Source organism: Pieris rapae, chromosome 2 (assembly GCF_905147795.1).
Source record: "Pieris rapae chromosome 2, ilPieRapa1.1, whole genome shotgun sequence".
NCBI classification, from domain to species: domain Eukaryota; kingdom Metazoa; phylum Arthropoda; class Insecta; order Lepidoptera; family Pieridae; genus Pieris; species Pieris rapae.
Genome location: NC_059510.1, coordinates 3,946,469 through 4,090,647, shown reverse-complemented (window position 1 = coordinate 4,090,647; position 144,179 = coordinate 3,946,469). Strand labels below are relative to the sequence as shown.

The 144,179-nt window shown below is 32.3% G+C and overlaps 5 protein-coding genes and 1 long non-coding RNA gene across 14 annotated transcripts; 4 read left to right on the top strand and 2 right to left on the bottom strand.

Moving 5' to 3' along the window:
• The first annotated feature begins 4,174 nt into the window (after positions 1 to 4,174).
• LOC110996475 (protein bric-a-brac 1) lies at positions 4,175 to 32,384 on the top strand. Of its 6 annotated transcripts, XM_045632319.1 has the most exons (8): positions 4,293 to 4,533; positions 16,434 to 16,594; positions 17,262 to 17,453; positions 17,590 to 18,166; positions 19,055 to 19,245; positions 19,773 to 19,865; positions 20,920 to 21,349; positions 21,419 to 26,374. In XM_045632319.1, the coding sequence occupies exons 2-8, from the start codon at positions 16,454 to 16,456 to the stop codon at positions 21,568 to 21,570; spliced, it is 1,776 nt and encodes a 591-aa protein (XP_045488275.1). In that variant the 5' UTR covers positions 4,293 to 4,533; positions 16,434 to 16,453; the 3' UTR covers positions 21,571 to 26,374. The 6 variants fall into 6 exon arrangements, with proteins under 6 accessions (XP_022119841.2, XP_045488275.1, XP_022119839.2 ...); XM_022264149.2 differs by lacking the exons at positions 20,920 to 21,349; positions 21,419 to 26,374 and adding an exon at positions 26,500 to 32,384 and having other exon boundaries at positions 4,175 to 4,432; XM_022264147.2 differs by lacking the exons at positions 20,920 to 21,349; positions 21,419 to 26,374 and adding an exon at positions 26,500 to 32,384.
• Positions 32,385 to 36,414: 4,030 nt separating this feature from the next.
• On the top strand, positions 36,415 to 71,809 carry LOC110996479 (acetylcholinesterase). The gene is made up of 7 exons (XM_022264155.2): positions 36,415 to 36,554; positions 54,079 to 55,391; positions 58,642 to 58,784; positions 60,631 to 60,783; positions 67,042 to 67,205; positions 67,631 to 67,788; positions 69,167 to 71,809. Exons 2-7 carry the CDS (start codon positions 54,206 to 54,208, stop codon positions 69,277 to 69,279), a joined length of 1,917 nt encoding a protein of 638 aa, XP_022119847.1. The 5' UTR covers positions 36,415 to 36,554; positions 54,079 to 54,205; the 3' UTR covers positions 69,280 to 71,809.
• Positions 71,810 to 74,120: 2,311 nt separating this feature from the next.
• On the bottom strand, positions 74,121 to 88,112 carry LOC110996480 (corticotropin-releasing factor-binding protein). Its single transcript, XM_022264156.2, has 7 exons — positions 87,797 to 88,112; positions 83,028 to 83,124; positions 82,411 to 82,571; positions 80,864 to 81,059; positions 79,416 to 79,594; positions 77,565 to 77,673; positions 74,121 to 74,829 (listed from the first exon to the last, which is right to left on the bottom strand). The coding sequence occupies exons 1-7, from the start codon at positions 87,863 to 87,865 to the stop codon at positions 74,678 to 74,680; spliced, it is 963 nt and encodes a 320-aa protein (XP_022119848.1). The 5' UTR covers positions 87,866 to 88,112; the 3' UTR covers positions 74,121 to 74,677.
• A 2,264-nt stretch (positions 88,113 to 90,376) lies between these two features.
• Positions 90,377 to 97,208, bottom strand: LOC110996496. Its single transcript, XM_022264198.2, has 6 exons — positions 97,074 to 97,208; positions 95,844 to 96,080; positions 93,816 to 94,009; positions 93,022 to 93,146; positions 92,618 to 92,793; positions 90,377 to 90,807 (listed from the first exon to the last, which is right to left on the bottom strand). The coding sequence occupies exons 2-6, from the start codon at positions 96,003 to 96,005 to the stop codon at positions 90,475 to 90,477; spliced, it is 990 nt and encodes a 329-aa protein (XP_022119890.2). The 5' UTR covers positions 96,006 to 96,080; positions 97,074 to 97,208; the 3' UTR covers positions 90,377 to 90,474.
• On the top strand, positions 91,873 to 92,763 carry LOC123690346. Its single transcript, XR_006751027.1, has 3 exons — positions 91,873 to 92,231; positions 92,350 to 92,539; positions 92,627 to 92,763. It is a non-coding gene; the product is annotated as an uncharacterized LOC123690346 (long non-coding RNA).
• Positions 97,209 to 97,954: 746 nt separating the features above from the next.
• Positions 97,955 to 117,302, top strand: LOC110996513 (serine protease nudel). Of its 4 annotated transcripts, XM_045634364.1 has the most exons (28): positions 97,987 to 98,074; positions 98,944 to 98,973; positions 99,201 to 99,298; positions 100,211 to 100,318; positions 100,394 to 100,849; positions 100,932 to 100,983; positions 101,200 to 101,301; positions 102,028 to 102,138; positions 102,660 to 102,892; positions 104,989 to 105,143; positions 105,400 to 105,527; positions 106,063 to 106,243; positions 107,209 to 107,495; positions 107,721 to 108,019; positions 108,189 to 108,304; positions 108,383 to 108,542; positions 108,644 to 109,658; positions 109,731 to 109,900; positions 109,972 to 110,085; positions 110,164 to 110,341; positions 110,461 to 110,886; positions 111,593 to 111,781; positions 112,141 to 112,291; positions 113,261 to 113,429; positions 113,737 to 113,931; positions 114,689 to 114,920; positions 116,238 to 116,366; positions 116,945 to 117,302. In XM_045634364.1, exons 3-28 carry the CDS (start codon positions 99,211 to 99,213, stop codon positions 117,252 to 117,254), a joined length of 5,754 nt encoding a protein of 1,917 aa, XP_045490320.1. In that variant the 5' UTR covers positions 97,987 to 98,074; positions 98,944 to 98,973; positions 99,201 to 99,210; the 3' UTR covers positions 117,255 to 117,302. The 4 variants fall into 4 exon arrangements, with proteins under 4 accessions (XP_022119925.2, XP_045490319.1, XP_022119924.2 ...); XM_022264233.2 differs by lacking the exon at positions 98,944 to 98,973 and having other exon boundaries at positions 97,955 to 98,074; positions 100,397 to 100,849; XM_045634363.1 differs by lacking the exon at positions 98,944 to 98,973 and having other exon boundaries at positions 97,955 to 98,074; positions 113,261 to 113,418; positions 113,735 to 113,931.
• The last annotated feature ends 26,877 nt before the right edge of the window (positions 117,303 to 144,179 follow it).

Here is a 144,179-nt window from a genome sequence, read left to right as displayed (position 1 = left end):
TTTGCTTATCTTGCCGAAGCCGCGTACAAAATATTTGAAGAAATCTATTAGGTATGAGGGTGTGCAATTATTTAATCAATTACCATCTCAAATTCGCAATATTGGAGTGTTTGACAAATTCAAAAAGGCAGTAAAGATGCATGTTAGAATGAACATAGGTGACTAAAATTGTGACGGCTAATGGCGACGTGTATCTCGCTCGTATATATATATACATATTAATATTAAGTTTCTCATGTAAATAAAATATTTCTAATATTTATTTATTTACATTATTTATTAATTTATTATTATTATGTATTAATAGATACAACCAGTGATGCACAGCCAGGTTTCAAACGCACTAGTCAGTAGGCTAGCTCTGCTATTATTTATATTTTCGATGCCTAAAAAACAATGCTATAACTGAAAGTCAGATTGATTTGTAAGTGTTTAAATTATCTACATTGACATATTTAATTTCAAAGTATTCAAGTAAATGAGGCTCTTCTAATTCTAACAAATATTATTAGAAAACATTACGAGAATAGATTGCACAAGTTATAAACATTACAAAGGTTTATAAACTAAATTCTCTTCTCGGAAGCGAGGTGCTGAGTTAGCGAACGAAATGCCACCCACTGCCTTCGCGGGGCATGTAAAAACGACGCCTGTTTAGTTTCGTTTGATACAAAATTAAGAGCTAATAATAAGGTTGTTGATGCACTTTGAAATTGCGTATATGGGCATCGATTGCGTAAACACGTACTCAAACTCTACTGTTCCAAATACCATGAGGGACGCCTAAAATGGGGCATGGGGCATACACAATTAAGCGTCATTTTATTTTCTTTATTGACTTTGCCTTCTGTGCCCGATATATCGATTTTCTGTCTAACATTTGTAATATTTCTCACGTTTTTCTTCAGTATAATAACGCACATGAAAAAAAGGGGTTCAAATAGAAGGACCTTACTTAACCCTCTTACTCACATTTTGTTCCAAAAATGAAATGAAGTCAACAAACTTTTACTAAAATACTTGAACTACACCAGAAATGATTTCTTAAATACGCTTAATAACGAAATAAGGAATCCAGAATGTTCCCGTTGTGCCTTACTTATTTCTAACCACTCTAAAATGATCTCACGTCACACTAGAAAAAAAATCGATCAACTCTTTAACTGTGGCGGTACGAAATGTCAGTTTCGATTAAAACGTTTTGCGAATACAAAGAAGTCTGTAATTTGTCATTGGAATTTTAAAACAAAAAATACATTTTTAAACGGGTTTTTAATTATGTCATTATTTTCGTTTCACATTTGAATAAACAAACGGGTGCAAGTTGATACGTGTTATAGAGTTTGTATTGTTTAATACCTATATTAATGAATTCAGTTTTCAATTCAGACATTGCGTTTAAAACTGAATAAGGAACATATATCTTTGAAGATTTCAAATTCTCCAGCCGTGGCATGATGAGCTTTCCTCAAAAAAAACTTTCTTAGGCAAAAATAGTGTTTCAAAGCCATTACTTTCTAGTTCGTTCGGTTGTTTATATCTATTCTAGATAGAAAGAGCCGTTCCATTTACTTTTTAGAATATTATAAACAAAAGACTCAAAAACAAAGAACGTTGTAATTCGATGACAGTAATATACATAGCATTAGACATAGATCGCACCCCTTCGAAGTTCGGAATACCCCTTGCTCCACTTTCCGCTTTTCTATTTATTGAACACATTCAGAGGAATATGACATCAATTATAAATAACAAAGAGTTGTTAATTGTATAGATATGAAAATATATGGTTTATTTAATTAAAAAAATAACATTGTTAAATAATGTATTAGGAGTACACTGTACACTTTAATTCTCTTTGATACCAACAGAATCTTTTCGCAGATTTTCCAAAAAATCTAGTATGTAATAGCAACAGAGTATGTATTTAAAATGTCAATGAAATAAATTTGTCGAGTGAATTTTGCAAACAAAGATCGTCTTACTAAATTTCATGCAAAGTCACACGCGCGTATCAAGAGAAATATCGTAGAGTTATAACAGTATGTAGTATGAATTACGAAGTTACTTGTTGACTTTTGCCAATGCAAATAAATGCAGATGGTAAGTAAAAACTGCGATTAAAATTGCCTTGAAAATGTTATGATGAAAATTAAACTTGTGAAAATAATATGTCGTTTCTCGCCCTTTAGACTTTAGCTAAACACTATTCAAAATGTTATGACTAATTGTGAACTTCTTATGTTTATTCAAATACAATTTTGTATTACACTATAGGATAGCCGGTGACAGATGTTTTTACTTTCCAGAGAGAGGAGTGACTTCACTTGTCTTCCGAAGCACACAGTACTAACTTCTAACCCATCGGAGTTCTCACGTTTTCCAGAAACGCTGACTATCTCCTTGATGCTAGATATAGTACAAATCTTCAGGGAAATAATCGTACAATACTAAATAAAATAAATTAGAAATAAGGCTTTTGGTATACAAATATTACTTAAAACTTTGTAGGCTGTAGCGAAGTACTAGAAAGGATAAAGATGTATTTGAACTTACGTATTAGTATTTTGAACCCTGGAGGACAAAGCCCTAAAAGGTATATGACCGCGTTCGTCTATCACTCGCATTGCAATGTCTGGGAGTATTTTATTGAATTTGAGACTGATAGTTTTTACTCTGTGTTAAAACTTATTTGTCTTTAAACGGTATTAAAGGTAATATTCTACGTGTAGCATTGTATGTGCTGCTTGATGAAATCATACCCTCTGATGACTTACTGGAATGATGCCCTCACAAATATTAATTATAGACTTTGAGATGAATTTGTCACCTGCCTCTCTGATCAACGAAGAGCCTGCCAGTGACATCTTGAATAAACCAATAACATAAAAGAAATCGGAATGTCTTAGAGTGATATTCAAAATAGACAGTGGTTAGTGTGAATCCTATCAAACATCACTATAAATAATCAATATCAAACAATATCAAACATGTATTAGATTTGGTCCCTCAGACGTAGAAAATGAAGATGTCTGTCAGGCTTATTACTTTACTTAAAAGAAAATGACGAATAAAACAAATGCTGAAATTTGCGAACCATAGACTTCAAGAATATATAGTAATATTATTTAGCGTACAAGTGCGTACATACTTGTCCATATCAACGCTAATGATAAAATACCAAAATATCTATGAAAAGCCAAAGCCTTTTTGCAGTACAAAGACGAGACAGACCGATATTATTATCTTAAAACATGGAGTTGTGAACACCTGTAATTCAAATAATTTGAAATAAATGTATGTTTTTAAAAGTATCAAAAATTTTTGTTACCTATAAATGGGAAACTCAACACCACGGCCAACTGTCAGATATTATACATTTCTCAGAATCACGATTTGCTGTTATTAGTTGTAGGAATCAATGTTTGCACATTGTTTGCACGTACTATGTTTTTCGATACTTAATTTTTAGGTTACATGAAAATTATGTTTGAAAATATTCTTAAACATATTTTAAACTCATTAGTTTTAATTTTAAGATGTCTGAAAACAAAATGTCTCAAAGCAAAATAACCGTTTTCAATTTAAAAAAGTATTTGCCAACTGTTATTTAAACTTTTAACTTGAAATAATTTAGTTAACTGTGTAAATAATTTGTCATCATTCCTATTATTTTAATTAGCTTGCTGATTAAGACTAAATGGAATCCCTAGTGCCTACGTGATTAGTAAAACTAGGTATTAGCAGTTTAGATAATATTTAGTACAAGTTTGAATTTAACATTTTTAAATTAATATGTTTCATATAAATGATTTGAGTCCAGTGTCAAATTTAAGATCGGTACGCATTTAATCCTTCTATAGTTAATGATTATTATAAAGAACTTTTGTATAGTAAACGCATGGTTGCTTATTGAAAATGTCAAAGAGTATAGATAGCGATGGCGCTATCAAGTTGCGCCTGACCGCCTCACCGGCCGCGCTGCAAGGCGCTCCGGCTGCGACGGTGAGGATGCAAGGGCGCCGTGCGTCTTGCCGAAATTATTCGGGGCTCGCTGCACAATCGATTTTTCCCGCCCGATGCGGAAAATTGTTCGGGGCGGGGCGGGTGTGGGACGGGGGGGCAACGGCAGGGGGGGCAGGCGGAGTGCAGCGGGGCGGTGCAACGCGCGCCGCCGCCGTCCGCGGCCAGACAGTAGGACGGCGACGCCACTGCGAGTCGGTGACCACGGCGCGAAGAGCGCGCTCGCTCCCCGTGACATGTAGCGCGGCCGAGCGCCGCAGCCTCGCGACCACACGCCGGTGGCGGCGCCCATGCGCTCGCCGTCGGCCCGAGACCCTCGAACCCATAAGTGTTATCGGTGCATCTGAAGCGAGCTCGTCCCGTCATATCGACACCGTCGGATGGAACCCGGAGTGCAGCGATTCGCAAGGTTAGACTAATATTTGAATGTGAGTGTTGTGCGCCGCCCAAGCCCCAAGCCGCCCGCCGCAACCCTTCAGCCGTACGCGCAGTCCGCACGCTTAATTCTAGGTACGTCCGAAAAACGAGGGAAATCACCGATGACTCATACGGAAAACCGTAGCGTGCGTTGAATTTTGTTTTATTGATACACCATAGTTCACGATATAAGGTATGTGGTAGTAGACGTAATCTGTATTAATATTGATAATAACTCAGTAATATAGGACCGATAGTTCTCAAGTTGATTTTAATTTTGATACATATTGGTTACGTTTATTTTCTAATGTTCCCATCTCAAGAGTTATATCTGTACGATTAGAATGCATAAGTTTGATGCTATGCTATACACAGTTTGCCTAAATTTGAAAAAATAAAACTATAATTTACTCTTACAACGTAATCAAAGTTATTTAATGCCATTAATTAATATTGTGGCATAAGTAAAATTTAGAAAAATCATACTGCCACATATCCTAACTAAAATATTAAAGTTTGAAATTTTGTTATAAACACGCTTAACTGCTTTTGAAGGATTTTGGTACAGAACTAACATTAGATATAGAAATATATATACTGAATATAGCACGTGCAGACTCTTGTTTTTGTTTACATTCTAGAATACGATTTAGGCATCGTTGTAATATTTTTAGATAATATATTATGTGTGTTATTAAGCAAAACTGGATTTTATATTACGGCCTTCTTTTAGCAGATAAAAGAAAGAATTCATAATTTAATAGAAATTTGGACGTAGTTGTACAATCCACTGTACAAAGTGATTTAAAACAAATTTTTACTAAGATTAGATATATTTAGTTTTGATTTTAAAACGAATTTGAGTAAAACTATGGGATTTATATATTAATATTATTATTTGTGTAAATCCATTAGATGTCTATCATTTTATCGAAACACAATGCTATCTTTTGGTGTACGATAAGAATTATTTTGTTTAGTAACTGACCTACCTCAGTTAGACTGATTCAAATGTCTTTGAGACATGCATTTTAATAGCTACTGCGCATGTTTTATCTGTAATCAACAAGGAAATAAAATTCTGTGTGTCATATATATCTCAAACTTACTTGACACAAATCAACAGTTTATTCGTAAAATGCCACATGTATTAGGAATGATATTTTTCACTTGAAGAATAAAAGGCTTTTGGTTATTTTTCCTTATTAAGAAGAAGAGATTCCAGTGTTGTTGCCCGTTAGTTTCTTTTTTTTTATATATAGGCATCGTGTTGTTTTATTATACGTATATATAAAAGAATAATGTGTATGTACGTTTTTTGCTTTAGTATATACATACATAAAATAATATTGATATCCTACTTATAAAACTTAATTAATTATTTAAAGTTAGTACTAGATAAATTTGGGTTTAGTTTAATTGCATTGTCCATAAGGTTTTTTTTAAACGGTATCTTTAAAAGTAACCTCTATAATATATAGACTAGCATAATACGTATGTTGTATTCTTCAATTTCTGTACACCCATATATTATTTGCATTAAAGTGATAAAAAATTCGTAGATTGCATATGAATATCCTTAAAATAACCTTGTATTCAAGGTTATCTAGTTAAACCTATCTGTTATCACTAAAAGATATAATGCAACACGATTTATTAAGTACATCATATATTTTTGAATAGGCCTTATAGGCAGTTATGTAATATATTATGGACAGACGACAATGGATCATACCAATATTCAAGTTATCGGACGTTATTGCTACGAGTCGTTATATTGATTGGTTTGCAAGTTTTACAGATCTATAGAAATACATAGTATATTGGTTTCGCTAAGATAGCTTAACTTATGATGGAGTTTTTACCTTATCTATTTTATATTTTGTCTACCTTTTTTCATAAACTATCTGAAACAAAGCATCACTGTATGTCTAGGAACTGAACTTAAACTTTTGATTGAGTGAATTATACTAAAATTTGGTGGATTTGTTTAATAATAAGCGGTTAGTACTCCGTCAACAATATTATATAATGTACATATTTGTTTTGATTCACCCATATCCTGTCCCACGACATGGAACTTGACTTTTCATTGGACTTATTCGCATTTATAAACTAGTTTTAAAACTTGTGGATAGTTTTGAATATTTTAAAATTTACACCATTTCGTCGGATTCAGGTTTCAAGTCACTGAAATCTATAAAATATGTCACGTAAATGTTAATAAACATAGATACAAAATTAAAAGAAATATTTTAAATTTGTTTATTAATTATCTTAGTTCTTCATATTTATTTTAATACAAAATTAACTTAAATCGTAAAATTAAAATATGAAAACAGATATACATACAAATTAATATCTCCTCGTAATATATTAAATGTGAATTTAACATTGATCGCGTGCAAGTAACATTTTAGCGGCGAAGTGCAGAGTGCGTAGCATTGACGCGAAATTCGCGTTAATAATATTTCGGGCATGGCAACTATCTGCAATCGAAAAAGTCGACGGCGGCCGTGGCGCCTACGCACACAAAGGTAACATATCAACACACGTGCACTTAGCTCACAATAGGCACCTAGGTCATATATCGCAGTCTATTCACGCACACAGACGCCGAAAAGTCGCCAGAGCATAATATGCCCGGACGCAGACTTTACCCTTGAGCATGTGCATAATAGTTGAGACTTAATTAGCGCATTGATAAAATTTGATAAACCAATATATTATCTTTTTCGGTGATAAAATGCATGCTCGAATCATGAATTATCGTTGGAATGCTCCCTGTCGTCGATCGCTTTAAACTATTTATATATTTAACAGACGATTTCTTAATAAATATACACTTATGCCAAAATTAATTTGTTTGTTACGCCTGCACGCCTAAGCCGCTAACTTAACGTCGGCATAGAAACATTTATGTCTAGAGAACATCCGTTTAGCTGGTCATGAACAGTTTTTTGATAATTATAATTAATTAATACAATAATCATAAGCTGTTCACAAACTATAACAATTTAAGTATAACAAGTTTAAGTATTAAATCCTTACCCGGAATTTAAAATCTTATATTTTTCGAATATTTTTGCGAATTCAGGAACTGGAAATTATACGTGCTATGTGATCCAATTAAAAATGTGTGCGTGAATGAACGTTGTTCATATTTTCACTACAGCAAATCCACTTGGTAAATATTTGTATGAGAAATTAAAATATTATAGGTATCGATTTAGTTTTACCGATATTCTTGTGTCAACAACTTTGCTTGTCTAATAAAAAACAAATTCTAGAATATAATTATAGCAAATAGAACACAAAAACACATTGTCTTCCTCTTAATAGTGGCTGAGAAGTAGATATTATAAATGTAAATGTAAAAAAAATATGTGTGTGTGTATTAGAAGTGTGTACACATTTTTGTTTAATATTCGTTTTAATAAATTAAATATTACGTTTTGAAATGATTATTAGTGTAGCACTTGATTTTGAGACGTTAGTTTGTAAACCAAAAACAGATTCTTTTCGCCTTTTTAGAGACTGAGAAGTATATATATACATTATATATGTGTGTGTATCAGAAGTGTAGACTCGTTTAATATTCGTTTTAATAAATTGAATGTAGTATTGAATATTTCCGTAGCACCTTTTTTATACGTTGGCTTGGAAACTAAGGGTTTGATTCTAGGTGAAAGATCTTTTGAAATGACCCCTTGAAATATAATCAAACCAGAGAGAAATTAACATTTAGAAAATTACACAGTTTAGTTTATAGATTAGTTAGATTTACTTATTATTTTATATAACCTTAATAAACAATTTATTTATTAATTTCTAAATCATGGCTTAACATAAGATACTCGTTGATGTCTTATCAAGGTTTGTCCTGGCCTACGCAGATGAAGTTAACAAGTTCCAATATCCTTACTAGAAAATATCCTTGAATAATACTTTTAAAATTTCTTATAGTTATTTTTGTACAGGTTGTATATATAATAAAGGTGGTATTTTAAACAGTTTAAATGTGAAAGGGCAGGGAAGGCTTATAAAAGGTGTCCCGAACATATTAAATAATGATCCAGTGGCACTACAACCCTTTATGTGCTGACATTTGTAACTTTTGACTGTTTTTCTTTTGAAGGCATAGCAAGCTGTGCCCGGCACATATTTACCTTCTAAAATACTCCAGTTTCCTTCATGATGACGAACGCAATATTTTAAACGACCGAAATAGAGATAATCAAATAGTGCACCGGGGTTAAATCGTGACACATGTTAAAGGTACGCTTAATCATTTAAAATTCAAGGTTGTCATGTATTGAATTTTGAAATACGGTAGCTATAGCTTGCATTCTCGAACCGTATCATACCTTAGTGCTGCTCGGGTAGGCAGGCGGACTATAAATTCTGGAATAATAGTCATTATAAACGTAAAAGAAACCGTAAAAACACAGTATTGCTATCTCACAACCTTTGCCGTTAAAAGCAATCAAGCAGCAATCTCGCATAATATAATAATTGATAATTAAAATATTTACAAAGTTGTTAAAAAACACGTGTATAACACTTATTTCTTAGAAGACTGTTATAAATAATTGCTAGGGATACAATTAAGAACAATAGTTTACGACTAAAATTTTTAAATTGTCTTTGGTAAAGCGAGTACTACATAATAAACTTAACGGATAAAAACGAGAATTTATTACATAATTTACATAGCACGACCCTTCGTTCGACCATTGATTGTACTACAGTCGCGCTTTGTACTAATGATTTCACTCAGGCTATAAGGATATATGCAATATGGCTGAGCCATTTAAAAACTATTAAAATACGCGTCTGGTTTCCACGACGACGTTTAGCTATCTGTGTAAAAACATCTTTTGTGTGTCACGAGTCACGACTATACCAACATATTATGCATCGACTCAAAGATTTGAGATAAATTAAACCCAAAAATTACTTGGTAAACAAGAAGTTTTTTTTGTGTCTGACTTTGTCTGACCTTGCGAATTTTTTCGTCTACAAAAACTGGCCTAGGGGACTTTAGAAATACTTATGACTTTATTTTATAGTCATAATATTTCTTTAATTCACAACTTTATGCGTAACATATATATTCACACTTATTTACAAATGTATATTAAATAAAACAGATTACACATGGTTATATTTAATATAGGCCTTACACTGTCATGTTTTAAAAAAATATCAGTATTGAAGCCAATTTTTCTCGCATATCACTTTATATTAGGTAAACCTAATGTGCCCATTCTTAATGCCGGCCCGTTAAATATCGGTACGATTTGTTCTAGAAGGCCCCTTAGTCATATTGGATCGGAAATACCTCGACATGCTACTAATACCATACAACATAACGTCTCTGTTGAAAAAAAATACATATAATATTTCTCGTAGTCTATTTGATTGCACTCATAGCTTTGAATCCCGACTACTTGTATTTGAATTTGCACCAATGGACTATGGATGTGCGCATTTAACACTCGCTCGTACGGTAAGAAAAACATTGTGAGGAAACCGGCATGATTTATGTCGGATCATCGACTCGCCTAAGAAAAAACAAATGATTATGCAACAGATATACCAATCTGAGGTATATATTATAGAAGGTTGTAGCACCACTGTTTATTTATTATTTTCCATAAGTGTTTTATAAGAGACTAAATTTATCGTGTGTTAGTATTATGATTTTTGAAATGGAAAATAAATGTCATCTCTGTGACGTCAAATATAACAGAGATTTGGTAGATAATATCATATGACGTACGTACACTACTAGTTTGTAAGAGAACAAACGGGACGACGACCTCATCTGAGCAATTGAACTTTTTGTTAATAGTTTTTGGAAATACCCATGAACCTCTTGTTATTTTTGGTGAACTTGATTTTTATATTCGTATTAGTAGTAACATGACTCTTGCAGTTTTACAGAGTAGACCTCTTGATTCTAGTTTAAGTCGTCGGCGATATTGATATATTAAAAATACGTAGTCTGCAAGATTTATAACCTTATAAATTTTATGTTAAATTGATAAAAATGTGTGATGTAAATATTGTATAAAATTTTAATTAGCAACTCTCATGACTCAATTCTTAAGTAATTTGTTATTTTGATACAATAGTACAATAAATATTTATTAAATAGTGTAAAAGTACAATAGTAGTGACGTCAATTTATTGACGTGATCCGCATAATGTAAGATAATCAATTTTACAGGCCCATTTATTAAAGTAACGTGCATAAATCGAGCATTGCAAGTTGTCACGCCCAGATTTCATATGGTTTTCCAAACAATAATAGTGAATTTATTGCTGCTATCCCGATGTCGGCGATAGCTTTCGTGCAAAAATTCAGCGTAGGCGCAACTCTCCACCCGCGCTCATTCACTTAGAACCACAAATGCATTAACTCAAAAATTATCATTTTTTTATTTTAAAAAAATGTATCAAAAAATAACATAATTAATACTAATCTGATCTATGGGGCTCGTATTTGGTAAAGGGACCTAACCGGGTATAATTATATAATATATTAAAGTACAAACTGATTAGAATTTAATATAACGATAATTTATTAATCTATTTAAAACTTTTTTATAATTATTACATTTAAATAATGTATTATTAAAAATAACAAATCAGTCATCAAAATATATCAGTCATAATGTGCTCTGCTTCTGGTATTGTATTGTAACTGGTCTGGTAATATTTAAGTACTACTGAAGATTTAATCAATTTTCTTTGTTGTAATAATATCTATATATAAAAATCTCATACCACGTACCGTTTATAAATACTAGTTTCTAGACTTATTAAGCTTATCAATTGAAAATCTGTTAATAATAATAAGACGTGATGCGTATTTGTATGATTAGTTGTTAATACGACGCACCGCATAATTTTAGATTGATGAGTTTTGAGTTTTTTAAGTTAAAAATTACAAAAATAAATAATAAAAAATAAAATGAGTATAAAAAACCGGCTAAAATTTCATTCTCAGACACTTATTTAGTAGACATTTGTAAATGTATTAATTATTTAACGTTTCGCAGACTGATAAAATTACACAGTATTTTTAATTAGTTTCACAAGTCTACAAATTTTCTATTGGCTTGTATGACATTGTAACTAGCAACGTTTATTTATATACAAATTTATGTCCAACATAAATTACTGGCATTTACAAAAGAGATACTCGACATGTTTATTTATTTATTATATACTTTATTGCTCACAGTAAAGTACATATTGTAAAAAGCACATTCGGATGGGCTTTGAGATCAAGTAATCTTTTATAAGCAAACTTGGTAAAATAAAAAAAAATATTCGTAGGGTGAATAAAACAAAGACTGTTGTCGTACATACAGTTTAAGCGCAGAATATAGCTTGTGGAGTGTAAAACGAAGATACTGTTTTTTTAATGTTTTAAAACAAACGAGGGTGCAAATAAAAAATGTATTAAAAACCATTTCATACAAAATCATATAAAATGAAGCGTTTAGGCGCAGCCGGAAGTCCATCTAACGAGTTACGTAGATAACCAATCGGTAGGCAACTATTCAAAGATATACATTGCGAATATGTGGTGTGTGTTATTTCGCACGACCTTGATCCCCACGCAGTGTACACGGTATTACGCGTGTAACGTTAGGCGATGTTCATACTTTTGCATTTGTGCACTGAAATTGCAATTTTCAAAGGGTGCTACGGCCTACGGCTTTTGTAGCACATTTATTTCGGTGTGTTATTCCGCAATAATTAATTATGCTCGAGTGAAAATGCGTTTCCAAGAAGCCAATCAATGTAGCATTTCTATAAGTATTTAACCACAGATTACACAAATGGAATAGGCATTGGTGAAGAGTGAGGGTTGAAGGACACTTTTTGAGGTAGAATTATATATTATTAATACATATTTTTACTTGTAAAATATTTATCAATTCTTCTGTGCATTTGTTTAGAAACACATAGAACTGTAAGAAGCTTCAAGGAAGTTATAACTTTAATTATAAATTCTATCGCTATTGACTTTTAATAAAAACCATGAATCTCATGTGTGGAAAGTCCCTAAAAAGATTAGATCAAAGCGATGTGCAAACTGCAATCACCGAAGACTGAAGCAATGCTACAATGACCTTGCGGAAGTGGAATTTGCGTTAGCTCTTCGTAATAGTTATTTTAATACATAAATTATTAAAGTGTTTATAACCGGTATATTTGAATTTAGAATTTCGGATTGCGGATTTAACACTCGTAAGACTAATGAGATTTCTAATTTTCTGTGGAATATCATCATGATAATTATATAGTACAATATTAATTATGACAGATAATATAGGTAATTAGCTTGTAGATTCATTTGTTTTAATGTGTTTTGACAGTATGAGCTGGTCAATTGTTTAGGGACTATCAGCTGTATGATAATTGACACCTGAATGAATAATTTATAAAAGAAAGGTAAAATAACCTTTAGGATTGTATGAAAAATTATTTCTCAAATTTTAAAAAATAACTAATTGTCTAGTAGAAGCGACAGGACGCCTCTTCTAACATAACCATGATGAGAACCAAACTATGATGTGGCGTTTTATTTAAATATCCTGTTAGGATTATTATGTCTACACCCTTACACATATAATGCACGTTAGCGTCACTATTGTGTGACGAAGGTCATACAGACATCTAGTTTAGTAACCATGTTCTTTAGTAATCACCATCGCACTCTGCCTAGGCTATTTTCCTCTTTCCGGTAAATATGAGATCTTAGTTTGTAATTTTCAATACAGTACTTACACCTGTATGTTGTGTATTCCAACGAAAAACTGGTTAGTTGAATTAAAAGAGTTTTTGCGTATAAACTAATCTTCGCAAATCTTAGTTATGGCAATATTTTGTGAGTTCACCAATTATTTAGTCTGCTATTAAAATCCAATTTATTTATTTTATATATTCGATTTACATAAATTTCAATATTTAAACATACCGGGAATACCGAAAATATTTACGCAGAAGTACCGTAAAAAAAAGTAATAATCGTTGCTTTTAAAAGAAACTTAAAAGTGCAAAATCTTATCTCGAATCCGGTTCATGCTGATAATACATTACGACTTTAATCACAATATTATTTCCCGTTACTATTTTTATTATATGCAGCTTCATAAATATTAATAGATATATAAGAAGGTACATAAAGACATCATGTATAAATCAATCTACGTACGTAAATAACTAACTTCAGACATCCTTGATAGGAAGGTCTTATTTTTTGCACAACTTGATAAAACTACAAAATTTACATTTTGCACTGAAAAATAAAATGTTATTATCACATTTAAAAACTATTACTTCGATAGCAACTCTATAGTAACGTCTTAACATACATATTATGATATGTATATTTTAAATAACATATAGTGAAAAAAATACTTCAACGTAATTAGGCGATTATAAATTATGTATGATCTAATAGACACGATCAATTCTTAGTGTAGTAATAAAATGATTTAATTTTTTTTGATCCACAATTTAAAAAAAAATTCGTTCGTTTCTTACTGTGCTCAATTAGTTAGAGTATATTCAAAATAACGGTCGAACATCTAGCTAAATATGAGACAAAAGACATAGCCATACAAAATAGGCATATGCTTATATGTTCAAAAAATAAAAATAGAATGTTCCGCGTTCGCGGCCTTTCAGAAACGAGCATAATAGATGAGGAGCGGGGGGAAGCAGACGCCCGATGACATCACATTGGGTTGCAGTGCGGTGCGACAGCCAACTCTTGCGCAATCGCGTGCCCTTGATCTTGACTGCGTCGCGGCCGCACGCGTTTTCGCACACATTTAAATAGTACTCGTCGCGACTATATTTATATCGTTTGCGAAAATGGCATATTATTTTCAAAGTGCCTCAATCAATATATAAGAAAAGGTAGTTAAACTTAATAGTTTATTTCAAAAATAGATTGTAGTCTGGCCATGGATAGATAATCATTTTCTGAATATCAATGAGACTGCTTAATATAAAATAAATATTCATTTGAATTTCAAAGAAAATGTAGACTTGTATGGTTTATGCGTGAACGCTATTTGATATTGGTTATGAATTTTAATCAATTTTTTTTATAAACTGAAACAGCAGAAAACATTGTAGATTTTCATTTTCTTTGGTTCACATTACCCGTTTTTTTATATTAATTAAGAATTACTCAGGATTGTTCACGTACAAGTGGAGTGTAATATTTTTTAAATATATAATGTTTTAAATATATTTTTTAAATAACTCTTTAAAGACGAACCTTGCCCGTCTAGATTTAAATTTAAACTAAGAGGCGTAAGTGTGGAAGCGGTTTATTTACCTGACTAATGGCAACGTATGATTATTATCAATCCAAGTCGTTACTCAGGCAGGAAATAGGCCCGAGCTGATAACAATTGAATTCAGTGTACGGTGCAATGTATGGCAAAACTATTTAAAAATTTAACTTACGTATAAATATTTGCCTATAATTGAATATATAATTAAATTTTGCTATATGATAATAATTATATTTTAAATAAATATATAACCTTGACAAATATTGTGACCTCGGAATTTATAGAAAAAGTTAAATTATTGCAAGTGTATTGTATTCGGCCCCAAGCACAATAATCTCTTTGGTTTACGTGAGTACAAATCAATAAAATATCTTTAACGATATAGACGCGAGTTCATAACATTATTTATATACGATATTTCAAGTTATTTTCATCAAACGATAGAGAAGCTATTATGAAAATTATTAACACCATTCGACCTACAATATTAGGTTTGAAAAGGCTCAATCAGTTTAATAAAATTTCAGTATCTTTGCTATGTTTAAATTAACATATTTTTTTAAATATACATAAGTAATAACTTATTTGATTATACTATAATTTGTTGTATTATGTTACAAAGTAATAAAAAATGTTATCAACCGAGAGATTATTTAGTCACGATGCCCTTTTTGATTACTAAGTTTTACCTGCAGTTACGCGTGTATCTTAAGAAATGTCTTGGTTACAAAATAAATGTTTTTTTTAATTACCTTTACTTATGCTACAAAGAACCTTGTAATAGATGTAACAGATGTGAAAGTGTTCATGAAAAACCAAGCAGTAATACTGTGGGTAAAACTGTATACGATTTCTGTATGAATCTTTTTATTTCGAGATTTCTGGATGGTCAGCCTTCTGTACCTGACATAATCGATTTGTCTACTAAGACATGTTTTTGTACCTTTACCATAAGAGGAAATCTTAATTGTACAATTAGGAAGAGGTATCCATTTGTGAAAATCCCCGATTTAAACACGACCTTAGTGTTGTTAGTCGGTTGCACAAGTATCTTTAAGTTTTAATAATTTTTTGAAGATTTCGGCCAATGTACTTGTATCCAAGTTATGTAAATATATTTGAAAAAGATTATAATAATAATAAAAAGTCTTTATTCATTTTAAGTACATTTTCTTTTCAAAGTGTAAGATTTGGAAACCCTGTAAAGTAAAAATACCTGTGTTAGGGTTCCCAGCTCTTCCACAAACTTAATTACTTAAAATAATGACATTATTTAACCTATATTTTTTGAACGGTTTCCTTTTTATTTTTCCTTCTTTTTGCTTTTAATTTTTTGTTTTTTTGTGAGGGAATTTAAAATAAACTAAAAGAGATATTCGGATAAATATCAAACCGTTTCAGTTAATTTTGCCTTACTTTTACTTGTAAGGGAAGATGACGTTAAAACAATTAAAATGTATGTACATTAATTACTAAGAGCCGTGACTGATAGGTAATACCGATAGGATAACTAACGAAGTTTCTAGTTTTATTTTAACGAAGTATGTAGCATGATCAGACACACGAAGAATTACTATTTCGTTTAGAAAGCTGCTTTTGTAAATTCATAACAATATTTGGCAAAAGTCATGAAAGTTAAGAAAAAAATCTCACTTTCAGCGGTGGGAGCTAGCTCAGACATGGGAAGTGAGCACTATTGCCTGAGGTGGAACAATCATCAGAGCAACCTGCTGGGAGTATTCAGCCAGTTGTTGCAAGACGAAAGCTTAGTGGACGTCACACTCGCGTGCTCAGAGGGTGCCTCCATACGGGCTCATAAGGTTAGTACCATGGTTTGTAGCCTACTCTAATATGGGTCAGTATGCTGGTCCTGGCAGGATGAAGAAACTTTTATGAGGAAGTGATCAAGGTATTTTATAATAAGTTTCTTAGAGATTTATCTAAAAGAGACTCGATGGTCGTGGCCGATGGTCGGATAAACATTTGGTTTCTTGATACACGAACGATTAAATAAATAAATAACTTTGCCAGATAGATTGAAACCAGAAATTAAAGAACCAATTTCATTGTGTGCTTGATAAAACTTGTCGTGGTTTAGGTAGATAGCATTTGCATCGGTGAATTATTAAATCCTAAAATATCACACAATTGGCAGTTACTATGACATGAAGATACACGTAATGCACTGTGTGTCCTTCATGCTGCGTTGCAGAATGCTGACGTAATAAAGAGATCTTTAAAGAGGTATAATAGATACATGTTTATATTAGGAATATACTAAATCCAGTTTCATATGTGAAAAAAATCATGTAATGTTAACAATTTTAAAAACTCTGTTTTAGATTATTTTGATGGAATTAGGTATTTTGTGGATCGTAAATGAAAACATTAAGGATCTTATAAAACTATACAAAAATATATCTCAAGAATAGGACAGGTTTGGAAAAGTTGTAATAGAATAAAGAAAAACATTTTTGACTGTTCCAGGTGGTACTGTCTGCTTGTTCATCGTATTTCCGTTCGCTATTCGTGGACCATCCATCGCGCCATCCTATAGTGATTCTTAAGGACGTGGGTTTGGAGGAACTCCGAACACTCGTCGACTTCATGTATAAGGGCGAGGTCAACGTCCAGTATTGCCAACTCCCTGCTCTCCTCAAAACTGCTGAGAGCCTTCAGGTATTCTTCTACTTTTCTGCTCGTTTATTATTTACACAGGATAATTTTGTTATTTATGATACTGTTACTTGTCTATAGTAAATGCAGTAGAATGTAGATGTTAATGAGTTTGAAGCAAACTATTGTATGATTTCAGGTAAAAGGATTAGCTGAGATGACTACATTAAGTGCCGCAGGTGTGGACGCTAGGAATGTATCGGAACCGATGGAGGAAACTACAGCGCAAAACACTAGCGAATGTACCGAGTCGCAGGACAGATTGCATGAAAGAGAATCTCGCGATAAAGATGAGAGACACGATATAAAAGAACCCCGAGAAAGAGAAAAAGACATACGAGAAAGCAGAGACATACGTGAACCCAGAGATTTGCGGGAATCAAGGGGGGAAAAGGAACGAGAGTCCCGCGAGTTAATGAGAGATAGAGAACCCCGGGAATCAAGAGAGACCCGGGACCATAGAGATATACGAGACGGAAGGGAGTCTCGGGAGTTGCGAGAGTTACGCGATGCCAGAGAGGGACCTGAGACTTCACCTCCTAGAATATCTCCTCTGCTATCTGTGCGTAGATTTAGAACGGAATCATCCGTTGAAACATTGACGCCTACGCATCCCCCGATACTTAAAGATGAACCCCCTGACGAACCTATGAGATCGTTGTCACCAGAAGACGACTCGGTTTCAATACGATCAAACGGAGCAAGTGAAAGTATTGGTAAGACAATTGATCTCTTATCCTGAAGATACTACTACTTCGAAATAGTTAAAAACCTCGGAATATTTAAAATTGCCTACATAGTAGTTTCCATTCACAAAATATGCTATGTGTTGTCTATCCAATCATCATGAATTGACGAGTGTTTGGATGATGGCAAATTTTTTATCTTTATTATTTAATTATGCAGGGAGATAAACACATTTTAGCACAAGACTAAAAAAACAGTAATACGTCAGAATACCATTGAAAAGTGTCAGTGTCAGTTTCACTATCAATGTCGAGCTGTCAACCAAATTCGTAATAATTGAAATTTGAGTCATATCAGTGTTGTATCTTTTTAATAAATAGTAAAAATTTGTATTAATAATAACATAATGGGAAATATAAATATGTTAAATATCATGATAATGGAATTCTTATTCTGGTTAGATTTTGGAAATTCTTTAAAGCCTGATACAGAAAGGCCAAAAAACAATTTTCTTTATAATCTTAGTGTTTTTAAATTAATTAAAGTGAAAAAGAAACGTTAATCTAAACAGTATTACACCTACATGTAAGTATTTAAATTGTCCCATGATACGTAGACGCAGGACCACAAGCATCTAAGTACTAACTTAATATCCAATTTATTTAACATTGTAGTGAGAAATGATACTATATAAGGTAATTAAATTGCTATCTAACATATAATGTATGTTTATACAGTCTTAATATTAAAAAAAACTAAGCTATCCCTGTACCATAAAAATCTATAAAAATATATTGTGTAATTTCTATATTACAAACCTATAAAGTGGCAAAACAATAAAGTGTTCTTATCATATGTACCTGATTTATTTACATTTATTATTTAGTCATTAATTGTAAATTTACTTTACTTTTCAGGTATTAACATGACGATAAACAGTCACAGCAGCCTGGCTTCAAGATATTCACCTGTTGAACAGAGATTGAGTGTCCTTAATACATTGCCACATCCAGGGTTGCCACTCCATTCTCACACATCCTTGCCAAGCCCAAGAAATGAGCCCATTGCTGGACCATCAGGACTGCCACCTGTTCAACAAGTACCATTAGTAAGTAGTTAAATCTTAATTTTGTGAATGTATCAACTTCAAAGCCCTTACCACTCTTCTTAAGACTCAGTTAATGAAAAAATTGGATTATGGTATTTATCTATTTCATAAGTAATTAATTAATAATCAAAGTACTTACTTTTCCCTCCCTCCCTTTGATAGATTTCAATTTTAATGTGTAAAAAATATTTAAATATATTGAGAATTATATTTGTATTGTGTGTGTATTTTTTATTATTCTATTATAATGGCATATGTCAAAACTAAAGGTAAATTTAAATTCATAATTTTTTACTATTATGAACATTATTCTTAAATGTTTTACTATATTAGGTCAAGTTATACATTTTATAAATTAAACAATAGCAAAATATAGTTTTCAATTATATTCTGAAAAACATGAAAAATGAAAACTTTGAGTTATTCATCAAAGATATGTCAGCAGTCCTTTTAATACTTTTGGTTTGGAATCTTTAAGTATTTGTGCCTTGTAGAAATAATATTAATTACATTTAAATAACTTCCAGTCATTGAAAAAAGAAATAGATTGGGACCGAAGTAATGAAGACAAGGGTGGTGGAGAACCTTCAGCTTCAGATTATCGACTGCAGCATGAATCGGTAGGAATTTTGCTATACTTTTCTAATCTTAAACATCATAATGAAAACATATGTCAAACCTTCAAATGTTTCTTGGTTGTTATATTATGATGATTAAGATTAGAGTTTTTATGGTTGTGGTAGTAATTTGTATATACATAGTTGTGTAAAAATATAGGCTATTGGCTTTTTTCTCTCCTATTTATTTTCATATTACTTTATAATTCCATAAAAGCTGCAGCAAATTTTTCTTAAATCTAATTTTAGTTAATGTTGTAGCATCACTGCATGATAGCTGAGCGAAGGTCAAATTCTAAATCTCATGCTTTATTAGTTTTTGACCATATCTAAAGTCTCAAATATAATTTTATTTAATATTAACAAATACTTTATCCTAAGATTTGTTAAATTCCCATTTATGAGGCAAACTAAAATTAAGTTTGTTTATGTCTAAAAAGGTTTTAAACTCTTGGGTAGACAAAGTTTGTGGTGGCCTTATAATTTACACACATATTTGAGTCAGGCTAACAGGAATTTGTTTGTCGAATAATCAGATTTTACTTCAAGCAATTTTGCGCAATATTTAAATTTACGAAAATCATTAAACATATCATTTCTTTGGCTCATTACCGTGAATAAGTAGATATGTGTTAATTATTTTTGTAATAATTGCATGCTTACTGTGCTGCTATTTAAACATGAAATACTATGCCTTGCTGTCAAGAAGTTGACCTTCATTTTGTTGGCCATCATTTTTATATTCATTCGTTTTGTTTTGGATTTATATATTTTGGGCAACTTTTTTATTTAAATTTGGCCATTTATTGCATACCGTTATTGCGAATCCGAGCGTTGTGCGCGCGGGCGTTGCTTACAACAAGGCATTACGCGTCCGGCTACCGGGTTCACTCCTGCACATTTTTGGGCAAAAATGAGCGTCAACTTCTTATTTAGATAGTGAAATAATAAAGAGACTGCATCTCAAATTAGAATGTAGTGTTAGAGATATTGCACATGTTTGGTCCATACAACGAAACAAGAGACAAAGAAGTTGATGTTCTTTTTGTCGTTGCAGGAGTATGAGGGGCCCGGTAGGGGGAGAATTGAGGAGGGAGAGAGGGCTTATCCGTGCATTCATTGCGGCGCGGCCTTCCCACACCAGAGCAAATTGACCCGCCACATACTGACCACGCACACGTTAGACACGTTAAAATATCGTGACGCCATTTTGGGCCGGCCGCTGGGGCTGCCCATGATAGGACAGTTCAGTGAACCGACGTATTTGAGCATGCCAACTGAAGAAACACCCATCGATCTGGATATAGGGCCGGTGGAACCTGGAAACGTGGTCCTGTGCAAGTTTTGTGGCAAAAGTTTTCCCGACGTGTCGTCACTCATAGCACATCTACCCGTACATACAGGAGATCGGCCATTTAAATGTGAATTTTGCGGCAAGGCGTTTAAATTAAGGCATCATATGAAGGACCATTGTCGAGTGCACACAGGTAAGTTTGTTACCTACATTAGTATGTTTACGTAGTTCATTCAGTTTTATAGCCAAGTTCGATTTTCAGGAGAGCGTCCGTTTCGATGCGTTCTGTGCGGCAAAACATTCTCGCGGTCCACAATATTGAAGGCGCATGAAAAGACTCATTATCCAAAGTACGCTAGGAAGTTTCTGTCGCCGAGTCCCGTCGACACGGAAGAGGAGAGTCCACATCAATGAGTATGACACCGTCGAGTGTGCAAATTTAGTTAATATTCGAGGTATAGTGAAAGTTGGATATATCGAGGACAATATATTGTAAGTAAATAAGAATGTGATTTAAACGCCGCAACTGTGATCTGAATGATATAAATAATATTTGATATTACACTTATAGATAAAATTAACACAAATTTTCCGTTCTTCTCGTAAAATATTAAACGATTTCCGTTCGCTTTATAGATATTTTGACTATTAGGTGCTTTCTTTACGCCTTATATAGAAACTGGTAACTGATTTACAGTCCCTTAGATGGCATAGCCAAAGTTAGGTAGTAAAGTAATAATTTAAAGTGAAACTATATCATATTCGCCAATTTCTTTGCTTGTTTTTCATAAAAATTAAGATTATATTTTGAAATTGTTTTGTTATGATAAATTATAAAAAAATAATGCGAAATTGTAAATTATTGTTTGTAAATCATAGGGACTTGCGTTGATACAGTCACTAGTACTAACCTGATTAATTTTTAAACCAAATTAAAGATTGATTGCGAGTGCTTTAATAATCTTAGAGATATGAAAATGCACTCACTATAGTATAGATTAAATAGGGATTTGAAGTTTATAAATTTCTATGTCTTGACGCACGCTCCCCAGAGGTAATTCAAAAGCAATACTAAGACATATAAAATGTAAATATATATAGTTTGATACATATAATCGGATTTTTAGGAAATTTATTACTATTGATAGGTTATGAGAATATGCTTCAGTAGTTTAAATTGGGGAGATTTTTGGATGTGTGATCATGGGAATCAAAGCTTTAAGCACCATTTCAGTTCAACCCGAATGCTACGCCTTTTGCTCCATGACATCTATTTAGACAACATAAATGTCAAGCACATAGTTGATAGCTAATGAAGGAAATAGCGAATATAGAAGTACATTGCAAACTTTTTGATTAGTCTCACTACTTAAAACCACAAATACGCTAATAAGTTAATCCTGTCAAGCCTTTTTTCTTTTCCCCTATATATAAATATCTACATTTATGGGATGGCAACACAAACATATTGGCGTTTTCAGAAAGCGTTTTAAATAGTTACATGGAGGTCAAAAGGCGTAGCTTCCATCAATAAACTTAATTCTATTTTCATACAGGATAAACGTCTTATAATTATTTTTGTAGAATGTTTCAAATGCCGTAGTTAGTAAATGGTTTGTGGTATATAGGATATAATGCAAACTCACTCATACATCTAATCGTACGCATTTGAAACTCTTCACAATAGCTGTGTTCAAGGAAATAAACAGAGTCTAATACAGGGATATTTTACGGATTATATTCGTTTCATAATATATAAATACCAGAATTATTTTTTTGCACAAACCATAGCTGTAAATGTTGTTGATTACTCCTGTAAAATAGTCCTCATTTGATTCGATCAATTCACTTTAATACTCATAAAGCTTTGATTTTATATGTTTAATCTGCTTCATCACGACGAAATCTTGAAGAAATTTTGGATTCAACTGTTTTATGATTGGTTTTCATGCCCTAGAAAATCTTATTTGACGTCTCTTACGTCAGAGTAACATTGGCTGTCACGTGACAAGCGTGTGCCTGTCATCTACATAAACTTGTCATATCAGATCACGTCTATGGTTTGAAATCTGTGTCGATGTTTTTCTCTTTTATTCATCATTTATATATGGACAAATTTAAGACGTTGTCGTGATACAGCACACAATTTGCGAGTGTTTTTTTAGACAACCAAATTATTTTCACGGTACTCTAGTTAATGGACGCATCTGATAAGGAATGTCTATGTATGATCTACAATTTTAGATAAACATATCATTTACATCTGATTATAAAGTAGTGATAAAAAATTATTAGGATACTGAATTTTTAAATTATATCGTTATTTCCTTTCGGATATAAGCATTTAAATCTTTTAGGGTAGATTAGGACATTGAAAGTATTATGATTATTTAAGTGAAGGTCTGTGATATATATTAAAGTAGGAAACATAATATCTGGGAGTTTCATTGTGATCTCAGGAAGTAGTTATTTTCGATATCAGCAAGCTAACACATACAAAGAGCGAGGCATAAACCTAAGAAACTTAGCACAAGATATACGTGAAATAGAACAATTCTTCATTATAAAAAAGTTATGCCTTTATGAACCTCCCATTTAACTTATCGTCGGAACTACTTTGATTCTGTGACTCGGATCTCATATAACAATTAACTGAGAGAAATTATTTAGACAGTAAGTAAAAGAACGTACCTACAGAAACAGTTATACTTTTCGTAAAAATGTACTTAAACCGAAATTTGTAGCGTCTCTTAAGCTTTTAGAAATGCATTTTTTATTAGGTGTGTTATTAACTAGAGTACCGTGCCTATGCCAGACTTTATGGCTATTGTGTAATATCGAAAGTATTCGCGATGATATTTTATTATAATCTGTGCAACGCACTTTTTTGAATTACGAACAAACTATTTTACAGTGGCCATGATGTTTTGGTATATAATCTTTTACGTTCATGGGAAAGATTTGAAAGTTTGGAAGATTGCTAATAGTAGTGTAGGAAATACTTCCAGCACGTGGTAAGGATAATTAAGTATAGTTATATCTGCGCAGTGGTTAAATTGTTTCAGAAATTTTGTTTATGTAGTTGACTAGGGCGTTAGTTGACATTATACATGTTGACCACATAAACATTCCATACATAAGTACTAATACGTGTTAAAATTTACTTTGCATATACTGTGCACGGAAACCTGAAAGATTGTTACATTTTTTTGCGTTCGATTTTCAAAAGTTAAAGTAAATTTTAACACTTCCACCTTTCGTTACGTAGCAATGGATAGGTATCGATAATTTCATGTAATATTTTAGAGTCTAAAATTGTATGAAATAGTGTTTTGTTTTTGGATTGCTATTCAAACTCACAGTTGAATGCTTATTTATTTATAGATATAGAGATTGGTAGATGCGCTAATATCCGGAGTTTTTTCCCTTTCACGAGTTAACTTGGGTTTATTACTGAACTTTGTTAGTTGCTTTATAGTAATTTGCCGTCTAGATTTATTCTACTTATTATCGATATATCTTTATATTCACTATCTGCGTTTTCGTTAGTTAAATCTATGATGTTGTTTTATTAGTATATCCATATATGTTGACTCGTGTAAAGACGGTAAAAGACGATGTCGTAAATAACCATAATTATATATTTATTAATTAAGACACACATAATGTTGCGATTTGAAAAGCTGCACTGTAATTTTTTTTCAGAGTCGAATGTTACCATGCAAAATAATAATATAAACCTTTATTAATGTTCCTCTTCTTATTTTAAGAAAGATTGAATATTTACAATTTACAAATATTAGCGTTATGAGAAATACACTTGCCGTGTTAATATCGAGGTAGATTATAATAGAATGCAGTTTAAAGTACTATTTTGTTTCCTGCCAGAGGCACTATTTATTGAATAATATATTGTTATATAATTCTATGTATTTATTGTGTAAATAGGTTACGCAGTTTGTTGTATGTGAGAAATAGACACATCTAAGTGCAGTTATTCAAATTTTAACATTTATCAAAAGCTACATAAGAAAATTCACACGCAGTTAGCACAAATATTATTATATATTTATTATGATGGAGTTACACAAGTAATAACTTATGCACGGAATAACGTGTTGTTAAATCGAACATCAGATTCGTTTAAGTATATGAATTGTGACCACGGTTTTATATTTAGAGTGCCTCTTGCCTATTTAAGACTTCGATATAAAGGCTGCGAACCACGGAATAGAGTAGGTATAAATCTTAGAAGAAATGTACAAATTTTATGGTGAAAATTGTAAGTTGCGTTATGATATGCAACTTGCATATGTGTCAATTGTCAAAATTATGAAATGGCGTTTGTGTTTGAATTAAACCTCCGTAGATAGCGCATTCCAATCATACAGATTGCTTAACTTGATTATCGATTTATTTTGATGACCAATTAGAGAAATAGATGTTTAATATATTTTTCTAAACTATTGTGGTGAAATATCGTTTAACAAATACTTTAAGTGGCATACCTAAATATAGAACTTATTGCAATTTTTTTCTAAGTTCCTGTAGTTGTATTAATTATTGTATATTGGTACAATTTGTTTATTGATAATTTGTTTATGCTAATTTATTTAGATTTAGTGACTATTAATTATAATTTAGTTTTCGCCATAAATTCTACAGCTATTGTAACAGATTTTGACTTTAGGAACAGTTTTTTCTATACACGCACCAGTTTTGTACCATTTGTCTTATATAGTCGCAGTTTATGTACAGAATGAGTGCTTATCTAAAATGAAGTTGCACGCAACTTATTAAATATTGTTCTTTTTTTAAATCGAATGATCAAAGAGTCATATTCTTTTTATATTTCGGCACAAGAGCAAATAACTGTAAGTCATTTTGATTATTATAACGTACAATAATTATTGTTGTCAGATAGAAAAATCTAAGACATTTTCCCTTTAAACTGTTTCATTTTACGATCATGTTGATGTTTTAGATTAGATAAATCTGTTTTGCCTTAACATTTTTAATTAATAGTTCATATGTTGTGAGAAATATGGTTTTGTTGAAAGTTAACAGTATATCGGAACCGTCAAGGATTGTAACGTTTTGTCAATTCTATAACAGTACATAGACCCGTCACTGTTGATCATTGTAACTTTGAAACAAATATAAGCATATCATAGCTGTAATAATACAATTTTGACAAATAAAAGCTCTACAATCATTATGTGATATTTTTATTTTGATTATCCGCTTCCTTCCTATAATCCTTAAATCGGGTACGTAAGTATTTTTATTTCACCTGAACGCTTTTCAAGTACCCTCAGTTATTGTTCAATTGTCGAATTTCAGATGTGTTTGGACATGTCATGCGGCGCGCCTGGCATCCCTAGTCCGATCCCACCGCGAAGCCCTACCGCCATTCCGCTGTGGTCGCCACTGCTCGCGTTACAGGCTTGCCGAATCAGAAGGTATCTTAGCGATGATTGTATGACTTATCAAAATCGTCATCTCCTACACTCTGAACGCCGGAGGTGCGGCGTTTGCCTCGCATCCTTTCCTTCGACTTGGTTACTTGAAAGACACGCTGCACTACAACATGCTTCGCAAACAGCCTGTGAAGATAAGCCATTCGTTTGTGAACAGTGCGGACAAAGTTACAGGTATAGATCCGCTTATGTCAAGCATCGTGAACAAAATCACCGAGCGAGGCTACCGGCGGATAAGTTATTTACGTGTGATGTCTGCGGCATGCAATTTAGATACCTAAAATCTTTCAAGAAACATCGTCTCAATCACACATTGGAAAGGCTTCACACTAAGAACACTGACCCTCCAGAAGAACCAGTGTCTAGCACCAATGAAGTCTTAATAGGACAATGTGGGGAAATGGATTTATCCCTCAAGAAGAGAAACAGAAATGAATCCACAAAGAGCCCGCCAATTGAAGTTATAGGTGATGCGGAACAAGACAGCACCGTCGATTCCAATGGCGCCACTGATTCAATTGTTACCGTCGATGACTCCACTGACTGTCGAAATTCCAGTGCTGAAAGTGAAATTAGGAGAGATGAGGATGCTGCACCTGAAGAAAGAAAACGGGTTCCCGTCTCATTCGCCAGCATCAGCTCAATGGCAGACAGCTCTGAAAGCGAATCGAGAGGCGACGGTAGCAAAATTGAGACATCCAGTGCACATTCGGGTATTCTTGGATTTCTGCAAAACGATGACAGACAAAGAGATAGGGAGAGAAGATTCGCGTGCCCCTTTTGTGGCAAATGCGTTAGGTCGAAAGAGAATTTGAAATTGCACGTTCGAAAGCACACTGGGGAGCGTCCGTTTGTGTGTCTATTTTGTGGAAGGGCTTTTGGTGGGAAGAGCGATTTGACCCGTCACCTGCGCATACACACGGGTGAGCGGCCCTATCATTGCGAAGCGTGCGGGAAGTGTTTTGCGCGAGCCGACTATCTCTCGAAGCACCTCACCACACACGTCCACAACGCACGTTGATCGATCGCGCCGTCCTTATTCAATCTTTTCATACCTCTATAGTTATCGACCGAGTCAAACAGCAAATAGGAATATTTTTTAAAAAGTTTTTAACCTTCATAAAAATATATCTAAACAGGTCTAATTAGATTTTTACATGACTGTTTTCGTTTCGGACTTCTATTTATAGTTTAATAGATAATTTTCGATATTTATTCTATACATAATAAATGGGATAATATTTATAATTATTGCTAAGGCAAATGAATGATATTTTATATGTTTTGTTAACGTCACACTACATAATTGGAACGCAATAATATGGCTTTTAGTTCGTGTCCGAATTCAATTCATGATTTAAATGTTTCGCAAACCGCTTAGAAGCAATATTAAGGTTCTTGATATAATCGAAAATTCCAGGGATTCATTACAATTTTGTGTAACGTGTGAGATACGTTTATGCCATATAATATTAAATCAAAAATATTGATAGAAAACAAATCTATGGGAATTAGCAAAATGTAGTCGTGACGAATAGGTAAGTAGGAGAATGCAAAAGCTGTGATTTCATATGATTAAGACCAGTCAACAAGTTTTAGAACATCGAAATGTTTTATGTAAGTAAATTAATATTAACGTTTTCATATTAAATATAGATTTAAGAAATCTCTCTGTGCCAAAATATGTACCTCATATAAGTAACAATGAAGTAGGTAAAATAATTATTTATTGCTTAAATACGTTTTTCAACTTGACTGTCCAGTGCAGTTTAGACAATCTGACTATCATTTTTATAATCTTATTTAACTGTGTAGTTACAATTATAACAGAAATGCCTACGTTTAAATAATTATTTTCTTCGTTTGGTAACTAAAAATACTCGCCCGCAAATAAATTATATTTTAAGATTACACTAACTGCCAATATTGTGATATTATTTATACAAATAAATCTTTTGTATGAATCATGCTTTTATCAAAACTGTTATCCGTGAATGTTTCTTTAAAAACAAATGGTATGTCAATTTTAACCAACAGACAGGATTATTGTTTTTCATGTTATATTGTGCCTAATAGCGTAAGAATTTTAATTACTTTTCTACCAGAAATGTTTTAATACAAATCGGAAAAAATGTCGCATTGCTTTGGAATTGTACTAATTTGTTCGATATCTCTGTGTGAGACTCGTTTTCTAAATTCAAAACATTGTTTCCAAATTTGAAAAGTTAGGCCAGGCTTACAGTCCGAAAGTCTAAACCTCATAAATGCTAAACGATTTTTTTTAATACTTGTCTATTTCTTATATTTTTGTTTTCGTATGTCGATCGTTTGTTTTCGTATGTCGTTTGGGTGGGAGACAGACAGTCAATTACTAGACTCATGGCGGTAAATATTTCTGGTTCACTCCGCAATAAAGCATGTGAAAGTTTTTACGTCGATTTTACAAACCAAGCCAACTTAGTATAAAAACTGTCAATTACATTAATAAGAGAAATATTATAGACCTATAGAATGCGGGCTAGTATTTTTTAAATATAATTATCAGTAATAGTTTATAAGAGGCGTTTTGACGTAATCCTCAACAATGGCCTTCATTATATTGTTTAGTAAAATACAAATATAATAATATAACATTTAATGTCAGTAAAATAGTTTAGTTAATCTAGTTCATTTGGATGGTTTGTTTTAATATATGCAATTTCCGAACACAATATTTTTACGAAGTAGAAAACGCCAGAGGGATGTAATGTTAAGTAATTAAGTATCGAATCTATAGCGTAAACGAAAAGCAATACTCTGATTTTATTTTTACTATGGAAATACTCGAAAGTAATATTTGTGGAAACTATGAGAAACAATATATTTCGGGTTAGGATCGATGAAGCTTGATTAAGTCGCAGGAATACCCCTTGAAACGTGTCATCGAAAACATAAAATTGTGTATATGTAGATATTTACCCATTTATAAATGATTAAGTATTCAAAATTGATGTTGACTGTTTTTATAATTATATCAGTGGTAGTTACTTGATGTTGTGGTGTAAATTAGTGTCTTATCTTAGTGGGCAAAGGCGTCTCGTAGGTATGCTATCGGTTGGTACTGTAATAACATCAATGGCATTCCACATAACCGGCTCATCCAATATGAGATTGACAAATTTTAAATGGGAACGCAAAACGCGTCAAATGTATGAAAAATCTTACGCGCGAAGACTTTTAAACAGATAATTTGCGCTATACTAAAATGTCGAAGTGATTTAGAAACGACTGTTCAGCAGAAATTTCTAGCTACCTTCGAGTTGTTTTTGCTCTTTTAGTATTTAATCGGTGTGGTCTCTTCTTTACATAAATTTATTCGTGTATAACAATTATGAACTATCGTGTATTATTTTTATTCGAATTCTAAAGAATATTTGAGCACAGCAAATGTAAATATGTGCTACCAGGTCAAATGTGATAAACTAGATTTTAAGAGATGTGCGGACTATAGGTCTAGGTTTTCACTCAATTGTAACGAAATATTTTATGTCTAAATATTTTGTTACCTGACGAAATGCAAGATTTATATTCCTTTTAATATATTACGTAGACCGCATTGTCTATAGACTCTTATTTTTAGCGATTTGGTGAAGAATATTCATCTGTTTTGCTGCAGTGACTGTGAGGGGCATTACTTATTGAGTGCATATTAAATCAACAATGTAAACGTTATGGCAAAAGTCCTCATCGGATTCTTATGTTATATAAATAATTTAAAATTCAATAATCACGAAATGACAAATGTCAGTTTCTAGATAACCTTAAAAATTTATTAAAACTCCGTAAAACCTTTTGCGCCACCTTTAAAACATTCAAAGGATAACATATGAAAGCTGTTTTCTTTGCGATCCAAAATTAACTAACGATAAAAAAACTTCAATGGGAAAATGAGCTCCGTCCGTTCCAAAATATTGGGCCGCAATTCTTATTTGACGGGAAGGATTTTTGACACATGACACTACCTACTAAAAAGAAACCTTTTGTCTTATGCTTTTGTTATTTTATATCATAACGTGGTCCTACAATGCTCTCTTTAATTGACCCGATAACATCCATTATTTACAATAATCCTAACCCAATGACGGGAAGATTGACATAATATTGGCAGAGAATATTGAGATTTGGAACCGCAAGATAAGAAGAAGGAGTTGCTAACATTCGCGATTCAAATTTCTCCGTCATGACGGATGTTAGTCGATTTGAGAAACATACAAGTACATAAAATCATCAAAGGTGATTTGGTATTTTGTAATATTGTTGTTATAATTGTGATATTACTATAAGTTGAGACCGTGTAGCGAAATAATGTCAAGTTTGTATTCATACGTCTTGTTCGTGGCGCTTTAGTGCGAAAGTAACATCAATTTGCTGACGTATAGAACTCATTCTTGTCATATAGAATCTCTACCATGTTTGACAAATTATCAAGCATAGAGTTCCGAGATGCAAGCTTAAATTTTGCAAAGATTTTGCACTGATATTACGATGACATCCTACAATTTGTCCAACTGGTAGAGATGCCGAATTCTCTGCACATAGACAACAACGATTGATTCTAGACTGATTTTCGGGTAGAGGTAACGTAGGCCAGAACGTTCACAGGCAGTAAATATTGTTAATTTAAAGCCAAACGCAACTTCAATAGTGTAACATTAAGAGAGTTTATTTAATTTTAAACTTATATCTACAGAACGTTTTATATACCAATCTTAAATTATTTTTCAGATGTATTGATTTTTATACATGTCCATATTTTACAAGGTGAATAGTGGTAAGTGTAGTTACATAGATGGGTCTATTAACCGCGTGGTGCTACATGTGTAATGATATGTGATAGATATTGTTCAGAGACATTTTATTTATCAAGCTTCCATAGATAATGTAACACAATGTATGACAGCAATAATTTTGTTTAGATAAGATCAGTTATTTTACAATCAACTTCGTTATGTTTAATTTTGTAATGACCAAACAAATTCATCGGTTGCATAGTCTGGCATTGATTGAACTGATTTTGTAATTATTGATGTCGGTATAAATATTTTGGATTTATCGATCATTAGATATTTGTTTACCTACGAATAAGTTGAACTTTATAATTGTAGAAAAGCAGGCATTATTGGTAATGTGAATCTAATGATTGATAAAAGCCGTGTATATAATAATAATTGAGACATCGCTAGTTAGATAATATTTATTTGGGTTCGGATAGGAAGGCTCACTGTAATTTATTATTTGTTGACTTGTTTTATGGCCTTATAAAAATGTAAGTTAGCCGCGTTAACCAAGATCAATCAATATTGTACAATTTCTTAAATAAATCATATTTTTCATGTAAAGATAGTGATAATGACCTCTTTAGTCCTCCAAGGAACAGAAAGAGTTTGTTGACAAGGTTCGTTTTAAACACACTTTTCTATGCGAAAGTTCACCCATCGTATTCCATTAGCTATTAGTTATTATGGTGTTCTGTGTATTAAGTGGATAAGTATTGCCCGATCCCATTAATTGATTTTTCAAGTGACTGGTAGTTGACATGCTTTAGAATTGTTTATGCCAGTATATAGTATAAGTATAAGTCCCACTACATGGCACTGGAAAGGTGTAAGTCTGACACCGAGATGTGTTTTACCTTTGTTCGTATAGACCTATATACCTTTAGGGGGAACCTCTTCCTAGTTCCATGTGATTTATTTTCCACTATAGTGTTCTGGTGACGTAATTAGTTTTCATAATCTTTGTCAAATTGAGTGTTTGCGCTTAACGAATACATAATGGATGAACTTTCACTATTTTAACCAACTGGTATAATAGTACATTGTTATATTATATGATATATTTTTTTTACTGGTGTATTTCAGATAATTATTACTGTTAACCAAATAAGCCCGTTTTATAGTTTTAACATGAAGTTATTAACTTTTTATATAGGTATTTAAAGATTTTTATGTTAGTGATACCATCTTTACAATGAAACAGTCCATTAATCTCTTGTCCATTGTCCAAACTTAGAATAGTTTCAATTTTTGTATGTGTATGGAAAACCCTCTAAATTAATATTGCTATTGTGTATACTTAATTTAAATATTGATGTGCAAAATTATAGTAAATGTCTTGGATCTCTAAAATTAAAAAAAGACAAAAACACTTTACAAAATTTCTAAATGTGAAATAAATGTGTGTGTTGTAGTGTTACCATTAGGCATAAAAATTTTACTAAAAAATATGGCTACTGAAGTGGGCGGGAATGCTCATTTTGAATTTTGTGTATAACTATGATCTCAGTAGAAGCAGCCATATTTTTTAGTCTGTTATATAAATATTTGGCACTTTAAAAAAAGGCACATTTTTCTTATTATTATAATTGAAAAATGGTTTGAAACGTGTTGAAATGGATTTGTTGAGTACATTAATTTCATAATGAAATATATTTGTTTCATTAATAGAAGATCTTTTATTTCATCCACTACCCTTCTCCTTTAAAGTTATCCTTGATGTTTTCCTTAAAATCTATCAAAAATCACAGCTTAAACGATGACTTTTTTGAAACCCACTAAAACAAAAAAAAAACAAAAATTACTTAGTAATGCACAACACAAAACAGTACGACATTCAAAACCAACTCTAACATTGGTTTAACTTATTTTAAGCGACTATGCCTCCAAAATAATAGTAATACGTTGTAGTCGTACCTTTTCTATATAATAAAGAGTAAAATTTCTACTTTCACCATTACAATGCTCCTTTAGGAATATGCTCCTAATATGCTATAATAAAGTTAAATTCAAAGTCAAAATTCATTTATTCATATAGGTAACACAATGTACACCTATGAACGTCAAAAAAATTTATATACATTAGGTAAATGCGTCTAATTTTACATTTAGTGCAACAGTGTTACAGTCAAATCAAGGGCGCAAGACGGAAGAGGAGAATTGGCAATAAACTCTCCGCTACTCTTTTTAATTGCCAAGTTTTTTTGTTTTACACAAAGTTTGTAAGGAGCTGCAACCATTACACAATGTTCCACATGACAATAAGTAGTAAATAATACTAAAATAAATTAAAAACAAAGATTTGTCTGACATTGTCAAAGATCCTCTATTAGGAGGGTTGGTGAAATAGGAGCACGCACTTACATTCTCGTGGGAACAACATGAAAATACAGAAATAACTCACATCACACATCACCGCTTATACGAATTCAAATACGACCAGCCACACAAGTAGCACCCGTTCACGAGTATGAGGCATACTCGCCAGCCATCGCGTCGGCCCAATAACCAAAATATATAACAGAGTTGCAACCGTGCGTAGCCAGTACACGTCGCTAGTAAATATACGTAAAATATAACAGATATAATAGATATGCAATTAAAGTAAAAAAACCATAAAAATCTATATGCTCTGACTTTGCCTTAACATACTCTCATTTAATCTGCCTGGAGGCTGAGGCTTTTTAAGTTGGCCGGTATTTTCATCGCAAGATGACCGCGCTTCTGACTAGGCTTAAAGCCTAGCGGAAGCGGCATAGAATGGTGGATAATCACCTCAGTCTATTAGCAGCCTGATAAAAGAAAGGTATGTTTCATAAAGTGACCCGAGGCGACAAGAACAGACATCTTCTCTGACGTACACGCAAATTCCCGCCCGCAGCACATAATATGGATCTTCCGATTTGTACTCTACGAAAGAGAGGTTGGAAGCATCAAACAGGGAGGATATCTGAATCTCAGTGAGAAAGGCAGGCTTTGCAGTCTCTTATTGGTAGATCATATCATTGTTGTTATACTTTACTTTTAAAATTGTTGTTGATGTGAAACCGATGATGGTACTTACATACTTTATTTGCTAACTTTCTTATATTCATCCAGTAATATTATTCCTTCTTACTTGAAAACCTTTTGAGCATAATAACGACAGTTTTGTAAAAAAGTTACATTCTATAAACACGATATAGTAAAACTAAACTAAATATCATCAAAGACTCGAATCGAAAGGAAAAAGTTTGTTAATTGGCAAAGAAATCGGAATCAACAGTCAGAACAGTTATAAATAGTTAATAAACTATTACACTGTGAAAGGTTCTTAATGTTTGATATCAAGAATTGTTATAAACGTCACAATATTATCGCTCTAGTAGCCGCAATGTTACAATTATGTCGTGGTATTAAACAACCGGACAGCTTTCAAGCTAAGCAGAATTTTGAAAGAAAAAAGAAGATAACAAAGAGTTATAAGTTAAGTTATTGGGTAGGTACGGGGCTTTATTTATTTATTGAACACAAACACAAACACAAGCCTAGTGCTACCCCAATTATAGGCGCACACAACATTCTGATTTAATGAAGCTTATACACCCAAAAAATAATCAAAATAAGATAAAACAAAGCAAAAATTAAAAACATTACAAAATTAGTTGAATAAAATTTATTGAATATCCCCGATAAAATCCTAATTACTATTTAGATGAGCTGCTAACTTTTTTGAGGAGTGACTAAAATTGATGAGGAGTCTGAAAAGATATCTATTTGGGTAAATCACACAAGGCGTAAAGTACTTGGAAGGAAAGGGTCACCCCTTTCATGAAGTACCTACTTCTTCTTTTAGTCGCGTTCTTCATTACTAAAAGTCGTGTTTGTGTTGCATATCTTCCTCCATTTCCCCTGTCTTCAGCAAGCATCAGAGCTTACGTAATACTAACCGTCTGTAAGGGCCTTAACTTGTTCATTCCAGCGAGAAGGGGTCTCGTGCCTTTTACCAAAATTTTCTCTCTGTTATCGGGACCTCTGCATATCTGTCCCAGAAAGCGCATGATCCTATGGTAACTCTCAGGAAATGTTAAGAATATTTACGGAATACATGTAATGCTTTATGGCTCTTACATAACAATGATTCTAAAGTTATTTATAGTGTGATGATACACTACAAAGAAATACTCCTATGAAGTCTAGTGAAACAATGTTTCTACCAATTTAGGTGTGCGCGGTGTACTGACGAAAACCTATAAACAGACCTATATGCAGTTAATCTTACGGTATAAGGGAATAATTGACTTCCGTAAGACAATTTCTATAGCACTAAATCTAATTTATCTAATGGATTCGTGGCGCCTTACATTAAAGACAAATTCTGTTTCCACATCACTTACCAATATATTCGTGAATAAGAACCGAATCTGATAAGTTAAAGTAAAATATATTATACATTGCGCTTTTTATTATACACTTTTTAATTCTACTGTATTACAAGCAGCAATGGATGCTATACAAAAGAAAGATTCCCAGCTAATAAAGGGACCATGTGAGTTAGGTCATCGCAGTAGGCCCGGGCGCGATACCTGTGGGAGGAGTAATCATCTACGTTTAGAGATGCCATCGTTGAAAATTGCCCAATAGTAAGGGTATTAAGGAATTATCACATTTTTAAAAATGTATGCTTTTTTTGTTAATGAATTGAATATTAAAGTTAAAAGACTGTATTCCAATCCTTAAATGGTAATTCAAATTAATCAAAATAAAGGGAACGTTTTCACAGACACTCATTAAAATGAATACTACAGTTACAATCTATTTAATATCGAAGGCTATATATTTAATGTATAGTATATATTTCTTCAAAAATTGCCAATAACTAAAACAAACGTATCGTGACCTATTAACATTGCTGCGTGGGGAAATTCTAGATGACGAGTGGCAACACCAGATTTGAGCCGGCTGTGGAGTTCCACCAGTCTGCCCAGACACTTGCTGTAGTCACATCGTGTTTGTCGCTGATTTCCTGATACTCATAAAACATTACAAACGCGAGTGACTGTGAAAAACGACTCAAGTTTTGCTTCAAGGTCACCCGCTGAAGTTCTTATCCAACCCTCCGTAGGTATGTATTTTGTAATATGAAGTACTTTATAAATATTTCATTTCTTTACAATTTTCTTTATTTCAAGAAATTATTTGTTGAAGTATATTTATTATTAGTCATAAGTATATATAAGTATAAGCTTTGAAATATATTTGTTTATTGGTTATATAGAAATTAATAGTTTATAAAAACATAAACCTTAGTATAATAAAAAGGATAGTTTGTTTTCAAACGGCAATTGATATATCCTGCAATCGTGTTGGCTATGGGGCGGCGGAAACGCCGGGTTCATTCAAATAATTCAATTAAATCTCGCGCTGAGCAGAGGGCAACCAGTTTCACAGCTGCAAATCAGAGTAGGGACGGGATAATTATTGCAACGAATATTTTGTATTATACTTGCTGCATCTTATAATATTCGCGAAAAAATCCATGGTACGAACAAAACTTTTCGTTACATTATTTTTTAGAGTAATAGACTAAATTATTTTAATGACACAGACCAGTAAAATATGTTTCCTTAAAATTTAAATACACGTTAAATTACAATTAATTTTAATTCATTTTACAGTATAGAAACGTCATAGTTTTTTTACTGTAACGTCCCTGCAAACTGGTCAAATGACTGAATGCAATGGCGTATAGATTGTACTTTAGTCCATATATTTAGTATTGACCATACCTATTTTCGGACTATAAGCAACTTAGTAGCAGCGGAACCGGCTTTGACTCAATTTAACGTGTCTAATAATAGTTGGACAAAAAAGGTCAGGAAAGATCGCTCAATAGATGGATTTGAACGTGACCCGTCGCTGATATATGTGGTAGGGTTACCATAGTAAGTATACCTCAAAAATCAATATTAAATTAACTCAATAAGGTAACAAAATGTGATTAACCCACATGACGTAATAGAAAAGATCCTGGATTGGACTTCCGGCGAAACAAAAATTTGTCCGGTTGGTAAAGAACTAACCTAATAAACTAATTTTATACATAACAGGCGCAAATGACTTATATAGTAATAATAATCTTACATATAATACGCGTACATTTTCTTGCCACTTTAGTACGGCGATTATGTGGTAAAAAATACAATTATTTTAATTATTTACTTAGGATTAAATGGAGTTGTTTAGTACATGTTTCTGTGTCAAAAACTTAAAAAATTCAACTACTTAGTAGTAGAGCCAGACCAACTCTAATCACAGTGCATCAGAGCGTTATTTTTTCTATTCATATGCATCATCTAACTCTCGAGCGGAAAAAATTAATATTGCTATTGTAAAAGTTTCAACAAACGATTTAGACTTCATTATTGTAAAAGTGAAGTTAGCAATAATTTAAGTTTTTAATTGCCTCCACCTTTTCGTGGCCTACATGTTTTTAAATTTCCATCTAAATGGGATCGATGATTAAGGGATTTTAAATCAAAATTAACGACGTAAAGTCGAACGTGGCTTTATGGTTAAACGTGTGATTCTTAACTCTGAAGTCATGAGTTCAGACTCCGGTAATAGGCCATTGAACAAAATTAAAACAAAAATTCGATTTTCTTCGAGTGCCGCGAAGTTTGAGTCTTCTTACAGTATCTATAAAAGCTTTAGGAATTAGTATATCTTGTACCAATCTGTATGACATAGCATACCTGTAAACAGACGTCATTTTTTAAAGAATAATTATCCAAATACACATATATATTGTGTATTCTATATTTTGAATAACTATATTTTGAAGTAGACTTAAACAGGCAAAATTTTTAAAACCATGTATATAGATTATTTTCAATAACAATTTATTACAACTGCCAAATAGTATATTGCGATGGAAAATATAATAAGGCAGTAGCGAAGCTGCCGAAGCATTCGTGGGTATTTTTGTACATGAAATTAATAAAAATATCTACTACTATAAAAATATCTATTAAAAATTACTACTACTAAGTTATTTTCTGAACCAATAAATTGCAAATTAACATAAAACTCTGATCAGATCCTACATTGACAATAAGGCCAAATGTGCAAGATTTTAAATCATTTAATACATTTCCTAAGGTGTTAATTCTAAGAGATACAACATATATGTTGCCGGCCTTTTAAGAATTACATTATTACTATTACGTGGTATAACAATCTCTTCAATTATTGTAAACGCTATAGTCTTATTTAATCGCGTTTCAAAATTACCTCTATAAAGCACTATTCAAATACTCGCTATTCAGTATTTTGTGCTGACAACGTAATTAATACTACAGTAGACTCATTAACATGAATCGTTTTTATGAATAATACGCTTGTAATTGATAGTGTATTATCACGACATTATCAAATGCTGTAATGTAAACGGAATAGACATTTTGTGTCTTTATTTTTTTCTATGATTTCTTCTCTAGTAATAACATTTTTGAAGCAGTCAAAAAAATTATAATATGTATTTTATGTTTAAAGAACTTTATTTAATTAAAAAAAAAATTACATGAGAAACTTAATATTTATATGTATATAATGTATACAAGCGAGATACACGTCGCCATAAGCCGTCTTAATTTTAGTCCACTGTGTTCATTCTAACATGCATCTTTACCGCCTTTTTGAATTTGTCAAACACTCCAATATTGCGAATTTGAGATGGATTTTACAAAATAATAATCAATTATGGTATACTTAATTTGAAAACCACTATATTTTCTATTAATCTAATAATATGGTTACAAAATAATATGGACACAAAGTGTCTAGAGCGCGACAAATGTATCTAAAAAATATTCTTCAATTTTCAGTTCAGTTATTTCTATTGGTTAACTTCAATCTATCTAATAACTGACCAGATAGTCGTCGTTTGCTTTCGAAGTACAGATCCAAGCCCACGTTACAGCTCGGGTCTTTACTTTTCTTTCGTTGTTCATAGAATTTATATTAAGTTTTCTAAACCTGTCTACCCATAAAAGGCATGGCGCACTAAACAAATCAAATTGCATATACGTAACGTTCGGATACAAGATATGTTCGAGATCAAAGCCTACTAAGAGTCCTCGTTGCACCCGTTTGTCCTGACTTCTGCGTAACCGGTTCCGAACAAAATTTCCTGTTTGACCGGAATGCACGCGCCAAAAATACAGGATATAAACGATGCACAGAAAATCTTGACTTACCGCATCAACAAAACTGGGAAGGCGTCTCTAAATTGATTGATTAATATATTTAATATACATTTATAATATCGGCCATTTTATTATATTATTGTAATGTTGAGATTATAATTATAGATTATAAGCAACATATTTAAATTTTTCTCTTCACAAATCTTAAATATCTGTAATAGTAAAGTACAGAGCTATTACTCTACTTTTTAAGAAGGTAGTGAGTTAAGTACCAGCCGTCCTTTGAGGGCAAACCAATTGCAGAAAGAGAAACTACACCATTAACAATAAATTTATGGACTTAACATTAAAATACACAAATTTAAACTTTGGCTTGAAAATTATATTAAAGAAAGTTTAAAAAAATACAAAAAATGTTTCACTCTACAGTTCAAGTTTGTTCTACGACTAATTAGATGAGACAACGCTCGTTATGTAGTCGACTTTTTAAAACAATACAGTACCTCGTGTGAAACTCATTTGGGAAATAAAATTGTTATGCAAATTCTTCATTTTCCTGTTGTTGAAAAAAATTCGCGGGATAATTCGTGTCAATGGTTTGTTTTACTCTGAGTTGAGCTTTTAGCGTATATAATATTTGCAACTCTTTTTTAATAAAATATCGTGGAGCTTGGAATGATGTTATTTTATTTTACTAACACTCCGTTCCCAAGTATACAGAAATAAAGTTCAATTAATATAATTAAATAAATAAGATAGCAACTGATGGCATTATCTCTTTCGAGGCAGAGAGAGAGAGAGAGTTTTTGTTTCTTTCAGACAGGAGGAGGTCGCTCGAAAGCTAACACTATAACAAAAATTAAATTAGGTAAGATGAGAAGTGCAAAACTGTATAACACATAATTATTTAGACAATTCTAATGAAACAAAGAAACGCAATTAAAATATATGTAAAATTGAAAGGGATAAAAAAAATTGATATATGAAAAATAAATAATGTGGTTTATATTTTGTAGTTTGTGACTGATACAATGCTTTTATACGAAGTTTCTGAACAAAACCAATCATTGTCAGGCATATCAGTGAAGCCTGAAGTGAAGAACCTGACGCTTTAGTATTTTATGTACCATACAAAAACTATCTTCTATGAGTGTATACAAAACCGAACTGATATAGCAAAAAGATACTATTTCTCAATATTTTGGAATTGGTATAGCAGTATTACCAAACCAGAGATGCTTTCGCGTATTTATTTCCGTCAAAATTACCAAATACGTTTTCAAAATGAAGCAATACACTTATCGCATTTCTCTAATGAAATTGAAGTAGGCAGTATATATGGCAAGAGGTCACATGAAGATAAAAATACCCGATCTATTTCAGTTTTCAATGAATTGATTTCGTACTTTGAATCAAATTCAGTGATACATATTGATTAAATTTCATAAAATGTATATTGAAAATGCTAGAAATTTTACTAATTTTTCTGAAAAGCTTTACGTCGTCGGATTAATGAAAATGAAATCAGTTTAATATTATTTTAACTGATGAATCTGTCTCTTTTTATCACAGAGAACAGAAGCAGAACAGATACAGGATACAGAAGAAGCATCTTTAATACCCAATGCATCATCATACATATAATAAGGTTCTGTTTATATTTTGTATTTATTAATTTGTGATTTCAAGAAAAATGTTTGCTTAATTTTGCTGCTTATTTATTAATACAGCAATCCTGATGATTCAAGTCTAAATATATCGTGTCTATTTAACCAACCTTTTTTTTATCTATATAATATAAATTAATATAATTGTATTATAAAAAACCTCAGAATACATAAAAAAACGATATTATCACTGTTGTATAACACACTGACACGAAAGGTCACAGCGCGTAAGATCTCATCTTAAGATGAGACATCTTTTTCGCATCGTGTTGACACACTTATGAGATTTTTTCATATTCAAAGCAAAAGTTGGCATTGCTTAACCATACAAACCCCTGGGGTGTAGCGTTAAACATCGTAAATCATACTTAATTCCCCGTTAGAGACAGCAACTCGCTACCCTTCAAATGTGTACTGAATATTTATTTCCAACATTAAAAGTCAAATATGTAGTAAAATCAAACGTGGATCCCCTATTTCTTGTAATTAAATTCTACTAATTAGGGTATAATAATAAGGAGGCAATAACCATAATATATACTTATTTCTAGTTATTTAGGCATATTACGTAGCGGCCTGAAACTTATTAATGATCTATCTAAGTAGTGCCTACAACCACCACCACAAATGGTAAATAGTCTGATAATAAATGATTTTACCATGATTAAATAGAAACTCTAGATAAAAAAGTGTAGAAATATAATTTAAGGCTTATATTTTATGAATGATACCGTTCTATAGAACCGGACATAAATAATTCACGCTGTAATCTAGTCAGAATTAGTTAAAAAGACAAGGCTCTTATCGGAAGCGTCACAATTTGTGAAATAAAAGGACTCTTGAAATAAATTATAGCCTCCGCGATAGCAGTTTGATCATTTCCATAATAAAGTGCTTTCACGTAATTCTAAGGATGTTTTAATAGTTCTTGACTAATGAAATCTGTCGAATTTGAGAATAGAATTTGGGCTATTTTAACAATACAAACATTTAAAATCAAACAATGTGAACTAGCAAGTTTATTATAACAGAATAGAAATTTCATCTGCTTCCGGTTTTGTCAATAAAGAAATATCAAGAGAAAAACATTTAAATTGTGAACTCCATATTATATAATACCTATTTAAAAGAAACATTGTGTGAAGTACATAGTTTATTTTTACAGAATAGAAATTTCATATGCTTCCAATTTCGTCGATAAAGAAATATCAAGAGAAAAACATTTAAATTGTGAACGATGTTCTAGGTAATTATAAATGCACCTGTTAACGTAAACGTTCTCAAATGCTTGTATCGAATCGGTAGACCCTTTCACGCAATACGGAAATTAATCTACAAACTTTCATAGCTTAATCCGGAAGTCTTGCGGCAAGCTTTAGGCGAAGCAATGACTTAACGTTTTTCGAAGGTTGGGGCCACATAGCCCTTTACATCAGAAAAGCATGTAGAGGACCATCTTGCGCATGTTTTAATTGTGGGCTTTAAAGTTCTTCTCTGCCATCTGTCCCATGTATTTTTGTTTTGTGAAAAAAATAGTCAAAAGCATGACACTCTTATACTTAATTGTATGTATTTAATATAAATCGTTTATATATGCTTTCAAAATACACTTAAAGTGAAATCTCAAACCTAGATTGAAACGTTCCCCTATATTCATGACAATATCTGATTACGTTGATACAATCTAAACCTGTATCGGAATTAGGACATACTCAACTATAATATTACAATATAGCGTGACTGAGCTTTCGTAGCACTGTTTCCATTTACATAACTCAAATAAACCTTCAAGGTAAGAGCGGCAAAAAAAATTCGAGGTCAACAACAGGCGTTATTAAAAACTCATAATTTCTGTTTATTATTTAACGAGCTGTAAGAAATATTTTTCGTGTAAAACTAAATACTAAGCTTTGAAGTTTTATCGCAAATTCATACCGTTTTACAATTCAGTAGGGAATTATACATTACGCTTATCCTCGGAAGGAAAACAGATATGATTTCTCAGAATTATAATTTATTCAATAATCAATAGGATCCAACTACTTGGAAATTGCATTAATTAATTTATGTTTTTAGTTTTACGGAAAATAAAATATCAATCAAACTAGACATGTAACGCATAGTATATTTCTTCCACACAGGACATTTCCCATCCCTTATAAATTCATTATTTTATCTGATTTGATTATAAAACATAACATCTAGAAATTATTATATATAAACTTAGCCGTTGAAGCTTCTACAAATTATTCTATTGGTCTAACGGTGAGTTGCAGAGGTCTACCGCTAAGTCTGACTCCTGTTCGTCAAATGGTACGCCAATTGTTAAATGCGCACATATTATGAACTATTTATTCATTTATATATTATATTTTAACACATTGAATGCTTACACTATGGATACAAAGTAATAGCCGGAAACCAAAATTTTTAATGGCGAAGTTTGTTAAGTAAATATGTAATAAATCTATATTATGCAGGATTCTCAGATCCGAGAGAATGGGAGAGCTAGGGATGGCAATGGTTTAAAAAATAAACGGGACGTTTGCACGGATCCGCGTAGGCAGCACAGCTACTATGGCCCCGCTCCACTCGGAGCCGAGAAAGGAGCACTTAAGCTTACTATTAAAAATAAGATTCAGAGTTGATAGTAGGTATTTACGATACATAGAATATAGCCGAAGCCAGCCAGAAGCTGGGGTTGACATGAATTTGTAACGATATATTTCTGTCGATATTCTAACGAGCAACGTATTGTACCGGTACTTAGAAAATATATTGTATAAAATATATTTTCTAAGTACCGCTATTACATCTGGTTTTAAAGCCTCATCTTATAGGTTAAGCATTTGTTTATATGTTATTTTTGCATGTTTAAGGTAATAATTTAGTTTTGTGGTCTTAATTTATTTTAAATGGTCTTAAGAAGTAATGATAATTAATTGATCAGTAAGTTTATAAAGGTGTTATAATAAATTAGAATTATTATAGTTACTTTAATTAATTACTATATAAACATGGTCCCTCAGGCAGAAAACTGCTGCTGACTGAAATTAATAATAAATTAAATAGCATTACACGTTATTGCATATATAACTTTTTACATTATGAAATTAATGGAAGAACATTGGATGGTGTAACGTAGCTTACGCACAAAATAAAAAATTGCTACGAATAACAGCATTAACTTATTGGAGTGAGAGAAATAGAACGATGATTATTTTTTATTGTAACTAATACTTAATTTTTCTTTGTTATTTGAAGATATTTGGTTGGCCATGGTTTCCGATGTACATATTCTATATATTTATCTAAATTAATGACATTTGATAGTCTTTTAGTATTTTATCGCATCTATTAAAGGCCTGAAGCTTTTCGCTTTTTTATTGAATCTATTATTTATTAAGTCGCTGAGTATAGTCACTCAATTCTCAGTTAAGTCCAAGAAATTACTTATTGATATTGCGAATAGTTGTTTTATATAAGTGAAGTATCGATATCATAAAGAGGTACCGTCAGCAAAATGATTTGAGCAAAGAAAAGTATTATTTGCGCATACGTACATTCTACAACTTTTGTTTATAAGAATCATTTTCTTGAGCTGTTTTTATGAGATATATAATAATATGTATATAGTCACACTAATGGAGTAAAAGTCGGCTTCACTAATTTAGGGATGATTGAGGGAGGGGAGATATACAATCACTCAAATTGTATATAGTGTTTGCTGACTGTACTTCGTTTTGATTTCAATGCCTTCGAGGACTAGTCTATATAAGTGTCTATTCCATTCTATTATATTGCCGTCCTGCGAAATCGAATACATTTATTGGCCTCCCAGGTACAATACGCTGTCATGCGTAATCTTCACTGATTTGATCTTTCAACTTGACATTTTATTTAATGTCGCAATGTCTTAAACTTTCCGAGGGCGGTAAAAACATTTGAGTGTCTGTTTTCGCGGCTTCCTATGCTAATTCTATTGAATTTATTCTTCGTTCCACTTATAATTTCTCTGTTTATATTTGTATGTAGATTGCAGGAAAATGAAATTCGTATTTCAATTCCACAATTATAATACAGGCAGAAAAACCTCCGCCGATTCTAACGATTGAATCTTTAACTTAAATATGTTATTGTTAAGTATAATCATTCACCCTTAATTATTACATAACGTTCGATTCCGCTAGTATTAACTTGATTCTATACACAATCAACGCCACTGCTGCAATAGTGTAAAGTTTATTTGATTAACAATTAAGTAATAATACATATATAGGCAACACTCACATACACACACACATGAGGTATGTGTATGAACACATACCTCATGTGGTTTCCTTAAATATAATTACGTCGCAACATATTGTAATAATAATTGTTTATTCTCTTTTAATTTTCCCTAGTTTTTAAGACTTTCTGTCTGAATTGGTGGAGGCCTAATCTGTAACATCTACAGCAGTCTAACACAAACAAGCATATCCCTCAATAGAAGAAAGGCAATACAAATAAATAACTGTGACTTGTTTCTGTATGAAGTGTTTGTAAATAAAAAAGATTATCATCATTATTATACCAAAAAAAAACTACTAAATATCCTAAACCTTGTGATGACAAGAAACCACTGACTATATTTTAAATAGGCGTTGAGAAATCGATTCACAAACAACAACAAAAAAAACTGTTATTATAAAACTCTATTTTAAAAGTCAGTTAAAAGATAATGAATACCAGCATATGCACAGGATTGTTAATCTCCGGCAACGGGAAAAGGAACTGATATTAAAAACAATATAGTTCTGAATAGCTATAGATTGCATCGTGACCTCACCCTTTAGGTATCGGCCTTGTTTCTATTTCCATCAGTACAAGAATAAATAAGGACGTTTTCAGCTCAAAATAGGCTGATCTAAATGCAAATAGGTTATTTCAACAAGCATACATGCCTTTGTACCCGAGCGGTTGAGCTGAAAATTTAATTTTTGCCCTCAAACTGGGAGCGTTCATTAAATATGTGGTGACATTCAATCTTGCGGCATGATTAGCTTGACATGCTGCTGACATATTCTAACTTGTACCGAACTTACTAAATGCTTTAGTATGCGGTGGAAATTTGCGAGAACATTGTAAAGGTACGATTTGTATAGCACAAAGGTAACTTATCAGAAAAGAAAATATTTTGTTAAGCGCCTGCCTTTTCAGACATTTTGATACCTACATAATTTATTGTGATCCTTCAAATAAGCGTCAGTGTTTACATCGAAATACAGGAGTTCTAGAGTTCCGAGTTTTACAAACATTTAAAGATCTTCATAGATTTTAATATAATGAAATTAGAAAATGAATATATCGAATTATACGACTAAATAGTAATAACTTAAAAATAAATAATAATAGAACTTTGTACTATTTTGATTTGCGTTTACTAATAATTACGTTAATTGAATGAATTCATTGTGTTAATTATAAAAATCCATTCATTACTGTTGTATACAAGTTTAATATTATCAATTATAAATATACAAAAGAATGTATTATTTTAAAGCAGTGGTCTTGTGATTTCAACGTGCTACTCTCATTCCTGAGGTCGTACGTTGAAAACTTAGGTACTTACGTAACTTACGTAGGTGAAAACCAGCATGCCTTAGACCCACATATTCCAAGGCCCAGAAGGTTGATATTAGAAATAATCACGGAATATATAGAGAAATTTCAGGCCCAGACCGAAAACGTTGTAGTAAGTGTAATATATTGCGATTGAGATATGTTTATACTAGCTGCCCCCGCGAACATCGATTATTCTTAATGCCTGGAACATTTTGCTACGCTACTCTAGTGACAAACTTCGAAGTCCTTAAGAATCAAATAAAAAATAGTCTATAATTGTAGAGGGTGGAAATTAAGGGTTGTATGTATTTTAAACCAAAAATTTCGTCAAAAATATAAAAAAAAATTATATATATAACGCCCCAATAGTAGTCGATTCTCAGACCTACTGAATATGCATATACAATTTGATAAATACCGGTCAAGCCGTTTCGGAGGAGTATGGTAAGTACGTACTACGTAAGAACGTATATTAACTTTATTTTGATAATTTTGTTTAATAAGGACGAAATTGGTTAGCTAGGGTGTATGAATACCTGCCTTTATGCAAAAAAGGCCTAGAGGACGACGACGTCATTTCGCACGTACTCCTTTGTGACCTTCGCACCGAATTGGGCATCTGAGAAGTCGCTCATGACAGAGACACCAATTAATGGAAACTGATACCGCACCTCCCGTCCTGCCAGTAAATTGATTTCCTAACAATAAATAAAAATAAATAATGTGTGGAGAAGAACGCCGCACGTGTAATGCGCAATGAATATTTGACAGAGTGATTATAGTATATAAGGTACATAGAATCACTGAAAGATTGATGATTTATATGTAATAAAAAAAATAACTTATAATTTTAATGCTATGTTATGTTTTTCCTTACAAGCAACTTTTATTGTTTTACAAATGTAATTAAGAGTGGCGTAGATTCTAGCCAGTTCTTTTTGTCCACCTCTGATTTGAGAACGAAATAAGAAATTTCATTTTAAATAACATAATAAATATAAATTGAATTATATTACATATTGTATGATGTTGAGACTGGTTTTATAGTAGTTTTCACGCTTTGTGTTTTAAAACCCTAGTGATACGAACAAGAAAATGTTTATTCATTTGTAGCAGCGGTACAGAGCCATGTTAAATCGATACACTCCAGACTCGACACTCACTTGTAGGTATAAATTGTTTAGGATACGAGAGAATTGTTATATACCAGACATAAAACTTTATTTTATGTACAATTTTTAAGCATAAGAGTTTAATATATATAATCATAGATGAAAAAAATTGGAAAACCTAGAGTTTGTGTCACTGTGTAATGAACATTTCTTCTTTCTAATAAACAAATAGGTGCATCCTTTTTCTTTGCTTTCTGTTTCCTCGCGATGTTTTCCTTCACCACACAGCTATTAAATACTAACACAAAAAACTACAGTAGTGATTAGTGTACGAGTACAGTACTACAGTAGTGTGCAAGCACAAGCTACAAGATACAGTTGGTAACATAATATTCACAATGACAATAATGTGCCAACCACTTTAAGGCAAGACCATATAATACGAGACATATATACAATTTAAAAATAGAATCTTATATTTACTTTACAGTGTTTCTTATTATCAACGGTGTTGAAATTCTATTGTTATTCTTCTGTTTTTTTAAATGTATCTTTGTCTATTAATGCGCTTGTTTGTTTTCTGTTTTTTATACATAAATTGCTTATCTATGTAATCTGTTTTGGCTTTCTGTATTGTCTTAGTATTTTGTATTATAATATGTATAAGTATAAGCTGTTAGATTACTTATAATTAAATTAATAAATACATAAATGTGAATGATTTACGAAACTAAAATATTTATATCGAACTGAAATAGTTTTATCGAATTTCCTCTTCTTGAGTTTATGGTTAACTCTGTGTTGTTGAGGTTGTTTGTATAGTGTGATGATGAAAGATCAATAAATAAAAATCACTATTATAAAAAGGCTGTATTTCTATTATCCTATGCATATTCGTATTGTTCGGGTCTAAATATTACTTCAACGGCATACCTTATTTGTTTAAAAAAATATAGCCGGCATATAAACTTCGTACCGTGGTAACCGTATGAAAAGCGTTTTAACTACATAGAATCACTTTCGAGACAGATTTGTAAAAACCCTTTACAAAACATATCTTATATGAGTTTAACATAAACAGTTTTACTTCAAATACATTGAGCATATTTTATTATTATAATGAATAAAATTAGATGTTTCGTGCTAAAACATAATAGTGATTTTTTTGGAAATTATCGTCGCGTGTACCAATAAATGCCTAGACAAATGTTGTATTAGTAATTAACTTAGCTAACCAATTAAAACAGCGAGGCCCAGTAATTATATCATCTTTCGAATATATGATACGAAATATATACTACTGCCTAGCTTAGAATAAGTAACAAGATACTGAAATCCAAGATGGTAGCCATCTCAGTCATCTCATAACGAAATATTCTTTTTCAAGAAAACGGCGCAATGAAAAACGGCACGTGTCGAAAGTAGTAAATCACGCATAAGTGAGCTGAAAGCCAGCTTTATAATTTATGTGTCAGGATAGGCGAGTTGGCAATGAACTTGGAACGGGAGGTGTGTCTTGCAGGCTGCAGAGCCCAAGGCCGTCGCGTCGCACATTGTATTGCCAGAATCGATTTATCGAGCGGCGCGCGCCGACCAGGCCTTCTTACCCCACCCCGCGGCCTCTTCTAGTAGACTTAGCGGCTTTTATCACTTCTGTGACGTCACTAATCTATTAGCTTCTTTATAAAAACGACATAAATGCATGGCGTGCCATAACGATTCTCTTTTATACTTAAAAAGTTTATGATTTGAAATTAAATTTTTATTTTACACGACATAGATAAATAATATTCTGGTGATATGAATTACAATCGTTACTCAGAGAAAAACAAAGCTTAAAGTTTACTTCTAATATTATTTCCAAACTCCTTAGCGTTTAAAATAATGGTATCACTAGTTCAGTATACCTACTTCAGTGTTTGCAAATACAAAATGAGTTTCCTTTTCGCAATGTAAGCAATTTTCCCACACGTCAACGTGATATTAATGGTTAGTACCTAATTACCTAACGCAGATAAATTGTCATCTTCTACTAAAGTTGTACGAAAGGGTACCGTAGGGTTGTTAGCTCGCTATTCGACGCAACATTCTGCATACAGAGTAACCATAAGTTAATTTACACCATTCCCAAAGGGCCCGGCCTGATCTCAAGTAGGTATTGTAGAAGTTTCGAGAATACATGAACTGAATTCATTTATTACTTTGAGAACGGGCCAAGACTTAATTATATTGGCGCAGAATAATGTCATACATTAATTGGGTTTTTGATGTTACTAAACTTTTATGCGATTAGTGTTTTAGTTTAGTGTTTTTTTTCTCTTAAGATGCTTGTACGCCTTTACGATTAGGGTCCACCGTGAACTTAATAACTAACAGACCTCATATTGACAACCGTTTATTCAATTACCTACCTATTGATGTTATGGTTAGTTACGGCTGAGACACGTGATCCTCAACTGTCCTTTTATTAATTGGTACATAATAGGAAACAGGACAGTTTAAATATATACTCATCCCCTAGATCATAGGTTCGATCCCCGGCTGTGCATACACACTTCCCATGTGCGCATTTAACATTCGCTCGAACGGTGAAGGAAAACACGTGAAAAAACCGGCATGTCACAGTAGGCTAATCACCTACTTGCCTATTAGATTGAAAAATGATCATGAAACACATCTGAGGCCCCTAAAGAGGTTTTAGCCCTACTGATTTATTTATTTTAACACAAGGCCAGTCATGAAATAAAAGAACAAAAAAGCAAATAAACAAGTCTTGGCCAACTTATGCTAAAACGAGAACTTTAATACAATTGCCTGTAATTATTAATCGAAATGTAGGTCACAAAGAGGTAACTCGGTTAATAAACAAATGATTTATGTATACTAGTGCCTGTGCCATCCCTACGGCTAACAAGGCCTTAATAAATTCATTTAACAACCATGTAATAAAGTGCTCATTATTTTTGTCACAAAGCTCTTCGCACGTTTCCACATATCGCACACAATGATTCTGTCGTTAGGGTTGCCAATAAAAATGAATTAAGCCATCAAGTGATAACCCTAAAATACGTTCCACGAATTTTCTTTATAGGCTGGTTCAAATGTAATAGTTTTCTCGTTTCTTCATATAAATAATCGAGATCACGTCGCTGAACATTATTTAATTTTTCCTTTTCATGCTACCTACAGTCATGTTAATGAAATTAGTTTTGTAATGTATAATTTTTCTTTGTGAATTAGAATTAGTTTCTACATAATAAATTGACTCCCGCCACTAGTGATCGTCTCTTGTTTAAAATTGCCTTAAAGTATATTCTGTACATACTCTAAATACAATGTCATAGTAGTAAAATACAGAAACATATATTCATTTATTAGTGTTTTCGGTAAAAATAATGAATCTATATGTAACTACGTAACAAGAAGAAGGGGAAAAAGTCGGCATTAAGGCTTTTAATATAATTAAATAAGATGACTGTCAGAAATGCAAATACTATTCAAAACCTTTATTCATTATCTTGTTCCTTGCAATCAGTACAAATACTAGAAGGGAAAACAGCGAGCTTCCAGCAAACTTTAAAGGAATAATTAAATGAGGCAAGCGTTAAACATAAATAAAATAACAAAATAAATAATAAAAATCATAAAAATCACGAGAATAATGTATAATGGGCTAATTTCATAATGATGTTAGTAACACAAATGCTTGTACAGTAGAGATTTAAAGGAAGATAGAGGGGCTAATCAGATAGAGACAGATAACTTCGGGATAGCCCATCACACAAAACAAATATATATAATATATGCATTTAAATTCCATTTTTATGTGCTGCTATAAAACCTTTTTACTGTTTATAATCAAATCCCATACAAAAACCACAGATTTTCATTATCTACGACGTACTTACGGCTTCTATGTAATCAGTTTCATGTGTTGCCAGACTTGATTGCTAGCTACGTAGCGGATGCTAATGAACACTAAGTTCAAAGTGAGCCTAGGTATAGCCTACGTACAGTTGGTAGGTTCGCCTTAATTAACTTCGATTCCAGCTTTACAATACGAATTTATTAGCAAAATTCCTGCTTTTAACCTTGTACATGACGAGTTAATACTGAGCATATAGCGGGATAAAATTTTATAAAATAGTAAAAAAAAACTTACGTCATTACTAAAACTCTAATTCCCGTTACATAAATTGTAAAACGAAATTCGCAAAACAAGTAGCGGTGGACTGGCTGGTGCGGTAGAGATCTCACTCGTAGACCCTATTATAATGAAGATATCTCTCTGGGTCTGTAACTCGTGTGTGAGTATCGTAGCAGCTGTATAGTAGATGTGGCGCGAATAATATTTTTCCACCAATTTATGTCCTATGGTTAATTTAAAATCGGGTATAATTTTGAGAACGACCAGTTTATGGCTTGATACATCTCGTTGGCGAGCGTTAATGTATCCTAGTTCGATATCGCCATTTGGCTCCCTATTCAGTGTACCTTTGGATTCGCTGTTAGGCTCTGAGTTTATTGAGTCAGTCAATACATTTAGATGTGCAGTAGGTAGGTGGCGCTGCTATATATATCAATAGCACCGGAAATCCTATTAGGCAGACTAAAGTTCATATTCAATTCATAGCAACGGGTTTTTTATATCTATTGCAAGATGGTATTATCCAAATAATTAATTAATTATTTGTTTATTTTTATTTATTTATAAAAACACTCCTGCCTGAACAGGTGACCCTAAATTGACACGAGTAAACAATAAGTAATATACTTTACAGACGAAACACAAAAACCAACATATGAAATTACATACTAAAAAAATACACAAAATAATACCTGCATGAAATTTTATTGTAATGATATATGCTTGCCCTTTTTTTGTGGAAGTGATGAATGAAAATTAGATGTTTCGACTGTGAGTCTTACGTGTAAAGTAATAATAATTGTTCATTTCTCGGACACAAAGTTGACCTTTTCAAGTTTGATGATGATACTGTTTTATTCATTGAAGTACTTCGACGGACATTTATTATGTACATCAAAGTACTTTCAATCGTGAAATACCCACAATCCTTTGAAGCGAGCAAAGGTTACATTTCTTATCAAAAAAAGGTAACAAATAGATTCGCGCTTTTTAATCAAAAAAAAACAGTATATCCTACTGTTTAGTCACGCGGAGATATTGTTACATGTGACTTTACCCTTCTATATTATATTTGATGGTATAGCATATATTTCACATACCATTGTTATATCTAAAACATCGTCTTTCTTTTTCGGTAACCGAATGCAGCACTGAATTAAATTGTATTGTCAGTTACTAAGGATACTAAGGTGTAGTCATACATTGTCTAACATTAACAAAAAATCCTTATTCCATTTACAGAGCATTGATTTCCCATTTGAAGTCATAAACCACGTCTGATACCGTATCAACTAATGCCCTTGCTATCGAAAAGTATAGAGTAATTTATTATCTAGAGTGAGTAGGTTTCGAATGAGTTACATACCTAGATGCTAGGTAAAATGTAGCACTGGTGAAAAATAGTATGGATATATTTGATATCTATATGTCGGTCGTACAAAATCGGCGAATCGTCTGCTATTGGTACTGTGAATAAAGAAATTTCGTAAGGTTTTGGAGTTCCGGTGAACTTTGTTTAATCACTTAAAAGCATGTCATGTCAATTGGGCATGGTGCATATTTCTGTGTTTGAACGTAACCTTCAGTTTTGTTAATTTGTTCAAACCGTCTTTATAATATCTAAAGAACATTCCCGACTTTCAAAACTATGCTTCTACTTACGTAGATAATAATAAATAAACGATATAAATAATCTTTGATTACAAAGCGGTTGTATTGGAGTGCAGTTAGAAATGGAGTGGCCTAGATTATTATCGTAACCTAAAATCTACTTTGTTTTTAATAATCCAAAGCCGTAATCCGTTAATTTTATAAGATTTATTTAGGTGCAACATTTTCACTATTTTTTTTATTAACCATTCTTTATTATCCTACATTAGTATCTGCTAATACATTTTTTCTTTTTCAGGTAAATCTTTATTGGCGAGTTGCGTGAAGAAATGAGTTTTAACAAATACTCCATAATCAGGCTCGCAGACTACTTCAGATTACGACGTGAAACTTCTCGTTAAAGTGAAGAGGACTCAAAAGTCACTATGACTTCTCAGAATAGGATTGTATTTACTAAATTACTGTTGTGTTGTTTTGTGGCCGCGGCGTGGGCAAGATCATGGGCGAACCACCATGACACAACAACGTCAACAACCCATACTACTCCAACTACTAGTCAATTACCTAAAAACTTCCACAATGATCCGCTCATTGTTGAAACGAAAAGCGGTCTTGTCAAGGGCTACGCCAAAACTGTGATGGGTAGTGAAGTACATATATTCACAGGTATTCCCTTCGCTAAACCTCCACTAGGACCCCTGAGGTTTCGGAAACCTGTCCCCATAGAACCATGGCATGGCATCCTCGAAGCCACGTCCATGCCAAACAGTTGCTACCAAGAAAGATATGAATATTTCCCTGGTTTTGAAGGAGAAGAAATGTGGAATCCAAATACTAATATCTCGGAAGATTGTCTGTATTTAAACATCTGGGTACCACAGCATTTGCGAGTACGACATCATCAAGACAAGCCTTTGGCTGAAAGGCCCAATGTACCAATTCTTGTTTGGATATACGGTGGAGGGTACATGAGTGGTACAGCTACACTTGACCTCTATAAGGCAGACATAATGGCTGCATCTAGTGATGTAATAGTGGCGTCCATGCAATATAGGGTTGGCGCTTTTGGATTTTTATATTTGAACAAATTCTTTTCCCCCGGTAGCGAAGAAGCCCCAGGGAACATGGGCTTATGGGATCAACAACTGGCTATTCGTTGGATCAAAGATAACGCACAAGCCTTCGGCGGCGATCCTGAGTTGATAACGTTGTTCGGGGAATCCGCTGGCGGCGGAAGCGTAAGTTTACACATGCTCTCTCCTGAAATGAAAGGATTGTTTAAAAGAGGAATATTGCAATCAGGGACCCTGAATGCACCGTGGAGTTGGATGACCGGTCAGCGTGCTCAGGAAATTGGAAAAGTTTTGATCGACGATTGCAACTGTAATAGCAGCCTTTTGGCGGCGGATCCGAGTCTAGTGATGGATTGCATGCGTGGAGTGGATGCTAAAACTATATCTGTTCAACAATGGAATTCATACACTGGCATATTAGGCTTTCCGTCTGCACCTACTGTTGATGGTATATTCCTTCCGAAAGATCCCGAAACAATGATGAAAGAGGGCTATTTTCATAATACCGAAGTGCTGCTGGGAAGCAATCAAGACGAAGGTAATTTTATTACTAATTAATGCTAAAGTAATAGTTGCTACTAATTTTATACGAATATTATAATGGTAAAATAATACCTATTACCTGCAAAGCGTTCAACTACGGCAGCCTAAAATTTATGTTCATTTTTCTATAGATACAATAGTTTATAATCAGATACTGTACTTACCATCTTTTCTCTTAATACACTCATACAAAACCTATAATCGTTACTTTAAAATTAATAAAACATTGTTACGAACACGTTAAGAATTGCAAAATTTTAATAATGTGGTTAGCTGTGGTTTATCGTCATTGGTAATAAATTATTTACCATTATTATTCATTATTTAAAAAATTTGAAGCATTTCTAACCAACAAATATATTTTTATTATAGCAGGCTTAAACACAGTACTCCCTATGTATAAAGAAAACTGTTAGAATTGTATACTTCTCACTTACAACGGAAATAATAAACGAGACGTTATAAGTACTTGGGGTCAAAGTATACGAAGACTATTAAAATTAATTACTTATTTCTTTTACGGTCCATCAAATTAAATCACAAAAGGAAATAAAAAGTTCTGTGAATGCGATAAACATCGTCTGTAATTGTCTTTCAAATATAAGGTTTCATAGGGAAGCATCTGAGAGTGCCTACGATCTATCAATATCGGCTAAGAGTTGGAGGTCGTTTGTCCTGAACACCTGGCAAGGGGGGTAGTAAGAGGGGCAAAGAGGGGGCAAACCACGAAGGGGGCACGCCTGCGCACTCGGTGTAAACACAACAATACAACTGCGTAGATTTCTCGTACTACCAAGTACTACAGACGCGCCCACGTACTTCGAGCTAAATGGCCCCTACCCCACCCCCTTGTTTTGGTTGTCAGGCACCCCTCTACAGTTTCTAGAATATTAAGATTTCACTTAAGATGTAATGAATTCTTAGGAGTTGCCGAGAAATGCTATAATAATTTACATGTTTTGTGAATTTAGTTTATGCTCCAAATTCCTCTTATCTTTATAAAATCTTAAATATTCGAAAATCCTTGTTTAAATTTAATGAGTATTGACATCCTTATTGCTACTTTACTGTCTTAGACCCGAACGAAATACTGGAGTTTATGACGAAATATCGTATTAATGGGACGTTAAAAAACCATCAAGCTATAAAATATCACTTCGTATATATATTACGATAAATATATTATTAATAGGGTAAAGTTGACTGGAAAAAATTATGTTTGGATTTTGGCATAATAAATAAAAACATGATAAGTACTTGAAATATAGGTTGGAAAATGGGAGTTTTCCGAATGGGAAAAGTAAAAAAAGATTATATATCTCTCATTATATCTTTTATTTAATTCTTTCTCTTTGATTATTGTTATTTTGTGTGTTTTTGTTTGTAATAAATGATATGTCTATGTCTAGAAAGAGAATCTCATTATTCCCAAAATTTATACAAAAAAGTACTAAAATTTATACAATTGCTAAAAAAAACTCTCATATCTAATTGTGTTTGTGGGTTGAATACCTTAATACGAAAATTCTGACAGTTATAAAAAAAGGAACTAAAATGTGCGGTCCATTTTACGAGTATCAATGACGGACAGTTAATACTGGTAACCTATACTGGATACTTATAGTATAGTCTATATACTTTAAACACTTCGTTGGATTAAATGACTAATAGCTTACAATTATAGTCGAGTTATGAATACCTAACATTAATCTTATATCGGCATCGCATTAGCTGTCTTTGTAAGTCGCGCATTGTTTTATTCAGTAGAACCTGAATTCACAGCTGTTTAGCAAGCGGTTATCACAGAATCTTGATATATGAAGCACTAAAATGTTACGTTCCTCTTCTCTGATACAAAATGTATATTTATGCAAAATTAAATTTGAATTGCCACAAATACAGCGATTAAGCCGCAAGCTACAATTTTACATAACCTTATTAACTTTAATCCACGCTTGGGTCTTTTGTATGCTGTTGAGTGTTGAATAAATTATTCCGTCATTGAATTTTTGAAGAATGAATAAGTAATGCAAGTCGCGATGCAACATAGAAATGTAAAGTGTAACTCAGCCTCGACTGCATCCCAAAGGAGCTCTTCTTGGTACATTTTAATGACCTATGCTAACCTTGTTTTACATAAGAGGAGCATTTTACCTTTGGCACAAATCATTACGATATTTTATTATGTATACTACTATTAAAAGCAATGGAGCGGAGTATTGCAAATTATTTAAAGAACCTACAGGAGAGTACAACTTTTTAACAGATTCCTTTAAATGTATGACGCTGTATTCACAGAATACCTACAAAAACCACTATTTAAAATTACATATTTATTTTTCAAAATATTTGTTATTTGATAAATTCCGTATTGCATACCAAATTTTAATAATCCAAATATTACACGGTTGTGTACAAGTCTTTAAAATGATATGTAGACTTTTTAAAATATTTTTATAAGAGGTAAAATTGGGCAGGAGACTGTTTCTTCGGTCGCACTCTTCATTTCTGAAGATCGTGTTAGTGGCGCCGCACTGTTGTTCAAATTTACAACATATTCTCCACTGTCTTCAGCAAGCCTATGCGCCTCGATTATGAAAAGACCTGTAAGGGTCTTAACTTAATCGGTCCAAGGAGTTGAGGATCGGCTAAAGGACTAGTACTTTGTGGTCTAATATATAATATAGTTAATAGAAAATTTATGGATTTTTAGTGTTTTTACGAATAAGGGGCTTTGCACGTCAAATGATGTTCACTATACCTGTAACTATGTTTACTTTCGGATATTAACATGACAATTTCATATCTTACAACTAAGTCTAAAAAGACCAAGATACCATTTAAATTCTAAATACAATTTACTCCATTTGAACAGAATTTTTAACAAAACATTTTTCTTTACATATATAATAGTTTTAAAAATATTTTCGTTGTGGAATGTAAAAAAGTTTACTTAAGATATTTAACATGCTTTTATGAATTTGAAATGGAGTTTGACATGCGATATTTGAACGTTTGTTTGACGAAGTCATTTTAATATAATGCTGAATGAATAATTAGCATATAAACTATAAATTTACATTGTTTTAATATACCTTTTGTATGAAGATTCATACATTTTAATAGATTAAGAAAACTGAGATATATAATATCTAAAGTGAGATAATTATAGGGATATGTTAGCCGACAATTGACTATTTTTATTTTACAACCTTACAATCATAAATTTTTTTAATCTGTTTCAGGAACGTACTTTTTGCTGTACGATTTTCTTGATTACTTCGAGAAAGATGGACCCAGTTTTCTTCAACGCGAAAAGTTCTTAGAAATCATAGACACAATTTTCAAAGAGTTCTCAAAGATAAAACGAGAAGCCATCGTGTTTCAAGTAAGTGTGTTTGTTAAATCTTTCAAATGACGATTGTTTTTGACATAGTTTAATTAACTATGTATAACGTCGAATAAATTACTGATTATTATAACTAATCGGAATTATATAACTAAATTGAAAACAATGCTATATTTACTTACGAAAGTGTTGCAATACATAAATAGATTTCAAATATTAAAAGAAAATTAGAAGTCGGGACTTCAATATTTAAAAGTTTTTGTCTATAATGCTGTCTTCTTTACTTTTCCATGCTTTAATATGTTGTAATATTAGTAAAAAGTGGTTCAAAGTTAAGGATATTCCTTATGTCACATAGTATATTGTAAGTTAAATGTTGTTTGAACTACACGTAACATTCACATAGTTCATCGCTACTGTGCTGTTTATTTAATTATTTAGTATTTAATTTTTTTACGAGTAATATAATTTGGTTCGGTTTTAAACTTTGTAACTTGTAACTAGGGCTAAGTATTAGCATAGGTCTGATGGTGACACAGATTGTATGAAAATGTGGGTAACATTTTCATACAAATGCCTTCCGTCCATAATGAGCAGATGGGGCAGTTGGGTTTACAGTCGAAAAGATCTCACTAAAGATCGATGCAGTAGTTGCTTCTACCACAGACGAGTAATATTCATTCATTTATTGTTTTCACTTTGCACCTTCTATTTTTGTGAAAGCGTGTATCAAAGTTTTTAAATTTACAAGACGTATAGCGTTTATTCACGGTATATAGAAGTACATATTGCATTATAAGGTATACAAAGAATTAATGAGGACATCCTATTTGAAATTACCGCCAATAATGGTTTATCTTTCGTCAACTTCTCAGTAATTTCACTCTAAATTGTACTGTATATCTCAGACAGATGAAAACATTTTATTCCTTTGACCTTTTAAGGTTTTATATCGAAATCGTTATTTTATTATTAAGGCGGGACTGTCCTGGCTTCGCACGGCTGGACATTTGTTTTATAATATATATTCTATACGTTGTTAACGGATAATGTAGGATAGGTACAAAAAAAACTAAACTAAAAGTTTTTTTGTACTATTAGTTTAGATTTATATATAACCTCCTGGTGTTCATAATAGTTTCAAGGGGAATTAATTATTAAAATCAGATTTTAATAAATATTAAAATTTCCCCGCTACTATCACTTGTTCCAAAGGGTTTTGTTTTGTGTATTATTTACCAGTATATCTATCAGTATTATTCTTTTATTTAAATAATTCAGAAATATTTAAAAATATTTTTAGTTAGTTTATTTTTGTTTAGGTAGAATTATTATTAAATCTTATAAAGACTACGTTTGACAGGTTTGCTTTCGGAATATAGTTTATAAAAATGTATGTTGCACATATAATGTATGTTTTAGACAATACATAATGTATGTTTATTAGGCGTTTTAAACAAATCCATACAAAAACAAAGCGCTCGCTATATTGCGATACTTATTCGCTAGGATATGCCGCCAGCGCTAAAGGTGCCTCAGGGACGAAACTTTTCTAATTTCTTTAAAGTTTCTTTTTATTAATTTTTAATTATTTTTATCATTGTGTATGTTAAGAATTATAAATACTGTATATATTAAAGATTGTAAGGTTAAGTTGAATTAATAAAATATTATTATGTGACATAATTATTACTTATGTGTCAACTACAATACTGCAGAGTAAAAATAAACATAAGATTTGACGTCGTATGCCATGTACGTTTTTGATTTACTTAAGGCTAGGTTTCAACTCCAATGAAAAATATTTAAATTTAAGCAAAAACACCACTCTAAAATACTACGAGAAATGCATTGTAGTAATTTTCAATTTTCTTATTTTCTACAGTACACCGACTGGGAGGAGATAACAGATGGTTATTTGAACCAAAAGATGATTGCAGATGTTGTTGGCGATTACTTTTTCGTCTGCCCGACGAATTATTTCGCTGAAGTTCTTGCTGATGCCGAAGTTGATGTCTACTATTATTACTTTACACATGTAAGTATTTACTTGTTTTATGTTTTCGTTTGCGCAATACTTAATTGCTTTAACATGTTCTCTATTAAGCTTAGAGATAAGGAAGGTAATATCTCTTAAACTACTTTGTATACTGGCTACACAGTCCGTGTTGCCAGTATACAAAGTGGATCTTTTGTTTCGTTTAGTTCGGCAATATATCTAAGAATTTAATATTAAGCGACTATAGGTTCAATAGATATGGGAAAAAAATACAATGTTCAGTTCCTTAATGAATAAATATACTTTGACGAAGGCATTAACACAGACAGTAATGAATAATGAGTATCAGTTTAGTTACAGTGTTTTATTATGTATTTGTGAAATTGGTCGACAATTTACTTTTATATATAAATAAGTATCGTAACGTTGAAACCCAGTACACTAATGGACATTTTTTCTCTGTGCGCATTTAACATTCGCTTGTACGGTGAAGTAAAACATTGAGCAAACGGACTTAGACCCAAAAATCTACAAGTTTGTCAGATGGCTGATCTCATGACCTATTTCCTACCTCGTTAGTTGTAGCGCTACTGGTTATTACTAAACTTATGATTGTTTTTATTTCTAAACGTAGGTTTTACTATTAACAGATAATTACTAAAATTTGTAATTTTCAAATAAATAAACAAAATAAATAATATTATATAATGATAAAACGTTTTTTTTTAATAAAAAAAAAGTTAAATTCCTCTTTTTTTCAATAAAAAAAAAGATAACATGCTTTTTGAAATTAGTCAATTTGATTGTTTCTGAGACAAGAACAGGCAAGGTGTCTGACCTCAAAGTTAAATAGGATATGTATGCTTACGTAATAATATAAACAAACATGCAATATACGAGTAGGTAGTTGATATCCCGAATTTATCTTAAATCTATTTAAAAGCAATCCAGCAAATTTGAGTATTTGTTTTTCATAATGATTATATCAACTCGAGAGAAGGTAACAATATTCAATCTTTTTCCTATAGCCTCGTCTATAAATATCTCAAAGGTTTTTCTACGAAGACGGTCTTGAAACGACAAACCGGTACTAACACGTTAATTTGGGTAACGAACCAAATGGGAGGGCGCTTATAAGCACCCGCCGTTTGCTCTTTACTGGAATCGCCGGCTGCTCAAAGAATTCCTTTGATGGCTTTTTTTTAATATATTTTGGTCTCATTTCGATTTACAACCATAAAACGTTAGTGTCGAAAATATTATTATTGCAAAGAGGACATATAGACGTTTTTATTCGGTAGTTAGGAATGGAAAATTGATACCATCCCATGTGTATTTTTAGCTTCGTTTCTGGCGTTAAGATGTATATTTATATTTAGGTTTCGAATCAAATAAGAGATAGTATAATCATATAATAATAATAAGTATTGTAACAAAAAGCCATAGGTTTATAGGCGTTAGTTAAATTTTACTTAATACCCTCATATAAAAAAAAAGATCGTACAGTAACGAGTAAGGAGGATTAAGTCTTGCCTCACACAACGTAAAACTTGACAGCAATGAAGTTAAGCGACGATTGTCGATTCTTTTATTAATTTACTTTCATACCAACCGTTACTAACGTCAGATCAATATAACTTCAAATTAAGAACTGGGATCAGATCTATATTTTCTACCTATTAGTCGGACAGAGACTTCTTTAAGAGAGTTCGTTTGACTTGACTTCATTGTTATTCAATTCAATGCTATTCTTCGAGATTAGAATACACTTTGTTCGCTTCTCTTCAGAAAATCTCGTTCTGAAATTTAAACAATGCTATGGTCAGGATCTGGATACTTCCGAACTCATTTTACATTCATGAAGCGGTATCGCTGAGTACAAAATCAATTTTGTTGTGTATTGCCCTAATATTCATATAGCACGTTGGGTCACCGCCAAGAGGTTATTAAATATTTAAGAGCCACTTCGTCGGCTTTAGTATATTAAGTGGAATGTGTTTTCGATTGCAAAGTGCTTCTTTATCGACTTAATCATATAAAGCAAAAAATCTGTACGTGAAATTTGATGTTAATCTTTATATATTAAATCTCTCTTTAAAGGTTTTTTTTTGCATGGCTTTTATAATAACAACAGTGCCCGTACTCTTTAACTCTCAATAGGGATATCAACGATCAGTCAATAATACGCAGAACGCAGAAATCGAATCGAAATGAACTTTGATATGTGTCAAGCATTCATTTTGATGCTATTTGCATAATAAATTAATAATTTACGTTTTAATTTAAATTTACTTAAACATCTTAACGCTAGTCTAATTTCGGTAAAAGCCCACAAACAGTAAACGTATTTATCGATACGAATCACTAAAAATAATGACATTAAGAACATATTTTGGCATTTTTGGCAGGTCTGAAACATTATGCGAACGAAAAAGCGCAGCCATTACGAGTAATAGGAACAAAATAAGATAAATGTGGAGCGATAAATCTAAAAGCTAGTAGGGCTTGTTCTGTTAGTGATTTATTATGGTCTTTAATCGATAAAAATCCTCGCTAGAATTTGAAAACGAACTTCGAACCACCTTGCAGTCTAATAATATTGAGTTAACTTAAATTAAACTTAATTTAGGACTTCATTAGGGTCACATACAAACTTTTTGCACATACAGAAATGTTCTATTGCTTGCAATTGCGAAAGAAGAATTGCAGTTTTACACAGTTCTTTAGCCCCAATATTGCGATACTACATATTTAGTGCTTGCTACATCTCCGAACGCAGTTTTGCTTGGTCCAAACAAATGAAAGTTAGGCGCTCAGTTTTGATTCTGATTTACATGTCGACTGAGTATTGCTGACAATCCACGGGAAACTAAGGTAAGACAGAGAAAGTGGACGGGAAAGGAGAACTTGGCAAGGAATACTGCTGTTGGCCTTAAGGAGCTTTAAAGCTCAGCTCGGGCTATTTTGGCGAACGTAGATCGCAACACCCAGTACCTGTATTTAAAGCAACCCGAATTTGTGATAAAAAGTGTCGTGACATTTCGTAAAATCGTTACGCGGTGGAACCCAAATCGACTACAGAGTCAAACGGCAGTTAAAGGAACGACTATCAAGATTACTTTGATATTTATTGATTTTAAATTTGAAAGGTTTTAAAGTATCATAAATCACTTTTAATAACAATAATGAGTATGGAATCGCTATTATTATCAACCATTGAATAGGTGTTAATTTATAGATCTTAAAACATTGACAAATCAAATACTACCACTAGTATTAACGGCGTTAAACTAATGTGGCTATGTTGTTAAATTCGGCTGACACTAACGACATCCGACATTAATAATAATAATGGCTATAAAATTACTATTACTATGAATAGTCATTAATTCGTTTATCTAGAAAAGATCCCACATTGAATACATCACAAGTATTAACAGTTATAAACTGATAGACTTCGACATTGTTAATTTATGAGCTCTGTGACACAATGACATTGAAGCTGACACAAGCGCATTGCTCTGACATTTATATACAGTAACGTCGACGTAAGTTCTTAATTTGTAGTATCCCGGCTAGTTAGCGTTAGCATCAACGCGAAATAGTCCAAAACATACCGGAGCTACGCCACGTACTTTTACAATCAGACCTTAGAACGAATCTCGAAAATATGATATCTAGTACAGTAAATGATGAAAATCGTAACCACAGGATCGAGATCTGTTGTAGAATTAAAGAAGCATGGCACGCCTTTTCTTACTAAATAAATACTTGTGACAGGCGGCTAAATTTACAACTTGGAGCTCGTATTGTGCGCTGTTACGCCTTCTCTGAGTTGCTTTACACACGTGCTGAAGAATCTTAGGCAATGGTCTGGTCAAAATCAAAGCAAGTCAGTACAGAAGCGCGGCATCCAAAATTAAAATAACCATTATGAACCGTTTTGTTACATACTGTAGGGTAAAATACAATTTAATATCGAAGAAAGCAATGGTTTATTTTACAACAATTTGAAACTTATTACGTCTATATATCTAATGAAAAATAACTTAAGAACAGACAACTTTAAGTATTTTCCGATAATCCAAGCTACTATTGTGGAAAACAATTTTACCGATAGAAGTATACAATAAATAGTATTAACATTTATGAAAATAATGACTCGCGTTAATGTTGACGTGTTGTTTATTTTGATTTCATTTGAACTCCATAAGTCGAAACCTCTACAATTCAAATTTTTGACGTCCCCCTTGATTTGTTAGTTATAGAGGTTCCACGGTTATCATGCTATTGGAAGCTATACTAAGCATCGTATTTAATCTTGTTGCTTTATATATTTACCTTATACTTTTCAATGTGCATTACAAGTTTTTCACCGGAAAATCTTACAACCGTCATTAGGTTTATCAAAATAAATCATAATGGATTCAACGGTTCATAAAACCGAATATACAAACTCAATTTCGCATTAGTGATTTTCCTTTATCTCAAAGAATGGAGAATTCATATCGAGAAAGATGAAATATTATCGAATTAGCCCGAAAGATCCAGTGGGGCAAAGGTCACCAGATTAACAAAGCTATTTCGAGACATGACCAAAAGCCATTCTACTTCCATTTCGCTAATTTTGTTGTAGTTAAGTGAGACAAAATATCATTTGGGTCATGGAACGCTCTTTAACAAACTGATTTTTTAATAGTCGTTGGTGGAGAATATTTGTTTGTGTTCACTTTAACACAGTTACATTAAACCCAAAAAGTCTTACACTAACAACTATATTCAAAACACGATAAAAAATTTAATTTCATAAATTATTTCTAAATTATGTTTATGTATTTCCGTTCGTTCTTTTTAGTAAAAAAAATCGACGGACAAACGTTTAAATTATCAAAAATTAAAATTTTAATTAAAAAGAACTGCAGAATGTGGAAAATACTATCATCATACGTTCTATGTACTATAACTTAAATTATATTATTAATATATAAGACTGTAACCGTAAATGAAGTAAAAATAACGGATAAAGCTGAAGGTTAAAAAGCCTTTTACTTTTATACGGCTATATCTCTAGGGAACTGCTCCATATTCCGTCTCCGTTTTGATAAGATCTCAAAGATTGAATACATAACGATGTTGCTTGTAAAAATAACTACAGTAGACAAAAATTTCATATTGAAAATTCCTTTTGATGCGTCGTCTTTGCCGATAAGTGATTATGTAACATCTCTACGGATCCATGTCTGTTAAAGCTTGCAATATTATTTACTCGATACATACGCTATAATATTATAATAAATTATGTTTTGTAAAGAAACGGTACTATTAAGAAAGATTATTACTAGTAACAAGCTACTCTAAGAAATTCAACTACCTGTAGAAGCCTTGGTGAAGGTAGTTCAAACCCTATATGCACTAATTGATTTTTCAAATGTGTCTATTTAAACTACATACATACATCATAACTTCCTAACCATTTGCCTCGCTACAGTAACAATAGGAGAAATTGAATTGAGAAGAAGTTTCAATTCAATTCAATTAAATGTCTTATTCATAAATTTTATAATATAACGATTACATCGGTTGTTATCACTTCGTGTCATTGTCAACATTCAATCATATTCAATAATTTCAAAACGTATTTACAATATGCATAATATTGTAAATACATAATATACGATCAGTGATTTCATACAATTTCTTATGTATGTGAAATATATGGCGAGATTATGTAGGCGTCTGTCTCTGACAGATACGTATTATGCTCTGACCTTTCCGTTATTATATCAAATGTACTTACACCCGTGTATCACATGCATATTTAAACACAATCCGCTAACCAAAGCTTTTAATTTCAACTCCAACAGTTTGGGCAAACCATAAACTGTTTCGCATTTAATTTCCGACAACACCATTAAAAACAATTTAGGGTAACAATTTTCTTTGGTTCAAGATTGCTTTGTTACGACTGATTTTCAGTAGATTTTCTGGGAAATCTGATAAATATTTGTGCTATAAAAGTTGTGTTTTTATTATTTCACTTCGGGTCCTTACTTTTTAAAAGAGAAAAGGATGATTTCTAGTGAAAATCCATTTATAAACCTTTTTTACGTTTTTTGATGTTCATAAGTATACATTATATTACCTACATGAATAAATTATTTTTGATTTGATTTGATTAACAAAATTCCTAAAATAAGCTAACTTTACAAAAATCACTGTATATTTTAAAACTAATATCTTAGGAAACTGGTGTTTTCACTATACATTTGTCCTCTTTACCTTTTATAAAATTTCCAGCGTACCAGCACCAGCCTTTGGGGTGAATGGATGGGAGTGATGCATGGAGATGAAATGGAGTATGTGTTTGGCCATCCCCTGAACATGTCCTTGCAGTACCATACTAGGGAACGAGACCTCGCTGCTCACATAATGCAGTCCTTTACAAGATTTGCGCTTACTGGGTAAGCTGTTATAAGAATTTTCTATATTCGTAAACAGTGTGTATGAAGTAACCTTCATCCTCACAATATTTACAAATTATTAATATTTTTAATCATTAATTTGAAATTTTAAATACTTTTTAGAAAATATCTTTTATACATTACAACAGGATTGTAACAAAATAAATGCAACAAAATAACCCCATTTTCATTTTATATGCATCCGTGAGAATATTGGTTATTTATACTAACTTTACTTACTTAGTTATTATTATTAAACGTCACACAACAGTATTTACGTAGGTATAACTTTTAATTAAAAAATAATGGATAGAAACGGGACTTTGCATCTATTGAAAGAGTTATATTTAAAAGCCATTATTCCATATTTTGCACGTGCATTCCACAAATAATATTCTTACTATACTATGCAAAACGTGTTACAGCAAGCCTCACAAACCGGATGAGAAGTGGCCACTATACTCCCGGTCATCGCCTCATTACTACACATATACGGCTGACGGCCCCAGCGGACCTGCCGCCCCGCGGGGACCACGCGCGTCGGCTTGTGCATTCTGGAATGACTTCCTGCTAAAACTTGATGGTAAATACTTTTTTATACGAAAATGGCGTTGCCTATTAAGGACTAGTACGCTCAATGTGTACGTAACGTCGTCATTGTAATCAGCATTACAATAAAATGTGGTCGTACTAGGACTGCACCAAACATTTAAGAACTTCTTGTAAAACGTCAAACTATTATCTAATATGTAAAATTCTCGTGTCACGGAGTTTGTAGTTAAACTCCTCCGCAGTGGCTTGACCGATTTTCGTGAAATTTCCTGAAATATTCGTTTGGTCGGTGGATCGGAGAACATCTATTTTTCAAATGTTAAGGGTCCACCGCTAAAAATTTTTATTTCATTTTGTAGACTTTTTTTTTTTCATACATCATACAAAAATACAAGCCTTAATTTTCACTACTCTACGATCAACCGTCATTTTTTTAATTGATAATTAAAAACATATGACTCGAAGAGAGACTATAGAGAAAAATTCACAGAAAAACCTAAAAGTTTTCTTTTCGGAAAACCGAACAGTCTCTGGGGTAGCAAAGCAAAATTTTCCATGTACTAAGGTAGGCTAGGTATATTATATTCACATGAAGGAGAAACAAAATTCACCGAGGCAGCTAGTTTTGTATAAATTTTATATACTATATGTATATATGATATTTACGACACTGTAATGCGTGCCAGGCGCCTATTTGTAACGTAAATAATGCTTTTTATTTACGAAATTTGATATTTTGACAAGATGGCATGAGACGTGTCTTTGAATACGAGTTTAGGTTATTTCCCTATAATGCCAATTGCTCAAGGCTCATTTCAGTCTAACGGTTTGTAATTGGGTGTCTTTAAAACATGGTTATTTCGGTAAAATTAAAAATAGAACCTTAGAGCTTGCGACTACTTCGATATACATTTTATTTCCCACGGTCATGGTATTACTTAAAACTTAATTTTTTTAAGAGACTGCACTAATTAAGCATAATTCCATGTCACGTTTCAGCGATGCACTCTTGCCTTTGTAAAATTTTGAATACAATCTCGTCACATCGTTAGCGGTGACCTTTGGAATTATATATTTACATATATAAATCATAAGATTTACCGGTGGCTACCTAACTTAAACTTATTATTAATGTAACTATTGTAACATAAGTAGTAAGAATATTTTAATTCGGTTCCGTTTTCCAGAATTTTCTTTTAAGACCCTTCAGGCTGAATCTCAGACTCAGACCTCAACCTTGTAACCTAACCTGGCCTGCTTTTTTCTATTTTTTAATTTGTATTTTATTATATACATATGGTACTACCAAGCATAGCGTATTTTCTATGAACTAATAAATTGGTTGTAAACATTGACAATACCTATTTTAATTTATTCAATATTGACGAGATGTTTTTGTATAATTTCAGAGTTGGAGCACGTACCATGTGATGGAGCTGTAACAGGGCCGTACAGTAGCGTCGCCGGCACTACTTTACCAATAGTGCTACTCACAACCCTTGCTACTACCGCGGCCCTCTAAATTTCCTTAGTCACCAGTAGAAAATTACACGTAGCGAGGGAGCTTGCTTGAATAGATCCAACTAACTAGATAAGATATATGACACATTAAACAAATGACTGTTTTGAATTAACGTCATGACACTATGATAGCAAAAAAATCATTCCTGTACCGGTTTTAAATCATTGTATTAAAATAACAGTAAATAGGAATACTCATTATTGAGCGCTGCGTGGATTTGATACCAATCGATTTGTATCGTTCCGCAGAGTGAAATAAAAAAATCTGTATCACATTAATTTAATAAATCGCGTTACTATGGTAACCGATGTTAAATAGTTGGCTGTTTATTGGTGGATGGTTGTTTTCTAATTAGTATTGTAGTATAAATTAAAAGTATACTATAAGGGCGATGTTAATAACTTAAAACTCACATTCAATAAACTTAAGTTGAAAGAAACCATCGTCCATAGAACACGTAAAAAATATTTTTTAAATATATTTCATAATACATTCCGCTGACATGTATATAGATTTAAGTATGAATTATTAAATTCGATTCGACGAAATAATGTGGAGAAGTTTTAGAAAATGTGTGGGCTTTTGTTAAAGCATTGCTGTGCTTACACTTCAACTATCACTATACATATCAATGTGTGCCTCGGCTTTAATAGCAATTGATACATATCGTAATTGTAGAGGAATTTTAGAAATTTGTATTAAAAAACTATTAATATAGAATTTAAAAAGTGAGTAAAATTTTTACTAATATACATCTATTTAGGATGCTACAATTTAAAAGTCTTATGAATCCCAAAATCTTATGACTTGACAAATTAATAGTATTTTGTAAATATATCTTCTAATTAGATCGCTTTCGATCATACACTGTCTATACATATCAACACAAAGTGCTAAGAGCTATGCTAAGTAGACTCATAATGAACTTTTTATAGAATATTGCACTTTCTTGCAAGAATGCTGAAATATAATGTAGTTCTATCTCTATTATGAAAAGCTGATTTATGGTATACAATATTATCAACATACACACAATCGTTAATCGTTATCTTAAGGTTAAAAAATATGTTAAATATCATATGAAGATCACATCACTTAATTTAGTTAAGATAATCAGAACAACTTTTTAACAGCATGTTTTAACCTTTAGTATTTTACGATTTGGTACCAATTTTATCTTTTAACTATATTTTCAGAAGATTTCATTAAAGATATATACTTTTTCTATCGTTTAGTAAAGTATATTGAGAAACCAAATTAATTTGGCATTTGTGTATTTAGAAATTCTTATTTTTTTGTAGGATACAAACTTATCGTGTAAAAATAATGCTTTAAGTGGGAAATCATCTTATGAATGTAGTAAAATTGAACAAAATATTTATATCTTTAGCGATAGATATATGTATACCTATATGTACGTCAATTACTATCCTTGAAAAAGCTGGGAATAATGTAATATTTACCGATTTTGTTATCCTGTGACATAAAAAGTTACTTACACCTTCCAGATTAGGAGTTATAAAAGTACATAGTATTAAACCCATTCTAAATATATTTACGATGAATTTAAGCTGAAAACAGATTGAAAATGAAAAAAAAAAATTCTTGACAAGTATTATCTATTTCATGTCGTATGCTGAAAAACTACTTTCAAACCTTGTACGATAAATATACTATTAGAAATATATCCTCTTCAGAATTATATAATCACGAACCACTATATAAGTAAATTTTATTGTTTGAACAATAAATAGTAATTAGAGGACCATATTCAACTTATTTAATACACTCTTAATTAGTTAACTTTCATAACAATCCCACAGTCAGATTCACAAGGCATTTTCTTTTGCGAACTAGCGAACTGTGGCATCGACCGACGGAAGTCTTCCCTGAGAGATACGACCTCCGACAATTCAAAATTCGAGCGTAATCCTCCCTTAAAGGCCGGCATCGCACCCATTAAAAATGGGCTATGGGCTGCGATGACTTTTTGAGCGTAATGGCTTGTTTGCCCCCTATTATATAAAAAACACATTATCAGATTTTTTCTGATTATGTGTTTTTTTATATATTAAGTATATTTAATTAAGTATATTTTAGTTTTACTTCTAAAAGATCAAACAATATAAACGTAGTAATGTTTTACTTTGCATACTGACTTTCAGAGTTTCACGATAATGATAAAACATCTGCTAGCTATTAGATGTTTAATTGAAATATAGATTACATAACGATTTAACATTATTTATACTTTCGCAATAAATTTTAATAATGACGTAATAGATTACCAAATAACTCACAAGCACCAAACGGTTTCTATAAACGTAGATATTTGGAATATTATAATCTATATAAAAATTCTTTGAAATGCAACAGTTCGGCACAAATGCTTTGTTGGGCACACAAAAATGAATTGTCTGGGATAGCTTTAATTAGTTTAATATAATGATCTTGTAAATCATAGCTATATTTTAACTTCTAACGTTTGTAAGTAATAGGTGGTAGCCGTATTAAAATAGGTATCCTATTATTTTTGTTTTATTTTCCTTTATTTTATTCGTTTTTAGACAATTAATGTAACTTCATGTTATCTAAAGCTTTAGTTGTACAACTATGAATAAAGGTAATGCTTAAGCATTATCATGATTAATCATGTATAATTAGTATCAATGTGTTTTGCTGTTAGTACAATGGATAAGACCTATTTAAAGCATTTTATATGTTGACGTGTAAGTAGAATTAAAATTACGCGTTATAGTCATTTTTTACGTACATGATATATAATTATATTAAACAAGCTATAGTGCAAGATTATTTTAAATTATTTAAAAGTGTATATTTTTATACGTCACCATTTCTATTGTTTTATAAAAGAAATTAATTTAGAGATTTTAGTAAACGTTATCGATAGTTTATTCGAAATTCAAATTTGTTGTCTACGGCAAAATTAGTATTAAATGGCTTATAATTTATATAGTCGTATTATGTGTTTCAAATTAACGTAATCGTCTATTTTGCTTCGATATTTAAAAATTTATAGGTGATAAGTTACTTATTCCTTCCTGTGTTTTATCGTTTTTCCATTTAATTCATCTGGTAAGCCATAGACAAATAAAACAGAGAAATACTTAAAATTGCTTTCCTGTATGATATTTATTTATTTATTTATTTATTGACTTTTTATTAATATTGACTAATTGAACCTTTAACTATATAGCAAAATCAGTAGAAATCTGTTTCTAGGTCGCTTTACTGTGTAATTAGGTGCTAAATAATGTATACATAGTAGATGGGCACTGATAATTTAAATTATATATTTTAAAACCGAAATGCAAATGACATTGACAATATCAGTTTCATAAACTCATGTAAATCTCTTTGTATGTTAAAAGCATAGACATAGAGAATAATCAAAAGCTAGACAAGAGCAGTGTGCTACTTTATTGTCAGTAAGCTCAAGCCGCTTTCCAATCAAAACCTGGATTCTGTATGCAATTGACAGCTGTCAGTCCCGGTGACGTTTAGAATGTTTTTAGGAACGCATTTATCTGACTGCTATTGGCTTCTATGTCTATGATACAAGCTTTCTAGAATTAGTTATTGTTTATATTATAAATAAATGTGTTTATTGTGACAATACTTTAATGTCGGAACAGTTGCTCTTCGAGAGTATAATAAAACAAGTTTGCGCGTAACCAGTGGGGGCGGTGTCTAATTGTGCATACATTGACCTAACTATGTTTTGTTGGTGCTTAATACTTTCTCAAACTCACTGTAGATGTTTATATAAATTTAAATAGTGGCTCAAAATATTGCTGCATAATACATATATTAATTTCTACTTAAGAAACTATTCATTAAATAGATACAACATAAACTTTAGTTTTACTTGCTTTATTTGCAAAATTCTTCAGGGCCAAATATAGATTTTTTTAAATAGCAACTGTTACCTATTCTTAGGTTAGTTTTATTTGATTGTTTGACTGTATTACATAATCAAAAATAAATTACTATAATTTAATCAACCATGAGTTTTATTTATTCTGCTTCACTTAGGACCCCGTTTTCGATCTCGCCTAAAACATTGAATGAGGTTTCTCTAGCTGTAATTTAAAGTATAAAAGCCTTATGTTTTGTGTTTAATAACATTTATATTTTTATTTTAATGAAATTTTGTTTTATAATTTTTAATTTCAGTTTTTGATAGTCTCACCAAATACAGGTGTAGATAAAATTATAAATAAAAATTGATGTCCATATTTTTGTATTGCTATCTGTACATTTGTTTAATAAAATTGTACATCGTTTAACATTGTTTGTCTGACACGGCATGCTAAATAACTATTACTAACTAAAACTATAAATAATTAAAAACTAAACTCTTTTGCTAATAAAAGAAATTTCAAAATTCAAGAAATTTACGTCCTTTGGTCGATTTCAGTTAATTAAATGAAATTTAATCGTTGATGTAGTGCACTTGTAATCGTGAAATGAAAATGTGTGACGAAGTGAATTCTAGCATTTTTTGGAATGATTTGAAAACGATCTAAATCGCCAAATAATAATAAGCGTGCGTCAATAAGAAAGATTCTATTAATTAAATAAAATCACAACTTCTGGGCAGGCTGTTTTTAATGACGTTTCGACCCCAACATCTTGCATGTACATTTCCACATCGCCAGAACTGTGCGGGTATTATCCTCCATAAAAATCGAATATGGTATCTGATAAATTGAGGTTTATATTGCAGCTTTACTCAGGAATTAAAATGTATTTTTAAAAGATAATGTGGCCCGTCGTAACGATAAGTTTCTAGAGTGGGTTTTAATGATACAATACAATTCAATAACTTCTTTATTAAGATCTACTCATATATAGGTAAAGTACACTGTAATAATTATGACTAGAATATTGTATAGGGCTATTATATGACACGTACAAGATTTACTCCAAGCATATTAAAACCAAATTCCACTGCCTTTTAATCTTTATTTATTCAACTATTGTATCATATTAATCAGTATTTAATCTAAGGAGACATATTATTACACAAGTTAGTGTGTGTATGGAAAAACTAAAACGTTATTGCATCATTTTATATACAACTCTCGAAATATAAGCTTCAACATCATAAACGTTACTTTCAAATTTATATTTCACTATGCAACCATGTCTTCCAAGATTCATTGTTAATTACGTGAAAATTTCATACGATGAAATATACATAGATTCGTTATATTATTTAAATTAAATCTCTGTACTTATTTTAATATTTAGATGACGTTTCTCGTAAGACAAATCTTTTAAACATGTAACATGTACTAAACTAACCGGACGAGGATGAAGAATATATTCATATAGGAAATCGCACATTACATTGTAAGTTGACGTACGTTTTTTAAATATCATTTAATCCACATATTAAGTCAGCATGTTCTATGTGTTCCATTGGCAATGGAGAAAAGGCTAGGGTTATAGAGTTTTGATAGCGTCCAGCAGAGACCAGTCGAACCACAGTGTCCTCACACGCAATAGAGATTGGACGATGCCCTGAAATAATAATTAAAAAATGTTGATAAGAGAATAATGTCTTGGGGCAATTAAATCGAAATTATCAATGGATTGTACTTTTGTAATCAATTCAAATTGTATTAGACATTAATTTAAATTAAATTATCTAAAGTTAATAAGTTTATGAACGCAACTAAACGTATATATTTTTAATTTTTACTTTCATAGAAAAAATATCAAAGACGCATTTATTTTATTTTAGAACACTCTATCTAATATATCATATTGTATTTGGACTTCTTGGATTTTTAATTATTGAAGATCGGTCATATATTTTTAGTCGTCGCTCCAGTGTCGTTAAGCCAAAAAGCTCCGCGGCAAAATATAAAGGACATGACTCTCAATATTTATAAAATAGTCGTAAAGCTCTATTCATAGACCAACAGAGCGCGTCCAACAATGGAACTATTCAATTCCTTACAAGCACGAAGCCCTTACCATGTATAAGTATTAAAGGAAATAGATGGAAAGTGCATTTCAATGTTGAATGGCCCAGGGACGTTTTTGTTTGAAAAACTTATAATATGTATATGTAGTATGCTTGCTATGATCTACTCACTACTAAAAGTAAGCCGGTAGCAAGTAATCTTATGCCTCAATTTGAACATTTTAGATTGAAAACGGTTTTCTTTCGTTCAGTTTGGATTTTTTATAGGACAGGCAACATACGTTAAAATGTTAAAATAGCTATTTCGTATAAGTATGGTAAGGATTTTTTTTAATATATATAAAGCAGTTAAAACGTTTTTCAGATCGATCCGATAATAACGCTCCCAGACGAGCACTTAAAGATTTTAAAAATGGAAAATTCATTTTAAGATACATTTCCCCGAGAGAACTCTTAATCTTAAAAGCAGATTTCGTGTTAAGTGATTGATGTGCAATAAACGGAGGTTTTTATCTAAAATGTATCGTTAATGTAACGCCATACAGCAGGAAATTGGTGACGTCATAGCTCGTTTATTTACATTAACACACTGCTGTGTAACCATTAAGGATATTTATTGGTAAAGCGGTTTCAAGCAATGACACAAGACATATGTAGCCATTGTTAATTATACGTACAATATTGAACAGCCGTATTGTTACTATATTATAATTTAGTGAAAATATTTATATTATCGTAAAGCATATTTCATCTATTTGTACAATGCAATACATATTCTAATAACGAATTTACAAAATGTATTTGTCATGGTAGTCACGCGCTGAAATTTACAAGATATTTAAAAATGAAAGTTTTTATAAATTAGATTTGTTTTACCCCAAAGTAATTTATAATTTATACCAAAATTTATCAATACAATATTAAAATATCCTGAAAAAGTTTGTGTTGGCAGAGGTATTTTATTTTGCAATTTGTCGAAAGAAAAGTTTTAAAAGAACAACATTTTACTTTCGTTTAACTTTTGGAAAACAATTGATGTAAAAAAGTTATCTTCAAAACATTTGTTTCATGCAAAACAACGTGATTTTATTTACTTGAGCTCATTCCCAGAGGTAAATTGAAACAAAGCGACTCTGTTTTGTAAATATGTAATGGTAATTGAACATAAAACCAATCACTACATGAGTAATTCAATAAATAATTTTTTTTCCACATTGACAAGTAGGTGAACGAACTCCTGGGTCTGACACATGCCATCGATTTTTAGGTCTTAGGCATGCCGGTGTTACGAAGCAGCGGCAAACGTCTGATGTTAAAATTAGTAGTATAAGTGCAAGTTTTAGCACTTCCGAATTATATATCTATAGATAATCTTTTCTATTTGAGAACGAGACTGACAATTACAAGAAGCCACATCGAATAACATTCTTTGATTTTTAACGAACGTTTAAGTCATTAAGTAACCCTTAATGAACGGAACAACACAGAACGGGAATTAATATTTTCGTATTGTATTTTGGCACTCAAAATCCAGTTGTGACTCACAGATAATTGGGCCTCAGATGTTTTTGTATCCGTTTCATGATCATTTGTTTTATTTTTAATAGGCACTTGCCTACCAAAGTGATCAGCTTTCGCTTCCTGTCACACGTTATCGACTTTTTAGGCCTTCGGCATGCTGCTTTCCTAACGATGTTTTCCTTCACAGCCATGGATCAAACCTACGAACTCATCAGTGTCTCAAGCTGATGCCACTAGGCCATTGATAACCATAACATGGATAGAAATATTACATATTTTATAACTCAATAATTGGATCAGAAATTCGTACTGAAAAACAAATTAATGCTGTCAAAATCGAAACCGGATTGATGTCTCTAAATCGAATTTCTTTCTTAATAATATAGTCACTGATGTTATTAGAGTTTAGAAATCCCCAATATCTGCCAATTTTTTTTAAATAATGCGAATAATAAAATCGCATTATTAACGTAATAACACGTATATAGTACTACTAATCGTATATTATAGGAATTAAGTTCGTAATGCATTTTAAGTTATGAAATGACTTTGACAATATTTTAACACCATATTTCAAAAAAACAAATACATATATTACAAAAACGTACATAGGTACAATCGTTCGTTTTACCGTCGTGAAACTTAGAGTCGACACAAGTTGATCCTTTTTGGTACAATTCAGTTATATTTTTTCTCAGTAGTATTACCTATATTGTATCAACTCATTTTGGAGAGGAGGAGGTACTATGTAGAGGTACACAGCAACAACAGTACACCAAAAGCATCGAATATAGTGTAATCTTACCTTCAATAGAATCTAAACCGCACAAGCTGTCGAAAACTTCCATTCGAGTGTGGTCAAGGCCGCTGGCACCACCAATGTCCACGTAGTCAGGTAGGCCACGCTTTGTGCACTGACAAACACATTGTTTGAATAACAGCTAATTAAGTACGCACGAGTGTGCTGGAAATTCATCTCAAAGACTACGTGTTTATATAGCTCCGATCGGCAACTACGTGTTGCAATATTACGAATATAATAATAATAATAATCCAGTAGCGCTACAACCCTAGATAGGTAGCCTTAGATACCATCGGTTTTTTTTAATTTTTTTTTTCATTAACTTTAGTAGGTAGGTAGCCAGAATCTGACACATGTTATTGATTTTTGGATTTGAGGCATATCGGTTTCCTCGCGAGTTTATCCTTCACTGTACTAGCTTATGTTAGAAACGAACATAGACAGAAAGGCCATTGGTGCACATCTTGTTATCTCAGCCGACAAAATTTTGACAACTAAAAGTAATTACAATAACTCCTAATATAAAAAAGTGCGTGGGTACAAAGTACACGTCATGTCAGAAGTGAAGCTTCTTCGTAAATTATTTATTACTAAGGTAAAAGCCTCAATAGATTATCATGCCTATATGATCACTCCATGTATTTGTATATCTATATTCACACTGTTTACACACTGCTAATAAATAAATCTGTACACTTTATAAGACGTTAAGCGACAAAATTGACTTATACACTAAGCGAATACATCAACTAATAGTGTTTACTTTTTCTCGATCTCTCATTCTCACTCTCAACGGTCTCTCACTTTACTTTCAAAAAAAACGCTGCACATCTTTGTGACGTTTCATCCGTAAAAAAATTTTTTTACGGATGAAACGGTGGTATTGTATTTACCCTGATGCACCTTTAGAGGTTTACTTACAGAATACTTATGTAACGTTTCATAGATAGTTCTTAAGAAAACTGGGTGAAATACTTTTACACCAACTGAAGCTACAATATTCCATAATATTGACAAGTATTAGTAAAACTATTAAAACAATTATTTTTTAAATTTTAATTCAGGACCTCTGGGTTACGTACGTTTCGCATACATAAAGAGCTAGTACTGATATGACTTCTTATTCTAATCTAACTCTTAATTAGAATATTGGTATATAGGAAAACAACTAAAATACCGGATCAAACAACTACCCTAAAATGTAATATAAATTTTAATTATTGGCGTTTAAACTGCCTTCATTTTGTTTGAGGAAACCGTTTCAAAACTGAAAGCACTCCTTTATGATTGTTACAAAACACTTTCAAATTTAATTTTACAGCGAAAATGTTTTAGGATTTTTCCTCTTTGCATGTGTCAAACTCACTTAACTGAACTAAAATTAAAGTTCATGTTTCATAGAACGTGTACACTTGATAATACAATAAATATAAATATAATTTATACATCTGTAAATTAATTAAATATGTTTTGACTTTACTTTGACGTTATTAATTTAGTTTTGCGATATATCATGACAATGATAGCTAACAGAAAAACTATTCGACAAATATATTATGCATAATCAATGTTCACATGCATAAAATGATAGCAAAGTCAAGTTTTAATAGAGAAATAATCTCTTTAAAAAATACAATATATTTCATTCTATAACAAGGTTAAAAAATTTTCATCCGTGGATAAAATACTAGCAAGTAATGTCAAGTTGTCTATAGTCCTATAGATCACTTAAATATTGAGTATAGATTTACGGAACTCCGAAATAAGTACTAAGTACTCATTACACAAATGATCAGGTAATGTATTCATAAACTACACAGTTATTATTATAAGCTTAGATAAATTGGTACGTACTCGGTGAATAGTCCCGGTCTCCATTTCTAGTAGCGTGTCCCTTTTTACCGTCTGACCAACATTCAAGTCCAGTACACGAACTGTTGTGGGTGATATTGCTATGATAGAACAGTTTCCGGCCTCGCCGTGGTTGCGTAGTGTGTACACTCCTTCAGCGCCGAACAACATTAGATTGCAGGCTGCAAAAACAGTTTGAATACTAATATTATAGCACTGTCTATGTTACTACTGTTTACCGTTTTTCACATAGAAAAACATACTTAAGAAATATGTTATATGAGTATGTGTATACACATATAATAACGGCCAAAATTTTTTTAACATAATATCTCTGTTTAAGATTTTTTTATCTGCTTCAACGGATATATTTACAACTTATGAAAGAAATATTGCAATCAATTTAGAAGTTATGATTTAATTAAATGTGTCGTTATTCAGTCGTTCGTACTAGTAGTATAGTTTCATATTCATGAAAGTTATTAACAAAAACCATCTCATGTTTATCAAAGTTCGAAACTAATAAGTGAAAAAGAGAACAATAATTTTACCTAGATAATATTGAAATACTTTATTAGATAATTTAAGAAACAAAGAAAACATAATTATACGTCGATTGTTATACTAGTTTGAGGATTCGAGTCAAATTACGCGACAAGATTCTGGCTCTATTACAAAACAATAATAGCTTTCTGTAACTTAATATATTGGGCAGAATGTAATTACACCGAAATCATTTTGTCGCTAAAAGCAATCCGAGATACAAAGAAAGTTATTACTTATAACGCGATACACAGGACAAACCGAATGGACTTGATCATGGTTCAGGTATAAATATTTTTTTGGTTTCTAAGACTGTTATTATATATTTCGTTATGTTATGTAAAATAATACAAAAATGTTCTATCTCTAATATTTTTGTCGTTGATTTACGAGGGTTAAAACATAATAACATTTAATAATTTCCAGCTGTAATGGTCAGCGAAAGGCTGCTATGAAAATTTAAAGTCAACCCGTATTAAAAGTTAGTAAATATTAACAAGATGAAAATAAAAAAGAATTCTTGCTCTGTAAACAAAGTAATGGGAGTAGTAATTTATTCAAAATTTTCAAAACCTACTTAACTACAGAAACACTTTTTTGGTCACCGTGACCACGCACGCTGTATAGCATGCGAAACGTCGGATAAATTTAAAATTATGTTTAAATAATTATAAGTTAACAATAATACATAACTTCAATCCGTTAAAAAAGTGTTTTCTTTTAATGTGTAAAAGTTATGTTTATAAAAGACAATACCAAATTTAGCTAACCAAATTTCTGTAATTTGAAAAACAATATTACTAAATAAATCTATGAAGAAGCCTTATGTGTGGTACGTATCTTCACATCAACCGCTTTAGAGGTACATAATATTATGTTATGTTAATTGAATGGTCGTTATAACTTACGTCGTGTGTTCTTCAGATGTCGTATTGTGACAGCGAAGCCCTTTCCTCGTGCTGGAACTCGGTATTGAATGAGAGCCGCATTCTGACGCGAAACAAGCTTACGTTGTGGTCTTCGGTCACAAGACTCTATCATTCTATCATCATCCCAGGAATCCGCCGGCCACACTTGGCCGTTTAACTCCCATCCATCAATCCACTAAAAATATTTTTTACCAAAACATATAATTTATCTTTCATTTTCTAATTCCGTGATTATTATCGGCGTATTAAAGACATAACATAATCAAACAAACGGATACAGTAATCTGACCGAGAAAGGCCTATTTATTGTTGCCACTATGAAATTAAATCCGAGTTGCACTGTTGCAATATTGAAGCGTCTTCTAATAAGAAAATTACGTCTGGTACTCAATCTTTAAAGACTCTTGGGCCGTGGGGTTCAAATTAAAGGTTTAAGTTGGCGCCTGGTAGATAGTATCGGTGATAGAACTGGTGCTTTCCTCGCTCCAAAAAGTATCATAATATATTGAGGAAAAGCTGCCAGCGTAAAACCTACACAGGGACAAAGCTCTGTAAATTTTCTTTAATTTTATTTTTAATTATTATTATTATTAAAGAGGCTAAGAAAATTATAAATACATACTGTATATTTATAAGAGTAATGAAAAGATGCGTAGGATAATAATATCTTTAGATACAGTGTCGATTTTCTAACGTGGATATGGGTTCATTTTTGACATCTTATTGACGTGTTTCAATACTGTGAACATCGAATACAAACTAAATATTAGGAGTTTGTCAATGTACAAAGGCAACGCAAAAAGAATCTAGAAGCTGCATTCTGTATACAAGCTTGCCTCTCAAGTAGCTCAAAGATCTATTAGAAGATTAAACTACAATTTGAAAACTTTAAGTCTCCTGTCCAAACTTCTTGAACAACGTAACGAAGATTGTATTAAAACTCTGAATAGAACGAGCTGTGGACGACGAGATTACATTATCTACCCAGCATTAGAACATGGCTCATATCATTTGCTTTATTATGTATAACGTTAAATAAAGATAAATATTGATATTATACATTTTGTACAACGTTAAGTATTTTATCTCCCATTTAGGTACATTAAAGTAACAAATTCAAATTCAAAATTTATTTATTCATGTAGGTAACAATGTACACTTATGAACGTCAAAAAAAGAAATATTAAATGAATTTAATTTTACATTTACTGCCAGTTCTCAAATCAAGGGCGTAGAACGGAAGAGAAGAACTGGCAATAAACTCTCCGCCACTCTTTTTAATCGCCAAGTTTTTTTTACACAATGCTTGTAAGGAGCTGCAACCACTACACCATGTTCCATATGACATATTGAGTAATAAAGAATAAAAAAATAAAAAAAGATTAAAAACAAAGATTTGTCCTCTATCAGCAGGAGGCATGGTGAAATAGGAGCACGCACTTACGTACTCGTGAGAACAACACGCAAAGACGCAAAGACTGTGTACTAACCTGTGCTTTTAAAAATTAAATCAATTAAAACCTCACCGCTACAAGTCCCCCATTATCGCAGGGCACGTCGAGGTAGTTGAAGGTGACCTGAATTCGTTTATCGGGCTCAGCTATCATGTAGATACCGCACACCACTGGGTCATCGGTCGGTGACTTGAAGAATAACTCCCCCTCTTCAGACGTAACCATGAAACAATCTATGAACCACATTTCAGTAGAGAAATATACTATGTACACCTTTTAATAATACTTTTTAGTTATTGTTTCTTGATATATTTGTCAATGTTTTGTTTTTTTATATTGTCTAAGTGGTTTGTTTTATACTATATAGGTTAGCTGTAATATTACTAATAAATAAATAAACTTAAATAATAAATAAAAAATTACTATACACTATACAAATATTATTTCTTTTTATTCTGTGTGAACAGTAACTTAGTACTTATTTAATAAAATACATAAAATTAGTTCATAGTTAATCAATATTTCTCATGCAATAAAACTTTCTTATGTTGGAAAGTACAAAATAGACTGTAACATAACATACATTTATCAAATAAATAATAAAAATCACAATCAGACACGGAACTCGATATGAAATTCATACCATATATCTATTCTATTATATTCAGTTTACCATTATTAGTACTAACCCTGATTTATATCTATGACACGATGTGTGAGAAGTGGCTGCCGTCGAACTCTCGAGAACCATGACAACGGCGCATCTCTTGAGGCGTACCGTAATCCCTGCGAACTTATGTCATCTCAGATATATGTTAATCACGCTCTAACGCCTGTGACATTATAAGGAAACTCAGTGAGAGGGTAATATATCAATTTGAAGGCAAACAAATGTTTTATTTGGGAAACCGAAAAGACGAACATTATTTTTGTTATTAAAGATGTTAGTGTGTATGCGGTAATAATTGGCTTTTCTATTCATAGAAAAATGTTTAAAGTTATAATTTAATATTAAAAATGTTTTTTACAGATTATATTAAATCTTTATATATGTTATTTTTAAACATCACATAAAGTACAAAGTCTTACAGTTTTGGTCATTGTTACTAATTTATTTGAATGCCAAATAATTTTTAGCGGGCTTTACATACTCTTATGATTTCTCGAATGGGTTTCAAGAAAAAAATAAACTAAAAAACGTCGTTCAATGCAAAGTCCTACAATTTCAGTAATACATGACGAATTTTTCTATGTTTAACAGGAAAGTCGTAGTTTCAGACGATCTTTTTGTGTTTTCCCGGCATCGAGTCGTGACGACTCCATCCCCCACTGGTGAACTAATCTGTGACAGAGATTATTTCACTAGCGATTTAATCTAGTCCAATTTGATTCTAAGAAGAAAAGCTTTAAGTGTTTCCGCTAAAAATGGTTTGTCTCTTCAAAGACATTCTCCATAAAGCATCGGAATACAGGACGTTGACATATTATCCTACGATGTTCAGTTTCGCGGTCATTTGAAAAAGAAGACTAAATTAGCGTCTATGAAACTTGGTGTGCTGAGAAAGGCGAGACAGTACTTCATTTCGAATCGCCGCTTATAATTCTATAAAGCACAAATTTGGCCCTACATGGGGCAAACAAAGATCGATTTGTATCGTCGGAGACCAATTACTTTTCGATTTTTATTTTACCTTGGCATTGCGTAGAGATGTGGGGTCTTCTGAATCTTCTACCGTACCGTGTAGAGTATTAATCGGAGTTGTTTGGATTAATACCTGCAGCTGTGTTTCATCATCGGACGTCTAGGAAGAATACGCAATCACACCCATATCACCTCAACTTCTGTAGTTTTTCAACTGAGCGTTGCTGAGGCTGTATTTGCCACGGACCACCATTATGTGGAACCAACTGCCCATTGAAGTATTTCGGAAGCAATTCGACTTAGGGTACTTCAAGCGTAAGCTTTCTTAAAAGGCCGGACAAGCGTTGCCTTCTGTAGCAATGTGAATGTCCAATGTCCATTACTTCACGGACCTGAGTGAGCCCGCTAATATATAAAAAAATATGTTTACAAATTTTTGATTTTAGTATTGGGAAAACGTCTCTTTTCACACTTGAAATTTACTAATCTTTTAAACCAATAGCGACGACGCAATTAAACTCGGTTGTTTAGTTCTACGAGAGTAGTTTCAATTCTCAATTGATGTAACATTCAGTTTGTTTACAGCAATTACTGGTTTGTTAATTGTTGTTACATCAAAGTGTTATCTGGTCTATTTAAATCGGGTTATTTTTTTATGAAATGATCATATTTAAGATACGTAATCAAATACTGACTGAATTTTAAAAGAAACAGTGGTACAACCTTTGTCAAGCTGGGCCTGACATCCTTGTATCTGTTTCCTGATCATTTATTTTTTGTTAAAATAATTTATTACAGTACTTGCCTCGTGGCTTAACTTTGCGATTCATAAAGCTGAGGTAGTAGGTCCGAATCTCGGTTGTGCCCCAATGGACTTTCTAACCATGAGCGCATTTTACTCGCTCGTACGGTGAAGGAAAAGTAGTGGGGGGCATAAAAGGCTCACAATCTCCTTGACTATTACGAATAATAAAAGATCCCGAAACAGATAGATAAATATGAGGTCAAGACCTAGAGGCTGTAGCTCCACTCTTTTTCTTTAAGTGGCAGTATAATGCCAATCGTTATCTTTTGAGGACTTATTGCGTGTGCTTTATCTCCTTTAGGATATCTTTAAGTAGTTGTCAAGTTTAATTAAAAAAAGTAACAAAATCCACAATCTCAAAGTTTACTCAGAAAAATATAATATTGATTTTTATATTTTTCTAAATATTTTAGCCAACCACAGTTTGCTGAAATCTACATAAGTGTAGATATATACAAGGCTAAATACAATTTTGTAAAAGCTTTAAATGCTTAAGAAAACTTACTTTGATTTGAATGTATGTGACCTCTTTATTCGAATTGAATTAAAAATCCGTATATTTATGGCGCAATTTTAACATAATCAAAGTATTTTAGAAAATTTAATATTTTTTATAAATAATAATATTGAAACAATATAGCTTTTTACTTGAAATGCTAAGTGTATACTATAATAATAATAATAAAGCTGTTATTGCTTTATTTACATACATATTAGGTGCATAAAAGTGTGAAATACTAAAAAAGTTATCACTAAAAAAAATAAAAATACTAATAATACATTGGAAGTAGACATAGGTAAATGCATCTGATGTGTATACTCTTTAAACTTTAATTTGAAGTCCCTAAATTAGTTCTGAACTACACTTGATCAAACTTAAATAATAATAAGAATATTTTTTTACAGCTCAATAATCGCCCCGGGAACCGGATATATTTAATAAATAAAAACGTTTCAATTCAAAATAAAATGTATTATTAAAGTATCAAATAGCAATTTAAAAAAAATAAAAAATAATAGTCTCTTCGTCGTAGAATTAATTTTTAAATGCATTTCAAAACAAGCTCTTAAAATTCATAGCATATCACTATGTTCCGAGTAGAAATATTGAAACTCTTTTAATTAAACTTTTCAACTTAAACTTAGTGCAGAGGATAGCTTCAATTAAATTAACTTTTTAAGTTACCGATACATGCATCTAAGCACTTTGTAGATTGTGCGAGATTTAGGGTATAATCCAAATCTCCTAGGGTAGATTTTCGGTAAACATTGGTTTATTATGATTATTCAATCATATTAATATTTAAGCAATTTTTCAGCTTGACCAATACAGTAGGCCGATTCTAGTGATCAATAAAACAAACGCTGAAATGTATTTAGCGTAAACAAACCTGATTATGGAGGTGTGTGACTAACTAGATAAAAACTTAGATCATACTCATAATCCCCTCGTTTAAATTGAAATTTCGGTTTTAAAACAAGATTCTATTTACATCAGCCCAAGCATTAATTTCGTCTACAAAAATGGTTTGACTTTATTTGAAACATAGAATCAAACAGGTTGGTATTTAATCAAAGAGATTCTTACCAATTCATATCAACACAATACATCTAATTTGATTAAGGCATTAACTTTAAAACCTTTAATATTAACTTAGCTGCTACAAGATATTTAGTTTTCACTCAAACATTTTTATATATTTTTGAAGAGTGATTGATTGCTTTTTTTTCTAATATTGTATTAAATATTTTGTATTATAATGTTGGGTTTAAACTCTATACCTTCGTTACCTACTCATATAAGATGTTATACAATTAAAAGTTTTTACTTCGTACTCGTATTAATTAGCTTCTAGCTTTCCAAGTTTGAACATCTAACAAGCCTTATGAAGTATGTTTTATATATTATTGAAGTATGAAGTATGTTTTAAATACTATACTATATAGAATATTTATCAGACCCACCCTTTTTGAGTTAGAAATAGGCGCCTCCCGTACGATCTTCAGACAAAGAACGGAAATATAGAAAAACTGTTTAGAACCAATGACTGATAACTGAACTGAAGACTGGTATTCTAAATACAGAAATTGGGCGTAAGTCGTACATGAGATGTGAATTTCTAACTAAGAAAAAACACACATACATATATCCTAAATATTTGAGAAAAGAAACATACAATTATAAAATATAAATCAAAACAATTAACACAAAACAACTCCAGTTACCTCTAGTGCTTCCAACTCTTTAGCAATCAAAAGCTCTCATCTAAACAGGATTAGCGGGACCAATATAACATGTGGGTACATTATACTATACAAAAATTATATTTGTTTCGATGTCAAACAATAGAACTGATAAGTAGGAGTATAACAATTTTATCTATATTTCAATAGTTTCATCTGATGCCAAAGGATGATGTCAAAGGTTAAGCTTACCACTACTTAATATTAACGATCAAGTACCTTTGCTCTTTTAAGCACGCTATAAGCTGCTATAAAATTCCCTTTGTATACACAACAGCATATTTCATTAAATTCATTTCAGCGTTAGGTTTGTTTCGGTTGCCTAGATTACAATTTCTAGCTTTGTTTGTTGTGGATTTTAAACTTTATTATCGCAATATTTGCCTTAGTTTATAATTTTGTTGATGTTTTGGAGAGATGTCTTGTGCTATAAGCGTGCTAAAGATAACATAAATATGATTTCGCGGAACTATTTTTACTTTTAATTTAAAGAATGACATCAGTAACTTATTATTTTATAACCTGATGTTTTAATTATTTTGCAAATTATTTTAGATTTTTTTTTTATTGAAATTTTTGTGAATATGTTTAATTACTTTTTTTTAACAAGCTACAAAAATTAATTAATAAAAACTATGCTGTTTTCTTAATTTCATAAAAAATAATTAAATATTCTTAATTAAAACACTTTATTATTATTTATTGCTTAACGGAAAAAAAATATCGTGACTACGGATTATGAAAATATGTTAAAATATTGGACTTACCGGCAGCAGCAAGCCGCTAATACCATTACACATAAACACTAGAGCAACAAGGCAAAATACCGTCCTCATGATAACAGTTGTCACTTCAGTAAAAGTTGCGAAAGTTCGAGCAAGTGACGTCGGCGTCGAACAAGTTGTGAATGGGGCAGCTTTTGCCGGCTCCCTTTATAGGAACACAAATTCACTGCGCACCCTTGTATGCGCTTCACGTTAACTGATACTTGTCTATAACCAATCATAAAAAAATATTTGAAATTAGAACACACAACTGTTTTACAGATTTGTTGTGTCCTTTTTAATATTTTAAAAGTGGAATGATAACACAGATTGAAAATTTTAAACAACTGTGTTTAGGTCAGGTGTTAAATAATGTGTAAAACGTTATCAATGTTTGTCATAGATTAAAACGTAGCACATTGTTTATAGATCATTCCTTCGTGGAATTTAGATGATTATTTTATTTGTTAAGAGAGACACTCACAATACCATGAGGCTCGTGAATGCATTACCGAAGGCTGATCACCTACTTTCTTATTAAGATTAATATCACTGATTCACATTATACAGTATGTATTTTCTATGAACAATATATAAGTTAAGATTAGAATATTACGAAGATCGCAGTGGTGGCATTTCCTTGGTATTATTTTCAATAGCAATAGATAATAGAGATCCTAGTTTATTGATATGGCATGTGATATTTGTTGAGGCGAAATGGATAATGGACGTACGTGGGTGTCACTCACAACACGCTATTATAATGTAACAATTAATGACTAAGACTATTTATGGTATTTATAGATCTTTCCTAGAAGGGCGACTGACATACTTGATACATTTCACTACCAAGAAAAATCTTCAGTGTCGGCTTTTCGGGCGAATAATGACTTAAAAAACGAAAAAGCCTCTTGAAAATTGTAATTAAGATGCACCGAATTATTTAATACACTAATCGATTTGTATTAAATATTTTATCAACAATGTTATAAAACTATTCGAAATTTAAAAATATTTAGAAAAATACTTAATGAAGCCTCAGATACTTTGTATAAGGTTACATAAACCTTTTTTCGATTAAGTAAATAATAATCATAGCCCAATTGTAATCTTTGTCTTTAATAAATTTAACATCTCAAAGATAACATGGAGTCGCATCCTATTTCGCCCCAATTTTAATGATTAGCGCCCGTAATAAGATCTAACAAGGTAACGGGACCGCGGACCGACAAATTTCATAATCTTCATTATTTTTCATTTATTATATTTAAATTTCTAAATAAACCTAAAAATTACGTAATGAGTGTCTTTTTAGCCTTCTATTGTATACTTCTACAGATATATTTTGTCTGTAGAAATTAATTTTTATTTTTGAAAAGTATAGAAAAATATAATTTTTGTTTATTAGTAGTAAAAACTTTCTGGTGTATGTAGGTTTCTGGAAAACAGTATGTACTACAAAAAATGGTACGTATCTAATTACTTATAGGTAAGTAATAAAGATTTTTATAACAGTGTCATTATAAAATCTAAGCGCGGGCTATGTGCTATACCATAACATATACAAAGTAACATTTTGATAGAAACAATGTAAATACTAAATCGTATTTATGTGAAAGTAAAATTGATTTATTTCCAGCGATTTCCTATATCTTCTCAAGGCAATACTTTCTTTCAATATGTGTATTTTGTCGAAACTTTGGAATTCCGCGGTACATAGTCATATAAAAGTGGGTAAATCAATAGGGATTAGCAATCATAACATCAGGTGAGCCTTCTGTCCGTTTGCCCCCTGTTCTATAAAAAAAAATTATAAGGAGTTAGATTTTAGTATTGTGTATTTTTCGAATCAGTTTTTCTGAAGAACATGACAAATTGACATTAAGTCCGGCAGTGCGTCTTAAACAGTATTTAATTAGAAATACTAATAAAATAAAACTTTTTGAGTTTTCTATGGTATCTTGTTTAAGCGTACAACGTAATTTCGGGCAGTTAATACGTAATACATTTGCGTCACCGTTGGAAAAGTAAATTAAACACTTTTATAAATAAGATCTCCATTAGCGTTTATTACGGCAATAAAAATTCTCCAAAGTAGTCTTAAGAGTTACGTTCGACCCCTACCGGGAACTCATATTTCTTGATGTATTAATTTTAATCTATTTCAAACTAAAAAGGCATTGTTAGCAATTTACACTAAACTGTATGAATGAGTGTATGCAACTGATGATATGTATGATTAAAATGATGCAATCTATATGTAACTATGTTTGTAAACATGTTTGCATGTAACTTTAAAACGTCGTTCAATTTTTAAACTACGGCCTCTAATGAATTATTATATATAAAACAGTATGTTTTAATTCCCATATACGCTCATTGGGGTCCGTAAACACATTTTAAATAATATTTTTTGTAAAAAAATATTTTCTAACGTTGGATTTCTGCATGTAAAAAAGTTCAATCGGTTTTAAACCGATGCCGAAATTCCATGTTAAATGTTAACCCACTAAAGGCACATTGAAACAGCGGATTGAGAGTAAAAAAGTGGTGAATAGTAAAAAAACTTTTATTTTGATCACTAATACACTACTACATCTTTTGGGTATATAATATAGTAAACATATGAATATATATTGGAAATGACACTCAATAGAGCGTTAAAAAGATGATAAATTACATCAAGTCGAAACGACATTAGGGGAAGCATGAAAGTTCAAACCATTATATGGCAATTCAAGTGAATATGTGGCTTGCACCTCTCCCGGGTGCGTTGTTAAATCAACTATAGGTGTATCTATAGGTGCAATATTGAGACTATGAGGGAATTCGCGATCATGTTTATCTTTCGGCTGGGATTTCGGTTTGATATTAATGGGACTTATCAGCTTATCTTGACCATTTTGTCTTGCTCTGAGATTTTTTAAAGCGGTAAGCAGACCATCGTTACTTCGTCTGTCGTAGTGGTCGTATGGGTAGTGATAGTATCCGTAGTTCAGCGGAGTTGAAGCAATCTGGAACAAAACATCTATTAAGCGGTTATCTTTGTTAGCTACCATCTACCTTTTACGTACAAAGGCTTTCTATACAGTTAGTGATTATCTAGTTGATAAAAGGGCCTGGGACTAGTGCTGGGCAGGCTACTTGTATTTGTTTTAAATATTGTAGAATTGTTTAATGATTTGCTTTTTTTCTTAAATGAGTACCGAGAGTTTTTTACGCCGGCTTTTTCTCTCGGCCACCCTTGTCTTCTTTGCCGATGAGTAGGAATGCCAACAGGCTCGAATTTAATGACGTGGAATAAGTGATACCATGATGATCTTATGTTCCAAAATAAACGTATTTTCTTTTTTTACAATCAAAAGGCAACATTCAATTGTTTTGAGTACGTATTATTGATATTTGAGACAAGATTAAAACAGATAGAAAAGACAAATCAGAAATCTAATTAAATTAAGCCCAGTGATATTTAATACAAAATATTACTGAAATTCTTAACAAAATATTTAGATATCGAGCCCGACAAACTGTTCTATAACGTCAGCGATTATAGATGTATGCAAAGTTAAGTTATATGTGTGCATAAAAATATAAAGATTATTGATGCACGTAGCAGGGGATCGAACGCAGCCCCTAAGGGTTTAGAATCGAATACATCCAGTAACTTTAAAAAATATTTATTTCACACTTCGTTGCTAGAAAGAAATACAAATAACACAGTACATAAAAATTACAAGGGATGCAACGGGCGGCCTTATCGCTAACAAGCGATCTCTTCCAGGCAACCCTAGTAAGAAAAGAAAACAATAAATAAAACTGATGAGTGCACGAAGTGCATAACCAGAAGTTATATAAATTTTTTTTTATATTAATCTCTATAACCTTAATCTAGAGAAAAAATAACAATATTAATAACTAACTAAATACCTGATAAGATTAAAATAAATTAGTTGCAAAACGATGGTTTATTTTAGTACAAACCAAAGTTGTATGAAGACAATTATTGTGGTTAATTAAAATAATGTCCTACCTTCCCCATGTCATGTTGCCCTTTTTAACGCAAAGGGGAAATTACCGCGTTAGTAATTATGTTAAACGTTTGAATTTGGAACAATTTTATTGAATTATCTGTGCGAGTGAAATTAAATTAACAACGTTGAAGTTGATTAATTTACAAATTTATGTTCATATCAAGAATAGATTCATGACATTTGTTGGTAAAGGTATTTACAATCTCAAAAACACAATTTTTCCCTACATTTTCATTAAATTGTATTATAGTACAATGCAGATAGGAAAGATCATGTAATAGATGTATATAAAGCTGCCTGAGTATGAAAGATGCATAAAAGTGGATGTGGTTACAACGGGTATGTGAAATGTGGCAGACCCATATCTGGCTTCGTTTCACTGGCAGTTATTTATAATAAAAATGAAGGTATCGTATTGTGTTGGTATTAAGTTTATGTTCATGTTTTCCGTATAAATTTGTTTGCAGTGTGTCATCCACGAAAGATTTACTACTATTTAATAATATGGTCCTTGTTTCCTTCCAGTATCGCTTAGAGCAATGTAAAACTATCTATATTAACATATATTGTACTCATCAGTTACTCATTCTTTGACGTAGTGTTGGAGGTATAGGTGCTGGGGGTAACGAAAAGGAAAATAATTTAAACGAATTAAAGAGATTGACTGCTGTTTAATTGTGATCGGTCAATACGCGGCTTTAGTCCAACATGTGTGGTAAATGACTTTAAACGCACTGTTTTGTCTTTGGTCGTTCTAACCCACGTCTCTTGGGTAAAGCAAAATTGTAATTACCTTTTTCAGACCCTGTATAGAAGCAAGAATCAGAGCCATTTTAGCTAGAACTAAAGCCTTGCCTCCAAGAACAGCTAGAAACTGGAAACCCATTGGAACTAGCACCATACCAAAAGAGACGATTCCGAACATCATCATAGTCAGCATATGGTGGCGGCGTCTTCCTCTTTGTTCAGCTAAAAATTTAATTAATTAAATACTGTTTTATGTGTAGTCGATTTTACAAATGCTTTTTAAGGTTAAGTTAAATAGAGGATACTTTGTTTTGAAATAATCTCTTTAAATAAAAAGGTTATTGTTTTTTAAAGAGTGGTTTGACATAAAAGTCTTCAATTGTCTTTATATTTTACAATGTTAGGAATTAAAAATAGCTAAATAATATTAGTAAAAGGACAGAACAAAACCTCTTTCAAGGAATTTATCATCAGTAAATTCGAATTTGATAACATGAGTTCTCAGTACTCTCCCAATTCTCTGAATAGCTAAGGTTCGCCAGTCTTCTTTCTCTAAGTCCGTATCACTCCATGGGCTGAAACAGTCGTATTTTATTAATGTACTAAGTATTTTAGGACCTTGATGTGGTATTTTTCGAGCCCTACCTTACCCTAGGTTGTTTTATGACGATTGATATTTGTTAATTCTTCCATAAATATGTCAATATAAAATTATTTTAAGCGTTTATATAAATGTAGACTATGTTTATATACTTAGTACAGATTTACTCTTGCTACTAGAATGTATTCAGCGTACTCTTTGTAAACACACGTTTAAGTTCCAATTAGAAGTTAAACTTGAACAATGCTAGTGAATAAAATAGACTATACAACAGACAATTTAGCTGGTACACAGACAGAAATGTGGTCACCCAGAGTAGAGAAATATGTACGTATATAATCCAAAGATATTAAATATAGTACTTATATGTTATAGTGAAACGGAACAATGCTTACAAAACTATTTTCTGTTATTGCTGAAAGTGGAGCTAATGTTTGCGCAATTTAATTCGAAACCCACTTTTTATACGACGTTGACAAATATCTTTTGGGTCATTCACTCGCTCGCTAATAAAATATATTTTCTTTGTATTCTTTTCTAAAAAGTGGAAATTAAAAATGGAGTGTTCGTTGCCTTCAAATAAAAAGTTTTTTTAAAGCCATATTCTAAAACTGATAATTCTTTTTTTAAAAATAGAACTTACCTAGACTCATTCCCTGTCAAAACATGACCCGCTCGATCAACAAGTTCAAACCTGACCAAATTAACTCCTTCGGCGATTGGTATTATATCCATATTAAGTGTCCTATCTATAGCTCTAAGTGTTTTCAGCTTCATACATCTCACGAATTTAGGATAATACTCTTTACGTTCAGTGACATCTTTGATATCGATAACCTGAAATTTGGATACAACTTTTTTAATCATTTTAAACCATACGTATCTGGTATATACGAGTATTATGTGCTAGTATAAAGTAAAGTGCTTAAGATTGAGAGAAGTTTATGTACCAGTTACCACATAATTTATAATTACACCGTGATAAACAAAGATATTATTTATTATCAAGACATTTAAGAAATTACGTTACATTTACATTATATTTCGTTTACATGAATTAAGGTTTGGTATATACCAAACCTGTTATGGATATTCAGAGTAAGACTTAGAACAAATTACAACTTCCGTGTTTCAAATGAAATAAGTTTTTAGTTTTAGACTGACGGAAGTTATCCTTAACGCTAAGAAGTTCATTAGCGGCTTGTTTTTAGAATTAGTCTGTTCTTCAAACGTCCTACGTATAAGTACGTACTGTCTTACGTATAAGTCTTTTTTTTTTATATGTTTTTAAAAAGAGCAATACGGCTTTTAAAAACGTGTTTAGTTATAAGTTTGTTACATTCTAGGAAAATGTCCACTGGACATGTAGCACTTTTAATGTAGTTAAACATATTAAAGAATTTTTGAAATTGAATTGAATTATGTGAGAAGAAGACGGTACTCCAGGGCAGCGTTGGCTCGATCAAATTCTATCCAACAGTTTTTTTTCCATGAAATACGATGTAAAAAGGTCTAAAGTCAGCATGCATTTTCACATAAATACATATATTCAAACAAACTATAGTATCAGACTAGATGCACTTTTTGAAATTCTAATGTATAGAGGCAGAACCAGGAATTGAACTTTGTTTACTGACTAAAAAGTTACAAGATATCAGAAACGTGTATAAATAATAATTTTGATATAAGAAAATCGTCAAACTACTTTAATATAAATAATATATTAAACGTTGTATTTTAAAATCTTATGAACACTTTCTGAGAATCCAGCGACAAGTATAGAAATTTTAAATAAAAATATTCCGTATTTAGCTTTTCATCCAGTTCGTTCAACCGCAAGAAAATAATGATATAAGCATTTTATTATGGATAAAAGGGAAGGTTTTTCATAAGTTAATCCCACGATAAATCCTTTTCAGACAACAAATTTTGCTAGACATTTAACATTATGTGAAATTTTTCTTAAGACTGAATTGAATGTCCCGTGAAAAAATATGGGTGGAGCTACATATAATTATTTTTATTCAATATCATTCATCTTAGCCTCATCATTATATTATTTCACATGGAATCCATTCAATTTATGTTACATGAGAAGTTATCAAAATAAATAAAATCCAACTCAACTCGCCTTAACCAAAAGTTTAGAAAGATAGCTTACGTATGATTTAAGTGTCTGTCACTATGTTAATAATACCGGTTTTCTGTGTGTGTTCTGATTTTAATACATAGAAACAATGTGGTAAATAGTGATATAGGGATAGTAACTAGTGGACACAGAAGCGTCCCATTACTAAAGCAGATTATGGAGATCCGGAAGAGATTACGAAGCTTATACAAGATGAACGAGGACGCCGTTGCTATATTGTACATATAGATGTTTGAATACAATGTGGACGTACATTTAAGGATTATGTATCCCTTAGCTTTATAGTTTTCACAAATACATTATATATTTGTTTGGAAAATTCACAAAGAAAAACATCGTAATCCCTAACATGGCGTTCCATTTCACATTCTCAGCACTAAATTAATACAATGTAATTACTTTATTACCTTTTTAAGAAATAATATATGAACAATGTTAAAAGATATGTATATGTAGGATATATTTGGATTGGATATATTCGGGCAAGCGTTGAGGGTAAATTACACTTGATATTTGACTAACCTTTTTAGAACAATCCCGCCAAAAAATCTTAACCATATCACCGCCTTCAAGCCACAGGTCAGCTAAAAATCGGCTTACATAGTGTTCAGTCTCCTCTACTTTTGAAACTGCAAAACATGATTTCAGCGCAACAATGGTTACGATAATTGTAGCAGCTTTCATATTGAGATCAATCCAATACTTCCATTCCCTTGATAGTATTAATAGAAAGAATTTTCTCAAATATTATATATCATCCTGAAATATTAACGGCCGTTGTAATAAGTAAAAAATGTTTTAGACTATTAATCTTTATTTGTTAAGTGTTTTTTTACACTTAATTGCACCTGACACGATAATTATATACATCAATTCAATCAAAAGTTTTATTGCTTAAGCAATTATTTTTGAGTATCATACGCTCACAATCTTAAAAATCCAAATATAAGTCAAATAACATTAAAATCAATCAATCCTATATGTACAACGTATTTTGAAAATGCTTTAAATGTACTAAAGATATGTTGGACCACGAACTTAATTTTGTTTGATAAAGAATTTTTAAAAAAGGTAGTCAAGAAGGTAGATACGAGTTGATACAAATTGATATCAGAATTAATTATACGCAAGTTATTATTTCATTACAACTCGATCAAAGTTGTTAACTGATTTAAACTTTATCCCAGGATATTTATACATTTTGGAAGTTTCATATTCCTAGCCTAGCCATAGCCTACATTGTCATTTTCTAACAACAATCTTAAGTTAAATTCATTATCATTTCTGTTTAGGGATGAATCTTTTATATATATATATCTAACCTGTGAGGCATAACTGGCTGATCACATAGATACTTATGAATAATAATTATAAAATGTTACTGATCTAACAATATTGTTACGAGCTAGATTGGATCGGTTCTCCTAACGATATATTAGACAAGTATGTATATTTGTAAACCGACAATTGGATGTTGCATTCATAGCATTGCGTCATGAAATTATTAGCAGATACGTTATTTAGTTATTTATTTATTTGTTTTCATGTTTAGGAGCTACTTCGAATTGAAATATTTTTTGTAACTCCTCTGAACACTCCCGTGATAATATTTAAAACTTCAAATAGTAATATTATTTTGTCACACTTGTTAATCTTTGGGTTTTGATAGTAGGTAAAAATATTTAGGGATTTACGCCTACCACACCAATATTAACATTTAGTTCTTTTCCACTCGCCTACGCGTCTACTTACCATAAATTCCTGGACCGTTTTAACCCTCTTTAAGTCCAACGCTGGTCAAGGTTAACCCACAAGTGATGGAACCCTGACCTGTATACATTTTATATCCACCTGTTAATAATTTAATAGCTGGCAAATTATTTTGATACGCACCTACGCATGGCTAAGTGGAGTACCGCTTCAATTACATAGATAGAATTATAGTCCGTGGATGCATTGTAGTGCATAGTTAATGCTAACTTTTATTCTTCGGGAATCATTAAACCGATAATACAAGAAATAATTCGGATAATACAAGAAACCAACATTATATAAACTTTTGGATAGTAACCTATATATGTGACACTAAATACCCACTTACTAATAATAAGGATTTTTTTATCATTTATTTCAAATTTCCTTATATGGCTAACGATCCCAGAATTACTACGGCCATACGATTAATTGTTGAAAATATAGATAGATAGAGATATATAGCTGGTAGATATTCCTCGTCGTAGTGCTAAAGCTTATGGGTCCTTGGCCTAGTCCTATTTTGTGCTTTGTGCATCTAGTTAGTGGATATAGAAGAGTCTTTTATCTATGCTTCAGCTTTCTACATATAAACTAATAATGTAAAGAAATTATGACATTTTCTGTCTTTTATTAACTATATATTGTTTAGAACTCTGACCCACTTAGTACCGAATATGTTTTGCGAAATCTACCTCATTACTTAGCATATTAATTACAATGGAATTTTCTCTATCGATTCTTTGAAATCTTACCAGATAGTTTCAATGCAATATTTCAAATTAAAGTAAATTAAATAGTACAAAAATTGCTCAGCGATTTAATTACAATGTAACAATACAGGTAGTGTAAGCAAAATGATCCGAGAATCAGCAAATTACATGTACCTATATTTTATTAGTCTTTGTTCTGGCTTGTATGCTGCAGGTCATTTCATCACAATTAAATTATGACGTAGACGTTAGTGTTGTGTTTGTGGAAATTCGGGTTCATCTTAACAAGTAAGTACTTCAATTATTAGAGGAAAATGTATGCATGTACTTTGCAAGATCCAATGGGAGAATGAATTAGCAAAATCGAATATCACTTTTACATGAATACAGCTTATACTAAAAGTCTTCTCGTCCGTTCTACGGCCTTGATTTGAGAACCGTTAGTAAGTTTTGACTGTGTGTGTTTTTTTAATAAGGTAACGTGAATTAGATTTTTGAAGTTGACAAATCATTATTAAAAAGTATCTCTTGGCATACTAACTTAAGGGAATCCCTCTTAATGATGTATAAGTAAATCATTACACTATAGCTGTTGCATTATTAGGTTATCTAACCACAATTAGTCAATACGGATGGCCGATCGCATAGCATTGGCACCACATTTCAATTCCGCCTAATCACTAACGCCTACTACGTGAAAATGCCAATAGTTAAGAGAGTGATTTTTCTACGGCAACTCAACCTATCGCGGTAATTGTTTTGAATTTAGAATCTGGGCGGAGCGACTGAAAGCTGTAAATTTTATCTTAACCATAGTTAAATACGCACCATCATTTTACAGTACGGGATTCCCAACATTGGGGTCGGGTGTTATAACTTAAAAAAATATTTTTTCTATCAATATGCCAAATGTATATAAAGTAAAGGAAATCAAGAACGTACAACTGTTATTATATACCTAACAAACAATGACAAACAAATATTACACGACCCACCAAATCCCAAATATTTCTCTTAAAAGCTACAATTCGCTAACCTACCCTCAAAGGTCGTTTGTTTTATTACAATGTACGTAATAACCGATATTGTTTCGGCTTATGAGTAATATCAATTGTAGATATTACTCACAATATTAACTCGGAATATTGTTCTTTTAGACGACAAGCAGTTGGCAATAAGTAAAAGAGGTAATGTTTAAATATTACACTTTCAAGTACCAATATACAGATAAAATAAATATTGTTCTCTTTACATACACTTTCAAAGTAATAACGTTTTAATTTAACTTTGACTAATATAAATGTGACTTACAGCAAATAACGAGTAAATCGAGTATTGGGTATTTAAATTATCAAATCATCTTTTAAATAACAAAATGTTGTCTCGTGTTGAATTCCTCTTTTCGCAATTTCAGATATTTGAGGATGACGTTTACCGGTAACACCGTGGACGTTGATGTAGTTAAAACATTTCCTGGACTACCTATGGAGTTGGCCGAACCAAAGAGAAATGGTATGCATAAAAGTTTATGACGTATGATTAAATACAAATTTGTAACCGACAAAAAAAAGATAAGCGTGTCTATTCTTTTGATCTCTAACGTTTTAATGGGAGCCCTTTATATTTAATAAGAATTACTGTGTTTTAATAATCGGTGCCCATGGCAAAAATAATTTGTTTAATCAAAGAATTAAATACACAATCTTAAATAGTACCAAAAAAATGGCAGCTTACTACTTACTATAAGTATGGAAAATATGAAAAGGTTCCGTAGAAAAATTCCAATATAGATTCCAATTACAATATAGTTCGAATTTATCGGAAACACGAATACATCGTTCGAATAGTATTCGTGTAGTTATCAATACCAAGTATATTTTATACGAACTACAGCGTTAGAGCAGTGTTGACCTAGTGGTTTCAGCGTGCGACACTTCTCTTACATCTTAGGTTCGAAACCCGGCTGTGCACCAATGGACTTTCACTCAAACGGTGAAGGAAAGCATCGTGAGGAAGCGGATATATCTGTGACTCAAATAGTCGACGCTGTGTGTTGACACGACAGCGTCGACTATTTGGGTCTTCTTATTATATATTTTCCTCTTCTTGAGAACAGGAGGATTATCACCTACTTGCCTATCAAATTGAAATAAAATGAAACAGATTCAGGCATCCCGATGGTTAGGGCCGATCATTTACTTATTTATTGTTTTACAGCGTTCGTGCTAATATTGAGCATGGGTAAATGCGAATATTTTTGGCAAAACTATCCATAACGTTATCTTTATAGATAATTGTGTAATAAGTTGATCAATAGTTTACTTAAAATAATATAATTATTCAATTGTTATTCGTCGGCTAACAAACTCTTTTATGCTGAAATTAAATTGTGTCAGCTTATTAATAAAATATTTATCATTCCAGCAAATACGAATGGACAAATATTCCTTTTAATATTGCATAAAGTCTTACTGTTCGTATTTATTTTTGGATGTCTTGTAGGAGTATACGTATTTGTATTAGGTGGAGGTGGTAAGTTGTTCTAAATACAATTAAGAGTACTTTAGTTAATAGAATATCTTTAATGTTTATATTTTTGTTTTCTAGTAGAAAATCTTTGCAAAACAGAAATAATTGTGGTAACTCAACCCGTCAACAAATCTATTTTAATCAAAGATTTTGGAAACAATACGAAACTAAGACGCAAACGACAAATCTTACGAATAGACAAAAAGCAGTTTGAAAGAGCTCAGAATAAAAAAATCGACAGGGCAGAACAAATTGTTTCCGATTTTTATGCTTTATGCAATGAAAAGCCGCATAGAAGTGCGTGCAAGGAATTTGTTAAAGCTTTAAAAGTACTGACGGATACCAAAAATAGTAAAACAAAAGAAGAACAAAGGAAAGGCGAAATATTCAAACGAGATGCTATTGCTGATACTCAATTATCCGATCCAGCACTAGAACTAAATCCGAAAGGAGTTCAATCAGAAGCATTAATAGAAACAAACAATAATTGTCTACTAACACGTCTTTTGAGGCAAAGTGGACCATACTATTACGGTAGCATCTTTATGTATCATTAGCCGACTATATAAATATATTTATATAGCTATAAATTTTTTACAGACTTTAATATTTTCAGGATATGACAATTTCAAACCGGAATATCAGCCCGATTTACTCACTTATCCCAGGTACTCATTATTAATTATGTTTCATACAAAAAACATTATTTATTTACAAAATATACATACATTATCCTTATAAGCACTCAGACAATATAGATTGGTTATCATAAATACTGACTTTAATAGTCTACTGGACCTGTAACTTCTCACTTCACTCATTATTCGACGTGTATATCAATATTTGTATATATTAAACTTCAGTAATTATAAGTGATTTTCCAGACAAATTCCGATGAGTTTTTTGCCTCCGTATGGAAGAACACACGAAGACATTCAAAAGCCGCACCCTCAAGACTTAGAAATTGCTCTAAATATTATGTCAAAGTAAGTTTTATTGATTTTACACCTTGCTTAAGTTAAACCAATCTATCTAAAGAAATTTAAATCAATGAGTAATTTTCGCTGTACTACACAGATCCTTTTCGGATGCGAGGCCCGTCTATCATAGTAACATATTATCCGCAAACACTGCTTTTCTACAGTAACGCCTTTTACTCTGCTGTTGATTCATCATTAGGATTAATTCTATTAAAACTACTCTATTTTTATATATTAGATATCACTTAAAAATACCCAGTAATTTACCTAAAGTACTTTTTTACAAAAATATTCATTTTGATTTCATTCGAAATAGTATATTATTTCATAATATATTTGTGCTTCACATCTAACAACGTTTATTATTAAACAGTCTTAGTAAATGGAAACTGCCGATTTGGTTGAGCTCTGATCAAACCGGAGATTTGGATTATCAATAGCCGTGAACGATAAATGTTTCAGGTTGAAATCACGACTATGCTTGTTTAAATCAATTGAATAAACTCCTCTCCTATAGATAATAAAGAAAAAAAATTGGTATCCCAATTTTTCCAATTCACGAACTTAGGGTAGAGAAAAATCATCTCAGTTACAAAACAGCATTTTAACTTAAGAATTGATCTGTCTCGTTTTATCAAAGCGTTAATAGAATTGAAAGCAAAGGACTAATGTGTAATTAAGTTAAGACGTTGTTATGAACAAGAAAGTGAGCGCTAAATTAACTTATTGCAGGCAAGTTCCTTCGGAGATTTTTCCAGATTATCCTCAAGGGCAGCTTGGGACCAAGCGTAAGATTAAACCACACCCTCAAGATATTGAAACTGCGATGAACATCAAGTCAAAGTAAGTTTACCTTTATAAATATTAATAACTTTTCTTCATTACGTCTGGCTGTCAAAGTTCATAAATAATTCAAAAGTATTACACAGTAACACACGTATTCACATTTTATTTGTTCTGAGCTATGTAAAATCTAATTTTATTACGATTAAATATGAAATTACATAGTATATTTCGTCTAAATTATGAAGTAGCAACTCAGAGATCAGCTTTAAGATGTGTTTATTATACTATTATAAAGACTAAAATATTTTTTTTTAAATATGGGAATATATTTAGTGTGATTGACTCTGGCGCATTTAAAAAGCACTGGTACTGTGAAGGAGAAAACAGTCACTATTAGTTACGTGCCTATTAAAAATATATCACGAACAGATATAAAAATCTGAGGTTGACCGAATAATCACCCTTTTTTAGTTATTTCATAGCTTACAGTCAATATATTGATATAAATATGAATATTTTAGTAATATCCTATAAAACATTTTTGGTTATCCTATACTACACATTCCCATCATTCACAGTTGTAGACCTTCCGTCTCTAAAGATAGCTCCGGGCAACGTAATTGCCCATCTGGTACTACAGCCTGTGATAACGGAGACTGCATCAAGGAAACGTTGTGGTGTGACGGAAATGTTGACTGTGAAGATGTGAGTGACGAGACACGGTGTAACTGCAGGGAGCGTGTCGATAGAACCAGGCTTTGTGATGGATATTTTGATTGCCCATTTGGTGAAGATGAAATGGGTTGTTTTGGTACGTTATTATATAGGTACCTTACATAGTTAAATTCTATTCAATTAAATTAGCTGTTAGTGCTAAATTTAGATATCTGTTCATAAAAACCAATACGTTTTCACAAAATACACTAAGTCTCGATCCTGGAACTTAGAGTTAGATTCATTTTGATTTTCTTAGTTAGCGTAAAAAAATCTTATTATATATAACATTCTTATTACTTTTTGCGACTGAGGTACAAACTAGCCGCTGCGGTCTCTAGCAGATTGATCAGCTCTGTGGAACACTCTATTTCTCAACATAATTCTGAGTCAAGGCCAATTTCAACCACAGCACACACGCATACTTAAAACGAAAAAAATCCTTAACTATTGTGATTTTGTGTGTTTCTATGTGTCTATGTCTAAAAGGTACACAACACAGTAAAATTTCTATTTAAGCCAGTATTACAGATTTTATAAGTAATTTGGGACTTTTTATTCAATTTTAGAATAGTTCGATTAGTCCCGAAGTTATCAGTGTCGATAGACAATTTTACAAATGACGTTAAAATTTACAGCGTCTACTAGTATATAGATCTAAAGACTATACTTTTAAACGTAACGATAATAATAACTATTTATGCGTCTTCAACTTTCTTCTGGGTTTTCCTTTATGTTACTACAATGTTAAAAAAAACAATATTATTTTAACATTATTCATGTAGTGTATCTCAGAAAAATAAGATTTTGTAAGATATTTATTTTCTTGTTACGTTCGCCGAAATTATCATAATAATATTCAATGAATGACGTATCAAAGATTTTTTGTATTGAATATAACAAATATCCTAAGACTAAAAGATTGATTATAATGTAAAACTAATCGAACTACCTACCACAAATATTAAAATTAAAATCTAAGTCTTTATACCGTTTCTTGAATGCTCCTGTGATAATAAATTATTGTTATTGCTTTGATTTCCATTCATAAATTTGTTAATGATTAAATACAAAAATATTTTTTTAATACAGTTGCTCAAAAAGTGGCATATTGCAGGGAGGTATAGCGTTCGGAAAGTGGGCTATTACACACTTGTGCTTTTTTCTTTGCCATTCCCGCACTCGTGCGTTTTCTTTGCCAACTGTCAAAACAATGTGTATTAAAAAGAAAAAACCAACCACGAAGGTTTTATTAAAAAGATTCATAGAAGTTTTTATGATATATGATTTCTAAATATTATAATAATTGGATTCAATAAGGTCGATTAGGTTTCTTTTCATTTCATATCAATTAAAAAAATATTAAAAAGAATTTTATAATATATGCAAATACGTATTTTTAAAAAGTTTACTAATAATTAGATTCTATAAGTTAGGTTAGGTTTATTATATTTCATATCAATAAAAAAAATATTAAAAAGAAAAAACTAACCATGAAGTTTTTACTAAAAAAAATCACAGAAGTTTTTATGATTCATGCAAATATTTTAAAAAGAAGCTATAGCTATTTGTTTAAATATCAGATTTAATGATTGGACTCAATGAGTTAGATTTGGTTTTCTTTCAATAAAAATAGTCTACTGAAGAATTGGCTGTATGGGCCAAGTTCCCTTTTCCTACCCAGAATGGGTGAAGAAAAGAAAAAACAAGCTTTGCTCATATTCTTTGCGGTTGGCGCCATTTTCCAAAAATGTTCTTTCGAGTTGAGTTATTTGTTGCACTTGATGTACATGTGATTACAAATGAGTAATTTCGACGATATTTTATTTGAATGTATACCACCCGAACGCAGTATAAAATGCTTCGGAGAACAATTTACCGGGAACATATAAGTCGCTACATATCTACGTGCAACGAATTTATTCCGTAGAGAGAATAGAAAAAAAGCAAATAGTTTAATTAAATTGCTTTATTTTTTCGCAACTGTATTAAAAATAGTCGTTCAGTACACGTGCGGAACCGTCATTGCAACTTGTCCCGACTGTCAACCCTCACCTTCGGCTGCGCCTCGGCTCGGGTAGACATTCGTCGGAACTCGTTGCAATGACAGGCTTTCCGCACTTGTAATGAAATATACTATTTTGGCTGGACACACAAAATACTAAATTTAAACGTAATATGAACTTTTTTTAGGTTGTAGCGAAAATACTTTCAGCTGTGAAGTTTCGGATGGAACTCAAAGCACGTGTTATACAAAAGAACAAAGATGTAATAATATAAACGACTGCCCGAACCATCAGGACGAAAACGACTGCACCATGTTAGCACCAAGTCTTCATAACAAACCTGTAACTATTTTTTTTATTTTGCTTTTGCTTACACGATAACTACATATTTAAAATATATGTTAAGGAATAAACTTAATGTTTTGAATGATTTTTACCGATCAACTTCAGCTCAAGAAATTTCGCAATTTCGCATCTCATTATCTTTTATTTAAGTCTTGTTTAGGTGTTTAGACATCGCAGATTTCGCAACTCTAAAATGTGTAGAAAAAAACAAGTATATAATTAAATAATAAGTGACCAACCACGTTTTTTATAGCTCTTTGGAATTTCAAATACTGAAGGATACTTGCACCGAAATTTTAAAGGGAAGTGGTATGCAGTCTGCAAAAACCCATACATGTGGGCACACGATGCCTGTCGGCGCGAAACAGGTCTTATTATAAGGTACTTATATATGTTATAAATTAGTTTTTTGCAATATATACTCTTAAAAGATGATTTTTGAAATACCCTCTTTTGTTACTTTTAAGAATTTAGCAATTGTACCTTCTAGTCTATATTTTAATTTTGCCTAATAGTGTGTGCTAATATGTAATGTAAGTATTTCTCACTACTGTTGTGTGTATAAGATATAAATAAACTGCACTTCTGTACGTGTACAGAAATACAGTTAATACAGTACAAGTTATACGTTTTTGTCGTAACAAGATAAAAATCTTTTCATAAATTTTATTCTACTTTGAACAAAAACGAAACTAACAATGAAAAAATTTATATATAAAAAATACGTTGAAAATTTTGTTATAACGCAGTTTCTAGTTAAATTTTTTTTTTACTTAAATATATAAAAAAAACTAAATTTCTTAACATTATTTTTCCCTAACGCGCCAAAACAAATATATCTTTAAAAAAAATCCACTTTTGTTTCATTCCTTTCTTCCGTATAAAGCCAATATTTATGTCATTATTATTTTTACAGACCTCCATACATCCAAGAACACAAAATTGATCCATTGCTAAAAGTAAACTACATTAATACAGCGCCAGGCGGTCTTATACATAATAGTACGAGTTGTTATAATTCGACTGCTATATACGTCACGTGTCCAGACTTACTGTGCGGTACAAGGATATTAACATCTTCACAGCTTATAAGAGAAGTATTAACACTTTATTTCTAATTACCTAAGGGTTTAAGAGTTCACTTTTGTATTTCAGTGGTAATCAGTTTTTTGGATGACACGTGTACCTAGTAAGCTTTTGCTCCTAAGGTTTCTTAAATAATTAACTTTATTTGGGTATAACAAAATATGGTTGTGACCAAATTATTCTAACGGTAACCTCAACACTGCTTAGAATGTTGTGGTTGACTAGATTAGAGTTCTTCCGTGCTAAAGTTGTCTTCAAAATACAAAAGCGTATATAAAGATGTCGGACGGACAGGGTTGAAGCCTTCGATTGCGAGTCACAATCGTTTGAATCACTATGCCAACATTGCTGTTTCAAACTGTTTTCCCAATTTTGATCTCTCACTACCGTTAACTATTTTGGTTTGGAGGCAGGATTTAAATAAACCTCTGTGATCAAAAACCTAATCACTAATTAAAGTCTCTTTAATGATACAATTATTGCTCAAATTTAATTACATAAATGGAAATCTTTAAGTAATTTTCCATTTGAACTTTCAAAATAATTTTCAATTTCTGCTTTGAACATTTTATCATGCCTTTCAAGAATTTCATTATACTAATAAATATTATATCTTATTTTGGAATACACTATTAAATTGCTTCAAACAGAACAGTTTCAATGAAAACAAACAAATAGAACTACAAATAAACAAATATAGCTATTTATGAATAGAAAATCAAAAAATAATATCATGATGTCTGTATATACTTGATAGAAACATACAATTTTGTAAGTAGCTCGCGTGTGAATTTATTATTCCCTATATAACAACCGGAGTATCTCTGGATATCTAAAATATTTCACTGTTAGAATTTTACATTTTTCCTTAGTAACATAGATTATAGTGTTTTCCAAAATTTAAAATATGTTCAGCCGCGTAAATCAAAAACATGCTGCAATCAGTGTTACATTAATAAGTTAAAAATATTTTCAGAATGCTGAAAATCAATTGTTTGGACGCAACAAACGATTTCTTTTACACAAACACCCATACCAATTATTCTTTTACGAACCGTTAGCAAGAGCTAAAAGAGATATGACAGCAGATGGTAATCGTGAGAGTAGAAAGAAAAGAACAGAGAGCAGAGTTGTGGGAGGAAAACCAAGTCAACCAGCCGCTTGGCCATGGGTAGTAGCTTTATACAGAGATGGGCTTTTTCACTGTGGTGGAGTTATCATCAATCAAAATTGGATTATGTCAGCTGCTCACTGTGTTAACAAGTAAGCTAATATCAAGAATAAAGGACATCAAAGAAATGTTTCCATAATCTAACATACATAAAATGTAGTTCTTAGCTATTTTCTTTCATTAAGTGTCTACGGTTACAATTTCTAGTTCTACTCCAACTAAGCATCGGTAGGCTCTCTTATAACAAAGTTCCATCTTCGATCTTTAACCGCCCAATGATTCTTCCTATTAAGTTGCTGTTTACTCTTTTATTTCAGATATTGGCAACATTATTATGAAGTACAAGTGGGCATGCTACGTCGCTTCTCATTTTCTCCACAAGAGCAGAATTATCGTGTATCCCACGTCATCGTAAATCAAAACTACGACCAACACGATATGAAAAATGACTTAAGTCTTCTAAAAGTCAAGCCTGCAATTCAATTTAGCCGCTGGGTCAGACCTATATGTTTGCCAGGACCTGAAGTGGCTGGTGCGGATTGGGTATGGGGTCCTCCAGTAGGCACTCTGTGTACTGCTGTTGGATGGGGATCTACAATTGAACACGGGCCAGATCGTATGTTATACTTTACCTGTTACACTACCGATAAACAATGTTTTTTTTTAAATACTTACATTGAACTAATTCATCAACGCAGATCTACGTATATCTCCAATGTAACAAATCTCAATTTGCAAAACTTAAACTTTATGTAGGGAAATATTTTAATTGCCTTTTTTTACAGCTGACCACTTACGAGAGGTGGAATTACCTATTTGGGAACATTGTAATCATCGTGAAGATCAAGATGGTAATGAAATATGTGCTGGTCTTGTTGAAGGGGGTCGAGATACCTGCCAAGTAAGTTTAGTTTCCTTTTGTTTTCAGTTTCATGTCAATATGTAGAGTAAATTTGTATCATTATATGTTTCATTAAAGGGTGATAGTGGTGGTCCATTGTTATGTCAAAATCCTGCCAACGAACACCAATGGTATGTAGCCGGTATTGTAAGTCACGGGGATGGTTGTGCACGCAAGGGTGAACCTGGAGTATATACTAGAGTAAGCCTTTTACTCCCTTGGATTAAATATCACATTAGTAAGTATTATCCAGATGGTCTTCTTAATACTTTATAACCATATTGTGAAAAACTATATCTCTCATCAAGTAATTAAATTAAAATGTTAACTATTTTTCAGCCTCAAGAAATTTGCCTAACATTAAACCTAAACAAGAGTGCCCTGGGTTTAGATGCAATTCGGGTATAGCCAAATGCCTTCCGAAAAGTCGGATGTTTGATAAAATAATAGACTGTTTAGATGGTGAAGATGAATTCAATTGCGAAGAAAATCAGCCAAATATATTTGAAGAAATACTATCTATTCCATTTAGTAAAAATGCTAATGTGTCTGCAAATGGAATTAACAACTTAATAAAAAAAGGTCCAGTCAAAATGAATATATCAGAGCCGAATCAATATTTGGCTTCTACAAATCAAGCCATTGTTGCTACTACCGTAACTTCAGAAAATACAATTGTCAAAAACACGTCAAAGTTAATTTTAGCTAATTCAACTGATATTAATCATATTACTAATAATAAATTATTAAACGATACTAAACCAAACAGTGTTAAAAATTACACTGATACATTCTTACCTGATAATACGACTCCTAATACCAATGATGAATTAAGTGAAGAATTCACAGATGATCCTATTGATTTTCCAACTACCACCACAGAAACAATATACATGAATAATTTAGGCACACACCCACCATTCAACTTACATGGGGAATCGATGCTATCAACCAGTGCAAGTAATGGTAACATATTTTTAGAAACGGAAACAACAGTAAGTACTTTATCTAACAATAATACGAGTATATTAAGTACTACAGAAAGTATTCCAACTTTACAAGGAGAAGAAACTAAACTAAATAGTTCAGCCACTTCAGAAAGACTTTTTATAGAAAATAAACAAACAACGACTTTTTCACCAAGTGTAGTAGATGCAAATACCAATTTGGAAACAAACATTAAGCCAACAAAGGAAAATGTTAGCGCAATATTAGAGACTGTTCCACCTGAAACGTCGACAAACATAGATTATTTAAACAATATTGTTCCCGAAATCGAAAATATAATAAACACTGTTGAAGCAACAAAATACAAAGCGAAACACAAACCACCTATACACTTTCGATGTCACAAGTAAGTGTTAATTTTATAGTGTTAGTTTTAAACTGAATAATCTCCTTATTTATACACCAATATCTGTTATAGAATTCCCCAAATAATTTCTTTTAAAAACCGATGTGATCACAAAGCCGATTGTGAAGATGGAACGGATGAGTTAGACTGTACTTGTATTGATTACTTAGCGACCTTCGAAAATCAATTAATATGTGATGGGAACTATAACTGCGCGGATGGTCAAGATGAAGTCGATTGTTGTACGTATCATGTTATGTTCTTGTATTCTATGAACGATTTTATGGACTACTACAATAATCTTAAATTTTAGTTGGCTGTGACAGGGACCAGTTTCTTTGTAAACGTAGTCAAATGTGCTTATCCATAAAATACGTTTGCGATGGGAAGCCACAGTGTCCATTAGGGGAAGATGAGTTAGATTGTTGTAAGTGATGTTTTTTTTTATTATTTGAATACAGTATCCTAGATTGTAATTTATTAATGTCTTTATTATTTTTTCAAGTCGCACTAACGAATGGAAAAGATATTCGTTATGACATTGATGGAAGACCAAAAGTTCGTTTCGACGGTTTCGTAACTAAAAAGCAAAATAACGATTGGCACGTGATTTGCGAAGAAAATATGTCGACATACGAACAAGAGGAAGCAGCGGTGCATATATGCAGATATTTAGGTTTCAGGTATTTCAGATTTTTTACATACAATTTAAAATTATGATTAATTAATTATTATTTATTTTGATAAAATTTAAGATAAGCTCGAATAACTTCATATATATAACGAATTATTTGTTTTACAGCAATGCAAACTCATATAAAATAAAATATGTTAACGTCAAAGAGAGTAACTTGCATGAATTACCAGATACAAAGAGAAGCAAAAGAAATAAATCAGACGTAGAGCCAGTAATGGTCGCTTATAATCACTTTGATAAAACCAAACAAAAATCTAGGAATGTCATTATATCAGAGCCTGAATTGTTGAAAGAAAAATGTTTACCGAACGTAACAAAAACTTGTATGACTTTATATGTCTCATGTGATCAGTCTTTATACACTAATTTTGATGTGCCCCAACTCTTTGAACGTACAGCAGTTGACAATGTTGTTCAGCAATGGCCATGGGTCGCAAAACTTTACACTAATGGGGTTTATAAGTGTACTGGAGTGCTTATTGATGTGTCCTGGGTTTTGTTTAGAAATGAATGTATAAGCACTTTGAATTTGTAAGTATTTCTGTTAAATTTTAATATTACTTGTATATTTTGTTTCTGTCGAGGAGCCATCGTAGTAATAAAGTGATTAATCTTATATCAGTTACCATCACGCAGAATTGAAATTTTAGGCAATAATGTAATTATCATTTTCAAACTTGAAATTCAATGCGTACTGGGCACTAAGCAAATATGTTGATGTTACTGTACAACTTAGCTTCGAGGGATACCTTAAGTATCATACTTTATTATGTTCAAAATCGACGGCCTCATAAGGCTAAGAAAACAAACTATGTGAACTTATACCTACACTACTACCTATCTGAGTTTTGGCTCATGCAGTGTACTTTATCGACTTTAAAGGAAATTTTTGTTTATCTGTCTTTTGTATAAAAAAGTAGGCATACAGGCTGAAGGCTCTCTGATGTTGTGACACTGCCGCCACGGGCTCTCGTACTGCCAAAAGGCTCGTGTGATTTGCAATATAATTACAAAATCGTGTTTGGCTTTGTTATGTATAGATAAGTTTAGTGTGTTTGAAACCCCGAATTGAGAAGTTTTAAAATTAATTATTGTTTCCGCGGCAATTGGGAAATTGCCTAAGAACCTCATGTGGAGGATCTTTATTGATATTCGTTCGTTAGTTCGTGTACACATTTCATTACATAAGTTGTGTAAATTATATAATTTTCTAAGCATATTTCAATTTTATTCACAGGCAAAATCCTGGTTACAATACAGTTGTTTTAGGATCACATAAAACGCTTTTTTCAACCAAAAGCCTTTACGAGCAAGTACGTAAAGTTGATGGCGTGAAAGATTTGTATAACAGTAAAGCGGTTCTCTTACATTTACAAGAGCAGGCGGAATATTCCACAATGGTGAAACCGATGATTCCCTCCACTGTGTGAGTTTAATGGCTTTTAAAATATGGGCCAAGTCCATTTATTGCTTCCTACGTAATATTTTTTATTCCAATAAATATTTTTCTTACTAAAATGTAATAAATAATTACTTACTTATATTAACACAGTTTGTTGAATACTTTACAACTTACAAGATTACGAGTGGGTTGTTAAATAATATTAGAATAAAATTAAAATTTTCATTACCCTACCTAATTATCGTTTTTTTTTGTTTTTAGTAATGCATACGTGAATCATTAAATGCCTTACAATATTATTTAATTACATATATCATTTAAACAGTCAAAAATACTCGCTACAACAAAGTCAGTTATATATTGGAGCTACTAATATTTTTCAGATATATGGGCAATATTGAAAGGGCATTGTGCGTAGCAGTTGGTGAGGACGTATTTAATAACACAGTCAGCTTATTGGTTAAGGAAACTAGAGAAGGTTGCAGAGGTGATCAAATTTGTTTCGTGAGGCAGTCAACTATAGATACGTGTACGGTAAGTGATCCATACGTATTATTATAATATATATAGTTACTAATAGATTAAGGTTCTATATTTTAGTATAAATTTATTTTGTTTTTTATATAACTTCTGCACTTCTTGCATCCATCATTTTTTTTATTTTATTTATTTCTATTCTTACTAGGGTTGCCTGGAAGAGATCGCTTGTTAGCGATAAGGCCGCCCGTTGCATCCCTTGTAATTAATATATTTTGTGTTATTTGTATTTCTTTAGCAACGAAGTGTAAATAAATAAATAAATAAAATTTAATTTTAAATAACGATTTCCTTTGAGCATTATCAGTATCGGCGGTAAACTTTCAATTCTGAGGTCGTGCTCTCTGGACCATTGGTCTTTTATATGTGGATAATTATTACTTGCTTCGACAGCGAAGGCAAACATGGAAACGGCATGTCTTAAATCCAAATATCAGACGCATAAGGCTGAACCAGTCTAACCTATTGTTAAAGAAATGGACGGATATAACTAAGAACATAGGAACACACATAGCGTCACTGGCTTATTATCTTTGCTAAACAGCCATTAAACGAGCCACGAGCGTTGGCCTAGTGGCTTCGGCGTGTGACTCTCATACCTGAGGTCGTAGGTTCGATCCCCGGCTGTGCACCAGTGGACTTTCTTTCTATTTACGCATTTAACTGTTGCTCGAACGGTGAAGGAAAACATCGTGAGGAAACCGACATGTCCGACCCAAAAAGTCGACGATGTGTGTCAACACTGGAGGCTGATCACCTACTCGACTATTAGATTTAAATATGATGATGAAACAGATTCAGAAATCTGGGGCCAAGACCTAAAAGAGGCTGTAGCGCCACTGATTTTTTTTTTAACAGCCATTGAATATTTTTCCTTCCAAAATTTGCCTAAACAACAATCACATATATACATATAACGACAAACCAAAAACAGGGATGTATTTTATTTATTATCTGGATTTACAGAATGGTTATCCTGTGAAGCGGCCTTGGGCTGGAATAATCACTTGCCATACAAAACAAGGCTGGTACCCTGCGGCAACATTTATCGAACCGGGGGGCGAATGTAATATAGGCAACCTATTAACAGGCACCGAAATTGAAAATTTAAAATATCAAATAAAATACATAGAAGGTACGTGTTTGTTATTTCAGGTTGATTGTTTTCCACAAATTTTGTCCAGTCATGTATCATTCATATTCAAATGCTTTTGTTAATACTTTGTTCTCTGAAAATTATACCTTGTTGATTAACGTGGTTAATCAGTTTTTAAATGCTAGTTCGTATGTTCGTAAAGGCTAACCCTAAGAAAATTATTACTCAAGCCTCTGAAAATACTCGCTAAAACATGCTGATCATATAATAAAGGATAATATCAATATTATTAAATAAAAGTAGCTCTACGCGTAGGAATAACTTAACTGTATATATTGATACACAGATAGGCCGACCATGCCGATAAATGAACTAGAGGAGGGAGAATGCGATGGATCGCGATGCGAAAGGGGACGTTGTGTGTCAATGAGTCAGGTCTGTGATGGCGTCAGGCACTGTGAAGATGGAATTGATGAGACCCCAGAGTCATGTAAAAGAAAGCACATTATCTGCTCTAAGGATCCTCTACATAGAGGTTGTGGTGAGTATTAGTATAGAACTGACTTTAAACCCCGCAATTTCACCTTCTTTGATTATTAACTTTAATTCAAACGAACAGTTCCTGATACTAGCGTGTTCAAGATTTAGTATTCATGAGATAAATTTGGTATTAATTTAGATAAATCTTAATATATATATTTCTTGTGTGCGTGTGTATACTCCTAAACGACTGGACCAATTTTGATGAAATTTTTTGTGTGTGTTCGTGGAGATTCGAGAATGGTTTAGATTCGCAATTTTGTCCGCTGGACAATGTTTTTTTTAATTAATTAGTACTTGTTGATTTTGGAATGTTTTACATTGGATCCGACAGACGGCGCTACCATCGCACTGTCAAATTTTAAATAATATTCGAATTTTAATTTTAGTCTGTCTCGACAGTTAGCGCTGCGATCAAATTAAAAAAAAGTTTTGTTATCATTGTGTTATTGTAGACTATGTGCTGGATCGTTAGATATTGTCATAACATTTGAATAATAATTTTCATCAAAATGGTCCAGAATGTTTTAGCTTATTAAAAAAAGTTTGAAATTTTCAAATTAAAGACGTATAGACAGGACAACGTCTGTCGGATCCGCTAGTATAATGTATAATGCGTAGATTATTATCGTTACATTTATATTTTTTTTAGTTGCTCCATATTAATCTGAAAATAAATTATTGTTGTAAATATAGGATAAAGGTCAAAGGATGTAAGAATCGTTTTTCATGAAGCTGTAATTCAAATTATGTTTCAGAATGTCCGGTAGGTCAACTTAAATGCCGAAATGGACAGTGCATCTCCAAAGAGTTATTCAAAGATGGACACCCAGACTGTTCTGATGGGAGCGATGAACCTGGCCAAACAACTTGCTCTGACTACCTTAGTAGAGTAATGCCCTCCAGACTGTGTGACGGAGTTCTACACTGCCACGACAGAAGCGATGAAGATCCTTTGTTCTGCAAGTGTTTCGCTAAGAATGCTTTCAGGTATTTATAATACATAGTTTTTTTCTCTGTGGTAATTTGCAATCAGCCCTAAGGATATGAGCGAATTTGTTCTGTGGTGCTGTCACATGGTTTTATCTAAAACTTTTTATGCAATGCACATTATTAGTCTATTTTGTTATCTATACTAATATTATAAAGAGGAAAGGTTTGATTTTTTGTTTGTTTGTATGAATTGAATAGGCTCCGAAACTACTTGGCAGATTTGAAAAATTCTTTCACTGTTGGAAAGCTACATCATTCCTGAGTGACATAGGCTATATTTCATTTTCAAAAAAAATAGGCATCCTTACTAAAATTACGATAACATTAACATTTGTTTATTATTTGATACAATTCTAACAGATGGCGCTGAGTTAAAGGTAGTTTAGTTTAGGTCCGTGTCGTGGTACCAACGTTTCACATAAGTTCTCCTACGGTTTCCCTTGATTAATTTACTACTATGTAATATAACAAAAACCTTAGCTACAGCAACGCTTGGCCGAGTCTGCTAGTGTTATATAAACTTAGTAAGTTGTCTTATTTTTCGCATTAATATATTGCAAATAGCATAAATAAAGGTAATTATTTCGTAAAAGGTTTTCGTTTTACGGTCAGATGGGTTCTAGGTACGCTACATCCACCTTTCGAGTTCCGCTTGCTTGCATTTGAAATTATAGTGCCATTCAACACTTGACCGACTCCTCAACAACTCTTTGTAGTTACTAGAACACAAAGAGTTGTTCACTAGAACAATCACTAGATTACGTACCTGTAGTTTTGAATTATTGATACATATTATATTAACCTTATATGTTTTATACTGCTACGTTTCGAATTAATTTTACTCTTACCTAATGATGTGACATTAAAATATATTGGATTTTATATGATATTGAATATGTATACTATTGAATATAAATAGACTTTATGACCTCTAAAATTACCAGTAGATATAGGTGTGTTCTAAAATGGATGATGGTAATTTTTAGGCCTTCTATCTCACTTGGGTGGTGCCTCTTCGTTACACATGCCTCTAATTGTGTATAATCAAATTGTAATTATTTAAAACAGTACGATTATATATCCTTTGTTTCGACTTCACTTTGACAACAATTTCGTTATACTTATACAAAGTCCATTAAATAGGATTATATAACAAATAAAGGCCAAGTACATTACCTGCTATCTAAATCGTACCCATATAAGTAAACTAATCATCAACGTGATTCGAGTTTAAATCTAATATCCAATAGTCACATTATACAAAACCTTTAAATTTGTAACCAATTAATGATAACCGAGAACTTCGTGATTTAGATGTGGCAAAGATCCTTCCAGTGAAGACTACTGCATAGCGACGGATATGGTATGCGATGGAATACCAGACTGTCCAAATGGAGAAGATGAACGAACGTGTATTGGCCTCAGCGCACCTCAAGGAACATTGTAAGGCACATTACTATTATTTATGAACATTATATGTATCTACACCTGGTTTATAGGTTGATTTAGTTGACTTAATAAATCTCTAAATTTCTTTTTAAAAAATCGGATTCAGCATGATCTACAAGTATTAAATGACAATTTTATAGAAATAAACTAACTTTGAGACTTAACTTAGACAAAACTTCAAGAAATTTTAAAAATGTGGTTTAAAAAAGTAATGTTATGAAAGAAACAGTTACGTTTAAAAAGTATTATATTTAAGCTTTTATTCTGTATCACTAAAAGCAAGCAATTTGAACCTATTTAATCCAATTAATAAAGCTTTCAGTACGTTGGAAAGTGGACAAAAAGATAATAAGATTCCTTATTAATTTCCATAAGCGCAAATCCGCGTAACTTATTTATAAATTAAAAATTAAGTTCAATGGTTTGTTACGTTTTTAGAAATATCAGAGTATATGTTGACTGGCTAATACTAGATACAATAATTGTACATCTCTTGAGATAAGCGATGTGGATGTTTATTTGATTCGAAATATATAAGTATTATTATTCTGTAAAGCTTTATTTATTTCCAGGCCTGGTATAGGCGAAGTAATACTTCGTTCCCACGGTGTGTGGTACTCTAAATGCTATCCGACTGAAGCGCACACGAAATCGGAATTAGAAGACATATGTCGTGAAGTAGGGTTTATAAGCGGTCATGCTAAGCAGCTCCCGACGCCAGAGAAATCCTATCCACACAACAATATCGTTGTGGATGAGTTTTCCGACATCCCACTCAATAATAATACAAATATACGACTAAGGAACTCTCATTCCCCTATCGCACGTGGCACGCTTGATCCTTTAGCTAATTGTGTCCCACTTTTTATAGAGTGCTTATAATCTGTTTCGTTTATTTTTATCTTAGGTTAATAAATATATTCGAAGAAACCCATGTTTTGATTCTATCTGAATTCCTATAAAATAATTTACACAAGGTCACCTTTACATTTCAATTCGTGACTAATATTTTTATTTCTAAAATACAAAAGTATAACACTACAATAATAAGGAATTATCTCCTGAAGACGAATTAAATTAATTAAATGTAAAAAGACTGATCAAGCTTATTGAAAATGAAACCTATTTTATAATGGTTAAAATAATTATTGTCTAGTTTATTAATGCTAATTAAATACTTATGCCATCTCTTAATACTTTAGTGCACATCTTGAAGCTTCCGTCGAAGCCGTTGAAGGCTTTAGTTGGAAAATAGGTAGCTTTTTCAGTTTCGCATGAATTTGTATAGAGGGCGCGAAAAAAACTTTTCAACAAAGTTATTTTTAATTTTTCTTGGAATTGAAAACATAAAAATATGTCAAATACATTTTATGAAAATTAAAAAATAATCTAAAAGAATATTCAAATTTCAAATTTGATTATCAATATAAATAACATTTTGTGTGCACCGGTAAATACATACACTTAATAATGTTTTACATTATTTTATTTGCACATTCATTTTCAGACGAATCGGGTACTAGACAAAATTGAGAGGATAGACACTTTACGTGACATGGCAATATTATACCAATAAGTATCATAAAAATATCAATTTGCAAATTTAGATTCTCAATTGCGAATCAAAAACTGTATCATATAAATTATTGAACGAAACAAAAGCTACTCGATATTATGTGAGGTCAAGTATGTCACCCCGGAGCCGGAGTACCTATCAATTAATTTGCATTCAGATCATTAACTCCATTCTGATTCATTCTTTATTACTTAACATTATAAAGGAATGATGCTACCAAAATGGAATGATAGATTTGCATAATGTGTATCTTAAAGATAAAAGAAACCATCAAAACTAGTTCGTGAATATCTCAATACAACATGAATTAGTTTCACTGTTTTAATAAGGTTATTTAATATTAAGCATTATGTCATTCAATATAAATGTTATAATTGTCTGTAAGGAATTACATTGAAGGTATTACAATCAGAAAATAAACATTATTATTGATTATATTCTTAGTTACAGGAGGCAGACGAGCAGGAGGCTCACCTGATGTTAAGTGACACCGCCGCCCATGGATACTCGCACTGCCAGAAGGTTCGCAAGCGCGCTGCAGGTCTTTTAAGAATCGGTACGCTCTTTTCTTGAAAGACCATAAGTCAAATTAGTTCGGAAATACTTCAGTGGGCAGCTGGCTCCACATAGATTTCTCTTCTGAACCTTGATTTGGCAGTAGAAATAATGTCTTGAAATTATATGAATGCAGCTTTGAAGAGCCAGGCTTACCCCATACATTCCATAGTGATTATGATCCCGTTTCCGATTGCCATATTAATTCCTTACTAATTGGGTAATTTCTATTGTCACCAAGATTGATTTTAAACGATTTTGCTTTGGTGGAGTTACAAGTATGTTCAATAAAATACTATAACGGTATTGTACATAAAAGTTTATATTTTTGCATTACGTCTATTAGATTAAGCATGTTATTTCTAATTTACATTTATAAATCTTTTTTTTTTAAATCGCGTTAGACCGCGGACATAACCCTGTGCAACGGCATAGGTTCTCGCCAATTACAAATAATATCACTAACATATGATTATTTCGAATTTCAAGAGATCAGCTACTGAAGATGAAAATTATTTAGGACAATATCAACTGAGCATGTCGCCATAAAGTCTGATCTTCTTCGGGACGTGTTTATCTTAATTCGAATTTAAATATTCAATTTGAATGGCCAAAAGTTACGCAATGATAACTTATTAAACAGTGATAAATTATATTTAAAATACTACTACAATTTATTATAAACCTGTTTTATATTTTAACTTATAAAAAATATTGTGTTAAAAGTATGTATGATATACTTTTTAATAGTATTTCAAATGTATTAACTTCTCTAGTTACTCGATCTATAGCTTATGTGTTCGTCAAACGCGTTGATTCATTCAGCTATCCCTCACCAGTGGTTTCAGCAAGATGTAATGGCAAAATAATTTACATCCATTTCATCACTGATTTGATGGCCTAAGAAACGGTTCCTTTAATGAGTATACGACAATATCTCTGTAAGACTGCCTGACATTATATTTACATAACATTCGTTACAAGTAAAAAAAATGATTAAATAAAATTGCTGATGTGTAGATCAATAAAATGGCATATAAAAAGTCATATGTACATTAAGCTCACAATGGATTTCACATTACCATTGAATAAAGAACCATAAATTCGAATGTCTCCATTATATTATTACGATTTCGACCGTAAATCAGACTTAATTCGATCATTTTAATTCACACCCAAAAATACCTCGATTTTACAATATGAGAAAGATAGAAAAATTGTTTGACAACTGTTAATTCAGTTATCAGGGTGTCGCACGAACTGTCATCGCCATGCTTTCAGAGTTGCTGCAACACTTCTTACTTTGGTCATATTACCCATCGTGACGACGGAAAGGTGGAAGACAAAAAACAGCTTAATATGCGTACAGTGTACAGCTGCACTAAGGGAAGTTATAGATCGAACAAAAGGGAGAGATCACTAGCAGGCCTGCGGGTACCTTACAGTAATGATAACCTTTCAACAAAGAAGAATATTTCAGGTGTTTCATTGATTTAATTGCGTCTTTATAAAGCCTTTACCAACGCATATTCTTCTTATGCCATCTCCTTTCGAAGGTTGGCGATCATCATGCTTAATTTAAATTTGGATCCGCGCTTTTGAATAATGACTTAGAGTTTTGATGTGATTGCCGAAGATTATTTAACTAAGAAGAGCGTCTGCGGTCAGATCTCCTGCCACCTTGAATTGAATGTCGGTCATCATCGGTTAGTCGGAGGAACTCCATAAAGTCCATAAAGGGTTGTAATGCGAATGGTTTGTACTATCAAATCTTCACATATGACAAAACTACAAAACCATTACAGAACATATTTTACAACTGTATTCAATCGGCGATAATACTTACTGACAAACAGTATATAGAAACTGTGTAAGATAATTTCACACGTATTATGAACTGACTTTTTACGGTCCTTCACAACAAGGTCTGTTGAAGTGAAACCATTGGTTTTTTACGCCGATGTAGGTAACTGTTTTACTGATGGTTATCGCCAAAAATAAACCTTTAATTACTGTGTAGTTTGAGGTACCCTGACCTTTCTCGAACACACTTGTTGACGCTACTACCTCTATATGTAGAGTTACGAAATTATAGATACGTGTACTATGTATTTTTATGAGTAAGGTTTATCTGAATGTACATATAGAGACGGCCAACTGGCGTATATTTCAAAGTCACCCAGAAACGAATTCAGATTTAAAGCTATTTTAAGTTTCAAAGAACATTTTAATTATGCCCTTACTTACCTGTTTCTTCTTAGTTTAAGTGTTTTTTGTGCATTTTTATTTAATTTTATGTCGTGTTTTTTCAAGTATACATTTAAAACTATATATATATACTAATAACTTAATTTCATCGAATTGAAGAGCAGCGGTATACTGAACAAATTTTGTCTTATTCATCAATATTTCATCAGAAATCGGTCTATAAATTGTAACTCTATGATCGCACAGAGCATGAATTATGCACCACATCGATTACAAAACGTGACACAAGATCAATTGCTTCGCGGGCTCTTTTAACTTTCTTTGTCGGCTAAAAGATGATAAAACAAGCAGAGCTTTTATTTTTTCATTAAATCCCTTTATCCGAATACTTAAAGGCCAATCAAATATTACGAGCTGCTTTAAGTTCGGTTTAACCGCTAAGAAGATTCATAAATCAGTATTTTAAAAACTTAATATCTTAATATAAAAGTTATTATTAGTTTATTAGTTTTCTTCTTTAAATAAAATTTTTAAAATTTATCGAGTGCAATGTTTTACGAGTATATAACATTTGAGAGTGATAAGGTTGCCATAATTGCGTTAAGTACTTAGAACACTTAATCTTTCGACGCGACATACATTTATTAAATTAAAATTAACAAAAGAAAAATGTATAGTGTTTCGTTTAGCTACCGATTACTTAACTATCCAAATATTTTTACTAGTCTTTTGCATAATTATGTAACTTTCTCGAACAAAGATTCACAATTCATTATTCAAGTGTAGAAATTGTAATAAACATAGTTACGTATTATTATAAAAAAAATTAACCTTCAGCAGAGCCTTTACATGTCTGTTTATACTTATTATTATTTATATTTTTTTAATTAATTAGGTAGTAGTTTTTTTTATTGTTCCATATTAGGGTTGCCTGGAAGAAATCGCTTGTTAGCGATACGGCCGCCCGTTGCCTAAAAACATAATATGTAACCTACTTAATTTTTGTTTTATTTTCTTAATCTGTATAATTATGTATACTATGGTAACGAAGTATCAATACAAATTTATAAATGGCTACCACATATTGATAGAGCCTTAACCGCAATAAGACTAATAAGCTAATGAAGATATAGTTTTTGCTAGATATAAAAAAACCTGCAAAAATCTTCCGTCAGCTTAATAATTATCAAGTATCGTGGTATTTAGATCTAACAATATAACGTTTTTGCTTGAACAAAAAATATAGGCGTCTTTCGTTTTTTGGCAAAGTTTATATTATATACAAAAAACATTTCCGCAACTTTTGTAGCATTTTGTTTATAATTTTTTCATACCGATCCTTTGAATACTGACTGACCATTATAAATCTCGAGAGGAAAAAATATTGTATAACTACATGTAAAAAATATAAATTAGTTTGTATTAAAATAGTTTTGTACCTTATCTAATCTATAATAATCAACTCTACGATAGTTATATTCTTATTGCGCGGCAGAAATAATTCTTCATCTGTTTAATCTACTAAAAAATTCAAAACTAGAAAACTGGATATCGTAAACAGTAACAGTCTGACAGACACATTTACTGGTCTTTTGAATAAAACCAAACTTTTAGATAGTTTGGTTAAAAATATTATATTAACCATTGATAACTTTCTCAGTTAATTTATGATTTTTTTTGTCAGCTATAATTCACATAAAATAAAACATTTAAGTATGTCATGCTAATTTGTAGCGCACTTTCTAGTTCTATACTGAATTTAAAGATACGTAAAATGAAAAAAACATGAAATGTAAAAACTCAAAGGTTATTTGGCTCGTGTTATAGAACGGTTTATTGTTAACTTATCAAATAATTTATTTAAATATATGATGTGACTCAGAAATACTGTGACATCATTTACTGTTTTACAAACTAAAAAATACATTAATACACATAATATATGTGTTTGGCATACAAAACTGTTAAAAAGTTTGTGAATTATTGAAACTGCGCTTGAACTTTTGACCTGAACTAGGCACGGCCGATATAAGCCTTGAAGTCCATCGTTAATATTGCTATAAACTTAACATCTATGCTTAATAGTGCTTCAGACTGTTCCGGCCACGTTGGACAATTGGTATTCAGACGAGGCCAGAGACATTGAAAACTTAGCTTCATAATATGGTGTGCAGACAAGTGCACGTGGTATTTAGAGAATTGGGAGATCAATCGCAGTACCGACAATGTTAACTATTACTTATTTAGATTATTACCTAGACTTTTAAGGCAAGATCTATAGAGCGCACTTAGACTTTGCTCAAACTATACTTACGAAACACTTTGCTTAGTGTACACAACATTTAGAAAATGTATCTTAAAGATGACAATAATTTTGTTATGCAGTAGTTTGTAATGGATCGCATTGTTTTGACAACTTGTATCAACAATTCAAAATATTTAACCGCTTTTCACTTCTCTTTTTCTGTTTGTGTAAGCACATAAATTTTTGATCTTACTTTCAAACAACTTTGACTGGCCTAAGTCAAATTTTACTAAATTTCACAGACATTGAATGCGGATTACTATATAATATTATGTCTATGCACGCAAGTAATATGAGGTTGAAATGAGAACTTCAGAGGCAAGCATCTATTGAAGTTATTAATTACTGTAAAAAATAAAGCTCTTAATTCATATTTTTTGTCCAAAGTAAACTCAATTATTGTTTATTTTCTAAATGTCACCTGGTACAAGTATTATAGCGATATACTTGTTTTTTATCTTACGATTAGAATAATTACAAGCTTTTAAACACTTAAACTATTTTACCTTAAGAGGAATAGATTAAGACATTTATCACTATGGCAAAAAAATAATTGCTCCATTTAAACTACTCATTAATTTATGGGTGATTAATATGCGTACGGTACTTTAATGGAATATTATGTTAAACTGACTCCTCCTGTTTGTTTTAAGTATAGTGTATATAAAAGATTAACCTTAATTTGGTTCTAGGAATCAATTAAACACTTGACATTTACTTACTTATCATTATTTAAAATTCCTTTCACATGCGATAGACAAAGTAGTAATACTCCTAAGATATTCCAATTTTATCCTCAAGTAGCCGTCTCAGGTAAACATAGTGTCGTACAGATTAATATGATGCAAAGAGAGAGGCTAACTTGGAGCGAGCTGATACGAGGGTCAAACGCGATTAAGACTCACTGTGGACACTCTCTACCCTATCTGAGGAATATTCCTTAGATGGGGTAGAGAACTATATAGTTAAAAGTCAAGACTAAATAGAATTTGTAACAGCAAAGTTAAAACTGTTTATCTATGTAATTATATAATCTAATTAATTAATACAGTAAATCCACCAATAAAAATTGAAATATTTTTCCAAAACATTTTATATTAACTGATTTCTCACTTTTCAAAGAGTATTTGACAAACTATCGACTTATTAAGTACTGAGTGTAATCAGTAACAGCAAAGCTAAAAACTGTTTATTAACAAAACTCACACCCCTCGTCTACATAAATAATTTTTTTGAATCAAGATTTTATGTATATCAATAAAATAATATTTTCCCATGAAATATGAATTTTACTTTGCTATTGTAGACTATATATATATAGCTACAATAGCAAACTATATATATATAGTATAGCTTTAGCTGGACGTAAGCCAGACATGAGTGACGTCAAATCTAAAATTAGAAAATGACAAATTTTTAAACTAAAGGGATAAGATTAAGATAATCTAAGCTTCGATGACTCATAAAAAATTTACCAACCCATTTAACTTTGACCTCGCTGTATCTGTTATAAAAATTTCTATAAATTTCTTCGTGGTGACAGTTTTTTGTTGAAGTCCTTGAGTTTAATTGAATTGGTGATATTTTGTGTTTACAAGTGTCGTTTGGCAGTAAATGGCGTAAAAACTGTCACGAAGTTAAAATAAGCGAAAAAATTGTTATTTTAAGAATAATAAAACGTTGGTTACGGTCTGCGGTAGGTGGCGAGATGAATACGATACACCGAAGGCTAACAAGGTGCTAAAGTAAACTTTAATACGAAAAGCGATAAAAATTGACGAGCTATCTTTAACAAGCATTTGTATTGACTTAAGAATTCTTTATATTCCGTTCCGTTATCATTAGAAAAAATAATGTTTTATTGCATAACACTTACATACATATTTTTTACCTACTTAAAACTGGATTCACTACGATTGGGAACAAGAAAACATAATATTAATATAATGATTATTTTATGCCAATATTTTAAGTCATCATTAATTGTAAAAAGTGTTTTTTGTACCTCGCTTGTACAAGACATTATAAATGTCTATATTTACAGATGTCGCATATAAAACTACTTTAACTTCTTCAAGGGTAGCAAAGCTGTTTCTTTAACTATGAACAAGTAGTAAATTATATTTGTGTGTCTTCCTGCTGTGTGTCTTCGATTCTGACGAAAACTATTCGAGAGGGAATCCCTAGTTTTCTTAAATCAATATTTCTTATTTAATTACCTTACAACCTAAATCCCCTGAATCCCCTTTCTATATACGAGCCCCGATGCAAAACAGTTCGTCTAGTATGGAAAGTAGTGCAAAGGTAAAATATAAAAAGTAATTATTGGTAAAATAATTACGAATGATTAATAAACAGTTAACCACTGTTTGAGGAACATTTTAAAGTTTATTTTATCATATCTGAAATTATCATAATTTCATCACTCTAGATAATATAAAAATATACAAAATTAAATTCTAAAATAACGCAAAAGTATTCATCTACATCTGTCAATCGCGCAAAATAGTTCGTCAACCACTTAGTTGTGTCGCCTTTCCTCTCAATTGCTTCGCTTGTAAATCATCTACTTCCATTGCACCGAACAATTATACGAACAATTTGCTTATTACTTCTTCGAATTTAAAATAGGATAAGTATAAATTTAAGAAGCTGACACAGTTTATTGGTTCATAATAAAAAGTGGCATAAGTAACGCGATGTGATAGTAGAACAGCTTCATATTTCATTGATATATAAAAATAATGAAGTTAGGAAAAATCTATCAGAGAACATTTCTCACTAGAACAACTATTTTGCATCGGGGCTTTTATATTAGATTTAATTAAAAATATAACAGTGATGTACCGTCTGTAGCTAAGACATAAAAACATTTCGTCGTTTCTTGATCAATTCTCTAATAATAAATTATTGCCATCTAATTAAAAAATAAGGAAAACGTTGCTTAATCAGCTACATTATAACCTTTTTATATTTAAGAATATGAATAATTAGCTAGACGTGAGTCACGATTAAAATTAAAATTGTAATTGATGCTACGATTTCGGCTTTAGCTTAGTCATAATGCCGCTGCCACTCTGTCTGCAACATTCTATTAAATTTACATATTTCAAGAACCGTGAAGGAACTTGACCTAACAATATGAATTTATTCAGAAATCTATAAAACTAGATTAGCTATACTAATAGCACTGTTCAGACTAGCAAATCTGTAATGAAAATATAAATAGTTTAGAGCTGGTACATTAATAAAATTATATTTAAACTAGCTACACACGCGAACTTCGTTTCTCCTTAATGAGATTTTACTGAGCCTACCTATTTAGTACATACCAACATGGAACATTTTGCTATGCTATCCTAGATACTGTTCGGTTTTCCGGAATGAAATCTTTTTAGGTTGTTTGGTGAATTTTTCTCTGTATAAACCTCAGAATTCACAACATTAGTTTTTAATAATGAAATAAAAAATAGGGGTTGATTGAAAATTCAGGGTTTTATGTATTTACTAATGCTGTATCATTTATTTTTTTATTCTAAAATTGACAAAAAAAAACCTGTGGATGGTGGATTACCCTTAACATTTAGGACAATGAAAAATTATAGATGTTGTCCGATTCTCAAACCTTGGGTAGGTTATGCATATGCACAAAAAATTTCATGAGAATCGGGAAAGCCGTTTCGGAGGAGTTTAACCAAAAACACCGCGACACGAGAATTTTTTATATAAGATATAGTAAAAGTCTTAGTCTTTGAATTTATAAAAACGGGCTTCAACACGAAAAATATTCAGCTTTAAAGCCATTTCTTTAGGTAGTCCGATATCAAAAATTAGTGTAAACATAGCCTATAGTAATCTAATATATAAAATTCTTGTGTCACGGGGTTAGTAACCGAACTCCTCCGAAACGGCTCTACCGATTCTCATGAAATTTTGTGTGCGTATTGGGTAGGTCTGAAAATCAAATAACACTTAACAACTATTTTTCATCCCCCTAAATGTTAAGGGTGGTCCACCCCTAAATTTTTTTATTTATTTCTTAGACAAAATTTTTCGTTTTTATTTTTTTACTATACACCATACAAAAATACATGCAACCCTAAATTTTCACCCCTCTACAATCACCTCTTATATTTTTTGTTAATTTTAAACTTTAATTTTTTGGAACAAAAACATGGTAAAACAACGTTTGCCGGGTCAGGTAGTGATCCTATAAATGTCTACGGGAAATAATTTTGAGATACACAACATTTACAGTAAATTTAATTTTTTTGATGTTCACAAGTGTACTTGTTTACCTATATGAATAAAGATATTTTGATTTGATTAATTTAACGAAGCGCCCGTGAAAAAACATGATTCTTCGGGTGTAGTGATTGATATTTCACGCATAATATAGATATATTAATTAGCAACGCTTTGGGGTTCAATAAACTGTTTATTATAATTTACATAACTGACAGCGTTATTTCGATGGGCAAATTGAGACCGGCTTTAATAGTCAAACAGGTTGAGTGTGAAAAGGTGGATTTTATGTGGGTTTGATTTTACCTAGGTGATACACATACACCATATTTGGCATTGATAACTGCGACTGCTTGTGTGGCGGTTTAATATTTATGTCGTGGATTTAAATGTGCTAATAATTAAAGCCATGAATGACTGGTCGAATGTAATATTTTTTACTTTTTCAATATAAATTATATAATATCTATATCACGTAATATATACACACTAGGAGTATTGCCATCCAACTCTCTGATATATCGGTAGGTCAAAACTCCGTTTGAGAGGTATGGCTAGACTGCTCTCAACTACACATTTAGGTAAGACATTTATACAACACACGATTTAACATTATTAATATAATAGGTGAAAAGCATTCTAGGCATATAATATGAAACAATAACGATGACACAAACCTAAAAACTCAAATTTTTGAGCATTATCGTGTATTCAGGAATGGTTTTAATTAATCGAGTACCGAGTATGTACTACGACACTAGTACTGGAGTCGGTAAGGAGAGGTCTGTTGCTGGGTGACGAAACAAATTACATAATTATTAAACTACCGAATTACCAGCAATACGTGCTGAGAACATTTGTCATCCAACTACGTCAATCCATAAATAATATTCATGTTTTAATGTTTTTTTTTCTTAAATTCGTCAAATTAGTTTTTATTGGCATTTGTACACGCTAATATGCATAATACAATATATCACTCATTATAGTATATCTATTTTAAACCAGTTTTAACATAATTTATTGTACTACGCGTCAAATGGGATGACTTTTAATAAGATTAGCGTTGTGCTTACGTACATAAAAATACAGATTAAGTCAAGATCTAGAATACTAAATTTAAATACATACTACAAATCATAACAGAAAAATGCCAGACAGCGGCTGTAGTGTGAAAAATTCGTCAATTCGAACTTGTAATTAAAAGTATAATAGTATATATATATATATGTGTGTATATATTTATCTTATATCTTTAAACGAGCAATTCTTGTATATATATATAATTGGAATCTTGGAATCGGCTCCAACGATTTTCATGAAATGTAGTATACAGAGGGTTTCGGGGGCGATAATTCGATTTAGCTAGGAATCATTTCTAGAAAATGTCATTTTATTTGTGTTTTATCAATTTAAACATAGAATTGCTCCTTTAAAGATGTCAGTCAAATAAAAACTTAAATATGAATATAATTAACTTTATTCGATAATTATATTCATATTTCATAATTTTATTAGTATGTAATTCGTACTTAAATAAAATTTCCAAAAAACATGATTTATAAAAAAAAAATAAAAAGCTAAGCTCGGTCATCCAGGTCCTATATATTAATAATTCAATAAAATAATATATTTATTTTATTGAATTATAAGTGGACTCGACAGACGTTGATTTAAAAAAGAATATCTAATTGTAACTCTAAAATATGATTCTCGAAGAACACCCGCAAAAAAATATCTTAATTGATTTAAAAGACATTTAGTAACCAGTCTTCTCTATAATAGTATTTTAACATCAATTTACATTATATCAATTACAATGCTGCATGAAAGACTGGACATGTCGATATTGTATTCGTATCGGAAAGTTTATGTAAGGTGCTGTTATATGTATAAAAAAACGATACACTTGTGGTCGAACTACTGTTGGGGAACGGTGAACGAATATCAAATTAGGCAAATCTCAAAATTTATTACTCACATGGTTATAATGGTGGTAAAAACTAAAAATGTTTAGAAAACATAATTTATCAAATCTGATGCTATAAATCAATGTCTTACACACTTTCGATTGTAATCTTTATAAGACCGTGACTATGATAGATATAAATATTTTAAAATTAATTATGAATTTTTTATACGCTTTTTGCACGGTATACGTTTATTGCAAAGGCAGTTTCCATCGCTATTATAACTAGCCATATCCATAAAATTCAAATATTATTAACAAAAATCAATTTACACCTCAAACAAAAGCGTATATTTCATTCACTTTAATAGATAATTTGTGTTAGTGCAGATTCACCAACCTCTTAATAATACTCCATATATAATATTATGTACTACACTTATATTTTGCGTCTAAGGCTTGACTTATACATGCAAGTTTTTATTGCACGAAGGAGAATCTATTGAACACTTTTCGAACCCATTTGGTGCACACTAACACAACACTGCTCATGATGACTAAGGAACCTAATGTATTTATGCATATATTCTAAAAGATAGTTATGAAACGCTATAAAGCATCTTAAACAATTGTTTAATCCGCAAACTAAAGTTTATAAAGTTCGTGAACTGGAGGCTAACTTCTTTTTGCGCTCAAAAAGTTGCATTTTATAATAGCAACCTACTCGTAATTTGATTAACCTTGTAAGCTTTTAAGTTTATGACAATATACAAAGTGCTTATACCAAATTTGAAATACGTCTTCATTATACAACAATTTTATGGTATGTTTGCTAATCTTATATGGAAGTCCATAAAAATATTGGCTCGAAAATATTTGTTAATCCGCGTTATTGCATTTAATGCGTATGTGGTTTTACCAAAAAGGTGTGTCGTTGACGTACTTAGCCAAAACAAAACAAAAACAGCGCTTTTTCTGTTTAGGTAGGAAAATAATGATCTGTTAAATTTATTGGATAATATTCCATTTCCTAGGAATATAGAAGTGACAATTTTAAAATTGATTTTTGAAATCTTTTAACGACTTTGCGTCTATTTCCTTGTGCCTTCTCCCCGAAACATATACTGTTCTCCCGGGAATCAACCCTTTATGTTTAAGTATGAATTCTAGAAGTTTGGCACTTAGTCGTCATAATTAATTTACACATTACATACTTCTAGAACTACGTTTTGAGTGTTGGTCCAAATTATTTTAATTAGTAACAGGAAACAAAACGCGAGGAAACAATAAATACACTATAATATTGATATAACCAGTAACAGTGACAAGTAGCGAGGAAAGGCCATGGTAACATTAAACGACTTAACAAATTATATTAATTTATTAGCGTAATTATTACAATTTATAATTTGACCTTCAACTTTTTCTATTTAACATCGATTTAGGGATGTACCCTATAACTGCTTTATTAATGAATTTCAATCGAAACTTTCTTACTTTTATGATCTTTGCTCAATTTTTATATATTGGGTATTTATATGTAAAAATAACTTGTTTTTGGAAAAATATTATCTAGTAATATTTTTTTAGCCTAAAATAATTTAGCATGTGCTTTTATTTAGCTGAAATGGTCACGTCAATACCATAAAAGAAATCTTTAATATTTTTACAAATTATAACTTATTAATATTTTAAAAATAACACAACGGACGAGCAATTGTACTAACAAAATATTAAACAATCATTATATCATCCAGATCAGGCCACAGTCAAAACACAAATTAACCCTCGTCTTTATGACTTCGTTTTTACAAGTCTGTTACAAAAATCTTTCACCCACACTTTAGTTTACCTATAAGATTCATAATATATACTTACTAGAAGGAAAAATAAAGAGAGTGTTTGACATATAAAAAAAATGTTTTTCGATATCACTATAGGTGCAATAAGATTAAATATCTTAGGGAATAATAATAGGGAAATGACGCCTTGAACTCATTAGAGCCATAGTGCATAAACGTTTACAAAAAAGGAATACTAATAAAAAAATGTACGATGTAAATTATTTTAAGGTATCAATTGGAATACATGCTTAAATTGTGCCAACCCTTGCCTCATATCGGTCGTTAACTTAACATTTATGAGAGTTTCCAAAGTATTATTAATTAACATAATAAAATATAGTTATATACATTTTATTATTTTGATGATATGGAACTTACGTGATATAATAGTTAAAAAACCTGATTAGACCCACCGGTGAGAGAATATTATTACATTAAGTAAAAAATATGAATATTTACCAGCTATTTATTTTAAATGATTTGTCTTGGTAATTAATATTACATAATGAAAAAATATATGTACGATTTACGTAAACGTACTAGGGTACGTAACGAAACGTAACATGGGTAGACTTGTGTATATAACTTGCTCATAACATTTCATGTGAATAATTTGATAATGTTATGTTTTAAAATGCCAAACATATCTAGGTAAGAATGATTTATTTAGGCTTGGCAAAAAATTTACATGGCCTTATATCCAACTTTAATATATAAATGGAAGTTAAATAAGACTTTTGACTTTTGGAAGCATTGCGGTTGAACACCAATGGACTCTTTTATAAAAATACAACAAAAATCGAAGCCGTGTGTCAGGCATAGAAGACTAATTACCTACTTGTCGTTTTGAAACATACACAGAAGTCTTTTGCCAAGACTAAGTACAGTAGCGCCATCAGTGTGTTAGTTATGACAGATTTAAATAAACATGTGATCTCTTACCTATTTTTAAAAATTTTTAAGACAAATAGATTACGATAAGCCCACCGAGCCTTGGCTTGATCGAACCAGAGCCTTCAGTTGATCGTGTTTTGTTTTTGGTTAGTTGGCTTGGAGGTTCTACGCAACGCCATTCAGCCATCTTACCTGTGACATTCTGCGGCCTGGCCGGATCTCGCCCCTTCCTTTCGCCCCTCCAGGATTTCTATCCAAGAGCCCCACAATTTACATTAAAGTTTACTTGTTGTATTTATTCATAAGGACATAGTCAACTTTCTTTTAACATTACAAATTCATGCTCAATCTGTGCATCAAAATAGCGGAACGAATAGAATTGGACCCTAATAGCAGAGAATTGACCTACTGTTTACTTAGTGGGTCAGCTGGTCACCATCTCTGTTCCAAATAACCATTACTGCAATAAATTTAAATAAGTAGTTCATTACAATTTAACTTATGACCCTGAAACGGTGTTATCTAAAACGTTTATTAATCGTCATCGCTTTAAAATAAAACATTGCTTATTCTATGAATTATATAAAAAGCCTAGTCTAGGGTATAAAAAGTGTAAACGAATAAAGGAATGTTCTTGTATTGGTGTAATTAAGAGCTAACCATCATTTAGGATATTTTATAAAGATTTAAATACTATTAAAAATCCAATAGGGGTGGGTATAGGGTGCTACTTGTGGTGACTGGTCGTACTTGAATTTGTGTATTCGGTAATATTAGTTGTTTCTACTACGTATTTTCGTGCTGTTCCCACGCGTATGAAGGGCGTGCTCTTATTTCACCATGCCTCCTGCTGGTAGAGGAGAAATCTTTGTTTTTAAAGCCACTCTTTTTATTGCCAGTTCTTCTCTTCCGTTCTACGCCCTTGATTTGAGAACTGGCAGTAAATGTAAATTCACAATTAATTTAATTTTTATGACGTTCATAAGTGTACTTGTTTAGCTATATGAATATAGATATTTTTGTTTGTCTGTTTAAATAGAAATCTGAAAAATTTTTCGTTACCTAGTTGTAGCGTTTTTAAGCTATATAATTTGAATTTACCAATAAATTCAACTAAATTGCCATTTCTGAGGTACGGCTTTAAATATATATTATCAATCAAGGTTAAGAACTAAGATTAAGATACGTCGTTTAAATTAATCTTGAAGAATTATAACCTAATGCACCAATAAATTATACAGCTAATTTAATTAGTGTTTTATTAAAAGCAGCCGCTCGATTACCTGCCAGTTAGTAAATTTAAATAAATGTCAATGATAACGGTGACAGTAGAGCAAAAGTGAAGGCCATAATTTGGTCAAAAGTTCAATATGTCGGATGTCCATCTCAATGAGACTGAATCATGTAGTGATTTATCATTTATTCGGCGCTTTAATGTTTGACACTGTTTAGCGATATGGAAAAGGAAATAAAATTTATTAAGTGGCCGTAATTTATGGCTTTGAAATTAATATTCAATATTTTGAATAATTCTTAGGTGTTATTTTATTAAGCTTTTCGATTTAGTAGCGATACATGATACAAATCATAGTTAAAAATTACCTATTCTAATTGTGTGTTTTGTTTTCATATAAAAATCCCTATCCTTGAAATGTTGCTCCAGGAACATTTTGAGCTTAAAAAAGATAGAAAACGGAAATCTATCATAATAATATTTTTTCAGATTATTTCTATTTTGGTGGGAGGAAAACTTTAAATTTTGTATGATGAATTTATAAAAAAAAGTTTAATTAGTTAAACCCTGACAATTTCGAAGGCAAAGTTACCTTGGCAATAAGATACGTAAAGCTGTTTGACGAAAAAAAACGGAACTCAAGAATGTGTTTCCGTTTCCGATTATGCACCATAAAATCGTAATTTTTTATATTAGTGTATAGTTTTCAATTTTATCTTATTATTTTCATGTTATTGCAAAGGAAGTTCTAGAAACAGCCGTACTTATGCTTAAATAATTTACGAGCTTTACAACAGTTTTACTTAGAAATAGGGTTTGATGTTGTTTTGATTACGTCATGTTTGTATGAGAATTTCCCATTATCATTCTAATGTGGTTTTTTGACAAATTTGTTGACATATTTACTACAATATAACAGTTTATTAGGAAAGCGAAGGCGTGGCCGTCCCAAACAAACCTGGCGCCGTACAGTAGCGGACGAGGTAAAGAGAGCTGGTAGGACTTGGAGCGAGGTGAAGCACGAGGCGCAAGACCGAACGGGATGGAGGCTCGCTGTGGACGCCCTCTGCCCCACCTAGGGGTTATAGGACATAAAGAAAGAAGAAAGAACAGTTTATTAGTAAATTAATTAATACTTATTTTTAATTAATGTTCGTGACATTTTTATTTTAACATTACACAATAAATTATGACGTACGTAACACGTAATTCGAAACTAATTATAGTTAAATACAAACTTTTTATTTATTATTGTATTTATTAAAAAAAAATGTCAAATGCGAATTTATTTAATCATATATTAATAATAGTAACGTACACTAAATAATACACTATTTAAAAAAGTAAGATAAAGTTTACATTTACTACCAGGTCCCAAAATAAGGGCGCTGTTGTAAATAGCCCGGTTTTTTACAAGGAAACTATAAAAAAAACTGCATAACAGCAAAACACCTAAACACTAGCAAGATGAAAAAAATAGGATTATTAGTTTAGTTTAGAAAGTTGCCAATACTTTTGTTGTTTTCCAAAGTAATCTCCGTTCTTCTCTACACATCGTCGCATTCGATGGAACCACGGAGAAAAGCAGTGGGCCCATTCTTCCTTGGGGTCTCCTATGGCATTATCGTGCGGTTTCACCGCATCTTCAGGGCTCGTTAAGCGAATAACTGAAATTTTATCTTTAGTCCTTGGGAATCAATGAAAGTAGCAGAGCACCAGGTCAGGACTGTACTGAAGCATTGTCGTGGTGAAGAAGGTTCCTGCTCGTGCTGCTGCGATGCTGCGAGGGCGCTGCTGTCGAATTTTCCAAGACAACAGGTTGACAGTGATTGACATACTATTCTTGATATGCCATTTTCTAGTACAACTATGGCGAAATTACCTTTCCGAGTAAAGAATGAGGAAATCATCTTTTTTCTTGACTTCTTCTTTTCTTTACCTAAGTTGGCCGATCCGCGAAGGGAAACCCACTGAGCTGATTGTCTTTTGGTTTCGGGTTTGTAGCAATATATCCTAGCTTCATCACCTGTGACGATGTCAAATACAGCATTTGAGTCACCACCGTTGAACTTATCTAACATTTGGCGACACCAGTCCATGCGAAGTTCTTTCTGGCCGTTAGTTAAAGTGTGGGGAATCCATCTCGTACAAAGCCACCTGACACCTAAATGTTCATGTAATATTTTTTTTAATTGCCTCATACCAATTGCCCGTATCTCTGATATGTCTGATATCTTCCTCTATAATACGTCGCACAGCACGGATGTTATCTTCAATAGTCACTATCGTCGTTCCTCATGCGGATCATCATTTAGATTGTTACATCCACGCTTAAACTCGTTAACAGACGAAGCTTCATTAGGAAATGCTTATCGCAGCCTATCCTATATAGCTTTGTTGTTAAGTAAGCCCACAACAAAATTCATAATAAATCATTGACCGATAGTTTTCTCGCGTTAAGTTCATTATTATGTATAACAAATGACAAATGAATACAATATACAACATTAGGTCACCAATGAGTTCTAAAATTAAAATTCAAAAAACGTTTTCTTTATCAATGTTTCTAACTGGGCAGTTGTAAATATTTTTAATGTTACCCATGTAGACAAAAATATTAACTTAACTAATAAAACATCTAAGTAATATTTTCGACAGCCATTTGACATTTGCGTCAATGTGTGGTACACTTAATGTGAAATAACACTTAGTTTCTTCTTTTGCGAATATTTTTTCTTGATTGACGCACTTTAACTACCGATTACCTATAGCAAAATAGTAACGTCATATAAAAGATGTAACATTTCGCAGGTCGATAAAAACAGCATAAAAATGTGTTAATCTTTGAGAAGTGGCATTGCGATGTTTACTTTTAAAACAACGGAAACAAATTGGAGAAATCTGAGAAATAATATATTTTTTGCTATGAATATTGTGTTTTGCAATTTTTTATGATATATATTGTATTTTGTGATAATGATTCAAAAACAATTAAGTTTATTATTATACTAAAAACATTTATATCTAGATATATAATAACTAAATTGAATACGTTACATTGTATATGTATATGTATACCAGACCTATAAAAAATTTCATAACATAAACATATAGACTATGCAAACTGAAGATATTCAAAATAGAAAAATGAAAGTTTGAAATATTAAAAAAATCATAAATTAAACGGTTAAATATTAGTAGGTCTATGCTAACTGGATTGTATATGATTTATATCTTAGAAGTATACGTATATAAACATATAGATTGTAAATTTCCATGAGTCTTTCTTCAGCCACGTCATAGTTGACACCCTTTTGATACAATTAGCACCACGGTCAAATACATTATATATTGAATAATGTATATAATACACATCATTCCCAAATACAAAATAAGAAACTTGTCCTTGGAGGTTTTAATTTTCCAACATTGGCAAGTCCACGAATGGAAATACTGGAGTTAATGATACTTAAATTTAAAAAAACGCTTTTTTCATTCGATTCCGAAATGAAGGCGATTATCCTGCCTTAAAAAAAGCCTAAGCGGAAAATTGCACGTGGCATATGTTAAGAATATCATATGGTAGCAATTAACGCTTTTTTATAAGTATGTGTGAAAATACTACAAAACCTTAGAGGTGACTGGTGTGAATGAACCTTATGTGTTAATTTCACAAGTAGGCAATTTAATGAATTTATGTTTGTCTACCTCGGACTAATACATATAACACGAGAAAAAGCTAATTTATGTTTATGTATTTATTTACCACTAGCACTCTTCTACCTTTAAACATTAAAAAATCCGTATAAAATCGAAGTTGTATTATAGAATATTGAATTAAAACTTAGCGATTTCCGCGGTGGCGGAAACTTTCCTGCCACTTCTTCTTGCCCGCTCTACGCCATAGATTTACGAACTGGTAGTAAATGTAAATTTACAATTATTGCTTTAATTTGTTTTTTTTTTGACGTTCATAAGTGTACTTGTTTACCTATAGGAAGATATACTGAGTTTGAGTTTAATATTATCTTTAATGATACTGTGGATGCTAAAGGCTGGCGAGTACGTCAGAAAATTAAGAATAAATTCCAGTATGTTTTTTTTTTATTTATACACTAAACACGGTGTCGGTTGGCATTTTAAACCTTCTATAGTGTTCGCGTTGTCGTATATCATATATATATATATAAAAATAATAAAACTTGTGTGATCTCAACGATGTATATATTTTTCGTAAAAATAAACCGCGGCGTCGGCAGCGAGATGTACGTGTGTCACTTAAGAAGTCGTGGGCCGTACTGGTGGCGGAGCGCGCTGTGGAATGCGCGTGCCTCGCCCCCCGTCTGCCGCGGAGAACAATAGACACGGTCTATACGTAAAAGTTGGTAAGTGCATTTTTTTGTAATTTAATATATAATTTATTTTGATAATTTTATTTCAGCTACCAATGACGACGAGGACGCCACATCACTCCCCTGCCGAGACCGTTTCACGGTCGATAGTTGTCCGGAAACTTAACTAATCTTCCACTTCTAGTCTTTTTTTCAGGTAGCGGTGCATCGTGATTGGTGTGAAGCGGCAGTACGGTCATCGGTGAACGAATGGTCGTGTCGTATTCTCTGTTTTCTTTCGTAAGGTAAGCTGGTTTTATTCTGTCTATTGTTACTGTAACTTCTTTGCCTTTTATGTCTAATGAAAATGTTTTTGTATTTCTTTTCAGAACTTTATATGGGCCGGTATATGGTGATTCAAGTGATCGTTTTGCGGGACCACGGCGAAGAAAAACAAACTGTGCAGTATGTATGTCATTCGGCAAATAGAATGTTTTACTGTTGTGGTTTGATGCAGGAGTTGGGGTTAATGCTGCCATATGATTTCTCAAGCGAGCTGTATAGTCTGCTGGATTTAGGTTCTGGTCAAGCGAAGTTGAGAAAAATTGTCCCGGTAGTCGTAGTGGTTCTCCATATACTAGCTCGGCGGCTGATGCCTGCAGATCTTCTTTCCAGGCAGCTCTTATTCCTAGTAGCACTAGGGGAAGTGTTTCAGTCCACTGTGGGTTGTTGTGACAGATGATGGCTGCTTTTAGTTGGCGATGTAATCTCTCCACCATTCCATTGCATTGCGGATGGTATGAGGTGGTGGGACGATGTTCTGCGCCAATCAGGTTAGTGATGCTTTGGAAGAGTTGTGATTGAAATTGTAAGCCTCTGTCTGTTGTTACAGTTTGTGGACATCCATGACGAGATACCCAGTTGGTAATGAACGCGGAAGCACAAGTTTCTGCTGTAATATCCGCTAGTGGATAGGCATCAGGCCAACGTGTGAAGCGGTCTATTGCTGTCAGGCAGTATCTAAAGCCATTAGAGTATGGTAATGGGCCTATAATGTCCAGGTGTACGTGGGCGAAACGTTCTGATGGTACTGAAAAGGTTGTAAATGGTGCGTTCGTATGTTTGTTGACTTTACTTCGTTGGCAGTCTACACATTCCTTTGCCCAAGTTTTGCAATCGCGTCTTACTCCGGGCCACACAAATCTTTGAGCTACCATTTTAGCAGTGGTAGGGCCGCTTGGATGGCTGAGTTGGTGTATGGTTTCAAAAACGCGTTTGCGATAGGCAGGTGTTATATACGGTCTAGGCGATTTGGTGGAAAAATCGCAGTACAACTGGTTTTCAGCGATCTGCTTCAGTTGTAGTGCTGTGTTTTTGGTAAGCAAAGCTTGCAATTCAGGGTCTTGAGCCTGATCTCTTGCAAGTGCGTCGTAATTTATGGTGACAATCTCTTCTACACGTGATAGGGCGTCAGCGACGATGTTGTCTTTACCGGGAATGTATTTTAGATCGGTGGTGAATTGAGATATATAGTCAAGATAGCGGAATTGTCTTGGAGAGCACTGGCTTCTGTTTGTTGTGAAGGCGTAGGTGATGGGCTTGTGATCGGTGTAAATGCAAAAGTTTCTTGCTTCCAACATATATTTAAAGTGTTTGATACCTTCGTATATGGCCAGAAGCTCCCTATCGTATGGACTATATTTTTTTTGCGATGTCGTCAGTTTACGAGAGAAAAATCCCAAGGGTTCCCAGTTGCCTTTTCGTTTTTGTTGCAGGACAGCGCCGATGGAGTCGTCTGAAGCATCTGTGAATAAGGCTAGATCCAGGTTGATTTCAGGGTGGACAAGAAGAGTGGCTTGAGATAGGCTGCGCTTGCACTCATTGAAAGCTGTTACAAGGTTAGTCATATCGATAGGTGCATTTCCTTTGATGTTACCTGTTAAGGCATCGTTCAGAGGAGCCTGTATCTTTGCTGCATCAGGGATGAATTTCCGGTAGTAGTTTATCATTCCCAGGAACCGTCGGAGTTGTTTTGCTGTTTTTGGCTGTGGGTAGTTGGTAATAGCTTCCACTTTCTCTTTGAGGGGGCGTATGCCTTCAGTCGAGACGCTGTAGCCGAGGAAAGTTACTTCGTTAATGCCGAATATGGACTTAGAGGTGTTTATTAAGATGCCATACTGGTTAAGTCGTTCGAAGACAGTTTTAAGGTGCTGAAGATGGAGTTCTCTGGTCTTCGAGAATACTAGGATGTCGTCAATATACCCATATGTAAATTCCAGGCCTTGAAGAACTTCATCGATGAATCTTTGGAAGGTTTGAGCAGCATTTCTTAAACCAAAGGTCATATACGGAAATTCGAACAGTCCGAATGGTGTCGTTATGGCTGTTTTAGGTATGTCCTCATTCGCGACAGGTATCTGATTGTAGGCCTTAATCAGGTCAATCTTTGAAAATATTTTAGCTCCAGACAGCTGGTAAACAAAGTCATTAATCTGTCTTATTGGATATCGATCAGGGATGGTTCTGGCATTAAGTGCTCTGTAGTCGCCGCATGGTCTCCAACCGTCGTCCTTCTTTTTGGCTAAATGTAAGGGAGACGACCATGGGCTCTCTGATCTACGAGCTGTTCCATTTGCGTACATCTCTTCAAACTCTTTTTTCGCAATAAGCAGTCTATCTGGGGCTAAACGTCTGGGACGAGCTGCGACTGGTGGACCAGGGGTAGTACGTATATGATGCTTCGTTTGGTGCTTGGTTTCTTTTGGATTTCCAGTAGGTTTCGTTACATCTGGGTAGTTGCGAAGTAAGTCATGGAAGTCGGAGTTTCCAGCAACTGTTTTGATGGTCACCGTTTCCACAGAAATGTTGGCGCAGCGTGGCGCGTTGACGGACAAACTTGTGAGGCCGTCGATGAGGCGGTGACGACGACAGTCCACTAATAGGTTGTAGTGGCCCAAGAAGTCAACACCAATAATGGGTCGTGTGACGTCCGCAACTACGAATCTCCAGGTGAAGTCCCGGCGAAGTCCGAGGTCCAGGTGTAAGGCTATGTAGCCATACGTAGCTATGATAGTGTTGTTGGCAGCGTATAACTCATATTTAGTTTTATGACGCTGGTCTCTGGTCGCCGACTTAGGAAAAACGCAAACGTCAGATCCCGTGTCTATCAAGTACTTCAGTTTAGTTTTCTTTTCGACGATGAAGAGGCGGTCATTAGGAGTATGCGTAAGGCAGTCGTTAGCCGCCACTACAGGCTGCCGTTCGCGTTTAAAGTCTTGTAGGAACAGGGCGTGAGACATTTTATGGCGTTTTCACCGAATTTTCTGTGGTAGTAACACACGCTATTCATTTTGTTTTCCTTCCATCTTTGGGTGGAGCGAGAGTGAGATCTTGATCTGTTATACCTACGTTGTGGTGATCTGCTTGATCGGCTATTATGCATGCTCAGGGAAGCAACTTGCTTGGTTAATTCGTTAACTTGCCTGGCCAAGCTTTCTAAGGCGGTGAGGTAGTGGTCTGGAGGATTTCCAGCATGTTGGTTAGCTGAGGACGATGTAGCGGCGTAAACATTTGGTGGGGTTGGGGCTGCGATGGCTATAATTTTGTCAGCCAACTCTGCAAGTTTCTCTAGCGGCATATCCATATGCGATGCAATGATAGGTTGAATGTTATTGGGTAACCTATTGTGCCATGCTGATCTAATAAATTCGTCTGGTACCTGTGGTCCGGCCAAATGTTGTAGGTGACGAAGAAATTGTGAAGGCTTTCTAGTGCCGAGTTCTTGATTGTCTAAAAATTGCCTGATTTCTTCTTCGCGCGGTTTACTTAATCGCCTTATTAGCTCCGCTTTGAGGGTTTGGTATTTGTTGTCTTTGGGAGGACTTTCTATAATATCCGCAACTTCAATAGCGAACTGTGGGTCCAGTTGGCTAGTCGCGTTATAAAATTTAGTCGTGTCTGACGTTATTCCCGCCAAACAAAATTGGCCTTCCAATTGAGCAAACCAGAGTGCAGATCTATTCGGTAAAAATGGTGGTATTTTAATTCCAACTTTGAAAATTTCATGTGCACCTTTTTCCATATTGTCCGTGTCCCCACCGTTATCGTCTTGCATGACAAAAGTGCTAAGACCGCGTGGCGTGTAGTTTTTTCTTACTCTTATCACGTCGGGGTCACCAGTATAGTGTTCGCGTTGTCGTATATCACTATATAAAAATAATAAAACTTGTGTGATCTCAACGATGTATATATTTTTCGTAAAAATAAACCGCGGCGTCGGCAGCGAGATGTACGTGTGTCACTTAAGAAGTCGTGGGCCGTACTGGTGGCGGAGCGCGCTGTGGAATGCGCGTGCCTCGCCCCCCGTCTGCCGCGGAGAACAATAGACACGGTCTATACGTAAAAGTTGGTAAGTGCATTTTTTTGTAATTTAATATATAATTTATTTTGATAATTTTATTTCAGCTACCAATGACGACGAGGACGCCACACTTCTATGTTTAATATAAAATGAAAGAGTCTGTTCTAAACGAAAATATATCGATATTTTACGTTCAAACCTAATGGAAAGCAATGTTTTTACTTTATCGTGCATGTTCGATCTTGAGGTCCTTCACCTGATGCGGAAGAAATTTGATATAATTTATAATCTTTCACTATACGACAAATGCAATTCGACGAAGCGTGAATTGTTGTATAACCATTTTGAGAACAAACCTTTTTCTTGCTTTAGGCATTTTGTATGCAATTTTAATTTATATATTAACGTAAGTTGAAAATTCTTATTCGCTTCTGTTTCACAGGAAACGACTGTCGCTGATTTTTTTATACAGGGTGTCCCAAAAGTCGATGTCAAGTCGAAATTTTCTGATAGGTAATGCCACACCAGTTATCAGAAAAATAAAAAAAAATTAAGTCATGTATTTTTGAAGTTATGGAAATTTTACTTTTATTCCAGAAAATGTACACCATGTGACAGTTTTTTCATTCCTGTTGTTAGTAAATATTTGTAACAACAGCGACACCCTGTATAACAGTGGGCAAACGGGCAGAAGGCTTACTGATGTTTATTACCACAAGATACTCAGATTGCCAGAAGGTTTTCAAGTGCGATACCTGCCTTTGAACAATTGGTATCCTCTTTTCTTGAAGGACCCTAAGCGGAATAAGAATTTACTTCAGTTGGCATCACATGATGCATGGCAAAAACTTCCTTAATAAAAACACAACTCCTCTGAACAACCTCCATGGTAAATGCGGTAAAAGAGACAGAGAGACCCCACCTCAGTGTTATCCACGATGCAAACCGCTCAACGTTGAATATGATCAAGTGGAACGAGATGGTACTGGGCAGCTCCCTCCCAGATGTGAGAACAGTACAGAATTATGATAAGTAAGTATTACAGTAGTATTATTACAGTAGAAAAGTAGAGAATTTGTAAGTGGTGCCAAGGAGTGTAAGTACCGTCCCACCTTGATGAGCACGTACGTAGCAGAGGTTCGACGGCAGACACAACTTTGTTCCGATACTCTACTACGACTACGCACATGCATATGCTATGCATATGCTTTCGTCCTCAGAGCAGTGAATGTTGCTAAATTGTAACATATCATTGATACAGAACAAGGCCTCATAGGACCCAGCGGATGAGAATTAAATGTCGGAATATACTGCGCTGATGACTTTGATGTTTCGATCGGCCTTTAAGCTGGAGATCCAGTCGCATTATTTCTCAGGGAGTCCAGGTTGGAAGCTTCTTCTTTCGACCACTACGAAAGCCGTACTGAATAGCTGGTAAATAGCCCTGTAGATACTTTAGGAGCTGGCCATTATTAATGGTTTTCGAACAGGTAAAGGAAAAGGCGTGGTACGGCCGAAGGATTCCAACAGGCCGGTACATCTTATGAGTGGCTGAGATAGAGCTTTTTGGAGGGCACTTTGCGGGGATATAATTTTAGATAGCAAAGTATCACAGTAATATTGAGTTCGACACAACGAGGAAGATTCGCTAGAAGTCATTTTTTTATGTTACAAGAGGTAGACGGGCAGGAGGCTCTCTGATGTTAAGTGACATCACCGCCCATGGACAATCAGACTGCTAGAAGTCTCGCAAGTGCGCTACCGGCCTTTTAAGAATCAGTACGCTCTTTTTTTCAAGAAATGTGGTCGGTCGGTCATCCTCCCTGTGCAGTTTTTGAATGGAGGGTTGACAGATATAAAAGTACTATAGTAACAAGTAAAACATACCTAGTTATAATTTCTTCTAGATTTGTACTACAGACTTCTAAAACTATGTTTAAGTGTGTTAAAGTCGTTTTTAACACACAAACTTAACTGGAAGATTAATTGCATTGGTCTTTAAAACATTGTAGATTTTCTTATGGGACAGTTATGTCGTACTGAACATAATCCAGGTCGTACTAGTGAAGGGGCGACGGGTTCCAAAGAACCCACGCGTGCTATTGGATGATACTGGATAGAAGTATGTCAGGACTGTAGTGGACAGTGTTCTATGCGTATTCCTTCGGGTAAAACGGTCAAGATTTTAGATAAATAGACTACTATGTATATTATTTTTTGAAGTTTGAATTAGATATTTATATTAAGCACAAATATATATTTTCTTTTCTTTCGATAATAAGTTTGATATGAAGTATAATAATTTACGCAAACAACGCCACGCCGTAGTAGTAAAGTGTGTAAAAA

What these genes read in the sequence shown, in the direction of transcription:
- LOC110996475 (XM_045632307.1), top strand. Translation starts at nt 16,403, where the DNA reads ATGAAAGTTAAGAAAAAAATCTCACTTTCAGCGGTGGGAGCTAGCTCA. An exon ending in AAACTGCTGAGAGCCTTCAG is followed by an intron (nt 17,454 to 17,589) that starts GTATTCTTCTAC and finishes GTATGATTTCAG; the next exon opens with GTAAAAGGATTAGCTGAGAT. An exon ending in CTGTTCAACAAGTACCATTA is followed by an intron (nt 19,246 to 19,772) that starts GTAAGTAGTTAA and finishes AATAACTTCCAG; the next exon opens with TCATTGAAAAAAGAAATAGA.
- LOC110996480 (XM_022264156.2), bottom strand. Translation starts at nt 87,865, where the DNA reads ATGAGGACGGTATTTTGCCTTGTTGCTCTAGTGTTTATGTGTAATGGT. An exon ending in ACATCTGAAGAACACACGAC is followed by an intron (nt 79,595 to 80,863) that starts GTAAGTTATAAC and finishes CTGTTTTTGCAG; the next exon opens with CCTGCAATCTAATGTTGTTC. An exon ending in CGGTTTAGATTCTATTGAAG is followed by an intron (nt 74,830 to 77,564) that starts GTAAGATTACAC and finishes TTATTATTTCAG; the next exon opens with GGCATCGTCCAATCTCTATT.
- LOC110996479 (XM_022264155.2), top strand. Translation starts at nt 54,206, where the DNA reads ATGACTTCTCAGAATAGGATTGTATTTACTAAATTACTGTTGTGTTGT. An exon ending in GGGAAGCAATCAAGACGAAG is followed by an intron (nt 55,392 to 58,641) that starts GTAATTTTATTA and finishes AATCTGTTTCAG; the next exon opens with GAACGTACTTTTTGCTGTAC. An exon ending in CTTCCTGCTAAAACTTGATG is followed by an intron (nt 67,789 to 69,166) that starts GTAAATACTTTT and finishes GTATAATTTCAG; the next exon opens with AGTTGGAGCACGTACCATGT.
- LOC110996496 (XM_022264198.2), bottom strand. Translation starts at nt 96,005, where the DNA reads ATGAAAGCTGCTACAATTATCGTAACCATTGTTGCGCTGAAATCATGT. An exon ending in TTGACAGGGAATGAGTCTAG is followed by an intron (nt 93,147 to 93,815) that starts GTAAGTTCTATT and finishes CGACTGTTTCAG; the next exon opens with CCCATGGAGTGATACGGACT. An exon ending in TGATAAATTCCTTGAAAGAG is followed by an intron (nt 92,794 to 93,021) that starts GTTTTGTTCTGT and finishes TTAAATTTTTAG; the next exon opens with CTGAACAAAGAGGAAGACGC.
- LOC110996513 (XM_022264232.2), top strand. Translation starts at nt 97,992, where the DNA reads ATGCTGCAGGTCATTTCATCACAATTAAATTATGACGTAGACGTTAGT. An exon ending in AGATGAAATGGGTTGTTTTG is followed by an intron (nt 102,893 to 104,988) that starts GTACGTTATTAT and finishes AACTTTTTTTAG; the next exon opens with GTTGTAGCGAAAATACTTTC. An exon ending in TTGGATTAAATATCACATTA is followed by an intron (nt 108,543 to 108,643) that starts GTAAGTATTATC and finishes ACTATTTTTCAG; the next exon opens with CCTCAAGAAATTTGCCTAAC.